The sequence below is a fragment of the Myiozetetes cayanensis genome, unplaced genomic scaffold, assembly GCF_022539395.1.
Source record: "Myiozetetes cayanensis isolate MyiCay16 unplaced genomic scaffold, myiCay2020 scf20-37, whole genome shotgun sequence".
Classification (NCBI taxonomy): domain Eukaryota; kingdom Metazoa; phylum Chordata; class Aves; order Passeriformes; family Tyrannidae; genus Myiozetetes; species Myiozetetes cayanensis.
Window position 1 is genome coordinate 5,188,153 of NW_026087412.1, and position 137,559 is coordinate 5,325,711.

The 137,559-nt window shown below is 50.3% G+C and overlaps 6 protein-coding genes across 17 annotated transcripts; 5 read left to right on the top strand and 1 right to left on the bottom strand.

Moving 5' to 3' along the window:
- Positions 1–12,518: 12,518 nt before the first annotated feature.
- On the top strand, positions 12,519–16,027 carry PSMG3 (proteasome assembly chaperone 3). 4 transcript variants are annotated; one of them, XM_050317459.1, is made up of 3 exons: positions 12,519–12,534; positions 13,176–13,393; positions 15,390–16,027. In XM_050317459.1, exons 2-3 carry the CDS (start codon positions 13,178–13,180, stop codon positions 15,540–15,542), a joined length of 369 nt encoding a protein of 122 aa, XP_050173416.1. In that variant the 5' UTR covers positions 12,519–12,534; positions 13,176–13,177; the 3' UTR covers positions 15,543–16,027. The 4 variants fall into 4 exon arrangements, with proteins under 4 accessions (XP_050173416.1, XP_050173415.1, XP_050173414.1 ...); XM_050317458.1 differs by lacking the exon at positions 12,519–12,534 and adding an exon at positions 12,602–12,618; XM_050317457.1 differs by lacking the exon at positions 12,519–12,534 and adding an exon at positions 12,723–12,784.
- A 3,277-nt stretch (positions 16,028–19,304) lies between these two features.
- On the top strand, positions 19,305–27,828 carry TMEM184A (transmembrane protein 184A). 2 transcript variants are annotated; one of them, XM_050317422.1, is made up of 9 exons: positions 19,305–19,469; positions 20,925–21,149; positions 21,792–21,957; positions 22,769–22,859; positions 22,951–23,026; positions 23,619–23,710; positions 24,070–24,239; positions 24,339–24,536; positions 24,982–27,828. In XM_050317422.1, exons 2-9 carry the CDS (start codon positions 20,925–20,927, stop codon positions 25,230–25,232), a joined length of 1,269 nt encoding a protein of 422 aa, XP_050173379.1. In that variant the 5' UTR covers positions 19,305–19,469; the 3' UTR covers positions 25,233–27,828. The 2 variants fall into 2 exon arrangements, with proteins under 2 accessions (XP_050173379.1, XP_050173380.1); XM_050317423.1 differs by having other exon boundaries at positions 20,997–21,149.
- A 2,178-nt stretch (positions 27,829–30,006) lies between these two features.
- On the bottom strand, positions 30,007–43,816 carry MAFK (MAF bZIP transcription factor K). Of its 3 annotated transcripts, none has more exons than XM_050317454.1 (3): positions 43,767–43,816; positions 35,689–35,770; positions 30,007–34,521 (listed from the first exon to the last, which is right to left on the bottom strand). In XM_050317454.1, the coding sequence occupies exons 2-3, from the start codon at positions 35,722–35,724 to the stop codon at positions 34,087–34,089; spliced, it is 471 nt and encodes a 156-aa protein (XP_050173411.1). In that variant the 5' UTR covers positions 35,725–35,770; positions 43,767–43,816; the 3' UTR covers positions 30,007–34,086. The 3 variants fall into 3 exon arrangements, with proteins under 3 accessions (XP_050173411.1, XP_050173410.1, XP_050173412.1); XM_050317453.1 differs by lacking the exon at positions 43,767–43,816 and adding an exon at positions 39,866–40,009 and having other exon boundaries at positions 35,689–35,768; XM_050317455.1 differs by lacking the exon at positions 43,767–43,816 and adding an exon at positions 36,667–36,701 and having other exon boundaries at positions 35,689–35,768.
- LOC126641079 (lysosomal alpha-glucosidase-like) lies at positions 42,033–58,058 on the top strand. Of its 3 annotated transcripts, none has more exons than XM_050317401.1 (22): positions 42,033–42,131; positions 44,931–45,135; positions 46,832–46,936; positions 48,627–49,158; positions 49,343–49,488; positions 50,462–50,627; positions 51,130–51,226; positions 52,255–52,374; positions 52,619–52,737; positions 52,807–52,938; positions 53,676–53,786; positions 54,593–54,706; positions 54,862–54,946; positions 55,296–55,413; positions 55,751–55,884; positions 55,997–56,148; positions 56,296–56,444; positions 56,534–56,675; positions 56,874–56,972; positions 57,103–57,267; positions 57,348–57,494; positions 57,736–58,058. In XM_050317401.1, the coding sequence occupies exons 3-22, from the start codon at positions 46,896–46,898 to the stop codon at positions 57,796–57,798; spliced, it is 2,832 nt and encodes a 943-aa protein (XP_050173358.1). In that variant the 5' UTR covers positions 42,033–42,131; positions 44,931–45,135; positions 46,832–46,895; the 3' UTR covers positions 57,799–58,058. The 3 variants fall into 3 exon arrangements, with proteins under 3 accessions (XP_050173358.1, XP_050173359.1, XP_050173360.1); XM_050317402.1 differs by lacking the exon at positions 42,033–42,131 and adding an exon at positions 44,583–44,654; XM_050317403.1 differs by lacking the exons at positions 42,033–42,131; positions 44,931–45,135; positions 46,832–46,936 and adding an exon at positions 47,365–47,454.
- A 794-nt stretch (positions 58,059–58,852) lies between these two features.
- INTS1 (integrator complex subunit 1) lies at positions 58,853–86,527 on the top strand. 4 transcript variants are annotated; one of them, XM_050317396.1, is made up of 47 exons: positions 58,853–58,987; positions 59,078–59,368; positions 59,845–60,041; positions 60,270–60,407; positions 61,071–61,230; positions 61,530–61,635; positions 61,895–62,081; positions 62,211–62,356; positions 62,623–62,764; positions 63,102–63,278; positions 63,528–63,636; positions 64,314–64,434; positions 65,085–65,162; positions 65,674–65,831; positions 66,857–66,953; positions 67,355–67,446; positions 67,778–67,838; positions 68,238–68,433; positions 68,830–68,961; positions 69,119–69,298; positions 69,391–69,540; positions 70,117–70,296; positions 70,482–70,586; positions 71,329–71,496; positions 71,846–71,957; positions 72,289–72,450; positions 73,223–73,369; positions 73,790–73,888; positions 74,255–74,379; positions 75,079–75,333; positions 75,617–75,863; positions 76,400–76,540; positions 76,914–77,094; positions 77,178–77,301; positions 77,841–77,959; positions 78,979–79,066; positions 79,689–79,915; positions 80,918–81,041; positions 81,512–81,645; positions 82,039–82,231; positions 82,496–82,623; positions 83,095–83,207; positions 83,756–83,869; positions 84,664–84,734; positions 85,247–85,338; positions 85,415–85,524; positions 85,915–86,527. In XM_050317396.1, the coding sequence occupies exons 1-47, from the start codon at positions 58,930–58,932 to the stop codon at positions 86,028–86,030; spliced, it is 6,651 nt and encodes a 2,216-aa protein (XP_050173353.1). In that variant the 5' UTR covers positions 58,853–58,929; the 3' UTR covers positions 86,031–86,527. The 4 variants fall into 4 exon arrangements, with proteins under 4 accessions (XP_050173353.1, XP_050173355.1, XP_050173354.1 ...); XM_050317398.1 differs by having other exon boundaries at positions 75,617–75,776; XM_050317397.1 differs by having other exon boundaries at positions 72,292–72,450.
- An 8,141-nt stretch (positions 86,528–94,668) lies between these two features.
- Positions 94,669–118,885, top strand: MICALL2 (MICAL like 2). Its single transcript, XM_050317415.1, has 17 exons — positions 94,669–94,891; positions 101,266–101,314; positions 104,875–105,016; positions 106,980–107,140; positions 107,787–107,908; positions 108,287–108,958; positions 109,163–109,332; positions 110,105–110,180; positions 110,498–110,613; positions 111,134–111,283; positions 114,033–114,088; positions 114,600–114,723; positions 115,313–115,403; positions 115,760–115,833; positions 116,163–116,277; positions 117,205–117,251; positions 117,343–118,885. The coding sequence occupies exons 1-17, from the start codon at positions 94,749–94,751 to the stop codon at positions 117,420–117,422; spliced, it is 2,388 nt and encodes a 795-aa protein (XP_050173372.1). The 5' UTR covers positions 94,669–94,748; the 3' UTR covers positions 117,423–118,885.
- The last annotated feature ends 18,674 nt before the right edge of the window (positions 118,886–137,559 follow it).

The window sequence follows — 137,559 nt, forward strand, 5'->3', positions numbered from 1 at the left end:
TCAGGCACTGAGGACAAACCAAAACCATTTTTGGTGCGCTCTCTGTTTACAGCTGCAGCACAACCAAATCCATCAAGCGGGAAGAGGAGTTCAGTTGTCACTGTCACATCCTGGAGGAAGACTGGGCTGACTCAATTAGAAGACACACACGAGTATTGATTATTGCCAAGTACAAATTCTCTCTCCCTCTCAACTATGTGGTACTGTTAGTTTATTTTCCTCCTCCAGGTTATTCTTAATTTCAAAATAACACAATTGTTGTTGTTCCCAATGTACAATACAAATTGACAATATAATATAGCTTGTATTACCACAGTCCCTACTGGCCTCTGATGAGTTAGTAATTCAGCCACCTGATTTCCTCTTTTTGTTTTTTTTTCTTTTTGCTTGTGGATTCCAAGCTCTCCAAAGATGTATTTCTTGTTTACGTTCAAAGCAAAGCGATCTCACAGCCATTGGATGTCTGAAAGATTTTTCTTGCCCTTCAACTCTACTATAACTCTACTGTGGAGGAGACTGGATGTGTTCCAAAGATCTCCTGTAATCACAGCCATCAGTTACTTATCCCCAGGGAAATTTATGCCAGCCCCTCTCTGCATGCTGGGACAACTGTTTTGGAGGGGACAGTAGAGCCTGTGAGCTTCCTACCTCAGCTTACAGGTTGGCACTAAGCAGGGAATGGATGTAGCAAGCTACAGTCTGCCACAATAAATGAAGTGTTAGATTTTACCAAATGCACCTGCCTACAGACCTATTTCTCCAATTGGGAATCCATCATCCTCGCCTCTGGAAATAAAGCCATTGGAGTGCCTTGCTATAAACCCATGAGCCTAAAAAAAGGTCTCCTGCATCTGAAAATGGAGATCTCACGGTTCTGCACTCAGTCAGAGCAAACAAAAAGGTTGAACTTCCTACGCGAGCATCATCACTCTCCTGCCCTTGCAGTGCAATTTGGGAGCCCAACTTTTCCCACACCTGCAGTTTCTTGCATGGAACTGGCAAAATGCACTGACTGCGTTGAATAAGCCTAGGGACTCAGAGGTCCCATGATCTCACCAGAAGATATTAAAATTCTTCATCTTCCTCTCGCCTGATGAAAGAGGTATGAACTGTGCTTGGGCCAGTTAGAAATTAAACCATTTCCAGTATATAACATCTATTGCTCTCCTTGGGGATGACTCAGGATGTGAGCTACACATTTCTGGTAGAATGGTACTGGAGAGGACAGCAGGGCCAGCACTTCAGTTCTGTATTTATGGATATCATCAGAAAAGTTTTATTGCATACATATTTTGTATCCCTCTCTCTGGAGGATCCATCTGACTTTCACAGTATTTTTGTTCTCTTGTTTTCGGTAACTGATTTTATACATGCATGTACATAGAGGGGATTTGGGTAAGAATTCCTCAGAGTATGGAGAAGCAGTGATTGTTTCCCATTTGACCTAGGGAGGGAACATGGAACTCCAACCTTTACTGTAAGTCCAAAGGGACTGGAGTGGGTCTGACCCTTCCACCTGTTACCACAATCACACTTCCCTCCTTTAAAGGACAATTGCCATGCACTTGCCCTGCACAAATGCCACCTGCCAAGGTTGCTTTTTCTTCTGGCTCCCCTTCAAGATGTGCTGCTTTCTCCATTTAACTCACCTGTCAAGGGCACTCGAGTGCCCTCCCTGAGGGCTAATCCCTCCAGTGATCCCTGCCAAGGAGCCTTGGGTTGTGTTTCAGAGAGTGTAAAGTTTTCAGCACATGGTCCCAAAGACCTGCCTGCCAGGCTTCCCCCAGGGACAGTGCTCACACGGTGGCACAACTGACACGTGGGGCCACTGTGTAGCTAAGGACAAAACCCATCTGCAGTCAGATTTAAAACAGGGTGATTCAGTACCACTCCTAGTTTACCGCTTTGGCCTCAGTACCAGATGCCCTCACCAGAGTGCATTCTCCTTTTTCCGAAAGATGAGACGTCCTAGGATTTCCACTCAAACAGCGAAAAAGGAAGCAGTATTTTGAAGGTTTTCACAAAAACAGCACATCCCAGGGGTAGTTTGGGTCAATCAAATATTTTCTTTTGCTCACTTTTCCCGTGTAACGTAACATGTGGATGAAAAATTGACAAAAAGTGAAATGACTGCAACTTCGTTTGAAAAATCATCAAAGAAGAACACTGTAACCTAAAAGTTACTTTTGAAAAGGGAGTGATCAAAACAATATGGCCTGATGTGTCGAAATAACATTTCCAACAAAAATTGCTTTAACAACATTTTTCTCAAAAGCTCTTCATTGTATCATTCCCAACAGGACCATTCCTGGTGATAGCACGAAGAGATCACCCCAGGAATTTTCTCCTCTTACACCTCCTTTTAAGGCAGTGGCAATGTGCATTGGTCTCCTCTTCTCTCTTCACGTGCTGTCTTTGATATTTCTAGTCTTTTCTACAAAGCCTTGTTATTAATGTTGGCCATGGGAAGCACATGTGTGAGATGTACAGCACCACAGACCCTTCACAGTTGCACCATGTTTGCCTTCAGTAATGGGGGATTGGTCAGAACTGACACAGATGTCCCCAGCACAGCGGTAATTTATCAGAAGGAAAGTGAGCCCGATGTAAAGGTTGCAGGCCACGCTTCACCCCACTCACATTCGTAAATCCAACGTGCATCTGTTGGCTGCTGAGCATGTACAGAGCAGGTATCTAGATAGGATGGTGTGTGCTTATGCACTTGTCAGTGTAGCATTGAGATGTCCACCATGTAGGAGAAACATATCTAGGAAACGACAGTTGGAGCATGATTGTGCAGCCCCTCAGCCTGAGATAGAACGTTCTGAACTCCGTCCACATGAGTAGGCTGGTACAGACCTGAAAGAGCATAATGAATGCCCTTCTTCATCATGCAGGTGCCACTTCTCCTGACTCAGATTTGGTTACACTCGTGGAGCTGATTGCAGATTTCAGCCTGCTCCTGCATATCAAGAGCATATTCAATGTTACAGGCACTCAGTGAAACAAAAAGTCAGCACGTGGTCTTCCTTACAGACCCCGGGTCTTGTTCATCCCTGGTGGAGGCACATAAAGAACGACTTTGGCCTATTTTGTCAGATGCAGAGATACTGTGCAATAGTATGCTCAATCCTTTATGTCAGGTCATCTATCTCTCCTCAGCAAAATGCATCTATGATTACTTCTCCATTTACTGGGTTTTTTTTTAAATACAGAATTATATAGTAACCTTCAAACAGAAGGAGGGGAGTATAAATATGTTTAATTTAAAAGTTTAACTAGTCAAAGCAAAGTTAGGGAAAGCACTGAGCATCTCAGGTGCTGGTTAACCTATAAATGAAAAATAAGGAAGACAAGGAAAAGGAATATTAAATTATGTAAATGCTTAGGGGAATCATATCTTGGCTAATATACAAGTCTAAGCTGCTGCAGGAAAGAAGTGGGAAGACTGGGTTGGAGGAAATGCGACAATTGGTGTCTTCCCATGGAAAGCAAGGGAAAACCTTCAGCTTCCTTCAGAATGGAAAATAGCTTCCCTTATAAAACAGTTTAGGTCACATTCAGACAAACAGTGATGGGTTTTGCCCTCAAAACTAAAAGTGCCACGGTCACATACAGCTTATCCACACATGCAGCTGACACCCAGCCCTGTAAGAGTTGTTCCCATTGCATGAAGCACCTGCTTTATTGCAAAGAAGGAGCTGTAGTACCAAGAGAACATCCACAGAGATGGAGCTTGCACACTGCTCTTGCTCCTTCAGACAGGGATCAAGTCTCTTGGGAACACACACTGGATTTTTGCAGGTACAGCCTCCTTCATAATTTATGGCAGGCTGCCTCAAACCTCTCCCTGGATGCTTTCCTTTTCCCCATGCAGACATGTAGGAACCAGGACCAGTGCAAGAAATGTCAAATCCCACAGCAGCTCACTCTGATGGCAAAAATGGGTACTGACACATTTTTCTCTAGTCCTGTTGTCTCCAGCTTGTCTGTGGGAGCTGATGCTGCAGGACTCATCTTGCATTGTTATGTAGATAAGTAGAAACTCCTCTCCAAAGCTATAACGTGCCTTCCAAGTCAACAGCAAATAAACTTCTGCAAAGAATGCTGAGTTGTAAGGCTGGTCCCAGCTGTTTTTGGGAACACTGTTCTGTTGGAAACCATATTTCACGGTGTTTAACTGTGACAGGATTTTCTGAAGAAGGCCAAGCATGTGGGAACATTTCTCACTCCCTGGGAGCTAATGGTTGGTCCCCAGCACAGATTTACAATTTAATTGAAAAAAAAAAAAAAGAGAGAAAGGAAGAAATTTTGATCAACACTGCTCTTAATCATCAAAGCTTTAGCTGGGCACCCCCCTGGTTTTGCCAAACCAAGTCATAACATGTATTAGAGGGTTACAGTAGAAACACTGAGAGAGGACAATAAAACAAGAATGAGGCAAATGACAATCTCACTTGCTCAGGAGTAACTCCATGACATAAATAGCTACTTCACATTTATGCAGATGCAGAAGCTCAGCTTGTCCCAGTGTCTTCTCGACATTGAACATTTCTCCTTCCTTCAAATTTTTAAGACCTTTCCCCAGCAAGCCTCCCTTCAGGTTTCTATTTGTAATGTTTGCATGATATATCAGGAAACATCTCTAAAAAGAGACATCAGTCTATGGCATGGAATTCTTCCTGGGAAATTATCTGCTGTGCTGCAGGTTGTGAAGGGGAGATCTGTTACCATTCAAGAGCTGTCCCATTCAAAAACTGCTGAAGCACAGAGCAAAAATTCTCTGAGTCAACCCTGAACCAAAGTCCCAGCCAACATCAGGGAGCCCTTTTCTGTTAGAAGAGCCTCTTTTCAGATAAGACTTTCATCCAAGGTTATCTGAACACTTGCAATCAAATGGCATTTTGTGCTAACATTAATCCTGGTGTCCTGGCCACATTCCAGTTTGAGTAACAGAGTTCGGCCAACCTAAATTCCTCCAGAGGTTTCAGTAGGATGCAATTTTCTCCCTCTTCTTTGTCTTCCATTTTTGCATAGTTAATTCTGGACAGTGTAAAAGACTGACCACGTTTCCAGCCCAGCACTGGTAGCACCTCACTTGTGAGAAAAGTGAGAAGGACCAAAATGCTGCATGAAAGCATATTATTAATAATGAATGGCTTTTACAACACATTTCTACTTTTAAGTTCTGGTATCAATGGAAAATGTAGAGCTGGAATACTACTGAGATCCTTTAGAATGTTTATTGGCAATCCCAGCAATCGGAACAGAGAAGTGCATTTAAGTTGTAATCAATACACTTGGGACACAAATGAAAGGGAGATGTTACATAAGGAGTTTTTTCCACTGGAGAGAGCCCTGACAGCCAGTTATTGCACTGAGGAAAGGAAGTCACCCAGATGGACTCTCCGTCACACTAATGAAGCCATCTCATAACTGTAACAGAGACCTCGTGTATCTGCTGTGACACTTAGCAAATCCGGGCATGAATAAATAACCAAAGTCCAATTGAATTAACCTCCAGCTGATCAGCCCTACTAAACAAATTATCCTAAACTCTGAACAAGATTAAAAGGACTGGCACAGGCCAGAATCATGTGGCAGGAGTGTTAATTCAGTTTAACAAGTTTAAACCTAATCCCTCAGTGCTCTCTGATTTCAGGGTTTCAGGGCAAACTGGTTCTAAAATGTTCTTGGAAGGGTTAGAAAAGGAGGCTTGCATGAAGTTGAGAGAAAAAACATGATCTCAGCTTGGAGTCACCTAAAGAAACAGAAGAGGAATTGCCAGTGCAGAGGAGAGAAGAACTTAGGCACAGCATTTCTTACAGAGACAGAAGAGAGTAGGAAAATGACATTGATTTCCTTATGGAATATTCCAACTTCATTTCCAGGATGAAACTTAAAAGGTTGATAGCACATCTGCTTTTCTTGATTTTCATGTTTCTTGTGCAGAAACAGAAGATAAGCACCTATGAAATAAGGGACAATGCTTCATTTTAATGCCGTTTTCTCCAGTATATAATTGTATTTTTCTCCTAAGAGTACATTTGTACTGTCCATCAAGAGCACAATTCAATTATCACAAACTTCAGTTCATTACTTAGAATAGCACTAACAAAGAATTTCAGTACTTGTTTCTTTCTATGTTGATTCATAAAAGAATTTATGTGGTCAGTTAAAATTAACTTTAAACTTTAACAAACTCAACATTTTGCAGGGTTTTGAAATGATAAACCTGCTTCCAATAGAAACTATTTATTTGATTAATCTCTAGACACATGAGGGGATGTAGTAAACTCTGCAAGTTTTCTGAAATGGAGATCACCAGGATTTGAAACTCTTCTAAATACAAGTTCCTGCGGTATAGGCACATGCCTTACAAAATCTTTCCAATCACAAAATTCCTCATACATGCATTTCCAATCTTCTGTCACAGGTAAGTCCTTCAATACAGCTCCCAGCTTCCTAGAATCTCACACTTTTTCAGTGAGTCTGGTTAGTATATGCAGATGAAGACAGAAATCCGAGAGTCTCTACAGCCCACTGAAGAGCACCTGCCTGCATTCTTTTGCCTTGCCATGGAATGTCTTTATGCAGGTCTGGCTTGGATTCTTTATTGTGATCTACAGCATAACTCTAGTTTTATGTGCTAAATTTCAGCACCAGATAGGATGTTCATTTTGACCAGATAGCAAACAAATTTAATGTACCATGAAAGAAGAAGCATTCAGACCTCAAGTATTTCCACTGTCTCCATCTTCAACATCTATAAAGAACTTAAAAATCAGATAGAGCCAATCACCATCTAATATTCAAGAGTAAAAGAGTAATTCCAGGAATCATTTTGGTGTTGTTTCATTGGCAAGGCACAGAGTTGTCCACTTTGTTGGGAAATGCCTCAATGCTTCCACATATTTAAGTTTTGCAAAATGAATACCTCCTGTAATTCTGAAACTTTTGTTACACAACCCTTGAAATGGAATCATGACCTGTCTACTGTGTACTTTGCTATTATTTATGCAGTATATAAATGCAAGGTAAATATTTATTCTAATTTTCCACTGTGTGCACTGAGTGATATCTCCCAAAGTTAACAGCAGCATTATGAACTGCAAATGATGACACATTGTCAAAGTTGAAACCATTTGGTTAGATGCCTCTTACATTTTCAAATATTCCCAATGCAATTTCATAACTGTCTTGAACATAATGAGGCAGTGGATTTTTCCTCTTTCAACTGTGTAACAATGAACAACTATTAGAACCACTTTATTATTTCCAGAGTTTGAAGGATCAGTGGCCACAGAGAAAATATGCCCTTTTCAACCAAGTTTTTAATTGTTTTCTCACTTGAAAGAGGAGCTAATTTATTACTGGCAGCGCAGAATGCATTTGTCTCATCAAGATATATCATTCTAACTATGGGGGAATTCTAGACAACAACACTATTTAATTTGCTGTCACAATTAAGTGATTTATAGAACTGACTATACTATTAGTATCATACTAATACTCTGGCATTCTCTTGTTGCTTCTGCAAGAGCCACGGTGTTATTTGCTGTGCTTTTGCACTTCTCGGGAACAGAGGGGTATGAGTTTTGTTCTTCGAAGCTATGCCACAATTATTGTTACAATCCACTTCATTTGCATGTTGTCTTTCATCTGACAGACCCCCACGAGCACCTAAAAAACTCCTACATAAACTATAGTGAGCTTCATGGTAATTACTGCTGTCTTTACTGATCCATGGAAATAATTCCTTCAGCCACTGCAGCAGTACAAAGCTTCTGCTGTTCGCAGGGTAGATCTGCTGATGGATGATACCATCCACAGGCGCTGTCATGGTCGTGATCTATGTAGGGCTGTTACTTGACAAATGAAAATTATGTAAACAGTACTCAAACTCAATCTTGCCTCATGATGACTCTGTCTGTTCCGTACCCCCTGCCTACAGTGCCCAGTACAGCCAGCTGTTATCTCATGATAAATACCGGAGATAAAATTATCATCAGACAGCACCAGGTTGGCTGCATGATGTAATCCTGACTCTTTTAGGTAGCTGGAGCTCTTTTAGCTCTCTTAGGTAGTCTGGAGTGATGCTGGAGATGGATTTCACACATCTCCAGAATGTCATTTTAATTTCAGTCATTCTTGAAAGTAATTTCTGGATAATTTTTGCAAAGAAATGTAGGATGTGCTGGTTTTAAAGGTACTGAATATATGAAAACTACTGCTGTTTGAGATCAAGCACCCAAGAAACTGCTTTCAGCAATGTCCTTCTGCAGGTGTGACTTGCCTCATCTTGCCAGGCTCTGCAATCTCAGCAGCAGCCCCCTCCCAAAACTCTCCCCTAGCACCAAGGTTGTTCCTTTCTCCTTTCTCCTCCCCACCCCATGGATCTGTAATCCTCCTTCCCCAGCCTGCACAGCAGCTCAAAATACACCAATGACACAGCATAACAAAGTCCTACAAGGGATGGAGTACTCCTCTATTTATAGGTCGCTAAATCTGACTAAAAAAAAACTTCCAGAGCTCCAGTCACATTGCTACCTAGATGTTTCCAGGCCCAGCCAGAGCGTGCTGGCTTACTGCCATGTTTTTAAATCCTACCCAGTACACTGAGCTTTCGCAGGAAAATCTGCTAGTGCTCATGTGTGGGCAGTTACTATTGACACAAATATTAATGAACATTCCCATATTGTTTCCTTACTAAGCTGCAAGTGCAAGAAATGAAAACAACAGCATGACCTGACAGTCTCAGGCATGTAAAGACATCCAGCATTTCTATTTCAGATGGGCAGCTGAGTGCAGCTCACACAGAAAGGGAACAATTTGGATTTAAGTGTTATGTGGGGGTTTTTTATTAAAAGACTGCTGTTTTGCTGACTGAATTCTACAACCGGGGGAAAAAAAAAAAGGTTTAATCAAAAAAAAATAGCTTGGAGCCATTCAGCATTGCCTAATGGATTGACTGAGCCTTCCCCTTACTCACACAGTCAATGAAATAAGAGAAGTCCCCTACAGTAAGAGCTGTGTGGACAACTTCAAAACAAGCCAAACCCTTACCCTTGTCTCTCAGAATAAGAATTGATACTCTTGTTATCCCAGGGGGCACAGAAAAGGGCCCAATGCACAAAAGAGCTGGAATCCCCTCATCTCCCTTCAAAATATAAGCATAAACTAAGAGCCTCAGAGCTTTAACCCTGAGAATGCTGTTCAGGTATCACCTAATCCTGGACACGTCTAAACTCCTCTGCTCACACTCTAACTTCAGGCTTCCCTGCACACATGATGTCCCATTTCTGCTCATGTGCAGAGGCAGCTGGGCTGTGGTCATGTTTGGCAGGCCCCTACCTATGTCAGGCTGAGCTCTAGAAAGCAGGAGATAAGCCAGCCAACGTCAGCCACAGCAGGCATTACTCCTGTGGAGATCCAGGTTCTAAGCCGTGTTTCCAGTGACTGCAGAGAGAGCCAGGCAGGGAGACACCGTTGTTGGGGCTAAGGTTGGTCTCTGAGAACAGCCCCCAGTGTGCTCCTCTCCCTGCCTGCCCCAGATCCAGTAGTATTTTCTAAACACCACCTCTGTCAGATTCTATCAAAATGCAGTGAGGAATGGCTTGAAAAGAGAAATCCAAGGTATGGATTTCTGCTGACCCTCCTGTTCCTTTAACCAAACAGCTCCATGGAGAGAGTGCTCACACAACCCCACACCACCCACACCCCCGACCTTGCTGTGACAGCAATAAGGGGAACAGGAGCACGCTGATATTGTCTGGCCCGAGGAATGTACTCACAGGCAGCTCTGCTTCACGTACCTGATTTATAACAAGGGTCAGAATAATTCCCAGGCAGCTCCTGCATCAGGGAGCAAACTAATTCCTTTCCTCTCTCCTTGGCTGCGCAGCCCAGGGCCCAGCTGCACCCGAGGTTCCAGCTCACAGTCTATATTCTGCATCATAAAAGATACAAGAGAGAAATCTAAACTAGAGAAGTAATAACCTGTAAACTAATAAACCAACCCAGCACTTTGATAGTGAGGCGCTCCCCGGAGCAGGGATTATTAATGGATGTCCTGAAACACTGTGTGTCTAGTTTTTGAGAGAAGTGGGAAACATTTCTGATGCTCTGAGGATCTATGCACTTGTTCTTATAAAATCAGTTCAGATAAATACAAAGATAATATAAAAGCAGCCTCATTCCAGTCTACACACACAGAGGCACTGAAGCAGTTTAAAAAGAAGAGTAATACAAAACTGCTCAAATAGATAATAATAAAGGTATGAAACTGCAACATTATGAGTAGTTTTTCTTGCCAATGTATGGGGTTGCACAGTCATTGATTTTGTCTCATAATTGAGATAGTGACATGCACAACTTATGTTTCTTCAACAGTGAGTGCATGGGAATAGAAAAAGGGATCCTGAAATTCTGCAGAATCTCCAGCTGAGGATTTGATGGCTCTGAACTCCTGTCTGTCTCGATTCTTTATTTTCCCTGAACTGTAAAATGGGGTATATTAATAACGTGTTATGTCAAAAGACAGCTTATGAAGCTAAGTGTAACAATGTTTGCAATGTGATTAGGGATCTTTAGAGGAATAGTGCTGTAGAAACCAGGAGTTTAAGTGTGGATACAGGTCTTTCTCAGCCACAAAATGCTGGGAAGCAGATGGCAGGCAGAGAGATCCCTCAGGAAAGGTCCCATTACCTGCCACAGTGTGCATTCTCAAATCTCCATCCCCTATATCAGTCACACAGACAAGAGGAGTCTTCTCTTTAGTTCATTTTTTTATGTATTTACTTTCAGTGATGAAGATTCAGTGCTTAGTTACTTCAGTTTGCTATATCCCACCTCTGCTCCATGCCAAAATGAGACATCCAATTCATAGAAACTGGTGAAGACAACTTTTTCATCCCAAACCAATGCAAAACAGCGAAGAATGGTGAATCGTCATAAATCTGAACTACAGGGGATGGATCCTCTTTGTCCTCCTGTCATGTAAAAAATAAAATGGAGTCTGGCGAGGATGGCAGGAAGAACTGGATCCTTTGTGTTTCCTGAAGTAAAGTTACTCTCTGGAGAAGGCATAGCAGGAATAAACTTCTTTATGAGTCAGGAGGTTTTACTGACAATAGCTGCTATTATCTCTGTCAAACAGGCAAAGCCTCGAGTGATCGTGGTAAGCAAGAAAGAGGAATGGTGTTTATTTGCAGTGCTGGAAAACAGACTATTTGCCAGACTGCAAAGAGTACCGAAAAGGTATCGAGTCTCTGTTTGAATTAACCACAAAAACAACCTGCTGAATTAAAAGCTTTTCCGTGGACCTCTGCTGCTCTCTAATGGTGCCTTCCAGGATTCTCATCACAAAGTCTATGTGCTCTTCCTGTAGTCAAGTTTTGGTAAAACTTTTAATGCAAAACAAAAGGAATATTCATGAGGTCCTTAAGATATGTTACCTGAACTGATAACCCACAACTCAAGCAGCTACTGCTGCAGCCACAGGTGGGATATTTAGTGTGTGGTGGGAATGCCAGTAAAGGAGAGCTAAAACACAGAAATGAAGGCTTCGAGCATACTTTCTATGCAGCAATTGCAAGAGCCTGGAAGGTTGCAAACCTCTGAGAAATCCCAAATTTCAGGGCTTTGTATAAATTGGAATACAAAATTATGGTTCATGAGTACTAGTATTTCAAAGAAAAGAGTTAGCACTGGATCAATTGTGTGTAATTAACAGAAACTAATGTCTGCACCTGGGACAATCACGTTTGTTTTTTCTCTCTTCACACAGGTGTCCTTATTTTATCCCCCAGAACAGCTCCATCGAGCAGCTGCTATCACTCACTCAGCTAAGGGCAAGGCCACTCCCATAGCCCAAAAGCAGCCTTATGTTTATAGAATCACAGAACACTTTGAGTTGGAAGGGACTTTAAAGCTCATCTCGTTTCAACCCTCTGCCATAGGTAGGGACACCTTCCACTATCCCAGGTTGCTCCAAGCCCCGTCCAACTTGGCCTTGGACACTTCCAGGGGCTGGGAATCGACAACTTCTCTGGGCAACCTGTGCCAGGGCCTCACCACCCTCATAGTGAAGTTCTTATCTAATCCAAATTTCTCCTCTTTTAGTTTAAAAACATTCCCCTTTGTCCTATCCCTGTCTTCCCATGTAAAAAGTCACTCTCCCTATTTTTTTTATCAGCCTGCTCTACAAGCCACTTTTATTTAGATGGGAAAACACACTCGGGAGATTAAACTGAGACCCACCAACACCCGGTGGTTGGGTGCAGCCGCGTCCCACGAGCAAGAATAAAAACATGCCAATATTCGCGGCCCCGCTGCGGCCCTCAGGGTCACCCGTCCCCTCACGGGCCTGAGGAGGGGGACACGCCACTCCCCTCACGGCGCTGCGGGGTCCTGCCCCGGGACTGCCCCACCCGCGCTGGGAAGCGGTGTGGAACGGGGAAAAAACAGGAGGAGACAGCGTCGGGCGAAGGGGCTCCTCCCCGGGGCTGGGGGCAGGAGCTCAGCCCAGGGCCGGTGAGGAACCACGGCCATGAGGAGACGGCGGGGAAGGCGTGAGGGGGGCTGGAGATGGCGCCTTCCCGCGCGCGAGAGCGGCGGGTAATGGCGGCGGCGCTGAGGGGAGGGGCCGGGCCGTGAGGGCAGCGGGCGCCCTGCGCCATCGCCCCGCGCCGGCTGAGGGAGGGAGAGAGGGAGGAGGGAAGGGAAGGGAAAGGCTCCGCTTCCGCCGCGGCGGGGCGGGCCTGGGCGGAGAGCGGCGGCACGGGTAGGGGCGGCGGGGACCGTGGCCCGGTGGGAGGGGTGATGGTGGCGGTGTCTCTGTCTCCCTCAAGACAAGCCTGGTCCTGCGGGACCCGGGGTGGAAAGCGGGGCTCGGGTTCCCCTCCTTGGTGCGTGGTTAACGCGGAGCCTGTCAGAGGCAGCTTGGCCATGCCGGGTGAGTGGTGCCATTGCCAGGCTGCCAAGTGCCCCCAATCAGGGGTGCCCTGTCCCTCACTGACCCCCACCTCCGGATGCTCCTGTGCTCTGAAACTAACTTAACCCAGGGTGTTTCAAATGACGGGGAAGGATTTGGGCTTTTTTTACAGCCCGGTAGAAACCACGTTTGTAACCTAACGTTGTTGCGCTGTTGTTGCCGCTCCGCTCTCTCCCGGCAGCGATGGAAGCGGGTCCCATCGTGACGTCCAAGCAGCGGGAGGAGGTGGTGCACGGCGTGCCCACCGAGGTGGTGTGCACGGCCTTCTCCAACTCCGTCCTCGTGGTGGTCACCCAGTACGGCAAGATGGGCACCATCGTCTACGTGGACCCCAACACCATCGGCGACAACGTGGGCAGGCCCTCGCTCACCACCAAGGTGCTGCTGGGCAAGGATGAGGTGAGAGCCAGCGGATGTGCAGGCAGGGATAAGGGGGAAATGTAGTAGGTGGGGGGCTGTGCGAGTTGCCGGGGAGCTGATGAATCACAGCAGTTAGAGCAGTGTTTGAATAGTGATAAGATTAATTTTAAAATATCTTCTGAGGGAAGAGGGGGTTCATCAGAAAAGTATGTGCGCTCGTCTGCTGTTTGACATAAAACTTTAACTAGCCGTCAGTGGTTTGGGGATCTGGTGTTTTGTGTCCTGCAGGATATGGGTTGCTTCTCTGTATTTATGCAAGGTTTGATAAAGCTTTGTTGATTTAAGCATTGCAAGATCAAATGTGCAGCCATTGATAACCTTTTTGGGTTTCTGTTCCTGTGAGTTTGTTTTTCTTTACAGGTCTGTTTTATCACCCCCATTCCCCTCCCCCTCAGTGTGTGCCAGCCCCATAATGGACTTTAGTTGCCCTCACCTAAGTATGCCTGCCAGCACCTTCCCTTGATAAAGTTTAATTTGTTTTGCTTCAACAAAATGAGTTTTTATCAACCATTTCACAAGGCTGGAGAGAAAACAGAAGAAAATGTGTTTCGCAAAGCGTCAACTGGTCAGGCATTAAAACAGAAAGTTACAGAGCTACGTGCTCATGAGGCTTTCCATCAGGGTTGAAGCTATTAAATATTACTTGCTAGCTTTAACTAGAAAAACTGTAGCAACACAAGTTCCTGATTCTATCCACAGCTTCCCCTTATGGAGTTCTTTTTCTTCAGTAATAGCCTTCCCTTTCTGGATGGGAGATGTTTTGTTTGCTTTCGTTGGTATGATACCTGCTAATTCTGGCCACCGCCACCCCCAAGCTGCTTTTGTGTTTTATTTGGAAATGGGAAGTGCTATGTTTACTTCATTAAATTCTATTTTTAAATCATTTTAACCTACTTAACCGATCTAAACTTTAAGAAAAGGCTTTCACTAGTTTGCTCCTTTCCTGCTTGTCAGTGTTAATATCCCTCTTTGGGATGCTGCACACTTCCAAACAAGACTGGTGGTTAAAATCAGTCAGACTCAACCTTCTGACAGATACACAGCTGTGGGTGTCAGTGAAACCTAGACAAGCTGTGTGGTTCAAAGCTGTGCTGGACGAGGTTCAGACTGGACATTAGGAAGCCCTTCTTTACTGAGAGGGTGGTCAGACACTGAAACAGGCTTAAGGGGGTCGATGCTCTGAGCCTGTCAGTGTTTAACAGCCATTTGGACAGTGCCATGAATAATGTTTTAACTTGGTCTGCTTTGAGTGGGTCAGGCAGTTGGACTAGATATCATGGTAGGTCCCTTCCAACTGAAATAGTCAATGCTGTTCTAGTCTGTTCCTGTTAAGGAAGCCTTACAAGGATGGTTATATCTCTTCCCTTCTTCAGCCTCACTACTTATTTCTGGTTTTCATTATTCTATTAAAATAAGCAACATGCCTGTTACACAGGAATTCTCTAGGAATTACAAAAATAACAGGGTTTTTTCCAGTGTTAGTCAGCGGAACATCCCCTCTTCAGAACAGGTTTTTAAACAAAAGGTTGTACTTGCAGACCTCTTTAGAAGTCTGGCTCTGATGGAAATAAAGATGTCTGGATCCACAGCATTTCATATAATTGGATATTGGTGTCATAGTTTGCGTGGGAGGATTAATGGAAGGAAAGATTCTCCACACTGACTTTCCAAGTTTTCCTGACAGTGCTAAATTCAGTTCCTGTGCAACTCCAGTTAAATTGCTTCGGAGTGGTTTGGGTGGCTGTCATTCATGGGTCCAAACTCTTCCCTTTTAAGCTGGTTGAGTTTCTAAAGTTCCCTGCACTGTGGCTTGGCTCTGCTGACCATTTTGGAACCACACAGCAGATGCCATGCTCAGTCCAAGTCGAGGATCAACAGGTTCTTGACAGCATTCCTTGACTCTTCCTCTCCTAACTCGTGTGGGAGGGCTCTCCCATCTGTAGGAGTGTACATCTCTATCCCCTTTGCTTTTCAGCCCCTCGTTCATGTTTGTGCCAAAAACCTGGTGTCGTTCGTGTCGCAGGAAGCTGGGAACAAACCTGTTCTTCTCGCCATGGCTTTAAAGGACAAGACCATGGAAGGAATACAGGCTCTACGGGAAGTGATCCGAAGTTGCCAAGTGTGGTGAAGTTGTGCCATCTGGATTCAAGGAAATGATCTTGAGTCCATGACTCATCACCACCTATTTAAAAGGACAAGAACTGAAAATGATGGAATGTCTTTGTGGTGGTTTTGGACGTACTGAGGAATTTGATGAATTTTTCTCTACTGTGTAGAACATTTGTGGGTTTTGTTACTGGGACAGGTTTGCAGTCCATATAGTCAGTGACAGGACGAGAACAATTGTCTCAACATACAAGAGAAGTGTTATTTTTATTATGTTGGGTGGGTCATATATTTGGGAAAGGGCTCGGCTCTGCACTTGTGTCCTCAGGAGCTGTAGATGCCAAGGTCTGTAGCTGCTCTGTACCACAAAGGAGGAACACCCAGTGCAGAGGGAATAAAAGAAACACTGACAAATCTAATTTTACCTGTTTTCTTTTTTCCTCTGTGAAAATCACTTCAATTGAAATACAAGCTTTGGTAGAAAGTCAACAATTGCATAATGGGAAAGGTTTTCTTGCCTGTTTTTAAGGAAATGAGTCCTGTATGACTGCTTTTGTCCTTATGTCAGTTCCTGATGTAGTCTGAATCCATTTCCTACTTTCACTCTGATTTTAAAGAGAGGCAGATAATTACGCTCTGCAAATTTCATGAAAGCTGATGTCAGAGTGGAAGACAGGAACCCAAAATAGTGGTGAGAAGACAAAATAATCTTTGCCAGCGGATTACGTGGTATCAGCACAGAGAGGCAGAACATCCATAGGTCGGACCACCTGCAATGAGCAGCTGTCACAGGAGACTTGAGGACGGAGGGTTTTGGGCGGGGTTACAGAAAGGTGTTTCTGCTGAGTCATTGACAAAAAGTGTCAGATGAAGTTGTATGAGTTGATGGCAAAGCTTAATAGCCAAACTTTTGCCATTTGCTTGGAAAGCACATTTGTTTCTGCTTATCCTACAAGAAGAAGTAGTAAATTTTTAAGTGAGCTGTTACACACTGTTGTCACTTATGAACCTGACAGTGCAGACGGAGGCCAGGTCTTGGATTCTGGGCAGGGAGGAGCTGTGCTAAGGCCTGTTGGTACAGCAGAATCAGCACAGAGCCTGTGCCTGCCCTGTGTTGATCCAGCTGCTGGGTCATTTCTGTTGCTGAAAAATCCCCTAGAAGTAGAAAAGCAGAAAATGGATTTCGAAAGGACTCTTTTCTGAAACAAGGGCTATTTACAGCATTTAAGGGATTATGAGAAATGAAACTTTTTTTAAAAATACACTCAAACACTGCAGGCTTCCGGCTGCCCTTGACAAGAAACTTCATCTAAAAATAATTTTCCAAACTGTGCTTCCAAGAATCAAAGGTTTGCATCTGTCATAACTATAAATTTTCCCTCTTCTACACTTCTCCTTTTTTTGTCTAGGAAGGCTGAGAGAGGCATGTGGAATTTGTTATTGTCAATCCTGGTTTGTTAGTAGGGATTCTTTTCCAACACAAAATTCAACGTCTATCCCAAATCCTGGTGCTCTTTGTTTGTATCTCCTGCAACTTCTGGAAAGCCAAGCACAAGTTAACCACCTTCATTTCCTGGCTGTGTGTACCACCAGGTCTGCTTAGGGTTGTGGGTGAGAAAAGGACATGGGGATCTCTCCGATGTGATGCTTGGAGCCAGGACAGACTTGCCTTGTTGCCTTTCCACAGACGATAAATTGGAGCACAAGCAATTGGTCCTTTGACTTTGCTCCTCTCTGCTCAGCAGTAAACCAAGGGGGAAGGCTTGCCCCAAACAGCAGGCACAGGGTGCCACCAGCTGCCTGCCTTTTAGTCATCGCTCTCCTCCAGGTAGGGATTAATTCCAATTTCAAGGAGAGCTGCCTCTGCCGGCCCAGCAGAGCTCCTGCCCGCGGCCGCAGGACGTGTGCCGGGCAGGGGGCAGTGGCCTTGGGCTGAACCGCGGCTTTCCATCCGTGTTTGCTTTCCGGGCGTGGGTGTCGAGTGCGGCAGACTGGAAAGGTAAGTTGGGTGGCTTTTCTGCAGGAGACAAAGCCCAACCTGCTGCTCCAGCTCCCGGGGGGCCCGGGGCGCAGCGAGGGCAAGCGAGGCTTTGGCAGGGTGAGCAGGGCACAGCGAGCACCAGGGGGGTGCTGGTAAGGTAAGTGGGGTGCAGGCAGGGCCTGGGGCACACCAAGGGCAGTTGGGGCGCTGGCAGGCAGAGTGGGGTGCTGGTGGGATGAGTGGGGCGCTGGCAGGACCTGGGGAGCTGCAAAGCTAACTGGGGCACTGGCAGGGCCCGCTGCCAGCAGGCGGGCAGGGCTGGGAGGGTGTCCGGAGGAGGAGTCTCCCGTGGGTGCAGGTGGAGGAGGACACGGGGGATGCAGAGGCAGGGGCACGGCAGCCAGACCAGCTCCCAGAGGAGCCCCACAGGGTGAGTGGGGCCCTGGGGGGTGCGCAGCAGCTGGGGACACCCCCACAGACCAGAGGTTGGCCCAGCCGCTGGTTCTGAGCACCTGTAGGAGCTGCTGGGAGGGCAGAACCTGCTGTAAGAGCTCCACGCCTGCGTCATCCAGTCCTCCAGACGGGCTTTAAGGAGGGCTGGATGCTGCCCTGCCTCGATTCATTGCTGTGTGCTTGCTGTAGGTCCTTCCTCCTGGGTGGCCTGGGAGTGGTGTGGAGAGGCTGGTAGGGTAAATAACCCGGTGTCCTGGCTTTATCTAAAAGCAATCAGGATAAAAGGCATGTCTCATGTGCTGGTGGGGTTAAGCCTGGATGCTCCACTTCCTGGGATGAGGGTCAGGGATCTGAGAGGCACTGGTGGGGGGCTGCAAGGGCTCATCTTTCCTTTCTGACTGCTCCACCTCACAGGAGCTGCTGCCGAGATGGGGATTTGTCCCAGGTGTTTCAGGACACAGGAAAGGATGTGAGCTGGGAGTCCAGGTTCTGGCAACCTGTGGGTAGAAGGGAATCCCTGGTGAGGTGAAAAGCCTGTTTGCAGGTGGCCTGCCTTAATATGGGTTTCACTGCTCAGTTTATCTTCTCAGTGCTCACCTGGCATCTCTAATATCCCAGGGAGTGAGTGTAACAGGTAGATGCTGCATGGCAGGTACCTGCAAGGTGTCTGAGAACAGACAGATTGGATGTGGCACTGGTGCAGTCCTGTCCAGGAGCTGAGTTTTGCAGCTGATGTTATTCCCTGTGTCTCCTTGCTGCCTTTGTTTTGGAAGTAAATGGCTCTCTAACTGCATTGAATTGCCCGACTACCTTGCATGGCCGGGATCTAATTACCTCTGGAGCTGGGAGCCCTGTCTCTGAGCGGCACCGAGGCTTTTGCTTTTAATGACTTGCTCTGCCACGTTCAGAGTGTGACAATGTCGGGGAGGCTGCCAGGAGCGGCTGCTGGTGCCACCGTGCTCGTACCGAGACGGCTGGGAAAGCTCATAAGAGTTGGGATGTCTCGGGCCAAGCATCTGTGGCACAGCGCTGGGTTGAAAACAGAATTAAATGGGTCTAGCGATGAGTGCAGCTCTCTGCCATGTCTTGGGGAGTGCGCTGGGTCACTACAAAAGTGACTAGAAAAGCACAGCTAGGAACAATGAGCTTTCGTACGGCTCTGTCACGATGGCAGAGGGAAAGAGTGGCCAAATCCAGCCATATAGTCCCAGCCAGCAGTAGGGCAGCCCCCAAAAAGAGTGAGGAGTGACTGGGGAATGGGGCACCACCAGGCTCTTGTCTCTCTCCGTGTGCCACGAGCTATCTCTGTCCTCCTGTTAATGTTTACAAGGCAGGTCCGGTGTCGCTGTGGTCTGTCCAAAGACCAGATCCCTCCCCAGCTTTCCTGGGATCCTTCTTCCTGCTGGCCGGGGCAGGGCCACAGGACGGTTGCAGGGAGGAAAAGCCCGGCTCCTTGCAGTCTCCACACCACCACTGCCACGCTCTCCCTCCAGCCATCCCCACTTGTGGGCACAGGTACGCCGGGTGAGCTCCTGGGGCCTGGCCAGCACTCTGCCGCCCCGGCATCTCCGCTTACAGGCGACTCCTGCCAGGAGGAGGGGAGGGAAAAGGTATTTTTAGGGCTGTTGATTTGACACCAGCTGAGTTTTCTCTCCTGTGAGGTTGGGGTTTGGGGAGAGGGCAGAAGAGAAAGCTGCAGGGTGAGCTCTTGCTTTGGTTTGTTTTCAGTTTTTAATTGGACCGAGGTCATTCCCTACCACTCTTATCTGTGGCAGATATTTTCATGCTTCTCTCCAGTTCATGCTTACAGTTTTACCCCAGGCAATAGTTCCCAGCAGCTAAAATATTTGTTTATTAACAATGCACTGAGAAGCATCTATATTGTTAGAGCTCTGCTCGCAGATTGTTGTTGTTTTTTTAAAACGCTATTGTTATGCTTGGGAAAAAGCAGCTTTCCATAGATTAGCAGAAAGAGAACCCAAACATGGCAGTTTATGCATCTGTTGGCCTTGAGATATGAAGCTGCCCTATAAATAATTGCTTATTATTAGGTTGGTCCTTGCTGACTGGAGCCTCAGGGTACACGGTGCTCATATGCCCCAGCCACCCTCTGAACCAGGAATGTTCAGTGCCTTGGAGCAACCAGCTTCCAGGAGCACAGACTGACCATGGAGATGCTGGAGCGCTCCAGCATTCCCAAAGGGCAGCAGGTTTGGCTGTGGTGTGGCAGGCTTGCTCCCTTGTGCTTAATTTGGGTGCAGGAGAGACCACTGGCTGCCCTTCAGGTCTTGGGGTTGGCACTGCTTGGCACAGTGACACCCCCACACTCCTGAAACAGCTGGATTAACAACCTGGGTGATGCCAAATATCTGGCTCCTTGGGCAGCCCTGGGCTTTGCCCACAGCAGGCCACACATTACGAATGGAGCCAAATTTTGGGGGGGACCACAGGGATGGCAGTGTTTTCTGGGCTCCAAGGAGGTGTCCTGATGGCTTGTTGGTAAGGGACTTATTATTATCCTGGGTGAGGGATGGGTTTAACCCTCAAGTCTCTGGTTTATGATGGAAAGGGTCCTGAACCACAAGTGTGAACTCATGTGGGCACAAACATACACAGATTGTTTCTTTTCAAGCTGGATAGTTATTCCCGAGAAAACAAGGAGCAAGGCTGGAAAGGAAAAGCATGTGTTTTGGGAGACACGTGGACTGCATAGACCTCCTCAGGGAAATGAGGGTCTGCTCTTGGAGGACATTTGCATTTTTCTGCTGAAAGAAGCAGAGAAACAGACCAAATCATGGCAAATGGGTTGGTTTGGCTGAGGGACACCCTGGAAAAACCCTGGGGAGGAGATAAACCTCACAGATTTGTATACTCTCTGTGGGCTGGGAAACCTGCTGGGACCTTCCCTTTCACCAGCTTACCTCGCTCCTGCCTTCCTGCACCGCTCCCTTTCCCTCTCCCTCCCTGCAGATGAGTAATGCCACACGTGCTCTCCCCTCTCCCGTGGCACCTACCACCCTGGGGCCTGGCACCGTGGCCCAGCTGGCCTCAGCCCCCCCATCCCCAGCCTTTTCCCTGCTTATGGCTGCCCACAACGACTCCCAGGATGGTCAGCAGCTCTTCCTGACCACGACAACGGCACAGGCCATCTCTGGCATCTTCGTGTGGTCGGCACTCATCATCACCTTCCACCAGGTACGGGCTGGAGCGGAGACGGGGCCTGGCGCTGGGGTTGACACGAGGGCAAAACTATTGATTGCCCCCAAGTTCATTGCAAATCACTCAGCTCTGGATAAGTATTTCTTCCTGTTGCTGCCCAGAGGGGATATCTCTGCTGTCAGGAGCCTGGTGCTGGCAGCTCGGGAGGATGGACTTTGCCCACGCTCTCCCCGAGTTGTTGCCAGAGCCAGGAGAGGCTGCCGGGCATTGATACTGCCTGGAGGCAACACCCAGTGGGGTGTTTGGGGTGCACAGCACCAGCTGCCCTGAGCCATACTGCCAGTGGGCATGGTTTAGGGTACTGTGCAGATCTGTGCTGCTGAAGGCAGCCCTGGGGCAAGTTGGTGCCTCCAAGCGCTGGGATGGGGCTGCCCAGGAGAAGGCACACTCCTTGCACAGCTCCAGGGATTTCTACATGTTTTCATGCAAAGGATTGCCCCAGGGACTGGGATGGAGCCTGTTTCATGTCTGTTCACTGCGCTGGGTCTGTGGTGGGAAGCTGGCAGACCTCTCATCCCTTGGAGGAAGGTTGACAGGGCACCCCTGTGGCCTGGGGGTATATTTGGTTTCCATCCTGACCTTTGGTAGCCACAACTCTGCATTCTGGGCACTTTTCAGATCTACACACACCTGAGGAATTACACCATGCCCAAAGAGCAGCGCTACATCATCCGCATCCTCTTCATCGTGCCCATCTACGCCTTCGACTCCTGGCTCAGCCTCCTCCTCCTCGGCAGCCACCAGTACTACGTCTACTTTGACTCAGTTCGTGACTGCTATGAAGGTGAGCACAGCCTCTCCTCAGCAGGGAAGCTGAAGGCAAAGCAGGTCTCTCATCCTGCTGACCAAACTCTGGAGCGTCCTGATTGCACAAAGCAGCAAATATCCATCACTTTCACTTCCCACTCTCCTCCCTGTAGAGGTTTTCCCCTGCTCCATCAGCAGCCCGGAGAAGGTGCCCCACAGACTGGTGCCTTTCAGACGCCTGGCTGCAGACTCAGAGGGACTCCAGGACCATGCTCCTGGGGAAAGAGGTTTTCTGGCTCCCTGTGGGTAGAAATGCAGCTTCTCCAAAGCAGAAAGTAGACATTCCCAAGAAACTGGGGAGTTGGGGTGTTTTGAGGTGCAAGATTAATTTTGCTTTTCTGTCTTGTTGCTCTTCTCCTGGGGAACTAAGTGGTGTGGGTGTTTGTAATAGTTCAGGTTTGGAGCATATGAAACATAAGTGATAAGGACATCCAGAAAAAGTGTTCAGGACCTGCTCCTTGCTGGCCACCAGCCATTTGTGCTGTCCCTTGGCAATTTTAAGGTCCTTCCATGCAGAGGGTCCCTGGATGGACTGTGAGTGCTCAGAGGAGCTGCTGCACATGCAATGAACTCTGTGCACGTAGTGCAGCGTGTCTGACTCTGCTGGGAAGTCAGATGGATTTGACCTGCTGCTCCTCTTGCTGGGACCCCACCCACCAGTATCCCAAATGCTGGTGCAGTGCCAGGTTGGATGAGAAAACACCTGAGCAGGAAGGAATGGGAGGTGAAACAACCCCATCCTGAATTTCCATCAGTCCTGCTGATTGTGTCTGCCCTTGCCTTGGCAGCTTTTGTGATTTACAGCTTCCTGAGTCTGTGCTTTGAGTACCTTGGAGGGGAGAGCAACATCATGACAGAGATCCGAGGGAAGCCCATTGCGTAAGTCCCAGCATCCCATGAGTTCCTTGGCCCTTCACCCACTTTCCCCATCCTTCAGCCGTAGTGGCATCTCCTTGGCTTCTGCTTCCAGGTCCAGCTGCTTTTATGGGACCTGCTGCCTTCAGGGTATGTCCTACTCCATCGGGTTCCTGCGCTTCTGCAAGCAGGTGGGTACCCGATGGGGAGCATCAGCTCCACTCCCCTTGGACATGGGCTCTCTGGGTGGCAGGTCGCTCCCTTGCTCCCCTGCCAAGGGGGCTCTGCTTCATCACTCTCCCAAAATGCTGGTTTGGGTTTTGTTTTTTTTTCTCTAAGGGAGGCAGCTCACCCAGCTCGCGGGCACCTGGCCAGCAGCAGGGCTGCACACTCACTGTCCTTCCCTCTGACTCACTGCTGAGTCAGGGTCTCCTCCCACTGCAGAGCTCAGATTGCCATCTCTGTCCAGTCCCAGGTTAGCCTGGACACTCTAACTCTCCAGTGCAGTGCTGTGGGCTGAATCCTGCCACCCATCTGTCCCCAAGCCACCCCGTCCCCCACCTTGGAGTGGCTATGCTGCCTTCTGGAAGCCCTGCTCCCTCTCATCTGCAGACCTGGTGCTGGTTTATATTTCACCCCTCAGCCTGTGATGAGAACTGCTCTCTCCTCTGTGTCTCTGTCCCAGGAGCAGAGGGGTTGGCTCATGTGGAGGGGCTGGGGGTGGGATGTAGGGTGTGGGATGTCCCTGCTGCCCAGGACACCCCATGTCTCTCCCCTGTGCAGGCCACGCTGCAGTTCTGCATCGTGAAACCCCTCATGGCAATCGTCACCATCATCCTGCAGGCGTTCGGGAAGTACCACGATGGAGACTTCAAGTGAGGATTTGGGTTGGGCTGGGGAGGGTGAAGGGGAGAGGATGGATCCCTGCTCCATCACAAGTGTGTCCTGTCAATCTTCCCAGGGAGCTGCTCTATGGGTAGTGAGAGCACTGTGAGCCCAAAGTGCCAAGAATGGAGACTCACTAACCCCAAACAATAAAGGGACAAAACTCCCACCAAACAGAGGAAAAGCTGAGAGTGGCCCCCTGCTTCCTCTGCCCCTCCTTCCCCACCTGGGCTATGTTCTCCCTTATGGCAAAGCCTGCACTTTCCCCCTCCCCATTTGATCCCCCTTGTCCCCAGCCTGCTTCAATCCCCACAGCCCAGGCAGCAGCTCTCTCTCTCTCCCCCTGCAGTGTCCATAGTGGATACCTCTACATCACCATCATCTACAACTTCTCCGTCAGCCTGGCACTCTACGCCCTCTTCCTCTTCTACTTCGCCACCATGGACCTGCTGCGCCCATTTGAGCCGGTCCTCAAGTTCATCACCATCAAGGCAGTCATCTTCCTCTCCTTCTGGCAAGGTGGGTCCCACCATGGATGCCCAAGACCTCTCCTCCCATAGCCCCACTTGGCTCAGGGATGCAGGAGCAGAGCTGATCTCTCTCCCTTCCCCTGCACAGGGACGCTGCTGGCAATCCTGGAGAAATGTGGGGTGATCCCTGAAGTTCAGATCATAGATGGGAAAGAAGTGGGAGCTGGGACAGTGGCTGCTGGCTACCAGAACTTCATCATCTGCATTGAGATGCTCTTTGCTTCCATTGCCCTGCGCTACGCATTCACCTGCCAGGTGTACAGGGAGAAGAAGGAGAACTCAACAGGTAATTCTTCCTCACTTCTTCCTTCCCTCATCAGTGACTAAGTAAAGAGGAAATCCCCCCTTATTTTATTAGTATTCCATTACCAATGTATTCTAAAAACTACAAGAGGAATTTCCTTAACCTATGCTCAGTGAGTTCCTTTTCCCTCTTCCCTCATGATACCACAAGCCATAGCAAGGAGATGGGAAGACAGGCCTTGCTGTGGATGGGCAGAATTGGGGGATATGTGATACCCACATGCTGTAGGAGAGGATCCATCCTCTTTGACACCTGGAGGTGGAGTTGCCTTCCTTGTCTCCTTGGAACTTGCCACTGCAAGCTGACGTGGCCCACAGTGAGCCCCTGATCTTGAATTTCTAACGAAAAGTGTCATCCCAGTCTTGAAGTGCTTGGGCTCATTGACTGACTGATGTCCCATCACCCTCCCGCTCTCCCTCTTTTGCAGCAAACCTCGCCCCAATGCAGAGCATCTCGAGTGGGCTGAAGGAGACCATCAGCCCCCAGGACATCGTGCAGGATGCCATCCACAACTTCTCGCCCACATACCAGCAGTACACCCAACAGTCAATGCAGGAAGCAGAGCGCAAGGCACCGGGGCAGAATGGGCACGTGGCCTCCAAAATGGATGGACAGAGCAGCAGGAAGAGCAAAAACATTGAGAAGAGAGTGCTGATTCTGTCAGATGAGGAGCTGTAGGGGATATCAGAAGGGACGGTAACACTGGAAAGATTTAAACCCATGCAAATGGGAGGTGTCTCAAGGCTGAGACAACCTGGTCATCAGAACACTGGGAAGCCAGGAACTCTGCCCAAAAAGCCAGTCTCTCAAAGGGAAGATGCAATAACCCAGGGAAAGGTTAAATCAAATAGTGCCAGGTTCTGCTGTCCCATCTCTCCTGCTGTTACAGATGAGGCTGTGTTTGACCCTGTGTTGCAGCCTGGGCTTTGCTGCCCCACTGCTGGTGCCTCTCTGCCAGCCCCGTGCCAACGCTGGGGGATGCCAGGCAGGGAGGGGAGCCAGGGTGCAGGACAGACCACCTGCCCTCGCTCTCCTCTTACCTCTAAGCAGTGCTGAGGCCTGAGAGAAATGCTTTTCTCAGCACAGTTCTGCTCTAGTTTCTCCCAATTTGAGTAAAAAATGATCTCCAAGGGCCCTGTGGAGAAAAGTAGCCCAGGAAGGTGACTTCGCTTCACCTCAAAACCCGGTAATGGTTGAAAGACGTCATTCCTTATTTTTACATCTTTCCCCCTTTCCTTCTCCCAGAAAAGCCTAACAGAGTTGTGCAAAAGACCTTTACCGTGGAGGAAGAGCAAGTCATCTTCTTCTCCCTCCAGATGTGGATGCAGCTGTCTGAGTAACTCCCCCGGGAGCACGGTGGGACCTCACTGGGGCTAATCAGAGATCTGCAGCTGCATTTCTGAGAGCTGCCGGTGACAGAAGCTGCTTGTTTATGTCTAAAGCAGCTTATCTCTGAATGGATCAGAAGTTAAAAGGGATTCCAGCTTCCTTATCAGAGTCTTTATTAGGGAACCGGACTGTGACTGGTGGTGGTAGGAATTCACTTACTGGGAACTGTCTGTTCCTCCTAACCCTTCACTATTCCCGGTCCCTGGGCTTAGCCTGACCTATGGGAAGGCAGGTGGGAGCTGAGCCCAGTTGAGTGACCATGGTGGGGATAGAGAGGTGCTGGGGGATGTCACCACTCAGGGCAGGACCATTGGTAGGGGAAGAGCCTGCATAGAGGGATTCTCCCTGTATGGAGAGTGCACATCCTTCTGTTAAATTTCCTGTTCCCCCTCCCCCCCAATTTTTTAGTCTGATTTCTATTCCCTTGTAATCAGATGATCTCTGTGAACTTACCTAGGCACTGGTTGGGCTGCTGTCTGGGGTGGGAGCTGGGTAGTAGAAGGATGAGAGTGAGTCTACAGCCTCAGATTTGCAGTCATGTGGCAAACAAACCCATGGGTAAGGCTTGGAGCCCTGTTACACACATCTCCAAGTGTTTGGGTCTTTTTTTCCCCTGCTCTTAAGCTGCAAAATGTAAATCATAACATTAAATGATTTTATTTATTTTTTTTCTAATAAACAGCAATTTCTAGCACGGAGCAAGCATTTTCACTGAGCTCAGCAAGCAGAGCCCACGATCTGCTTGTTCCTGCTATAATGCTGATGCTCTTAAGCTTAACGTCCTCCCTGCCCCTCAATGCTGGCCCAGCAGAAATACCTGCACACGCAGCATCCTGCACATTTTGGCATTCCTATGGGATTTGTGCTCATCTTTTTCACTCCACAAAGAATGTGCATGTCCCCTGCTTCCTCTCCTTGCACAGCACCTCTTCCAACCGTTGCCTAAGATGTGGATGCAGCAGTTCAGAGGCACTAGACGTGGTTTAGCTAAGCTAAGCACAGACCACAGCACCAACAAGACAACCTCTGTTGATGATTTTTGGAGAAATCTCACCATGCTGAAGCCCAGACTCCACACAAGCATCCTATAGCTCAGCCAGTCTCGTGAGTCCCTGTGGTCCAAAGCTGCTCATACCTGCTCAGCAGGTGAGACAGCTGCCACTTATCCTGCAATGAGGTCCATAAACAAGAGCCATATGCTCTGCGCATCCAGGCACTCATCCAGGATCCTGTGCATCCTGGGAGCAGGACTGTCCTACCCACAAAGTGCAGCCTCCACGCTCAGGGACGAGGCTGCTTGGCTTTGTAACGCAGCCAGCACCGAAATAGGGACATCTCAGCTGAGCATCTTGATCTTCACCCCTCTGGGAGAGGACAGCCACAGCTGCAGGAGCAGAGGCTGCTCCGGCTCCCGGGGCGAGGACAGACTGCAAAGGTGATGATGGCACATCTGTCGACACACTCGCAGCCGCTGAGATAAAGACTTGCACAAGAACACAGCAAGAACTGTGGTTGTACTTCACTGCACAAATGATCGACTCCGGTGCATAATGGGCTGCCTCCATTGCTCTGCCAGCAGGTGCAATTCCCACCGCAGACAATAACATTTGCCTATTTATGTCAAGCCCTGATTACTGTATTATATGTAAAACAGATCCTTCTTGCAAGCCAAACAAGGAGGGGAAGGAAAAAAAAGTCAGCTGTGACTCATGCGAGTCAGCAGTGTGATACCAGCCTGAAGGAGCCGTGCTGGGCTGGACACCAGCTGGCTGCCGCGACGGCAGCAGCAGCAGGCACCCTCCCTGCTCCAGCCGGCGTGAGCTGGGCCTCCTGCTCGTCCTTTTCCTTGGAGAGGGGAGAGAGGCAAGAGCTGACGGCTCAGGCTGGGCGCTGTCACGGCCCTCAAACCCTTTCGCTATCAAAGCGCATCCACAGGGAACAGAAATGCCAGCGGTGGTGTGGGCTGGATGCGGTCCCGCGCTCCTCTGCTAATGCGTCTCCTCCACCTCAACAAGGACGTGGGGAAAGCTGGCAGCGAGCACCCGGGTGACCTACACAGGAGCCTGCTGAGCCTGGAGCCACGCCAGCAGGCAGCCCAGGAGGAACAGGCGTCTCTCACTGCCAGCAGCAGGCTCTGGTGGTCGGCAGATTTGTTTTCCAGTTGTCACTTGTCCTCGGGCTTTCCCCAAGGGCAAGGCTGAGCTGCAGCTATTGGATCTCCTGGTGCTTTTCGGGCTTGGGTCAGGCGGGTTTACACCCCACTCATATACCAGGGATGATCCTCACAGGGCACGCCCTGCCATTGCACCTGCAGGAGCTAGGGCTGGCCACCCTACAGGTGAAGGGGAAGGAAGGTGGCCGCTGGCACCACAGCAGAGCCAGCTCTCACAGACGGCTGCTCACCATGCAGCACCCAGTCAGAGGCAGACACTTCTTTTTTTGGGTGCTAACACCTACCAGTGAGTCCCTGGGCCCAGCTGCTGACAGGCAACAAGCTGCCAGACCTGCACCAGAGAGCAGGATTTGTGCTTTTGCCTCCCTCTTCACCCTTCCCGAAGATTTCTCCCCTAAGAATGGTGAAGGTTGAGTTTCCTTTCACTGCTGAACCTCCACCTTGACCATTCCTGATGCTCTTTTCCTCTTGAAATAATGCTCCTCCATGCTTCCAACAGTCACAACCGCCCCACCTCCCTCTCCTCTCCCTTGTCACTGGCTCCTTGTTGCCGTCTCTCCAGGCAGGAGCTGAAGCAGCTGATGATGCCTTTCTTGCTCAGCAGGGAGACTGCAATCACCCCCAGGCTTCACCCACTGCCTGCTCAGCCAAGCCTTCCTGGCCCCACCTAATGACCATCCATTACCTGCTGACACACAAAGCCTTTCAGCCCTGCTCCTCTCCACTTTGCCCTACCTCTAATTCCAGCTTTGGCCAACACACCCGTCTGCCTCCAACCTATTGCGTCAATATGGCCAAGTGTTTTCCCCCTTCAGCTGCCCCTTAAGGAAAACAACCACTTGGAATAGGGGTTCAAAGCCAACACAACCCCTGGGAGCTCACTGGCACAAGCAGCCACCCCTTTAAAGCCCCAACAGGGACAAGCAAAAAGATGAAGTGTTGATGTAAGGGTTTATTCATGGGCAGTCGCACAGGGAAACAGTGAAGGAATATTTCACAACCCAAAGAAAGAAAGAGGAGTGTCTCTCTCCAGCACTGCGAGACAGGTCACAGTGTCTCCGAGCCACAAGTGGCCTTGCTCAGCATCACGACTGCAGGCAAGTGCCTGCTGAGCTGTCAGTCCTGCTTGTGCTAACACAGACACCCACTGCTTGTGCACAAAGGCACGGCCTGGGTTAGGAACAGGTACACGTGGTCTGAGCATGGGATCGACCCGACAAACAGCTCAGACCAAAGCTATCCCTTGAGCACATTCCAATTAGCCCAAGAAAGTACCGCAGAAAGGCTGAGATGGGCTCCGCCTGCCTGGGCCAGACAATTGCAACAGCCCAAGCTGCCATCCCACTTGCCTTAGCCCAGCCTGCCTCCGAAAAACACACTGCTCACCGCAGCGCCACAGCCAGCAACCAGCTGTGTGCTGCACTGGGGACAGGCAGCAAAAAAACCAGGCAAAACACTCCACTGAAGATCAATTCAGGCTCCAAAACGCTGACCATAGACCAGGGCAAGTCTGAAACCAGAAAATGCTTTATTGGAAAGGTACAAAAAAACCAGTCACTGCAGCTAAATTTACAGCAATAAATTACGTTGTGGCTGTCAAGAGAAGTAATGGACACATACACAGGGCTATTCGCCTTACAAACAGGAATCCACATTGCTTGGTATATCAATAATTTATTTTATAATAAAAAAGCAGCACAAAAATAAATATTGAAATGAAATTACTGAGTAACCACAGAGGATAGAATGAGCTGGTGATAAAAAACAACTTAAAACAGAAGACTTCTATCATTAAAAAAATGAAAGCAAGTATCCACCATCTACGGAAACACCCCAGCAGACTGAAATACAGACGAAGGAAAACAAATCCACATTACAAAAGTTTTTCGGTTTTGTTTTGTTTCTTTTTTTTTTTTTTTTTCTTTTTCTTTTTTTTAACTCTTTAAATAAAAACAATCATGACAATGAAGTTTAAATGATTCGAGAGAGAAAAAACTGCCACCTTCTCCTCCTCCCCGGGGTCTGAGCCGTCCCTCGCGCTCCCGTGGCATCGCGCCTGGCCCTGCCACAGCTCGCCTCCGCACCGGCTCATCGCCAGCGCCTCGTCCCTCCCCGACCATCCCAGAGCTGCCGTGTCACCCAGGTCTCTGCACTTCATAGTAGAGTTGGGCAAGAGCAGAGACACTGACTTGTTTCTGAGGGATCTGGAGCTGCCCTGGAGGGAAAGGTTCCCCACTCCCAACAGAGAGCACAGCAAACAGGTCTACGAGAACAGAGATGCCCCTTCCCGGTCCCTGCGCGACGCTTTTCGTCTTCTCCTGCCTCCCGCCCAGCCCTCGGTTCCCACGTCACACCGCGGATGGGGAGCAACCAAAGAAAGGCCAGGCCCAGGGGAGAGGATCCCAGCACTCAAAAATCAGAGCCCCCGCTCCTCAGCGGGGCCGGGGGGGACAAACTAAGAGGGGCAGAGAAGGGAGCCCCGGCATCCAAACTACTGCAGCAAAGAGACAAGCGAGAGGCGCGGCTGCGGGGGGAACGCGCCCCAACGCCGCCGGCGCCACGCGCCGCACTCGCCCTGGGTGTCAGGCTGGCAAGTGCAGGACGGAGAGAAAAAAAAAAAAAAAGAAAAAAGAAAAACAAACAAAACAAAACAAAAAAAAATAAAACACAACAGAAACAAACCGAACCCCAGAGGAATGCAACGCGACAACCCCAAGCTGGAGGGCCCTCCAGGGAGGAGGGTGGAGGAGCTGGATCTCCAATGCGGTCAACAGCTTTCGGGTCATTCCTCCCTCCACGTTACCTTGCAATTCTGATCCCTCTGTGGAAGTTTAGCCAGGACATTTCATTCCCCTCCAGGTCACCACCCAGGGAGCCCTGGACTGGCAATTTCTTTTAATAAAGATTTACAGTATCAAACTTGGAAAAAAAATTATTTTTTTTCTTTTTTACGAAAAATCTGTACGATAAAATGTATATAATTATATATTTATATATATATTTCTCTCTCTTTAAATATTTCCACGTGGTCCTTATGGATATCCAATATGGATTACCTACCATGGCTATGGTATCAACAGCTTTAACAACACCCAGGCCTCTTGTTCTTTATCGAGTGACCAGAGATTTAAGTGTCTACCAGCACTAAACTAGCAATCACTTGGACAAGCCTTTGGCACCCTTCCAAGAACTGGAAAAAAAAAATACTTGGCCACAAGGGAAGTGCCACGTAAAGATATGTTTCTCAACTCATTCCAACAGCAAGAAGACCCCACGGAACAAAGTTCGACCTCTGTCTCCCTTGGTGAGACAGGTCTGATTTCCCCGGAGGGGTGTCAAGGGCAGCCAGAGGGTGTTCCTATCTAGCCAGGAATGTTATGGAGCTCTGGAGCTGTTTTAAAGACTGGAAGCATTTGGGCATTTTCAAGTCAACTGGCCTTTTTCTTTAAAGTTTTCATTTAAAGCCCCAACAGTGCCAGGAGTCTCCATTTTGCCTGTTTTCGGAGGCACCTGTAAGGTCTGGGAAAGTTTCCAATGTCTGTGAGCTGGAGAACATGAGAGGACCAGGAAATGACAGTAACATCTTTCTCTTCCTCAGCTTCTGCTGTGGGAGTCAATAACTGGTACTGATACACAGGACATTGATCTGCCTGTTTGGAGATAGGGAGGGAGTGGAGGAGAAATGAGGTAACGCTAAGTGTCATCCAAACTCTACGTGTTGGAAAATCACTTGAAGGAAACTCCCTGCTCCCCTCCATAACACGTGGATCTGGCAGGGGGAATGAGCCTTCAGGAAGCATTTCACTGACACCCTTTCTGGCTCAGTAAGGTCACGGATGTCGATGTTGAGGACTGAATGAGAACCAAGACTGAGGTTTCTCTTTTCATTAACCTATTTCACAAGGGACCCTCCTGGGAAATCCAGAGACTCCGATGACAAGGTGAAAAAAAAAGAAAAAGCAAGCTAATGACTTCTTCCAAAGACAAGTAGGGCTTCACTAAATTTCTACCAACTTACTGCCATCCAAGGCAAGACAAAGCCTCAAATAACAAATTATACTGGGTGTCAGATGCCAGCTCACTGTTCCCTTTGCAACAACGGTGGCACTTGATTATTCTCTTTCAGTCCAAAACACTTGTGAATTCTCCGTGATCTTTGTTTTCTGTTCTGGAGCCCAAATTCTCTAAGCTCTTCTCCTCATCTTGAACTTCAGCAATCTCATTCTCTTCTCACCTGCCTGACAACAGGCATCGTCCATTCCACAAGTCTCTGACCTGCCCTACAAAACTCACAGTCCCTTTTCTTTCCTACTTTAAAAAGAAAATAAAAACAACAACAAAACACACAAACACCAACATAGCTATTTTTTTTTTTTTACAGTGACCTGGAAACATTCGTCTTTTCAGCGCTGCTGCGCAACAGCAGAATCTCTCCTTTCAGCTTCCCACCTCCTGCCCATTGCTGAGTCAGAAATCCCTCTCCCAAACCACTGCTCAGAGCCATACAAACGACTTCTCGATCCCAATTCTTCCGTCCCCTACACGCACCGATTTTCCATCCTGCCTTCCGTGCACCTCTCGGGATAATTCCCCCATTTGCAAGAGAAAGCGTCAAGTTTCAGGGTCACATTCACACAGGTTGTCTGAACACTGAGGGTTGTTCACTGTACTCTTTGGATCCCAAATTCAGCATCTGATGTGCTATGGAGAGGAAAAGACTCTTCCAGCTCCCATCTGACCTCCCCATAGCACTTCTCTGGTCATCAAGGACTGGCGAGCGCAGCTCTCCAGCTGGGATGCTCGTTGCTAACCTACCAATGCTTTTGTCAAAGAGGAGACTCAAACTTCTCTCCTCCTGTCTGAACACTATTGCCCTCTAGTTACACTTCAGTGCTTTAAAAACATCCTTCTGAAATACTCTGCACAAACCCCTTCTCATAGTGCTGATCCCAGCAGAACTGTCCCACCTTCTCTCTCACAGCCAGTTCTGCCTCCACCAGTAATACTTGCAGCATTTTTCCTCCTCATCTCCCCTTTTCCTCCCCATCACACTGCTCTTCATTCACAGCATTTACTGCGCCTCCCTCCCCTAAGCTTGAGGGAATCCAGGAAAAAAAAGCTGCTACTTCAAGACTGTGGATCATTTGGAAGAAATAAACTGCATAAATATACCCAATTCACAGGCACACCTTTGGGAAGGAGCTATTGGGAAACTTGGGCTTGGAATAAAGGAGGCTGCGATGTAGTTTTTACAGGCCACACAGGTAATGGGGCATATTAAAATATGTAAAATATATATTTTTCCATATTTTAACAGCATGGATCAAAAACAAAATGTTATTCCTAATGGGTGTGGTCAGACCCAAGCATTAGTCTCCATAGTCCTCCCACTCCCATCCACTCATACCACGATGAAATCAAATCCAAAAAGCCTATATCCCTGCCCTCGTAATATCAGATGGAATTGGGGAAGGTAGGGGAGACCCTTCTTACAAGGAGTAGGAGGCCACTAAAGGAAACTCTTTTTCCCATACATTCATCTCACATGATGATTTCTACGGTCCATCTGTTTCCTGGCTCTTGAGCATCATTCACGAAGACTCTGGAGGCTCCTCAGGTATCTTCTCCCAGCTGGAAAGCTCCCCACGGCTGAGAGGGGTTTGTGGACACAGGGGGAAGGAGGAAGCAGATCTTGCAATTTGTACTGCATACAGAGCTCAAATCCTGGACACAAGAGGTTGATGGAGCCACTGAGTCCAGACAGAAGCAGCCAGTTAAGTTCCCTTTGTAGGAACCCTTTGGGTTTGTTTGTTTTTCTCGTTTTCTTTTTTTTTTTTCTTCTATTTTTTGCACTTTTGGAAGAGAATTCTTAAAATGCCAATTCTTGACATGACCAAGGACTCCGGAACAATGCATAAGAGCCTTATCCCCTCCCCTCTGAAAGGCTGCTAGTTCCCCCCACCGAGGGCACTAGGACGCTGCTGAAAACGGCACAGAACTGGATGAGATTTCAGCTGATTTCACGATGGTGATGACACTGGTGGTGGCAACTTTGGTCGGGGTAATAGGCCCTCGCGCCACGGTACGAGCAAAGGTCTGGAGTGCTTCGTACTTGGAGCGCAAGGCATCCAGCTCTAGCTTCATGCTGCTGTTTTCTCTGGCCAGCTTCTCCACCTCTTGCTGCAGCTCAACCCGCTGCCTCTCGAGCTCCTCTTTCTGAGTCACGCGCTTGATGCGGCAGCTGGCAGCGTAGCCCCGGTTCTTCAGCGTGCGCCTCCGCTGCTTCAGACGGATGACCTCCTCTTTGGTGAGACCCCTCAGGTGCTGGTTCAGCTCCCGTACGGACATTGACACGAGTTCATCATCACTCAGCACTGGGGCATTCTCTCCTGACTCCTCCTTTACCTGCAAATACCAACAGCACAGGGGTAGCAGCAACCCTACGCGAGCGGATGTTCTGGACAGCAGAAGGAGACAGGGTCACCCCTCAGCAACGTGACGGCCCTACCTGGAAAACACCCTGCAGCGCTGTAAAGAGCACAAGCTCCACTAAAACATCTGGGTTAAACACGGCAGAGATCTGAGCACTGCTGTCATCTGGGTTTGGGTGGCCCTCTTAGTTCAAAGAAAGTGGTGTGAACCCAACAGCAAGATTTTCAAGGAGGTAAATGTAAAGCCAGATGAAGCCTTTTGTTTGTGAGTTCTTGGTCAGGACCCAGAATTCATACTGAATGCTAAAGATGACACCTTTTCACAGCATTACGCTGGGATAATAGTGCAGCATCTCAAAAGCAGAATAGTTGCTTGTATGCAGGGCTTAATTCAGCATTTTATGGTTTTTCATTGAAGATTGCTCATTTGAGCGGTGAACAAAACCAACCCTGCTTGGTTTCAAGGACACAGCCTGATCTGGTTATGCTGGGGCACAGGCCAGAGTGAAGTTACATGAGAAAGCCACACCAAGGCCTTGTGCCTTTTGTCAAGCAGGTTTGCCACCACCATTATTTTCAGAATCATAGAATCAAGAAAACCTTTAAGATCACTGAATCCTGAACTTTTACGACTCCATCCTTTTGTCTTTTCAGAGACTGAAAGACATATGGAATGAAGAGCTAAAACACTGGAAAGAAATTTCAACAATGCATGCACAGCCCATGCATAGACCACCATCATGCTGGCATGTCTGAGGCATTTACTGCCTCATAAATGTCAGAGACACCAGCTGAACACATCCCTTCCCCAGTGCCACCCAGTCCAGAGAGTAAAAGAACTTCAAGCTTGGGAGCACTGGTTTCAGGATGCTGCCAATACCTGCTATACTCAGAAGTTTCTTGGATAGGCAACTGGGATACACCAGCCTCCACGCCATCCCAGAGACTTTAGACCTCTTTCTGGGTATCGCTGGTATTCTTCTACCCTAACCTTTCCTTAAGATAGTGGGAAATTGCATCAGCACTCATTTGTAAGACTCTCTTGGAATGAAAAAGAACAGTCATGTACGACCCAACATTGCACAGTTCCTCAACAGCCTCCCTGGCCACCCATCCCCACCCACCCGGCCTTCTTGCCTACCTTTAATGCCTTGTTCGGTTTGGGATTAGTCGTCATAACCTGAGCACAGTCTTCCGGACAAAACTGCTCAGAAATTGCAACTGGGAAAACAAAACGAGATTTATAGGTTAATCTCAGAGACGAAGGTAGGAAGAAGATATCAAACACGGTGGCCCAAACTCTGAACTCAACCACCACTGCAGGAAACAACCACACAGTTGCTGGAAGCACTGTGATGTAATTTGGACATTTGTGTTGACAAGCGCATTGCTTTCTAACATTAAGACCTTGTACTTTGCTATTAACTACACTAAGATCCAGCAGGGAAAAGACAGGGCAGGGAGGACGGGGAAGGACACCCACAAACAACAGTCACACTAAGCACCACACACCGCCTTGCCATGTGCCACCCCTTCCCAAGGGGAGCACAGAGCGTGGCCTCTCAGGCCCCGCCACCTCCCTCCAGAGGAATCCCAGACGCTCCAAATGGCCTATTAGGGACTGAATTAAGAGTTACCTCCGCTCATAAAAGGCACTGAAAAGCCACAAGACAACAACTCCCTTCATTCTTATTTTGATGATTATTAACCCAGCTCGAAATTGAACCAGCAACCCAGAAAGAAGCTGCCTGGTTTGTAACCTGCTTCCAGCGCTGTCCCCACCCAAAGGAGACGCCACCAGAAAACCAGAACAACAGAAACAAAAGCCCCTGATAACAAAGCCAGGCAGGAGTTTGCCTCTCCAACACACCAAGACTGTTGCTTCCCGATCCTCCAGCCCCAGGCTGCGAGAGCCGACCAGCTTGATGTATCTAGTGACGTAGAGGCATGTCCATCGACAGACAGACCATCCCCTGCCGCGACGCTGCCCTTCACTCTCACCTTAGCCGGCGACTACACCCCTTCGACCAGCGCCTTGCCGAAAATTCACCTGCCCGCACCTCCACCCAAACCCTTCACCCTGCGGTGACGGCAGCACGACGCTCCGACGGGTACCTACCGCGAGCGAGGCGACCACAGCCGCGCCACCATCACAGCCTGTGCCTATGGCTCCCCAGCGGGGAGGGGGCGAGGCGCCGGGCCCCCCCGATGCAGGGCGGCTTCGAGGGCTGCACACCCGCGGCACCGCAGAGCGCAGCCTGTCTGGCGGGAGTCCTCTCTCTCCCCCCACCTTCTCCAGCCCAGCCCAAACCCTCCCCATTTCCACGTCTGCATCGTGTCACACATCCTAATCATTCATGAAAAATCCAGCCAAAGCATCCCAAGCATGATTCCCTTCTGATAGTTGCCATGGTGACCTTGGGAAAGTAGCCAACCCGGAGACAGTCACCATGGAAACAGAGAAGCCCAAAAGCAATAATGACTTCAGGTCATGTCTGTGCAAAGACATCACGAGGTCGTCGGAGAGTAAACAAACTCATTCATATCTGCAAACAGGGGTGGCGGGATTTGGGGGGCGCAAAGGTGGGGCGTGAGGACTGGTGGGAGCCGGGTGGGTGAAGGTGCTGGCTCAGCCCGTGCTGCTGTCACTTGAATTTTATCAGTCAAGACACCTCATCATCACACGACTTACGTAAAGATCAAGATGAAGAGCAGGAGCGGAAAAAAATAATCCTGTAAGTGCAGAGCTGCAAGATACTATCCCAGATATTAGGGAGTGTATTTAGGCGCCTCCTCTATTTTTAAGCCCGAGACAGCACAGCTCTCCATGTCTGGAGGAGGGACAAGGACAGCCGCACAGCGCACCAGCCAAGATGCTCCGTGATGAATGGACCACTTACAGCAACTGGTGTGCACTGCATTTTCTAGAGCATCACTGAGTCCTTCCCTGCTCTCCTCCAGCACCGAACCCCACCCCAGGCAGACCTCAAACTTGCAGCCCCTGCCTCATCAGGGTCACAGGAGCGGGCTGGGCACAGGGGCAAGTCTCAGCCCCCTGCAGCTGCCTCCAAAGGATGGGAGAGCGCCCGACCTCTGTCTGCTGCCACACTTTGTGCTCTTCAGAAGGGCAGGATCCCCCTGCGAGCACAAGCACTTCTTCAGACCCCAGCACTGCCCTTTTGCTGTCCGTCCATCGCTTCCCCGCTGCACCAGGCATTTGCTGCCCACCCCTACCTCCCGGCCGGAGGCGCAGACGTAGGCCCTAGCAGTCGGGAGGAAGGAAAAAGCTCCTTGTCTTGGCCAGGAGGACTCCTCTCAGAGTTGAGGAGCGCAGAGGCGCTGCCAGTGCGTAGAGGAAAGGGCCGGCAGCCCCCTCCCTGCAGAGGCGCAGCGCCGGGCCGCAGGCAGTTGGTGCCATAGTTATGCAGTGAGTCACCAGCTGTTTACAGAGTTTGAGCGCTCACATTCCCACAGCATCAGAAACTCTTCCTTCCCTCAGCGGCATCCCCCCTCCCTCGCCACCCCCATCCCTACAAGGGAAGGGGCACGCTGGGCGCGCTGGCCGCACGCCGCGCTGCTAACACCGGAAAAGGAAAGGCAAAAAGGAGGGGGAGGCCAACGACAGCCCCGTGTCACACCCACCAACTGCACAAAAAGCCTTTTGATCCTCACCCAGCGCGTCTTCAAAGCGTTTTCTGCGCCAGCCGATGGAAAAACTGAACGGGGCCACTTGGCTGCACGGAGATGGAAAGAAATGTAAAGTACCATGGAAAACACGAGCCGAGGGGGGAGGTTGCCTCCAGTGGGGTCAGCATGTGGGCTCACCTGCTACCCCAAGCAACGTTCCAGCTCTGCATGATGAAACCTCTTCTGGTCACCTGTTGCTCCATGTCACCAAAGCAACAGTTCCTTACCCTGCACATTCCTCAGCGGACAGACAGCACAGATGCTCGGTACAGGGTCTTCTGCTGCACACCTGTCTTCCCCTCCACACCAAGGCACCCCCCCAAGACAGGCAGGGATCATTCCTACTGCACCAGGGGTGATGGGCCAGAGCCGTTGCTGGCACAGAGATGAATGAGAAGGTTCAGGGCATGATCAGGAATAGTGACACCAGACCCTCCTGAAGGGTCGGAGACTGGGGGCTACCCCGACCCAAAGGGCAGGATTCCATTGCGCAAGTACAAACACTCAAACAGGTTCAAGCCTCACACTCAGACTCCAGTGCCAGGAAGAGTCTTATCTCTGCACTAGGTGAAGGCACAGGTGTGGTCCAGGCTCTGCTCGAAACCAATACAACAACATTTACAACCCTCACCAGCAGCCCTCCAGGGCCTCAGGCTCCATCACCCCATCTACTAACTCCTTCCCATCAGAACTATTTGGGACTATTCAGCTACCAGCAAGCTACTAAAATCAGCATGGCATCTCCCACAGATAGGAAACAAAATCCACAACAAAATCATAAACCATTCCGCAAACAAGTCATACCCAGCAGCATTCCCTAAACATGCTGCACAAGAGTCTTCTGGGACCCTGCCTGCAATTTGATTATTAGAACCCTTTTAGTCTTTACCCTACTCCTGCCCTTCTTTCCTTAATTGCGTTTGCTGCATCACATCTAAAATTAGGAGCTCAGCTTTTTGGAACAAGGACCGTGTTACATCCTGCTCTGTAAGCAGTACGACACACTTCGAACGCTACATCAATAAAGCAGTGAGTAGTAATACACCAACTGTGAGGGGAAAAGGCTTTTCCAGAGCAGCTCCACGCTCGTATTTACAGCAAGTGTTTTGACTGTGGGTTACATAAAGAGCCCTTGTAATTCTGCAATAAAGTTACCCATTGACAGCCTTGCCAACGCCCTCTCCCTCTCTCAGACAACTCCTATGCCTCTTGCAGCATCCTCCCAAAAACCTGGAGGTCTCCAGCTGACATGCTAAGCCTGGCGGTCTCAGCTTAGACCATCTAGAGATCTGCGTTTCCTTTGCTTTGAAAGGGAAAGACAGCAGAAAGCCTGACTCAGGCAGAGGCAGGACAGAGCTTTCCACACAAGGCTTGCAATTAAGAAAGAAAATATGCCAGAGTGAGATTTCAGACTTTCCACGCTACAGGGCTTTCCAAGCGTGTTACACATTAAGGAATTACTATAAAGTCGCTGCCGACACCCAACAACTGTGGATGAACTTGAATTTTAAAACTCTTTCTACACTGAAAGGCAACCCTGGCCAGAACATGAGCACCTGGCAGACAGCCCTGCTGGTGTTTAGCTTCCATTCTCACACACATAGAGCAAACTGAAAACATGCAACCCTCACCTTCCGCCAAGCCAGCGACGACTTCCCGAGGGCAGAAAAACAGCGCAAGGTTCAAGCAGCGACGGGGATTTCTGCCATCACGTCTCAATACAGCACCGACAGCTATGCAGGGAATACTCTACTCATTCCCAAATGCAGCCATTTAATTCCTAGGCAGCTGTTTAAATCTCTCGTTTATCCGCAAGTTACTCCCAGCTCCAGAGCACAAGCCAAACGGACGTGCCTACCAAGGATATTTGAGCTGAAAGGTGAAGGGAACTACAGATGCTTAAATCTTCATCGCCGTGCCTCTGCCACTCGGAGGCACGACATGGATTTCCAGCACATTGCAGCATGGTAGGCAGAGCACCATGCCTCTCCCCATCATTCAAAAATCCATTCTCCTGCTCTGACAACCTTCACACATCCTGTAAGGCAGACTGACGCTTGTCACTCATTTGTAATGAGAGCGGGGAGGGACAGGCTGGTGGTGTGAATCAGAGAGTAGAGAAGCATATGCGAGGCAATATATTTGACATGAAGAGAGAGAAGACACAAGGAGGGGGTGAGTCACTGTTTACTGTTCTAGAGGAGCTCCACGCAGCCCTCGCCCAGCTGGCCAGCTTTCCATTTCCCTTATGGATCGGAACCAGCATCCAGCAGCAAAGAGGAGATTCAGGAACCTTCAGAGCACATTTAAGAGCTGCCAGGACACAGCTCTCTGAGGCACTCTCTGGGGAAGCCTGGACACGGATCAGACAGTCTTCAGTGGTTTGGTAAACAACCTAGTCAGATGCTGCAGAGAGCCTGTGGTTAGGGAGCAGGGATATGGAGTACCAGGCGGGTACGCCTGTGTGTCACCTCTGAAACTTCATGGAGGAGGTGGCTGAAGGGGAAAGGTATGTGACAGCCAGCCCTGGCACTGACAAGCTTACAGCACTTTTTCCATCACACGCTTAGAAAACGTGGTGACAGAGATATACTGGAATTGCACTTCAGCAATCACTAGCCCAAAGATGCATTTCCCTCAGCCACACAAGATAAGCCACCAAGCAACAAATAACTTGCTCGGACGCAGAGCCGGATCCTGGGGCAGAGCTGGGATTGAGATTCCTGACTTTGCTACTCCTGACCCCACGTGCCAGCCATCAAGTCAGATACCTTCACCGACTGCTAATAATGGAACACAGTGGTATCGCTACTTGGCGTCCTGCAATATTGCAAAGCAGTGGCATCCACTAAGCAAGCTGTCCCTCTGCTCGGGAGCACAGTGGCAGGGTAATCGCTCTCATTACTGCCTCTCCCCCCCAGTCCTTGTGTTGATGGTCACAGAGCATTGCATCGCTTGTGCTTGCTTCATGCTTGGAAGACTCTCTGCCGAAGTTTGAAGATAGCCTCAAACAATAGCTGAGACAGAAGTGGAAACTGCATGTTCATCTCTACAGGGTGCTGAGCCTGAAACTTCCTGATAATTGAAAGTGCTTGCACCGCTCAAGTATTTCACAGCTGGATGTTTACAAAAATGATCAGCGAGCAAGCTTATCCCACAAACCCTGACTGCCGCAGGGGCCAGCGCTCCCAGCTGTCCTTTCTTCGCTTCCCAAACATCTCACACAGCTAGAGATTTTCAATACCAAGTCCTGCAGCACATTCCACGCCATTAATCATCTTCCAATGCTGATGGAAATCAGAGTGTATCAAGCTGATCTGTACTTTTCCCTTTCAGGAGGCACACAGCAGTACCGAACTCTGTGCCGCAACAGATTGCCGAGACGGGCGACGGTGCAGAAATGACATAAAACATGACAAAGCACGCTGCCCTTGACAGGCAAGCAAAAAAAAAAAAAAAAAATTGCCTACAAATTTCTGCCTCTGCTTCAGAAACACTTGTGAAAGCAAGGCACGAGCCTGGCGTAATACAGCCGGGGAACATTTAACAGGGCTCAGCTTCCAAGCCCTGACAGGCTCAGAGCCCGCGGAGTGTCCTGTCGGTGGGAGTGTGCCCAAGCCTGCGGCTGCAGCCCCGTCGCCGCCAGCCCGAGGTCCGGCAGCCCGGCCGGGCAGGAGCGGAGTTAACTCCGGTGCCGCGCAGCCCTGCGCGCTGCCATTGGGCAGCCGCGGCGTCCATCACCTCTAGGAAGTGACTGCACGAGGAAGGCTTGAGGAAGGGCTCTCCGCAGGCAGCACCGGGAGGACACACGGAAGGAGACGGGGGGGAAAAAGCGGAGGGACGCGCGCGCCTTTCATCGGTGGGGAAAAAAAAAAAAAAAAAACAAACAACCACCAGGTAAACTCATTCGCTGCTAAAACCCCCGACAGCACCACGGCACGACGCGCTGGGCTGGGGCGCAGGGCTGAGCTTATCCGCCACAGGGCTTATAAAAACTGAAAGTGCGAGAAAAAGGCGTGCAGCTTTTCAGGGAAACACTTTGCTCTCGCTGTCTCTCCCCGCGCTCCGCAGTCCCAGCTCAGCTTTAGGTGCGCTGGCAAAGGAGGGGGCGGCCAGGTGAAAGCGAAAATGGAGGCCTTTCCCTTTTCTGTAACAACTTTGCCCAAAGGGGGGCTCGTTCCTAATTTGAGACCTCATGGCCTGCTTTCAGCAGAATCCATAAAATAAATCCTCCACGGAGCAGCCCACGAGGGAAGGGAGCGGGCTCTCAGCCCGAGGAAGAGGAGGAAGCAAACAGACCCTGTCATACTCTGAGAATTCAGAGATTTCGGTTCCCCTCACTCGTGGCCTGGATGTTTTCCCACCTCATGCCACTGCCGTCACGGGGAGTTTGAAGAGGGTTCCCCCGCCCACCCCACTTCTGATTAAATCCCCAAACCGTCCCGCACCCACCAGACTGTCACGCGGCCGTGCCCGCTCCTAGAATGTCACCGTCCCCTTTCCTCCCACTGCCAGTCCCTGGGCGACCGCAGAGCACCCCGTTTTCGGGGCGACCTCGTGCACACGCATCCGTCCCCACAGCCTGAACACACCGCGCACCTCTCCCTCTTTCGACCCAAAAAGCAGCTGTGCTCAGCAGAGATAAGCCCTGAACCCCAGCCCATCCGACGGCCAGCGAGGCTCCCGCCTGGCGCTTCCCGCCGGCGGCTGCTCCTGCCCGATAACCCGGGGCCAGAGAGCGGCTCCCGAAGCTGCCACCACGCCCGGCCACCGCCGCGGCCACGCTGCCCGTCCCCGGCTGCGCCCCGGCTCCCTCCGTACTACAAAAGCTGCTATTTTTAGTCAGCGGAGCGCGCGGCGTCACAACAGGTTTCCTCACATGTATTTTAAGAGCCATTCAAAGGCAGAGGCAGGCAGCGCGCTCATCCTCGAGGGGCGAGGGGGGGGAGGGAGAGGGAGAAAAATAACAAGAGACGGGAAAGCATCACCCCGGCGCACACCCGGGGGACCCCCGACCCCGCGTCCCCGGGGGTGCGGGGGTGCCGGCGGCCCCGTCCCGCGGGCGCTGAGCGCCGGCGGCGCCGCGGCGGAGCGAGGGGACGGGGAAGGTGTGACCGCGGGGCCGCCGCGCCCCCGCCCCCCCGGGCGTTTCGGGGGCCACTCGCTCGGCGGGCGCGGGCAGCGCTCCCCGAACCCCCCTCCCTGCTCGCCCCGCGGCGGGGCCGCCGCCCCTCGCCCCCTGCGGGCCCCACGTGCGCGCCCGGCCCGGCCCGGTGCGGGGCGGCGGCACCACGTGCCCGGCGCGGTGGTGACTCAGCACTTTACCTCGCCGCCGCGCCCGCCCGCGCCCAGCCGGACCTGACCGGACCGAGCGGGGACCGGGCCGGACCGGGCCGAGCCCCCGCTTCCCTCCCCGCCGCGATCGGCGGGCAACGCGCGCGGTCACCTCCCCCACCTACCCCGCCCTGCTCCCGACTCCGACCCACCCGCCCGCCTGCGCCCCCGCCGCGCCGCCCCGGGCGGCTTCTCACCGCGTGCCGGCGGGAGCGCCCCGTGGCGGGGGCGGCGGCGAGGGCGAGCGCGGGGCGCAGCGGGGCGCTGCGCGGCTCCCTCCTCCCTCGCTGCCAGCGAGTCCCGCGGACAACAACAAGCGCGGGGCGGCCGCCTCCCCCCCGCCGCGCCGCCGACCAACCAGCGCCCCCGCCGCTTCCGGCATGGCGCGTCACGGCCGCGTCACCGCCCGGCCCGGCCCCGCGGCCGCGTCACCGCCGGCACCGCCCGCGCCTTCATTCATGGGCAAGGGCGCGGGGCGGGGCGCGGCGCTGCCTCCGGCACGTAGCCGGTCCCCGTTCCCCACCCTCGTCCCCATGCACATCGCCATCCTCATCCCTATCTCAGTCCTCGTTCCCATCCTCGTTCCCGTCCTCATCCCCATTCTCATCCCCCCCTCATCCAGATCCTCATCCCCATCCACATCTCCATCCTCATCCCATCCTCAAGCCCATCTCCATCCTCATTCCTGTCACCATCCACATCTCCATGCTCATCCTGTCTCCATCCACATCTCCATCCTCATCCCATCCTCAACCCCGTCTCCATCCCTCATTTCCATTCTCATTCCCATGCCCATCCTCATCCCCCACCCCCATTCCGATCCACTTCTCCGTTCTCATCTCTATACCCATCTTCACGCCCATCCTCATTCCCATTCTCATCCTCATCCCCCCTCATCCCAATCCGCATCCCGATCCACATCGGTGTGCAGGGCCGAGCACTGCACCCCCAGCCCACCACAGGGCTCAGCCCTCTCCAACAGTTCCCGTCCTTCCGGATCACCCCCAATGGAGGGGGCGCGGTGTGGCCATGGGGTTTTGCACCCTCACACATTTCATAGAATCATAGAATGGATTGGGTTGGAAGGTGTGAAAAGCTCATCATATTCCAACCCTCCCTGCCCTGGGCAGGGGCACTTTCCACTAGACCTGGATGTACCAAGCCCTGTCCAACCTGGCCTTGAGTACTTCCAGTGATGGGGCAGTTTCTCTGGGCAACCTGTGCCAGTGCCCCAGTATCCTCACAAGGAAGAATTTCCTGCTAACATCTAATTTAAACTTTCCCTCTGTCAGTGTGAAGCCACTGCCCCTCGTCCTGTCACCAGATGCCCTTTTCAAAAGTCCCTCTATAACTCTCTTGCAGGCTCCCTTCAAAGTGGGAAAGGAAGCAATAAGATCTCCCCAGAGCCTTCTCTTCTCCAGGCTGAACAATTCCAATTATCTCAGCCTTTCCTTACAAGAGAGGTGTTCCATCCCTCTAATCAACTTGGTGGCCTCCTCTGGACTCACTGCAACAGGATGCTGTCCTTCCTGTGCTGAGGACCCCAGAGCTGGACACAGCACTCCAGGTGGGTTCTCACCAGAACAGACCAGAGGGGCAGAATCACCCCCCTCAACCTGCTGGCCATGATGCATTTGTTGAGTCATGTCCAGCCTCTCATGCACCAGCACCCCCAAGTCCTCAGCAGGGCTGCTGTTGATCCGTTCATCCCCCAGCCTATATTGACCCCAACCCAGGTGCAGCACCTTGCACTTGGCCTTGATGTGAGACAGACAGAGGTGGGGAAATGTGTCTCAGGCACTGTGAGGCTCTCAGGGGTGTTCAGGGGCTGTTTTGGTCCCTGGCCTGCCTTGAGGCAGTGCTAGCAGGGCTTGCCCTCTTTCACCAGCTGTGGACCAGCTTTTGCCCAGCACCATCTGTCCCAGAGCCCCCTGAGCCCTGCAGCAGAGCCAAATCCTGCTCATGGCTGGATCCTGAACCCAATCCTTGCACTTGTGTGGTTGTGTGAGCTGCTAACACAGCACCCTGACCCCAGGGGTGTGAGTGGCATTTCAGACCCCAGGAGCATCCAACACTGATGATAATGCATCAAAAAATGTAATAACACAGGTGGTTGATCAAACCCAACTGCCTCCATCGCATCTGGGCTCCTTTTGATTTTTTTTGTGTCCATAACTATATTAGAAAGTCTGTGTCAGCCTGTGCAATTTGTGCTTTCCAGCCTCGGGGCCAAATATCCTTATTGGAGCAGCTCTAAGGGCCATAGTTGAGGCTTTGAATAAGATCCCATCTTTTGCTGCTCCCTTTGAGCAACACGAGCTGCAAAACATGGAGAGCCCCATTTCTGGCACAACCCCACAGATCTGGGCAGCTGGAGTGAGATTTAGGTGAAGGCACCACCCTGATGTTAAGAAATCCCTGTTTATTATTGGAACTGACTAATGAGGTTGGCTAAAGCTCCTGGGCAGTGGCATGAAGTGTTGGCTTTCACCTCTCCCAGATTTGCAAACTCTGAAATCTTGCCCTGGGTGCTGGGATGGGCTAACCTCGGAGTTGGAAGGCAGATTTCAGCCATCCCTGTGGTTCCCACTGATGCCTCTGAGGTTTGTCTCCAGATCTGCTTTGCATCCAGGAGGGTTCTGGTGGCTCAGAGAGCCAAGACAAGCAAGGAGAGGGATGGTAGCCTTAGGGTCTCTGATATCCCCAACACAGCCACGTGCCCCTGTGCTCTCTCTGAGTGGTGATAACCAAGATAGCCAGAGCCATCCTGTATTATCCAAGGTTTCTCCCCAAGACATCCATGAGAGAGTGGAGGCAGGAGGCAAGAGGGATGGACTGGCTGCATCCTGGGTGAGGTTTTCACCCTCTGTGGTGACAGCCCCACGCATGAGGCTTGCCACAATTGGGGTATTTCCCCTGTCTTTACAACAACCCGATTTTGGCAGACTGCTTATGGCAGGAGGGAAATGGCCACGTCACCTGAAATTCTGTTTCTGGGTGAATCGTCCTGTTCACTACAGGTTACTTTTTGTTTTCATTCCCTGGGGAATCCAAAGGTCTGTTGTCCTTTGCTGCTGACCTTTAGACTGCAGTGGCCTTTGACAGTAAATAAGGAGCAGCTCTCCTGTCCCTCAAAAAGTGGGAAAGCCTGTGCAGTTCTATACATTTGTTAAGCAGATGAAGAGAACTGTATGGGAGACAGGAACTCTGGTGAAAACCTGGATGGAGAAAGGGTTTTATTCTGGGATGTGGGTGTTTTGTAGGTCTGGCCCACCTGCTGTGTGCTCAAAACACATCCTGAAGCCACGGTGATTCCCTGAAGCCACAATGCACGATTCAGCACAGGGACCTCTTTCACTCTGCTTTGGGTAAGGTGCTCTCAACCTACAAGGGGGACAGAGGCATTTGTACTCTGGGTTTAGAGGCGCTGTGTGCATCCAGGGCTGGGGAAAACCTAAAAAATAAACGCCGATCCCCCATAATCCCCACCTTGCCTCTTTCGAGAAGCATTGAGCTTAGATACAAATATTAAAAATATTGCAGATAAATTTAAAAATTGCAGATAAAATTTAAAAAAACCGCTCAAAGCGCACAAAGGAGAGGAGCGAGCGAGCGAGCGAGCGGACGATCAAGTCGGAGGAGAGGCGTGTGTGTGTGCGGATGCGCTGCTACTAGAGAGGCGCGGTAGGAGCGGGGCGGCGTTTCGGGTGTTTACGGCGGAGCAGGCTGAGCTGCAGCGCCGGGAGCGCTGCCCGCCCGCTGCCCGCTGCCCGCTGCCTGCCCGCTGCCCGCCCGCTGCCCGCTGCCCGCTGCCCGCTGCCCGCTGCCCGCCCGCTGCCCGCTGCCCGCCCGCTGCCCGCAGCCACAATGTCAAGAGGAGACACGTGTATGTAAGCGCCGGCACGGCCGGAGCGGGGCCCGCAGGCGGGCAGGGGCTCCCGGGGCGCGGCGCTCCCCGTGCCCGGCCGGGGCCGCGTGTCCCCCCGCAGTGCCCCCGCTGCGGGGCGGCCGGGCAGGAGCCGGGGGTGCACGGGCTGGTGGCACGCCGAGGCGCCACCTCGGGGGCTGGTGTGGCCGCTGCCACCCCGGGGCCACCCACGCGGGGGGAAGCGGCGGGATGGTTGCACAGGGCGGAGGCGCTGCCGCTCGCGGGGGTTTCGCAGCCGGGCCCCGGTGGGTTGTGCCGTGGTGGTGGTGGCCGAGCTTGGGGAGGGCTGCCGGGGAATGAACCTGTTTGGAGGAGGGGATGGAGGCGTTTGCTGAGCCGTTGCTGGTCGTAGGATGAGGAGGGCAGCCTGTCAGTCTGAGCGCCTGTGATAGGAGATGGAGAGAAGAAAGTTGTGTCTCTTACTATGTGTCTTGTTTAAGGTGCTGAGATTGCTCCCTGCACTCACCCGGAGAATGAGGGTCTCCTTCGCTTACAGTCCAGGAGATGTTTGTTCTGAGAGGCTGTTAGAATCAGGTTTTATCAGCGGGAGGCAAGGACTGATGGCATGCTCCCAGCCATCCCTTGCCCAGCCCTGCCCGCAGCTAAAACCTCTGACTCAGGGCTTTGGGCGATTACAGAGGATGCTCAAAGAGGATGCTCAGAGCAGAAAATGCCCTGAGCACAGAATGCTCCTCACCTTGGAGCCCTGGCTCCCACCTCTGTTCCCACAGGCAGAGCAAGCTCGATTTTGCTTGCGGCTTCCAGAAATGCTGCAGTCCATAAATTCAGACCTGGGGAAAACTCCTTGAGGGGCCACTCTGCCACTCCCTGAGAGCAGGTGGGGTTCAGGCGGATGGTGCTTTGTCCCTTGGGGCTGGTGGAGAGTTGTTTGTCAGCATTTCCCCACACTTAGCAGGATCAGGACCACCTGACCTTGGCAAAGCCTTCCATTGCCGAGTTTGCCATGTGCATCTTAGCCGAAGGCGCAGATGTGATGATGCAGGGTGCTGAGGTGGGCAGGCTCTGCCTGAACCAGAGGCACCAGGAGAGGGTGAAGCTGTCCTTGAGGCCTGGGAGAGCTCTCCATCTCTGTCTCCTTCACACCTGCCTCCATCTCCCCTCCAATCCAGCACCAGGACGATGAAGTCGTACCAGAAGCTGACAACGCCGCAGCCGGCAGGATGCCAGGTGGAGGAGGAAGGGGCTGCTCCGGTGCCCCCTGCCCGTGGGAAGATGGCCCCGTGGTGGGTGGGCAGTGGGCTGCTGGTGGCTGCTGTGCTGCTGAGCACCATCACCGTCTGGGTGCTGCGGCAAGTGTCGGGGGGCTGGCTCGGACCCACCCCACCCCCTAAATGTCTGCTGGTGCCTGAAAGCCATCGCTTCGACTGCTACCCGGAGCGGCGCGTGGTGGTGACCCAGGAGCTCTGTGAAAGCCGAGGGTGCTGCTTCATCCAGAGCCCCCCGCCAGCAGAGGGCAAGCAAGGGGTGCCCTGGTGCTTCTACCCCCCCGACTTCCCCAGCTACACCCTGGAGAGCCTCAACCAGACAGCGCTGGGCATGGTGGGGTTGCTGGTGCGAAGGGAGAAGGCCTATTACCCCCGGGACATCGAGATGCTGAGGCTGGACGTGGAGTTTGAGACAGACACACGGCTGCACATCAAGGTGAGGTTCCCGATGGCTGCCCTCCTGACCCTTGCACCTGCCATTCCATAGGTAACTGTCCCCTGCTGGGACCAAGTCTGGAAGCTGCTGTGCTCCAGGCATGGCTGTGTGGGGCCAATGAGTATCTCCAGCCCTTTGCCCTCTTGCTTTGCTGGTCTTTAAGCACTTTTTCTCCCGTCTGCAGATAACGGATGCGGCCAATCCGCGGTACGAGGTTCCCCTTGATGTTCCCCGGGCAATGAAGAGGGCAGAAAACCCCATCTACAGTCTGAACTTCTCCTGGGATCCCTTTGGAGTGCTGCTGTGGCGCACAGCAACAGGGACAGTGCTGTAAGATCCCACCTTGTCCTCACCCTGTGGCAGGTGGGGAGAAACTTATCCTACCCTAGGCAGGCTCCAGCACTATTTCCAGAGGTTTCTCAGTGGGAAAACCTATACTTGCAAGGTCTCCAGCCAATTATTGCTTTTTGTCTTGCATCTTTTTAGCAATGCTCACATGGGGATGAGCCAGCATGTGGCTTCCTAGACCCACGGGCTGGCCATGTGCTTGCTATGGCCATGGCAGGACTGGGTGGGATCAGCGCCTCTCCAGAAACCTCCCAGTGCCCTGATTCCTCCCGAGGTCCTACACCAGCCAAACACTGTGCAGGTCCCCGGCACATCACCAATAAGTGACATGGTGGCTCAGGAAAAGGGCCAACAAAGGGTTGTGGCTTTGCCCATTTCACGCTTCTTTTGGGTTTCCCTGGCTGTTGAAGCTATAGGGACACCCAGAGTTCCAGGCTTTTTGTGGAAAAAGACTGCTGGTGACTTTGTTGTACTGCTCTCTCTCACCTCCATGGCTTTGCCCACACTAAGCCATTGACAAGCACTGACAGCTGGGCGATGTATGGTCAGGGTGTTTTGGGATCCCATCTTTTCCTCCTCCTTCCCATTTGCTGGTGACTGTGGTCTGTCCTGTACTTGGAAGCTGCTTATCAGTGACAGCAGGCTGAGAAGCCCCACTGCCATATCGCCTCGGTGGTTAATAATAACCTGGGTGGAAACTTCTGGTGTCAAAGGGAAGGTTGAGCCACACTGGGTCAGGCTGGTTTAGGCCCAGGCTATGCCTTGCCTCCAACCATACCCAAATTTACTCCTGGGCCAAGGTGCTGGGGCGGGATCTAGGATGGGACATGTGCTGCTTCACTGGTCTTTGGGATGTTTTGATAGCAAAGGGATCAGTTGCTGACAGGCAAGTGGAGCCCAGTGGGTCCCAGCATCCCCTCTTGACCCTCTCTTTTCCTTGGTGTAACCCTGGCAGGCTCAACACCACTGTGGCCCCCTTGATCTTCGCTGACCAGTTTCTCCAGATATCCACATCGCTCCCATCCAGGTTCCTCTACGGGCTGGGGGAGCACCGTGGCAGCCTCCTGCACAGCTTGGACTGGAACACCCTCACGCTGTGGGCCCGTGACGTCGCTCCCACGGTACATCTGTCCTCTCCCGATGGGGGTGCAGGGGGTGAGGACAGGGGTGCTGCTCTCCCATGCTTTGGACAAGTCCTGGGAAAACATGGCAGGAGTGGGCAGCAGCATTGGGAGGGGCTGGGGATGATCAAGGCCGACAGGCAGGTATGTGCCAGGGAGAATTTCAGAGCCATTGCAAAATGCTCTTGGCTCTCCAAGGGCACCGGGTGTTTTCCGCTCCACCCTGCTGCTCGTGCAATGTGTTGTGGTGAGGCAGGAGGTTTCCCTCTCACCCACCCCAGCTCAGTAGGCCCTGAACTGCAAGGAAGAAGCAGCCTCCCATGGCCTTCAGCACCAGCCCTGAAACCGTCCTCATCCCTTGCCTTGTCCTCCACAGGGGCGACAGGCGCCTGGTTGGGTGGGGACAGCATATGTAGCTTGGGGCCTTTTTTTCAGCCCCAGTGGTATGGGGCTCTCCTGCTTTGCCCTCTCTGCTGTCTTACCTGGCACCTCTTCCTTGCAGGAATCGTTCAACCTGTATGGCGCTCACCCCTTCTACCTGCTGATGGAGGAGGGCGGAGATGCTCATGGGGTTTTCCTTCTCAACAGCAACGCCATGGGTAGGTGTGTTAGGGGACCCAGGCCGGCTTGTCCCTAGTGGAGGACCTGGCAGGTGGGGACAGATGGGAACTACTGGAGTGGCCAGCTTGGGAACCTGGGGTAAGAGGAAGCCGTAAAAGGGAAAGATGTGGTTTGATGGCTCCGTTATTGAGCGCAGCCATCTGTTTCCTGGCTACAGCGAGGCTCTTTAGCAACTGCCGAGGAGTTTAACCACACGCCCAGCTGCTGAGTTGCCATCAGGAAAGCAAGTCCCTTGCACGCAGGTCCATGCCTATTCCCCCCTCCACTGAAACATCCTTGCCCCCAGGCCTGGCAGCGTGGCATGGCTGGGGTGCACCCGGGGCTGCCGTCTGCTGCCCACGTTTCCCCAGCTGTGCCGTGCCAGCTGCGGCCCTGGGATCTGCCTGTGTGTGCCAGCTGATAACACAGCAGCTCCTGCAGGATCCTGCCGTGTCGGGGACGGCACCGGCGACCACCCAACCCTCCCAGCAGCTGCTGCTTGCAGCCAGCTGGGGCAATGCTGCACTCACCGGGGCTCTGGCAGCTCCAGCTGTGCTGGGATCGGTTGCAGCGATGCTGCTGAAGAGGAGCTGTCTCGTGTGAGATGCAGCCACCTGAGCTGAGGTTCGGGGGCTCATTCATGTGGAAACCCTTCCCGGGAAAGGCCTTGCTCCCACACACTCTCTTGTACAAGTAGCTCTAGATTCACTTAGGAGGGGGTTTTGGGGGAGAACGTGAAGGAAAGCACTGCATTGCACGTGCCTGAGCTTGGTCCAGCAGTGGAAGCTGACGCAGCTTTGAGCTTAAAGAGCAGATTTTTAAGATAGCATAAACCACCGATCTCCCCTGGGCTGTGATGATTTAAGCTTCCAGACACCCATTTAGCATCCGCTGAGTGCAAGGCAGGGATTTCTCTATTCCCCTGAGCGTTTCCTGTGGCACTGCCTGGTCCCCATCATGTGGGCTGAGGTCTGGAGGTTTCTCCCCAGTTGTCACTGTCTTTTTCCTTTCTCCTTCCCCCTCAAAGAGGTGGCCCTGCAGCCTGCTCCGGGCCTGACTTGGAGAACCATCGGAGGGGTGCTGGATTTTTACATCTTCCTGGGGCCTGATCCCAACATGGTCATCCAACAGTACCAGCAGGTGATAGGTAAGTGCCTGCACCCCACCATGGCTATGTGCAGGCACCTTCCCCATGCCCACATCTGTGTCCCACCCCAGCTCCACCACCCAGCCCTCCCAGCTGGGGAGGAATCAGCATCCCCCAGCCCTCCCAGCACATCAGGGGCCAGCAATCACCTCCTTTTCCCCACTCTCCCCTTACCTTCCTATTCTTTTGAGATGCTGCTGTCATCTCAGGACACCCCAGGCATGATTCCATTCTCCCACTGCAGGTTTCCCAGCCATGCCACCCCTCTGGGCTCTCGGCTTCCACCTCTGCCGCTGGGGCTACGGATCCAGCAATGGGACCTGGCAGACCGTGAGAGCCATGAGGAACTACCAGATCCCCCAGGTAATCCCTCAGACTTGTGGAGTGGGGGGCCCAGGCTCCATCCCCCATCCCTGAGCCTCTGTCCCGCAGGATGCGCAGTGGAATGACATCGATTACATGGACGGGTACCGGGACTTCACCTTCGATTCTCAGAAATTTGCCTCCCTCCCCTCGCTGGTGGAAGACCTCCACAAACATGGGCAGCGCTACGTTATGATCTTGGTACTCCCCCTCCTCTCCCCCTGTGCTGTCTTTGCTGCAGAGCTGGAATGCTCACGGATCCCAGCTGATCAACCCCGGGCCCAAGGATTTTTGTGGGAGGCTGGTCCCCAGTGCTGGATGGGTGGCTGTAAACTGCCACTGGAAATCCCCCTAATGTGGGGATCATGGACACACAGGCCAGGTTCTCATGCTGTGCCCCTGTCTGCTGCAGGGGTTCAAGGATGCCCCTGACCTCCATGAATGGAGGAACTGCAGGTCAGGCAGTTTAACTTGTGGGTGCTCAGCTCAGGTGCCCCCACATCCCCATGAGTGCTGGGATCTTGTGACCTGGCTGGGATCTTCTTTCTTCCCCTTACAAAGAATGGGGGCCCAGAGCCTGCTTACTGGGGCCAATGGGGACACTCAGGTCCTTGCAGGGGACAGTTGGATTCCCTCCCCTTTGAACTCCCGTTAGTAGCCAAGCCCTTCCATGACCTGACATTTCTCGCATAAGCACAAGATTTTTTGTGTTTGTCCACCCCCTCCCCAAAACATCCTAACATGTCCTGGGGACTTGCAGAAGTGGCATTGCAGAAAACATGCCTGGAAGTGTCAAAGCAAGTTTCTGTTCCCCTTGGGGCAAACAGCCGCCGTGTAGGGCTCTGGCTGACCCTGCCTGGGTTCTCTTCTCTGAATCACACAGGTCTGGCCAGGGGAAGGAGCCATGGAATGGCACTAACCCTCTGCTCTGTCCCCAGGATCCTGGCATCAGCAGCACCAACCCTCACGGCTCCTACTGGCCTTTTGATGAAGGCTTGAGGCGGGGCTTGTTCCTCAACACCACCCAAGGGCAGCCGCTCATCGGGCAGGTGAGGAGCTCCAGGGGGAAATCCCAGCCCCATGGGTTATGCAATAGCAGGGTTGGGATTTCATCCCTTACAGTAGAGGGAAAGACAAGTGGCCAAGGGACTTCTCCAGGATAATTGCCAGAGCCTGGCTCAGCCCCTGTAATCATGTGTCACCTTCTGGTGTCATCACCCACCCCAGGATCCAGCCCCTGTCCAGCAGAGGAGCCTGTGGAAGTCATATGAGCTTAACAGAGTCAGCAGTGCTGCCCAAGGCTGGTCATCTGATTTCTCTCCCTTCCTGTTTCTGGGGTGAGGGGAGGTTGTCTGGGGTGGACAGTGCATCTCCAGATCTGCTCCACAGTGGTTCCCTCCCAGTTTGACCCCTGTGACTGTTTGCTCCCACCGTCTCTCCCTCGCCATCTCCAAGGAGGGGGCTTTTGATGTAGCCTGAAAACATGGGGGAAAATGAATTGGCTAAAATTCCTGCAATGAGGCAAAGCGTGGAGAAATCATGGCTTTTCCCTGACATGCCCTGGGCAAGGTGGTATCAGGGCTCGTGCAAGTGGAGGGAGAGCAGCCGCTCCTTCAGCTGTCACTGCCCATGGACTGTGGGGAGTCCTCAGCACCCCAATACTCCTGGTACCAGGCAGGAAGGAGGAATGCTGTGTATGTAGCATTCAGGACTTGAAGCACTGGCCTGGATTTAATTTCTGGGTTATTGACTGTTTCACCTCTAGTCCTTCAGCATTCTGTGGTACCCTGTTCCTGGTGGCAGCTCCCCAGAAATCACCTGCTTGATGAACCCATGGTTTGTGGTGTCCCTGCAGGTCTGGCCTGGTTTCACTGCCTTTGCAGACTTCTCCAACCCAGACACGCACCAGTGGTGGCTGGAGAACTTGCAGCACTTCCATGCCCATGTGCCCTTCGATGGCCTCTGGATCGTAAGTCCCTCCTTGCCCATGGGTTGCCTCCTGCCAGCACCTCAGCTCACACCCAGTGTGTGTGTCCTGGCATGACTGTCTGCAGCTTTTCCAGGTCTATCCATTAATCCCCAAAACCACATGCTTGAAATTGCTCCACAATTTTCTTTGCTTAGGACATGAATGAGCCATCCAACTTCATGGATGGGTCTGAAGACGGCTGCCCCCCAGGAGATCTCGACAGCCCACCCTACACTCCAGGTAAGGAGGGAGATGAGATACAAGACTGTGCTGACATGTACTGTGTGCTTTGAGACCTCTGACAACCGAGTGTGATGGGGGAAAACCGTTTCTAAGAGACATTCTGTCTGTTTTACACCCTGAATGTCTCCATCTCTACTTGCATGTGCCAGTACCGGTGTCTAAGCCTTACACACTTGTTGGGGCCATGTCAGGGTGCAGGATGGGACCATCTGTGTGAGCTTTTGGCACTGGGCTGGCAGTGACGGCTCCTGTGAGAGGGCTGTCCCAGAGCCAGCAAGTTGGGGGGGGTCCACATCCCCTCCACCCCACCGCCACCGGGTGCCAACCGGGCTCTCTCTGCTGGCAGCCGTGCTGGGCGATTCCCTCTCCTCCAAGACAGTGTGTGCCTCAGCAAAGCAGAAAGCCTCGGTGCACTACAACCTCCACAACCTCTACGGGCTGATGGAAGCCAAAGCCACAGCAAGGTACCTGAGCATCCCGCTTCCTGACAGCTTGGGGATGGGAATGGGACAAAATCCTGCTCAGATGGGGAAGGGGATTTGAGTGCCTGACTTCAAGGGGACATTGGCTGCTTGCAGCCTTCAGGGGGTGAATAACCCAGGAAAAGAGGGGAGCTGACACTGCTCTGGGAGGGATGGGTGGGTGAGGCTGGTCCTGGTGCCAAGCCTTTGCTGTACCACTCAGGCCAACTCTCCAGGCCTGCCACAGGGCTGGACCTCTCCCTCAACTGTTGTGGGATAAAGCAAACGCCTGGGGGGCTGCTCTCACCTCCTGCCCCTTCCTCTCCCTGTTGTTTTCCAGTGCCTTGATCCAGATCCGGGGGAAGCGTCCCTTCATCATCTCCCGCTCCACTTTCCCCAGCCAGGGCCGGTACTCAGGGCACTGGCTGGGAGACAACCGGAGCCAGTGGAAGGACATGTATTACTCCATCCCAGGTGGGTGGCACAGAACGCACACAGGTGCCCTACCAGTGCTCCACTGAGTTTTCTACTTGTTGGGAGACACCTCTGAAACTCCCTGCACCCTGCTGATTGTCCCTGCCCTCAGGGCTGCTGAGCTTCAGCCTCTTCGGCATCCCACTGGTGGGGGCGGACATCTGCGGCTTCTCGGGCAGCACCTCGGAGGAGCTCTGCACCCGCTGGATGCAGCTCGGTGCCTTCTACCCCTTCGCTCGCAACCACAACACCCAGAACGAGAAGGTCAAGGGCAGTGTGCCCGGTGGGAGGCATCCTAGGGGGTGGGATATGGGGTATGAGTTGTGGGATGGTGGATATGGGATGGGGGATGTGGGGAGTGGGAGGTGAGGTTGGGGTGGGATGGCTGCTGACTCCCTGCATCTCCCCCAGGCCCAGGACCCGACGGTGTTCAGCCCTGCGGCCAGGACGGCCATGAAGGACGTGCTGCTGACCCGATACTCCCTCCTGCCCTTCCTCTACACCCTTTTCCACCATGCCCACCTGCAAGGGGACACTGTCGCTCGGCCCTTGTTCTTTGAGTAAGACCATCCCCACCGGGAGCTGGGGAGATGCTTGGGCTGAATCACAGAGAAGTGGCCGATTGAGCAGCATCTCCATCCTGCTGCAGGTTCCCTCAGGATGTGGCCACCCTGGAGCTGGACAGGCAGTTCCTGTGGGGCCGGAGCCTGCTGGTGACGCCGGTGCTGGAGCCTGGGGTGGACTCGGTCACAGGCTACGTCCCCCGAGGCACGTGGTACGACTTCTACACGGTGAGGAACACCACGGCACTTGGCCAGGGACTGGGTGATCCCTGCTTGAGCATCTCAGGACTGTGGGTGGGAAACCATGGCTGAGCCCAGCAAGCCTGGGTGGGGGAAGCAGTGGGGATGGCTGCTCCCCAGCCCCATGCCTGACCCCCTGCTGTGCCCCTGATTCCCTCATACCTGTGTCTCTCACCACCTGCCCAGGGCTCCTCGGTGAACAGCAGTGGGGAGATGTTGAAGATGTCAGCCCCCCTGGAGCACCTCAACCTGCATGTCCGGGAGGGTTCCATCCTGCCCACTCAGGTAAGTGCCCACCCATCACTGCCCTGAGTGCTGTCCACAGCGTGTGTGGGTGTGTGTCCCAGCACCTCAGCTCCCAGACCCCCATCCCCAGTGCTCACAACCCTGCAGAACCCATGTCTTTGAACCCCAGAAACCAGGGACCACCAGCGAGGCGACTCGAGGGAACCCCCTGCGCCTCATCGTGGCCTTGTCCTCGAGTGCCACTGCCTGGGGGGACCTTTTCTGGGATGATGGCGAGAGCCTGGACACCTTCGAGCGGGGCAGCTACTCCTACCTGGTGTTCAATGTCACGCAGGTGGGATGTGGTGGGGAGGGCAGGAGTGGGGGGTCCCGTGGTATCTGGCCACCTTGAGCTCATGCTGTCCCCTCCCGCAGAACATCTTCACCTCCACCATCCTCCATGCCAGCACTGAGGCCACCAATGTCACCATTGGCACACTGAGCATCTTTGGGGTGCAGAAGCCACCCAGCAAGGTCCTTCTGAATGGCCAGGAGAAGCCCTTCTCCTACCTGGACAACCAGGTACAGTCCCACCTTGGGGTGCCCTGTCCTGGGTGGACATCTTGAGGGGCTCCACCCTGCCTCCTCTAGCCCCAAGGGTCACAAGACTGGTGACCAAAGAGGTGGGTGAGGACACTGTGTGGCTCTCCTGCCACACCAGGGTTCAGGAGCAATGAAGCTCAGCCAAGCTGGGTAGGGGAAGGCATTCTCCACTTCCCTCCAGCCAGGGCTGTACCCCAGAATGTCTCCTCTCCCCACACAGGTTCTCACTGTGAGTGACCTCAACATCAGCCTCAGCAAGGGCTTCTCCCTGCAGTGGCTGTGAGCAGAGGGCCGTGGGGTCACCCCTCCCTTGCCAAGACCACCCGTCCAGGAGATGCTTGATGGTCCAGCCCCTGAAGCTGGGATACTCCTTTGGAAGAGGTGTCAGGGACTGTGACCTGCTGCTGTGTGTCCCCCTCCAGCACAGCTGGGGACAGGGGCCGTGGGATGAGGGCTTGGCCACTGGGTGCCTCCGCATGGTCCCGGGTGGGTGGTGTGGGTGGAGGTGTGGGCACCCACGGTCCCCGCTGCAATAAAGGCACGTGGAGAACTTGTCATGGGCGCATGATGTGGGGACAGAAGGGGTGGCATAGGGGGAGAGAGGGTGGGCAGCCAGTTGCTGTGGAAACCCCAGTTTCTACTTCCCTGACCTCAGTTCTCCTGATTCCATCCCCCTGATTCCGGCTGTTCAATTTCATCCCCAATCCAACCCCCCTAATTGCAGCGCCACATCCCAGACCCCAGATTCAGCCCTTGACTCCAGCCCTGCACCCCACTCCTTTGACTCTCTGATCCCACACCCCACAGTCACAGCTTCACAGAATCAACAAGGTTCGAAAAGACCTCCGAGATCATCACGTCCAACCTGTGACCCATCACCACCTTGTCAACCAGACCACGGCACCAAGTGCCACGTCCAGTCGTGTTTCTTCGGTGACTCCACCACCTCCCTGGGCAGCCCATTCCAATGTCTAATCACCCTTTCTGTGAAGAAATTCCCCCAGATGTCCAACCTAAACCTCCCAGGCACAGCTTGAGGCTCTGTCCTAGCTGCCTGTGAGAGGGGGCCCACCCCAGCACCACCCAACAGCCCCTAATTTCAACCCCCAACTCCAGCGTCTCAGCCGAGCCCCTTGACTCCCCTCTCTTATCCCCAGACCCCCGCGATCAGCACCACCAAACAGTCCCAGCCCCTCTCTTCCCTCAGCACCCCCGACCGCCCCCAGACCCTCCCGCCGGGGTGCACTTCCCCCTCCGACCCGGCAGACGGCGCTGCCCGGCGGGGCGGGGCGGGGCGGGCGGTACCGTGAGGTGCTTCCCCTTCCGTGTGGCGGCGGTCGGTCTGTCCGTCTGTCCGTCTGTCGCTCGGGTGTCCGCCGCTCGGTCTGTGCCGGGGCCGGTGCCCTGCGGCGCCATGAACCGGCCGAAGGCGGCGGCCGTGCGGCGGCCCAGCGCCGTGCCCAAGCCCTCCGGTGAGTCCCGCGGGGCCGGGCGGGGGGGGCTGCACTCACTGTCACTGTCCCCTCACTGTCCCCTCACTGTCCCCGTGTCTCCCCTCGCAGCGCACCCGCCGCCCGGAGACTTCATCGCGCTGGGCTCCAAGGGGCAGAGCGGCGAGGGCAAGGCGGCCGTGGCGCTGCTGAAGCCGGCGCCGCCCGGGCTGCCCTCGGAGCGCAAGCGGGACGCGGCCGCCGCCCTGGCGGGCCCGGCGGGGCTGCCCGGGCTCACCAAGCGCCCCAAGCTCTCCTCCACGCCGCCCCTCAGCGCCCTGGGCCGCCTGGCAGAGGCGGCCGTGGCAGAGAAAAGAGCCATCTCGCCCTCCATCAAGGAGCCGTCTGTCATCCCCATCGAAGGTGAGGCCTGGCTGCGCTGCTGCCCTCGCAGGGAAGCCAGGGAGAAACTTCTGTTCTTCCTTCCCTGGAGCCTTTCTTGAAGCCCATAGTTCCTCTGCTGGATATAGGGCTGAAATCACACTTTTCTCCTCTGTATGCACTGGGTTTTGTTCATTGTGTCTGAGAGCTGTTTAATTGCAGCATCTGAAATACTCCCTGAGGAGATCTCTGAGTCTGGATTGTGGTATTTTGTTCACGTATTTCTTTAGCAGACTCTGGGTCTGAACGTTACCTTCTGAATTGTCATCCCATTTCTGGTGTTTGATACTTTTGAGGAGGAGTCTGCTAGCGTGGAACCACAGAACTTCTAGTGGCAGTTGAGTAGGAAAAAGCTGTGGCAGGGGCTGTAGGTGAGCTGGTCCACGCTTTGCTGTCCTGCAGCATCTCAGGGCAGGTTGTTTCACATGAGGGTAATGCTAATGTGTTGGTACTTGCAGTTGTCCCCACGGTGCTGCTGGATGAGATTGAGGCAGCAGAAGCAGAAGGCAATGATGACCGTATTGAGGGGGTGCTGTGTGGAGCTGTGAAGCAGCTGAAGATGAACAGAGCCAAACCTGACACCACACTGTACCTGAGCCTCATGTACCTGGCAAAAATAAAACCAAACATATTTGCCACCGAAGGGGTTATTGAGGTGAGGATTCATGAACTTACTGATCTATCACTGCTGCCAGCTTGTGAGCAGAGTTGCAGTTTCTCTCAGGCCAGAGCATGGCTTTGTAAATACGAGACCTCTGATGTCTTTTTAAATGCCAGAGCTCAGTGCAAGCTCCTGAAATTTCTGTTCCTCTTTCTACAGCTTCTCTGAATGCTTTCTTGCCAGATGTCTTGTTTATTTTATTTTTTGTGGATGATATTCCAGGCGCTGTGCAGCCTACTCCGAAGAGATGCCTCCATCAACTTCAAAGCCAAAGGGAATAGCCTCGTGTCAGTCTTGGCCTGCAACCTTCTCATGGCAGCTTATGAAGAGGATGAGAACTGGCCAGAGATCTTTGTCAAGGTTGTTGAACCAAGGAGGCTTCTGTGTGGTGGGCAGTCTGGGTGAAACCAGCTGGGGCTGGGAGTTGTGGGTGTGTTGGGGTAGGAGAACAGCAGTGGATTTATTCCTGCTGCAGGGAAGGGGATAGCCAGTGTGGGAATGCAGTTGAAGGAGGCAGAAATTGGAGACTGGCCCCGTGCTCTTGAAGAAAAATCTCCAAGGGTTGCTGGAATGCTGTGGCTTCTTTTGCCTTTTGTTACCTTATCTCTGCTCTTTTCTGAGGTGCCTTTGACAGTCTGTATTGATTGTTTTACTGTATTATAAGTGTTGCAGAGACTCTACTCTCTGTTTAGGCTGTAGGGGTTAAAATAGTCCATTAATTTAAAAGGGCTGAGCTGACCAGCTTCTATATTTTGATTGTAGAGGTTGTTGTAAAGTCTTTGCTAAAGCTGATCAGCTTTCTTGCTTGAGAGGGGTTGGTGCCCAGTAGAGCTTCAGATGTGATGTTTTGGTTTTTTGCTCTTATGTGACTTGCCTGCAGTCATCTGGTCTGTTTTTCATCAGTGGTCATGCTAGTTTCCCACTTTGCATTTGTGTATTGGAAATCCATAAAAACTCACAAATATTCCCTCAATTAATCAGTTAAAAAAGAAGCACGGACATGAATTGTGTTCCCTTCTGCAGGTGTACATTGAGGACTCCCTTGGGGAGCGCATCTGGGTGGACAGCCCTCACTGCAAGACATTTGTGGATAACATCCAAACAGCTTTTAACACAAAGATGCCTCCTAAGACCATGCTCTTGCATGGAGAAGTTGGGCGTAGCGGAGGGGACCTTAGTGCTGGTAAGAACATGTTTGGGAACCAGGAACAAAGGTTTAGGGAGAGGATGGAGCCTGCTGCACTTGGTGACTTGTGGGGAATAGTTTTTTATTGGATGGAGTAGACCAGACTTTGAGTTTCAGCCATTGCATTCCCTCTCTTTGGGGCTCTTTCATGTCTGGGGGATGTTTGAGGGTAGTGAAAAGTGGGCCTGTATGTGATGCAGTGTGAGGAAGTGACTGAGTGTGGCCTCCTTCAGTGTGATTGATCTCCAGAAAGGGGAATTGTCTCATGAAGTGTGCTGTGTCCTGGTCTCTCTCAGGGAGCAGCCCACACCCTTCCATGACAGAGGAGGAAGACAGCCAGAGTGAGCTGCTGATTGCAGAGGAGAAAATGAGCCCAGAGCAGGCGGGCCAGCTCATGCCCAGGTACAGTGCCTCGTCCTCTCCTGGCCCAGCCATGTGGCAGATGTGTCTGCGCTCACCCACCCTGCAGAGCTGTGGCAGGGAGCTCCCTCTCTGCACTACCTGTCCTGTGGCACCTGCTGGGGGATGTTGAGCGTCAGATAAAAATGTTCCAGGAGAAAAGAGTAGATTTTATTTCTTCATAATGTATACCACAAGAAAGAAGGCTGATCTTTGCGCTGGCTTGTGTGGAAATGAGTAAAGTGCAGTTTGTGTGGTCCAGGTATGAAGACCTCGCAGAGAGTGTGGAGGAATATGTCCTAGACATGCTGCGGGACCAGCTCAACCGGCGCCAGCCCATGGACAATGTCTCCAGGAACCTCCTTCGGCTGCTGACAGCAACCTGTGGCTACAAAGAGGTCCGTCAGATGGCTGTGCAGAGGCTGGAGATGTGGCTGCAGAACCCAAAGGTAAGGATAGGAGCTGTTGAAGCACAACTCTGGTGTGGAATCCAGGCAGGAGGGCTGCATACCGTACCCCACTTACGTTTCTGATCTGTAATGGCAAGTGACTGGAGCCTTTCTGCTCTTCCTCTGCAGCTGACCAAGCCAGCTCAGGACTTGCTGATGTCAGTCTGTATGAACTGCAACACCCACAGCTCCGAGGACATGGAAGTTATCTCCAACCTGATCAAGATTCGTCTCAAGCCAAAAGTCCTTCTCAACCACTACATGCTGTGTGTCAGGTGAGTGACTGATCACAGACGATCAGAAGAGAAAGCACTGTGGAAGATGTGTCCAGGGGCCTGACTGGTTTTAAATACCAGCTTGGACTAAGGGGTGTCCTGTGTTCATTTATATGAATTTCATTGTCCTGGAAGTCTTTCAATAGTCCTTTGATATTGTTGGACATATGTGCTGTTCCATCCTCTTCACTTTTGTATACTAAACAGTTCAATGTGTCCACCTACAATGAAATATCAGTTCAGGTATCTCTGGCCTTCCCTTGCAGAGAACTGCTGAATGCACACAGGGATAACCTGGGCACCACCATTAAGTTTGTGATTTTCAATGAACTATCAAATGCAAGAAATCCCAACAACATGCAGATCCTGTATACTGTGCTTCAGCACAGCTCAGAGCAAGCTCCAAAGGTAGGTGCAGTGTCTTGTGTGACTGACGGTGGCCCCAGAACCCGCCTTGACAGATTTAGTTGAGTTGAGGCTCAAATGAATATTTTCACAGACAACTGTCTGATCTGTACCATACTATTATATTATTATTACTTTTGGTAGGAATAAACATACGTGGGCATTTTCTAACTCCCACATTCTGGGTGACCAATCTTTTGGTAGTGCAGTTTCACAAGAGAAACGTTATTACAGTTTGGAGGACAGGACACCACCATTGTGGTTTCCTTGTGTCTTTTCATTTTGTCGATGCAGATTCACTGCAGTGCACTGAAGGTTCTCTCTTTCTGTGTGTCCCCAGTACCTGGCAATGGTGTTCCAGGACCTCTTGACCACCAAGGACGATTATCTGCGGGCCTCGCGGGCCCTGCTGCGAGAGATCATCAAACAGACAAAACATGAGATCAACTTCCAGGCCTTCTGTCTGGGTCTGATGCAGGAACGCAAGGAGGCCCTGTACACAGAAATGGAATTCAAGGTACCACTTTTTGACTCTTGTGCTTCTGGATGTGCCAGTGATGTATTGGGCTGTTCTTTTATCTGCTTTTCTGACCGTTCTTTCTTTTGCTCTTTGGTATCTGAGTGAGTCACTATTTGTGTGTCTCATAGCAGCACTCCCATATTTCATTTCCAAACATCCATGATCATCATGTTTTATGACAAAACACTTCCAGAAGGCAGCTTTGGGTATTACTGATTAAACTCACTTTTCTTTTTCTATTTTAAGGAGCGTTTTGTCATCCACATAACTGATCTGCTTGCTGTCTCCATGATGCTTGGTATCACAGCCCAGGTGAAGGAGGCTGGAATTGCTTGGGATAAAGGAGAGAAAAAGAGTAAGCAGAAGAACCTAGATTCCCTCTGAAGATGGGCAGTTATCTGCCTCTGATGTTGGGGGAACATTGCAGCTGGGGCTGGGAAGGGATGTAAGCCTCCATTCTGGATAGAGACGTGGGGGAGCCTGCTATCATCCTGAGACTGACAGAGATAGGAGATGTGGCATTTGTATGGTTGGGTGTTTATTGTATCTATGGAAGCAGTCGTTGAGAGGCTGGGGAAAGGGAGCTCTGTATGGGGGAGCCTTAAGGGGCCCCCCCTCGAAGGGGCAGCTGTAAGGATTACCAAGTACCTGGGCATTGAGAGCACAGGCCTTTGGGATGGCACTGAAGTGACTGCCCAGATGCCTTTTCCTCACAAAGCTAATTCACCTGTGCTACTTGTTGGGGGTTTTGCTGCAGCATGTTTCAGAAAGCAAAATGCATGTTCTGTCAGTGCTGGGGTGCTGAAGGCTCTCTGATATAATACTCCCCTTCTCTAGTGGAAGGTATCCCTGCCTGTGTTGCAGGGATTGAAATGAGATGATCTTTAAGGTTCCTTCCAACCCAAACCATTCTGTGATTCTGTGATGCCTCAGAGCCCTGGTACCTGCCTGCTCTTGAAACTGCCACTCTCCTGCTTGGCTCCTGATGGGGCTCTTGGTACATGTGCACTTTGTGACCTGACTGTTTTTCAGACCTGGAGGTGCTGCGCTCTTTCCAAAACCAAATTGCTGCTATCCAACGTGATGCTGTCTGGTGGCTTCATACAGTTGTTCCATCCATCAGCAAGCTGGCTCCAAAGGACTATGTGCACTGGTGAGAGTCAGCCTGGTCATCTCTGTCCCTTCCCCAACAGTGTGATATATTAGGAAAAACCAGGCACATGGCAGGCCTTGGTTAGATTTCTCTGCCCTTATCAGACAGGTAGCAGAAACAGTTCTAGCAGGGTGAGACTCTCTCCCTCTCTGAAATTCCTTCAGATGCATCCTCTTACCAGAAATACATGACAATGGAAAATCTTTCCGATTTGTATTATTTGTGTCCACTCAATAGGAGATTTCCAATTATCTGACCAAACACAATCCCTGTGGACACGTTGTTGGTTTTTTTTGCCTGATATCCTTTTTTAGACTGTAGGGTTGAGGGCTCCACAGATAATTCTGTCTTCCCTGCCTCCATCTTGGACAGGTGGTATCCTGGAGGCTTGGTTCAAGACATTACTGAGGCAGGTTAAGCCAGAATTAAAAGTCAGAAGGATATGTTACTGAAGGTATAAAAGCCCAGGGCCCATACTGTATAGTCCTCTCTGTTCTGATTCATGTTGTTACCTTTGCTAGACTTGCTTATCTGAGGAGCTCCTTCATGTCTAGGGTGGGAATATTAGCAGGAGTCTGGGGAGACAGAGCTGTTGTATGTATTCCTGAGCCTCACTTAAATGGTATTTACTGTCCTTCTCATTTCTACAGCCTGCACAAGGTGCTCTTCACAGAACAGCCAGAAACCTACTACAAATGGGACAACTGGCCCCCTGAGAGTGACCGCAAGTGAGTAGCGGGTGCAGGCGGGGAGCTGCTCTAGCTGGAGGAAAAGGAATGGGTGTTTTCTGATGATCCTTATATATAGCTCTGTGTTGGAAAGGCGTGGAACTGTGCTTAGATTTTCTTCATCTGTCACATTGCTGTGAAATTGAGGGGTGTTGTTCCATTCTCCATCTGTTCTTCTTCCTCCTTCATTCCTGTTCCCTGTGCCAAGCTGTTCCATATCTTGATGCTGTAGTTGTAAGGAGGACAGCCCTGCACTGTGTGGGTTACTGGGGTAACATTAGGGAGCTCAGACTCGAGCAAGCTGAAGTGTGGAGGTACAAGGCAATGCAACAGATATTCCAATAATAATTTGTTTCACATAGTTGCATTTGGAGCTGGAGATCGGGGAAGGTATTGTAAACTAAGCTGAGATGTGTCTTGTGCTCAGACAGGTTCTAGGGTTTGTGAAGGGTTCAGGAGCCCTCACACTACTGTCTAGAGAAGTGTGACTGATGTCTCGTGTCTCCTGCAGCTTCTTCCTTCGCCTGTGCTCCGAGGTGCCCATCCTGGAGGACACCCTGATGCGGATCCTGGTGATCGGTTTGTCGCGGGACCTGCCCCTGGGCCCCGCGGATGCCATGGAGCTCGCTGACCACTTGGTGAAGAGGGCTGCAGCTGTGCAGGCAGATGGTGAGGCTGCACAAAGCTCCAACCAGCAAGTGGTTCCTTCTCTATCCGTGCCCTCTTATTGCCACCCAGGGCTGAGACAGCTCCTACCGCCTACAAGAGCCTTTGCGTCACCTAAAGCATATTTTAGTCATGATGGCCAAGCATTTGGCTCAAAGCCAGACATGTACTGCTGTTGCTTTCTCACTAGAGAAGCTTCTTATTTTCTCTTACTGTTTCTCACTGTTACTAATTTTGTATCATGGAGTGTTTGGGAAATTATTGGTTGTGTTGAGGATGAAGGGCTGTGAACAACCACCCAGAGTTTTGAGTCAGCGTTTTTAAATTCAATTTAGTCCTTCATACGTACTGTAAAATGAAATTTTAAGGCTATGCAAAAATGGAATGGTTGGACGTCAAACTAATTAACCAATATATTGTGTGCCCTTCCCAAGTCCATAATTCAAACACTTACAGAATAGCAGTTACAAAAGCAGTCTTTACTCTTACCCTTTAATGAATTCATTTAGCATTTGTCTAAATTCCTGCATTGCTGGGTAATATGTCCATTTAGCTGAGCTGTGCATGTTTGTGGTAGAGTTGAGGGGAAATGTTGCACCATTTCAAATGCTGGAAGACTCAGAGTTAAGTTAAAGTGAGTCTGAAAACTTGCAACAAAGTTGAAATGCATTTTTAGTTCCTCTGAGCCCCAGAAGTTCTGAGTGGATTTGCTCCTCACCTGAAGGAGAGTATCCGAGTTCTGAAAAAGTTCCAAGTATCATATTGGATACATTTGGGAAAAAAACTACCCTAAAGAATTTAAACCAAATTGAGGCTGAAAAGCTTGATATCCTTATATATTGACTTGGAGCTTTTTTTAAGTGTTGTTGCTCTTTAAATGTTGTTGTTTTTGTGCTTCTGTAATATCATGAGCAAGCCAACAATAATATAGTTGCTTGAAGTAAAATTTTTCTTATACTGTGATGCTTTTCTTGAAGGACTTTCAGGTAAGTAGACAGGTCAATAACTTGTTCAGTCTTCTCCTCCAGATGTCGAGGTCCTGAGGGTAGAAAGAATCCAGCTGATCGATGCAGTCTTAAATCTGTGCACTTATCACCATCCAGAGAATATCCAGCTACCCCCAGGGTAAGACATCACACAGATAATCTCACTGTGATCTGGATCATTTTCACCTTGACTAATGCTCCCTGCTTGTAGATTTTAAGATGCTTTTCTCTACTACAGTTTGTAATAACAAAATGATGAGACTTTTTTCAGGGTCATGTTCAGGTGGAAATTTCTCTAGAGCAATCAAGACCTGAGTTACAGAATGAACTTTGCTCTGCAAGCACTTTGACCTTTCTGCTCTAGAAATCTTCAGCTGAACCTTGCTACCCTTCCTGAGGGGTCTTTTTTTGGTGTTTGTTTTTGGAGAGAACAACTGAACTGACTGAATCTAAACAGTGCATGATTAAGGAGAAAAGCAGACTTGAGATGGGCTTAAGGAACCAAATTTGACCACTTCTATCTATTGATGGCTTTTGCAGGTACCAGCCTCCAAATCTAGCTATTTCTACTCTCTACTGGAAAGCTTGGCCTCTCCTGCTTGTAGTGGCTGCATTCAATCCTGAAAACATTGGTAAGTGTGGACATTTCTCAGGATATATACAGTTCTGCTGCAAAACTTGGCCAAGGTGCTCTCTGCTGGAGTCCAGTTGCTTGTGTGCAAGGCCTGTGGTGGGTTGGTGAGGTAACTGCAGTTAAATAACTGTGTATTACCTGTGGGTGCAAAAATACACAGAAGTGGGATTTGGACTAGCATGTGGCTGGAGTCATCTTATTTGTGTTCTAAATGTTATGAGCTGTTCTCAAGTGAGTTTGTGTCTCCCCCACTTGGGATGCATTAAAGTATATGTAAAGGCCCTGATTTTTTCCTGTATTCCTGATCATCCTTCTCTTCTCTGCTGCAGGTCTGGCTGCATGGGAGGAGTACCCCTCTCTGAAGATGCTCATGGAAATGGTCATGACCAAGTTAGTATGGTTAAATCCCTATGTGAATCAAATAGACCATTGAAAACACATATTTCTGATTTACGTTTGTGCCATGTGGCTCCTTCCTTTCCTGTGGGACTAGTGTAAAATAAACTGTCTTAATAAGCTTAAAATAAGCAGCAACACTGCAGTTGGAGTGGGAAAAGTCCCTTCTCTCAACAGAAATATTATAAGTAAGGGAATAAAACTGAGAAAAATGGGGGTTTGGCTGTGATGTGCCTTGCTGAAAAGGTCTCAGTCTCCTGGCTTTGTTGGGAAACTGCCTTGTTTTTTCTATGTTGTCTGTCAGAGCCAAGGTCCTGGGTTCCTTCTGACTGTGGTTCATGAATTTTGCATAGAGCAAGATAACTATTTCCTTTTTTTAACTTATTTTCTCAGTAATTATTCCTATCCTCAATGTACCTTGACGGATGAGGAGACGCGCACAGAGATGATTAATCGTGAACTTCAAATCTCCCAGAGAGAAAAACAGGAGATTCTTGCATTTGAGGGCCATCTGGCTGCTGCATCCACAAAACAAACAATTACAGAGAGCAGCAGCCTCTTGCTGTCCCAGCTGACAAGTCTGGACCCTCAGTAAGTAACCACCTGCATTCTGATGCCATCACAAAATTCTAGTTAGCACTAGTCAGGAAACCCTACTGCTCTACAGAGTGGTTGATGTGGGCAAGAAGAACCCTGAGGTTTGGTAGCCCATGGGATCATAAAATCACAGAATGATTTGTGTTGGAAAGGACCTTAAAGATTGTCAAGTTCCAATCCCCCTGCCATGGGCAGGGACACCTTCCACTAGACCAGGTTTCTCGGGGCCCTGTCCGACCTGGCATTGCACACATTGATATGTGTCACACTTGGTTCTTGTCCTTCTCTTGCTACCTGCATGTGCCCCTCCTGCATTTCTGATCTGACTGATCCTCATCACACCAGAGTGAAAGTCTGTCAGCCTGTGGATAACTTCTTGTTTCTCTGGCAGGGGCCCCCTCGCAGACCTCCACCCCATGTCCTGGAGCAGGTGAAAAGCCTGAACCAGTCACTTCGCCTGGGCCACCTTCTCTGTCGCAGTCGTCATCCTGACTTTCTCCTCAACATCATTCAAAGACAGGTGGGCTGTGCTGGGATCTGATCCCTTGCCTCTGAAACCTGAGTGAGGGGCGAAAGAGAGCTGAGTGAGATGCGGGGGAAGGTGATATATTGCTCAGGAATTAAATGATCAGTGTGATGCATCCACGTTCTGATACTGTTTCTCTTCTCCTCCCTAGGCCTCCTCACAGTCAATGCCATGGCTGGCAGATCTGGTTCAGTCCAGCGAGGGCTCCTTGGACGTCCTACCCGTGCAGTGCCTTTGTGAGTTCCTGCTTCATGATGCTGCTGATGAATCGACCTCAGGTGAAGAAGAAGAGGAGGGTGAGAGTAAGGACCAGCGTGCCAAGAAACGCCAGGTGAGTAGTCTCTTGGGAACCCCTTCTTGTTACCTACTTTCTGCCCATCCCAGATTTGATTTCACTGAACAGGCCAACTGCTTTCTCCGCAGAGACAACAGAAACAAAGGCAGTTGCTTGGACGCTTGCAAGACTTGCTGTTGGGTCCCAAAGCAGATGAACAGACAACCTGCGAGGTGCTTGACTACTTCCTGCGACGCCTGAGTTCCTCCCAGGTGGCCTCACGGGTCCTGGCCATGAAGGTGAGCAGAATGAAAGTCTTCTTGACTGGGGTGTGTCAGAAGCCAAGGGCAGAGTCCTGGATTATCCTGAGTCCAGAGCCAGCAAACTGAAATTGTTTCATGTCATCCTTCTTCTGTGCCTTGTCTCAATCTCCAAACCCCATGCACTTCTGCTCCCTGCTGCTCACAAGTTTTTGTTCAACAGCCAAATTGTACTTTTTCTCAAGATAGAGGTGGATTTTGCTATATTTCCTGTGAAGTTCAGGTGTAGACTCAGCAGACTGTGTGCTACAGGGAGTAATTGGCAGAAGCTGCTGTCTGTGGGGAGTGTAAATGAGTGAGTGTCTGGTGCTCTAGAGCATAGTCAAGACAAAGAGAATTGCACGGAGCTCAGAAAGGTTGTGCTCAGAGAAGACTGAAACTTCAAGCAGGGTATCTGTCAAGAAAACACATTATATGAGAGATGAAATCTGTTGTGTGATACATTTGGATCATTCCATGGTGTTTGAAGCTTGTTTCTGTTATATTCACTAGTATGAAACCAGCAGTCCAGCTGTGGCTTCAAATGCAACAGCTGTGTCTGTGTGACCTCTGCAGGGCCTGTCCTTGGTGCTGTCAGAAGGAGGAATGCGTGATGGAGAGGAGAAAGATCACCCCATGGAGGAAGACTCCGGTGATTCCGAGCTGCTGCAGGGATATCAGTGGCTGCTGAGAGACCTCCCGAGGCTGCCACTGTTCGACAGTGTGAGAGCAACAACAGCTCTGGCCTTGCAGCAGGTGGGCATTGGCAGCTGAAGGCGTGAATGTCCAGCTTATTCTTTTTCTACTCATGCTAAAACAAATCTGAACAAACCATCTGGGTGTGACATCAATGTGTTTATGTGCTTGCAGAAGAATGTTTCCTGTGCTGGTGCTTGTTTTCACTAAATCTGGATTTCTGATGAAAGGAAATCTTATTCTAGGCCATCCACATGGAGACAGATCCCCAGACCATCAGTGCATACCTGGTGTACCTCTCCCAGCATGCCCCAGTGGAGGAGCAGGGACAGCACAACGACCTTGCTCTGGTGAGAGGACGGATTGTGTAGGGGGCACGTGGCTTGTCCCAGGACAGTGGTAGGCATGGGACTTGCTGTACCAGCAGGATGAGTTTTTTGGGAGCATGTGACTGATAACTGCATGTTTGTGTCTCTGTGTATGTGTTGAAAGGCATCCTGTGTCTTTGGTTCATATCATGACATGGTATCAGAGCACTAATCTCCAATCCAGCAGCCCAGGAGGTGGAATGGGGAATGCAAGGGTGGATAGTGGTTTGAAGGAAATCCCACTACCTGGCAATGTTTCATAAGTAAGCAGGTGCTAAACCTGCAGTCACATGTATCTGGGGAGAGAATGGGAAGTCAGGAATGTTAGTGGTGGGACATGCACTCTCCTGTAACCAAAGCTAGATTTCTGGGTTTGTTTTTTAATTTTTTTTTAAAAGCTTTTGGTAGGTTTGAGTTGTTTTTTTCCAGCAGTGATTTTTCTTTCATTGTTCTGTCTCTGGGTGCTTTTTTTCATTGCTTTTAAGGCTCGTGTGCTGATACTGCCTCCATAGATCTGTTTAGGCACGTGGAGAAGGTTAAACAATAAGAGTCAGTAGATCTTTTTCTTCAGATAAATGCGTATTTTTACTATGTAAATGCTTACTTTGTAATGGGATGCAGCTGTTGATCTCCAGAGTGGTGTTAACTGGGCTGGTGGTGGAACCTGGAGGATGTGATGCAACAAAACAGGAGTAAAGACCTCGTGGGTCTTCTTCCCTTGCAGGATGTAGCCCGGCTGATAGTGGAGCGCTCTACCATCATGTCCCACCTCTTCTCCAAGCTCTCCTACAGTGCTGAATCAGATGCAGTGCTCGTGGCTCTTCTCTCCATCTTCTCTCGCTACATCAAGCGCATGCGGCAGAGCAAGGAGGGCGAGGAGGTGTACAGCTGGGTGAGTGCCCCCTGCCCCTCTTAAGCAGGTAACAGAAACTGGACATGTTAACAAAGGAGAAGCCCTTCATGGGTTACTGACTATGTATAAACCAGGTTTGGTTCAAGAATTCCCTGATCTGAAAATAATTGGATGGTGGCATAATTATCAGAACCAAGTGTATAAGTTTGTAAAAAGCTTTTTTAACTTTTCCTCAAGAATCTTTTATGGCCAGTGTTGAACATATTTGGAACTTTGATATGACTAAATTTGTCCATTCTTATGTTCTCCTTTCATCTGTAGCTCAAAGATTTCATTCTTCTTTCTCTCCCCACCTGTGCTCATCCTGGTTTTTTCTGCCTTTTTCCAGTCAGAGTCCCAGGATCAGGTGTTCCTTCGTTGGACTAGTGGGGAAACAGCCACCATGCACATCCTTGTGGTTCATGCCATGGTTATTCTCCTGACACTGGGGCCACCTCAAGGTTAGTGAAGTATATGCTCAGATTTTTTCAGGGGCTTATGGGCAATATGGAGAGCCTTTTCTTTGTCTGCCATCTCCTAACAGGTCAGACTGATGTTAATCCTTCTACTCACAGGCTTGTCCCTTGCAGTACTTGTTTGCAGCTGTAAGATTTATCAGAATATTGCTGCAGAGAGTGAAGGATTTGCAGACTGATTTTTTTTTTTACCTTCTGCAGACAGCAGGAAATATTAAAGCGATGGCGTGTTCTGGTGTATTGATTTGCTAGAGAAGGGCAGGGTGGTCTAGGGTGGTTTGTGAACATGGGAAATAATTTTGAATCCACTCTTAAGCAGGGGATGGTGATTTTTATACCTTACTGGATATATGGTTCCCGGAGAAAAAGCCCCTTCCTACTGCTTTCCTGGTTGACACCTCAGAGGAGGCTCTGCTGCTCCCTGACTGGCTGAAGCTGCGCATGATCCGCTCTGAGGTCCCGCGGCTTGTGGATGCAGGTGAGCCTGTGGCCTGTTTGTTGTTGTTTCAGACCCTCCTCAAAGGAAAGGGAGAGTGCCCAAGTGTGCCCAGCCCATCCTACATGGATGCCTTTCGGTGGGGCCATCAGTGACTGTTACTTTTAGAGTAGGGGAGCGAGTCTATATGGATATTGTGCTTTCTGTGTATTTTACAGGAAATGGGGGATTCTGAATTGGGGCCCCATCTCTTTTACAGCAATTCAGATGGAACTAAGCTATGCAGTCACCAGACAGTAGGCATAGCATTGCTTCCATGGGGCATGCAGTGCTTGCAGTGTGGAAATCCATGTCTAAAGAATATAAGGTAGATCTGTAGTTGCTTTGGTCCTTGCACTGCTCATCTGTGCTCTCTTCTTGGTATTCAGAGCTTTTGTCCCATTTTACTAATTAAATGACAGCTGTCTATAGGCAGTGATTGAATTATTCAGTAATTCCTGCCTGCAGCCATCAACAGAAAGGGTGGAAGTTATTTTTTAATACAAATGATTGCATTACTGAGGTTCTAATAAAATTAAACAAAAGATCAGATTAGCCAGTGAGTGAATTAACTGGAAGATGCAATAAGGTGGCAATGATTTGCAGAGGGAAGAAAACATAGTAGGCAGCTGTCTGACTTCTAGCTTTAGGCTCTCTGCATCCCTGTCATTAATGTGTCACTGCTAGTCCAGCCAGAAGCACAAAGATCAGGTAATAAAGATGACTCTCCATGGGCAGTTTGGAGGTCTGAGGACTCAGTGTTGGTGTATTTCAGCCCTGCAGGACCTGGAGCCACAGCAGCTGCTTCTCTTTGTTCAGTCCTTTGGAATCCCAGTTTCCAGCATGAGCAAACTTCTGCAGTACCTGGATCAGGCAGTTTCTCATGACCCACAGACGCTGGAGCAGAACATCATGGACAAGAGTAAGAGCTTCAGATGAGGCTGACTAGGCATTTTACTTTTTCTTGAGCAGTTTCCATGAGTATCTCCTGTGACTACCTTGGAAAAATTCAAGCTAGTTCAGCAAACTCTGTGCACAGGCTGCTTTGGCAGCTTGTCACTGTAGACAGCTCCCTAGTGCTTGTCTGAATGGCCTTTGGCTGCATTTCCTCAAATAGAGAAGGGTTTTTTAGATTGAAGTGTACAGAGTCTAAAAAGTACTTCCAAAGTACTTTGGAAGGTACTTTGTAAAAGAAACAAAGTTTTCAAGGCATCATGTGTAAAAAGTCCATAGGAAGAGTGGATTCTCTTATCTGTGGGAGCTGTACAAGCAACCAATTCTGTCTTTCTTTACTAAAGAAGGTGAGATGATGATGTGTTCTTTCTTTTTTTTTTTGTTTCAGACTACATGGCTCATCTTGTGGAGGTTCAACATGAGAGGGGGGCAACAGGAGGCCAGACTTTCCATTCCCTGCTCACTGCCTCCTTACCAGCCCGCCGAGGTACTGCCTAAATTTCTAAGTCATCTTCCAGACTTCCCTCCTTCTTTAGTGTTGAGAGGGACAGGGGGAGCTGTCTTCAAAAATGGTTGTGCTGCAATATACCAGCAAGCTACAGTTAGACACCAGGCCTTGCTAGAGTTTTTTGCTTCTGGCAAAGGGAGAAATTCCAATATTTTTGGAGTTTACTGCAATGAGTTTTTCTGAGTGATATGGAAAAATAAATAGGTCTTGCTTGGACTCAAGAGAATAGCTGCTGAATTCCTCAGTAGATGGAGACTGTAAAGCTGAAGGTGATCCAGTGTTGGGGCTCCAGGTGCTAGCTACCATAAAAGCATTCTCCTTTCTTTCCTTTTATTTCTCTTGCAGACAGTGCTGAGACTGCAAGGTCAAAATCTAGTCCTGAGAACTCTCAAAGTCAGAGCCGGATCCGGGCCTTGAGCCAGGTCCGTGTTCTGGGCCCAGAAGATGATCTGGCAGGCATCTTTCTGCAGGTACTGTCATAAACTCCAGCTGATTAGCTGCTTCCCTGCAGCAGCTTTACAAAACCCATTTCTCTTATACTTACATCTTGTGACCCCTCCCTCCTGCGGTGTTTGCAGGCCATAAGTGTGAAAGCCCTGATGCAATGAGGCTGTGCCATTACAGCCTAATGGAATTGATACTGGCAGGATTATTTTGTTGTAGTTGGAACATGATGTGGCTTTTGATAGTGCCTGGTACTGTCAGTGCCTACTAGCATGTTACTGTCTCTGCACCTTGTTTGTTCTGTGTATAGTGCCTTTCCTCTCAGCAGTGGAAGGAGGATTTGTGAAATGCTCACAGGGCCTTGGCAGCAAAGCTGTGTGCAAACAGCATTTGTGCTCTGGCATGTCTGCTTACAGAGCCTCCCTCTCTCCACTGACTCCAGAAGGAGCCTACAGGGAATTAATTGGCCAAGTTGGTTGTCTGTGTTTGGGTAGTATGGTTCCCCTGCAGTGTTAGTGTTGATAGTCATGTTGGGGCTGCAGAGATGCTGCTTATGTTCATGTACCAGGCATTAAAATACTGAAAAAGCTGTATCAGAAGGTTTCCATTAACCCACAGTCACTATAACTGTACAAGGTAAATCAGTCCTCTGCCTCAGGATGTTCATAGTACAGCAAGTCCTTTCATTTGCTGTCATAAATTTACTCCCTTTTGTATCCCACCAGCTTTTCCCACTAAACCCAGACCCACGGTGGCAGAATTCAAACCTGCACCCGCTGGCCCTGGCGTTGCAGCAGGCCATGGGGCAGGAGCTGGCTCAGATCCGCCAGGGGAACACGCAGGTGCCCGGGATCATGGCACGACTGCTGCAGGCGGTGGCTGCGCTGCTGAACTCCCCCCACAGCGGTGCCCTGGTCATGGCCATGCACCGCCAACACTTCATCTCCTGCCCGCTGATGCGGCAGCTCTACCAGTACCAGGTCAGTGATCTTGGAAGTGTTGAATAGAGAGGGGTGAGGGAGAAACAGGAAACCTGAAGTGCATCTGCTCTGCTGTGTGCAGACCCTCTCTCTACCTGTGTCATGCTCAGCATGACACACAGGGGCTCGGGTTGCCTGGCCATAGGCATCTGGATGCAGGCTGGCAGGTGTAGGTGTGCTCTGTGTATTCTTGGCAGTGTGTATCACTGTCTGCATCTTTCCTGATATCTTTGTTGTATTACTGATGCGTGTATAAGCAAGTCTCTTTTGCTGCACTCCCCAGCGCTGCATGCCACAGGACACTGCCTTCTCCTCGCTCTTCTTCAAAGTACTCATGCAGATGCTGCAGTGGTTGGAGAACCCCGCAGTGGAAGAGGGTCCCCTGCGTGCTCAGCTGAAGGCCTTTGCTGTGCAGTACTCCTCCAGGCACAGGATCAATGATGGTACTGGCATTGGGCAGCTTATGGAACTCAGAGGGGACAAAGTGGGCCAAGAAGAGGACAGAAACAAAACTGCACCCAGAGCAGAAGGTGTGGTGGGCAGCCTTTTAGAGGTGTCCTAAGGAATAGCAAAAATAGTATCCTGTGCTATGGAAACTCCATGAGGATGAGAACAAGTGACTTAGCTCTGGGGTTTGCAGCAGACACGTGGTAGCATCACACCAAGTATGGCAGATCTCTCAGGAAAAACTTCCAGTTTCTCAGGCCAGGAGTTCTGTGTGAGCTGTAGTCCTTGTAGATGAGCATGAAGGAATGTCTCTGGAACAAGGTCACATCATGACTTGTAGAGTTGTTTATCGTCTGCCATCTGCTGAAGGGAGAGTCTGTAACCCAGAGGTTAGACCTGGAAATGGGTTTGTGGTTACAGAGCTTTCTCTCAGCCACATGTTCCTGTAACGTGCAGAAGAGCTGCCAAGGGTTTTGGTGGGAGTAAATAGCAGCAGAGTCCAGTGTGTTTCTATGTTTGAGCAGTTGTGTGCTGGAGCCACATGGGGCATCTGTAGAAGAGAAGTCTGATGGGGGGACTGGCTTGTCCCTGTGATGCCAATGCTGTGATTTCTTTGCAGTTCGAGGTGGCTTCTTGCACCTCACAGAAGCTCTGACTTTCCGTCATGACGCTGACCTGATCAGCTCCACGGTACGTGCCATCATTGCCACCCTGAAATCAGGAGAGAAGTGCAATGCGGAGCCAGAGCTCATCAGCAAAGGTATGGATGTCCTTCTGCTCTTCTTCCCCCTTGCAACAGCTGGCTGAACTCCCAGACCAGCAAGGGAGTGCCTACTGTGGGAATATGCCTCTCCCTGAATCAGAAAATGTGAACTGATGTAAGCTTGGAACTGTGTTGTATCACCACCTCCTCCCCCTGCACTGTATGTGGGTTTATAAACTGTGATCTGGGGCTGGTCTCTCAGCATACTGTTGGTTTCCACTAACAAAGAGAGTAATGGAAGCCTCATATCCCAGCTAAAAATGGCTTCCCTCTTGCTCACTGAGCCGTGCTATCAGCAGTAATACTTATAAGGTTCTGTACCTCTCACCACATCCTGAAGTTGATGAGTGAATCTTTCTCCCTCTGCTAGTCCTTCAAGGTCTGATTGAAACTCACTCTCCATACCTGGAGGAACTCCTGACTGTCCTCTTCTCAGCTACTGTTGAGACCACTGCCAGGTGTCCTGCCATGAAACCGATTGCTGTGGTGAGCTCCTTGTTGCTCCAGGACAAAGAAGAAACACCAGTGAAGAAGGAAGTGGACAGTTGCAGGTGAGCCTAGGGAATGGTGGGAATTCACTGGTAAGTCTGGGTTCCTGATACCACCAGTGACACTGGCTTTGTTTTCTCCACAGTGCTGAATCAGCTTGGCCAGGACCTGCCTCTGGCCTTCTCAATGACTGGCTGGAGATGTTAGACCCAGAGGTGATCAGCAGCTGCCCTGATCTCCAGCAGAAGCTACTGTTCTCCTGGAACAAAGTAAGAGTTGTTGGGTAGAGGGACTGCTGTGCTTGAAACCACCTTTCAGGGGTACTGACCTGTACCTGGAAATGGGGCAAGGGGTAGTTTTATGTTTTGCCACATGTTACTGTATGAGTTCCAAACCAGTACAGGCTGATTAGGAGAGGAGCTCTGGCGCATTCTTTGTGCAAGGCTGATGTTTCATCTTATCTTTGTGTCTCCTCAGCTGTGTTCTTTTTAGGATTTAAGTGTATTACAGACACAGCGTGGTCCCATAATAGCCCAGCCAGCTGTGTTTTCATTGGTATTTTTGCAGACAGATCAATAGCTTGCCCAGAAGTGCTGTGCCAAAGCTAAGACTGAAACTGAATTTCATGGCTGATGCCATGTTCTCTTAGAAAGTACTTTGGTTCAAATCCTAAACCCTAAAAATAAAGTTTGCTGTGCTGTCTGCCTCCTTGGATCATCATCCTTATTCAGTACACGCAGTAACTCCTACATCCACCTTGTTGCAAGGATCTGTTTTATTACATCTCTTCCTCATTTGGTCCTTTCAGGCAGGGTCCCAGGTGCCGTCCTTCCGCCCCTACCTCTTGGCTCTGCTGACCCACCAGTCCAGCTGGACCACGCTGCACCAGTGCATCAGGCTTCTGCTTGGCAGAAACAGGGAGCAAAGGTGGGTCTTGTTTTTCAGGCCTAGCAAAGGGCTTTGAGTTGGGCCACTCGTTATGTCTGAGAGAGAACAAGAGCTGCCACGTTCCACGGTGAGCCTGCCAGGAGATGTAACTCAGCCAAAAACAGGCTTTGTGAGAAAGATGCTGATTTCAATCCTGTTGATTTCTGTACCTTGATGTGAATATTACCTGCTGTTTGATGGAAGCAGCACATAAAGATTTGGCTGTGTTCTAAACAGGAAGTGCTAATCGTGAGTAATCCATCTTGCATTGCCCTTGTTGATAATCTTTATGAACACAGGGTTTGCAAGATGACTTGGATAGTGAACTGAGGGCTGTCTCTGTACCCAGGCAGGCTCTGCTGGATCTTTTGGTTGTACTGAACTCCACTGTCAGTCTTTTTCTAACCCCTTCCTGACATCAGGCTCCGAGTTCTGATCTCTAGAGCAGCCCTGGTTCTCAGTTTCTATACACAGCTCTCAAATAATGAAGAGGCACTACAGTAGTATTGTGCTCAAACTTGTTACACTTAGGGACCAGGAAGTGCTGACACCTAATAAGAGCAATATTTCTAAAGCTGGTAGTATTTCAGTTTGCTCTTTATTTTGTTGTTGGTTTCTTGCTCAAAATTACACGAATTTCTGCAATCCAAGATAACAGCTGTGATAGAACATTCCATACACTGGGACAGTAGGGTTACTGGTCTGATTGTAGCAACTGTCTGTGTTGGTAACCGACTCCTGGCCTTGTGGTACAAGGCTCCATGTAGCCCCCACACTTGCTGAATGCTGTTTGATCTCCTCCCTACCCTGTGCTGTGCTTATTGCAACAAACATTTAGTCATAATCTGGGAACAGAACCAAACCCTTTCTCGGGACTTAATGGATCCTATTTTTACATTTGCAGATGTTTCTTTCTTCACAGCACTCATCATGTTTAGTGATGCTTCCCTGTGTTTGTGTGCTTCCCCAGGACTGTGTTGACTCTAATTGCAAATCTGTCTTCTTTTGTCTTCTGGCAGGTTTGACCCAACTGCATCCTTGGATTTCTTGTGGGCCTGTATTCACATTCCTCGGATCTGGCAGGGAAGGGACCAGAGAACTCCTCAGGTATTGGTTCAGTTCTTCCAAGATTCCTCTCTAGATGGAGCGAGAGGCAATGTTTTCACAGTGCCTGATCTTCCCATGGCCAAGAGGTGGCTGGATTGATTCAGGTGCAGCGTGCCAAGTTTGCTGCCTGTACCTCAGCTGGTTACTTAGCTGCTCTGCTATGTTACATATTACAGTGGCAGTTTGGAGTCCAAAAAGCTGATAGGAACACACAAACTTTGCCCACTTGGCATTTCCCCTGCAGCAATTGCCACAATAACTGTTAAAGGCACAAGGCTAGAGTGGTGAGCAAGCTAAAACCCAGCGTGGGTTTTATTCCCATTTTACATAGAAAAGGAGGTTGTATCTCTTGTCCACAGAATTGCTTTGTTATGGTGATTGAACTATGATTTTTGACCCATCACACATGCTGAGATGGAAGTAAATTAATTCAGAAAGTAGAGGAGGGGTAAAACTGCTTCATTTGGGGCTGTGGTGCTTTCAGAGCTTGAGATACAGGGTAGTTCTTAAGTCTAGTTAAGTCTAGAGGTGTTCCATTCCAGCTGGCTAAAGTGTGTCTGGAAGGAACTGAGAGTCTTGGAATTTGTTGTGGAATCATTTGGGGTGTTTTCTTGTGTTACAGAAGCGCCGTGAGGAATTTGTGCTCCACCTGAAGGCATCAGAATTGATCAGCATGGTGGAGCTGATCCTGGCTGAAGCAGAGACCAGGTACCAGAACACTGACGAGGCCTCCTGCACACTCATCCAGTCTCGGCTGCCTTTGTTGCTCAGTTGTTCTCACGGGGACCTTGAGAACATCAAAAAAGTAACGGAGTATCTGACCGGCTGCATCCAGCAGTGGGGAAGCAGGTGAGGCTGCAAATGGGGAGCACTGGCTGCTGCAATTGTAGTTCTTGGGCATGGGCAGTCAGGTAATGATGAGACTTGCCAGCATGTCTTCACTAAGAATATCATGTTCCAGAGCCCCTACTAAAAGTGCATGCTATCCTCCCAGAGATTTGGAGGAATAATAGGTCATTTTAAGGGGTCCTTGGACCAGGAAGGTGACTTCAAAAGTGAAGTTTAAGGGTCCTTTTGCTTTTAGGTCTTCAGAATGAAGTGCTTGCCACGCTTTTTTTTCCACTTTCTTTCTTTAAGGCAGTGCTATTTTTAATTACTAGTTCCTAAAGTGGGATTTTTTGTCTACTCATCCCTTGAGTCACTGTCCATAATACTTCCTGCTTCTGACTGTTAGGATTGCTCTCAAAGATGAATGGAGACCAGATTGTTTCCTAACAGCTATTTTAGTGCTGTGGAAAGAACAGGAAGATGATGTTTTTGTGGCAGTGAAAGGAACTGACCTAATTCCAACCTCGCTTATGGTGATTCTGAGTAGTCTCAGTTGCTATTGCATTGGCCTGCGTCCCAGTACAGACTATGCCAGGGATCTACAGGGATTTCAGGTGTGTAGAGAACATGTTGGCTAGTCTGAGTAGTTGTGGTTTAGACTGTCTTCCAGTTGGGATGGGGATGACCATTAGTACCACTTGCAGGGCCTCCTCACTGGAGATGTAAGCAGAGCTTTTTTTGTCCTGTGCTGCTTTGTAACTGCAGTCTTCTAACTCCAAAGGCCTAACTGGGATAATAATGGATCCCTATAGACTGTGGATGGATCTCTGTAGAAAGTGAATGCTGTGAGTAGTTCAAAAGAAGCAAATACTTAAAAACACTGTTGAGATTAGCGGTGGCTGCCCTTTTTACAGGGTCTGTTTGCCATGTGCAGGAAGGCTGTTGTTAATCTGAGGGGTCTGGGATGTTTGCTGGTTGAACTAACATAGTAACCAGTGGCTGACCTCTCCCTTTTTCCTTTAGCTCTGTGGGAAAATGTTGCCAGGACCTTCTGCTGCAGATATACCTGCAGCTACCTGAGCTCCTTGTGCCTATGCCTGAGATGCTTCTTACCAGTGAAGGAGCCAGAGACAGCAGCACTTGCAAGGTAAAGTTAGAGGCATGGGAAAGCCCCTTTCCAGTTGTGTATGCAGAACAGATGCTACCTTGATGCCCAGTTTAGAAGGTGGGGATGGGCAAAAGCTTCCTGGGTGACTTTGGTTTCTTTACTTTGCTCTTCTGTTACCCCTTCCCTGCCTGCACTCTGAGGAGCAGAGAGTTTTGGTGTGGTTTATTTTGCAGTGTCCTTCTACAAAATAGTATAAGCTCCACAAGTTTCTTTGTGCCAAAGGCTTCTGTAAAACACAAGTGTGCAGATGTCTGATCCTGCTTTGATGTCTGTGGGGACTGTGGGCTTCAGATCCTGTGCCAGCTGGAACACTGCATTTTCTCATAGATTCTACCTGAAAATAATTTCTGTTAACCCCCCTCTGTAGCTGGAAAGAAATTGGGAAACACTGCTGAAGAGCCACAGGCTGGATTGTAATTTAAACTTCTTACTCATTATTTGTCTTCTAGCTCGATGCCCTGGTTCACAGATTCATTAACCTCCTCGCAGACACCAGTGACTCCAAGTCATCTGAAAGCCGCGTGTGGGATGCCAATATGGCCTGCAGGAAGCTGGCTGTAGCTCATCCCATCCTCCTCCTTAGGTACCTCTCTCCCCTTTCTCCCTCTGTGTGGCTGGGGTTCATTGCAAAGCATCCACCCTTGTCCTGGAAGGGGAACAAACTTGCAGCAATCATGATGATGGTGAGAGAATTTACCTTCAGGTAGAGGTCAAGAGAAAGGGCAGCAAAGTCTTATTTCTTACAATGAGGCAGCACCTCTTTTGGTTCCATGTCTGTTGGGAAATAATCGTCTTGGAATTGGTAGAGAACAGAATATGGATGGGAAATGGGGCTTGCTGAGCCTGTAGATACAGAGATCAGGTCCAGAACCCTGAGGGAGGATAAGGGATGCTTCCTTCCAGCAACTGTGATGTAGCAACGTGTAACTGTTTCTGGGCAGAGGCTAGATCTGGATTTTCTTGTTTGGTGTTCCAGGCACTTGCCAATGATTGCAGCACTGCTGCATGGCCGCGTTCACCTCAATTTCCAGGAGTTCAGGCAGCAGAACCACTTGACCTTCTTCATCCACGTCCTGGGGATCCTGGAGTTGCTCCAGCCGCAGGTCTTCCAGAACGAGCACCAGGCGGCACTCTGGGATTGTCTCCTGTCCTTCATCCGTCTGCTGCTGGTAGGAAAATCCCTGCATCCTTCTGTGTGCCAGCATCTGGCCACTAGATGGGGAAGCTCGTGTAACACAGGGCCAGCCCAGCTCTCCCGTTTGAAGGAAAGACCTTCATATGCCTAAGAACAAAAAAGTGAATTAAGTGCCTTGGAGAGCTTGAAGAGGAGGCAGGAGATCAAGAAACAGCTCCCTGGTACCCAGAGGTGCAGAACGGGGCAGTGCATTGCTGCATTTTTTTTGTTAACTCTCATCTTGTTGATCCTTTCCCAGAACTACCGAAAATCCTCGCGGCACCTGGCTGCCTTCATCAGCAAGTTTGTGCAGTTTATCCACAAGTACATCACGTGCAATGCCCAGGCAGCTGTCTCCTTCCTGCAGAAGCACTCAGATCCACTCCAGTGAGTTTCCTTATGCTGGTTAACCCATGCACAGTCAGACTGCCAGGAGCTAATCAGACAGGAGACAGCAGGAGGATGTGACAAAATAGCTGTTAATATGGCACTTTTTCACCCTTAGCTCCCCTAATTCTCTGTTGAGATGAGCAGCATATCCCTTTTTTATAGGTGAAAAATGAACCCAAGAAGTCAGATAGTGATTCTATCTTATGTAATGGCTGAAATGTCCTATTGAGGTGTTATAATGCCCTGCAACCTTTTCCAGAGGGGCAGCTGGAGGGACTTTCCCTGGAGTGATGGCTGCAGGGTCCCACTTGCAGATATATGGGGAAAATGCATTTGAGTTCCAGTTATGATGAAAGGAAAAACCTTTTTTTCTGCTTCTGAGAAATTGGTTTAGTGTACACATCTGTGCTGTTACTTGTCCTCGTGTCATTGCTATTGAAAGCCAAACATGCCACCTCTCTCCCTCAGTGACCTGTCATCAGACAACAGTGACCTAGCAATGCTGAAGTCCCTCCTGGCTGGGCTGAGTCTGCCTAGTAAGAGTGGCACCTTGGACAGGGGCTCTGATGAAGAGAAAGATGGTGAGTCTGTGTGGGGGAAGAGTTATTCCAGCTGGTGAACCTGCAGTATGTTTTGGAGCTAAGTCCTTACAATGGGCTGTGCACTGTGCTCATTCTTCTTGTAACAGCTCAGTGAAAGGGTGTATACACTGGAGAATGGCACTTGTATGCTCAGCAACTGGGATGGGTTAATTTATTTTCCTGCCAGTGGTATTGTTATTGGAGCAGAAGAACAGCCCTTAACAAGGGTGAGTTTTCTCATTGTGGATTTTGCTTTTCTCAGCCACGCTTAAAGATTGACCAGTTTCTGGAACTCTAAGGGTACATCCACTCCTCCACTGTTTACAACTTGCATGGGAAAATTATTCAGCATTGAAAGAGCTTGTGAAGCTTCTTTCTCAGTGTCAGCTGAAGGGAGGTACCAGGAGGGGCAGTGAGGTTAGAGGCAGTGTGAGAGGCAGGAGTTGTATTACAGCATTGCTGGTTGGCTCATACACCACTGCACTGGTAGGGAATACTGGACAGCCCACAGACTGTCAGGAATGACCTGCTCTCTCTCTCTCCCCCAGATGAAGCAGCAGCTGGCTCTCTCCCTCTTGTCAGTGTGTCTCTCTTCACTCCTCTCACACCAGCTGAGATGGCTCCCTATATGAAGAGGCTCTCCAGAGGCCAAACAGTGGAGGGTAAGTGAGGACCTGCAGAGCTGTGCAAGACACAGGCAAATGTAGACATTTTCCAACCCTGTTACTTACATGTCAGCTACAGGCTGGTTGGTGATTCTGTGACAGAGGCTTCCTATGATGCTGTTAACTCTTCAACTGCCTCTGCTTTGGGGCTCTTCAAGGATCTTTTAAGTGTTTTGGGAGATGGTACGAGTAATTCAGGGAGTGCTGCAATTCATGCCAAGCCAGATCTGGAGTGCTGAAGGAAATGCCATGTTTTTAAGGATAAAAAAATACCAAACTGATGAGAAGCAAGATTTTGTTAGGAATCCCCTTCATGGAAGAAAATCATGTTAACCTGGCATATAGGAACAATAATCTTCTCCAAAGGTTTTCTGAAATTACAAGTGTCCAGTGTTCAAACATAAATTGTGTTATTGGGGTGACAGTTTTCCTTCCAAGGAAGAATAGGAAGAAAAAGTCCTGCCTGGACACTGTTTTTAAAGGACTCTGAGACTCTGTGAAGACCTTTCAGTTGCAGAAGAGGGTGTTCTGGAATGGAAACCTCAAGCCCCACTCCACTCTTTCCTCTGCCTATGGCATGAAGTGCTGGTCACCTCTGCCTGGGCAGGTTGGGATGTGCTGATCTGGCACATCTCTGTTCTCTTTTTTGAAGAACTGCTTAATTGCACTAACTCTGTGTGCGGGTGGGAAAACTTGACTGCCTGAGAGATTGGATTTTTAGGGGAAAAGGAAAAGATCCTTTGCTGGATCAGTGAATTTCGGTCACCCTTTCAACCTGTGTCTTCCCCCAGACATCCTGGAGGTGCTGACAGACATCGATGAAATGTCCAGACGGAGGCCAGAAATTCTCTCCTTTTTTGCTGTGAGTGTTGGTGTCTCAAACTACCTCTGGAAGGAGGAGGTTCTTTTCACCAGGGTCCATGTTGCATAGACAGCTTAAGCACTACCTTTCCTCTGCTTTTTGGGTGGTTGTTGCAGAATCTTAGGAGAAATGTATCTTCAGTTAGGTCTTCTGAGAGCAGGCAGTATTTCCCTCCATTGCACATTGGGTCTGCCATCATCCACTTTATGTCAGAGGAAGAATTACTGCTCTGTTTTCTTCCCAGTATTGGGGCAAGTGGGAAACAGAACAGCCCTGTTGAAAAAACTGGAACCTAGGGAAAGCTCAGCTGTCCCACATGGAGTAAGATTACAGAAGGGTACTTCAAAGTACTCAAAACCAGGATAATCCTTCTTACAAAGAGGGATTTCTGGGGTCAGCCAGTACCTGCTGGATTTGTGTTGGGCTGGATTGGTGTGGAGGGGTAGTATTGCCAGTCTGAGAAGTTTGTGCTCCCTGGAAGGCCTTGTGATCCAGATTTGTCCACTTTTCAGACAAACCTGCAGAAGCTGATGAGTTCCTCAGAGGATTCCTGCCGAAACCTGGCCTTTAGCCTGGCTCTGCGCTCCATTCAGAACAACCCCAGGTGAGGACCCCTGGAACTTAGGCTGTCCTGACTGGTGATCTGGACTTGTACTGACACTGTCATGTTTTACCCCCAGCATTGCTGCAGATTTCCTTCCCACCTACATGTACTGCCTTGGCAGCCGAGACTTCGAGGTGGTGCAGACAGCGCTGAGGAACCTGCCCGAATACACCCTCCTTTGCCAAGGTAAGGTCAGATGTGCCGCCTTTGGGGCATGGTTGGCCTCACAAGGGTCAAAGCTGGGATCCTGTACTGGGAACAGCGTCCCTGGGAAGTTGCCAAGGGTCAGTGTTGCCTAGACCAGGCCATCAAACAGACGCCTATGCCAATGGTAGCTTTGGTCTGAGCATCACAGGGACATAGAGACAAGGGAGGCTTCCTTGGAGCAGATTTACTCCCTTACAAATTTTCTCTGATTCCTCATGTGATCACACACCCACAGAGCTGTCAGAAGGTGGATTGTGTCATGTTCTTGTGGAAGGAGAGAATTCCTTGTGCAGCTTCAAATGTTCACCCTAGTGTTTGTTGGCGGGTTGCTCTTGCTGTGCAGTCTCATTCTGTCTGTCCCTTCCACAGAGCATGCAGCAGTGTTGCTGCACAGGGCCTTCCTGGTGGGTATGTACGGCCAGATCGACACCAGCTCTCAGATTTCAGAGGCCTTGAAGATTCTGCACATGGAGGCCACGATATGAAGATGTGGTTCTGGGAGTTCCACTTCCAGAGGAGTTAATTTAATGGACTCATCAGCTGCATTAAAGCCCTGTAAGAAGACAGTGTATTGGAACCCATGTGCTGGAGGATCAAAGAGAAGATGTGGCCGGCCAGACTGTGCTGGAAAAGGAGAGCATGCTGCCTGAAGATCAGAAAAGGGCAAGAATCAATCTGCCTGGCTAAGGTGCCATTATTGTGGGAGAAAAATATCCTGAACTTTGTGCCAAACAGGGACCACTTCCTTCATGGGGTCTTGGAGCAGTGGCTGTCAGTTTGTTGTCTGGGTTTTCTTGACTCTCCAAGAAGGCAGAGCTGCTGGGAGAGCAGAAGGGAGTGATGGCCCTTGCATCTGAAGTGTCTGCACCCTCTGTGTTAGAGGGAACATGCAGATCTGTGCAAGGGGGGAGACCACTTTGGTTTCTGGGGATGGGTGTTTGAGTATTTTTTTATTTTATAATTAAAATTCTCTTTGTTTCCATTGTGCCTTTTTCTGCTCTCTTGGGTGTAGCTTGACATCCCTCTCTCCCTGTTGTTCAGCCTTGTTTTTCTAGACAGAGGATCTCTGGAAGACTTGTCTCCATGGCCAAGAGCTAACAGAGCTGTCTTGGCCTTCTGTAGGATATGCAGGAAATGGAGGAGGTTTGGAGGGGTCGGTGGGGTATCATGGATGAGATTGGTCAGCAGCAACTGCTCACAGGACAACTTTCAAGAGGTTCTTTGGAAAACTTGTTTAGAAACAAATAAACTTCTTGGTACATCTGCAAACATCCCAGCAGCTGGCCACTGTCACAGTGGAGTCTGAACAAACAGCTGGGTTTCCTCTTTGGGATCTACCAGTTCCTCCCTGTGACTCTTCTGACCGCTCCTGTCTGGTCCTTGACTGCTGATAAGGGTGATGGCTTATTTGCCAGCTGTCATTTGAGGACAGAAAAGGAGGCATCTTCCTTCCTGCTGCTCCAGAGGAGTTACTGCTCTGTGTGTTTGTTCTCCAGCCTCGCTTAATTCTCGTCACCAGTTCGTTCTCACGTCATTTGTCTCTATTCCTCTGGCACTCCACTTGTTAGCAGAGAAGCTCTGTAGTACTCTCATGACAAAGATCCTGGGGGAATTTTATAGGTAGCTGTAAATAAGTTTGTATCTCCTTGCTGGTGGCAGGGACAGTTGTGACCTCATGGGTGGCTGGGTGGAGAAATATTGTCTGCTCTTGCACATGAGGAATACCACAGCTGAGCACTTCCGTTGGTGTGTCAAAACATGAATGAATGTCCAGCTGGCTTTGCGGAGAGATGGAGAAGAAAAAGGGGAGATCTGAACCTCCCATCAACTGTAAGTAGCCCTGCCTTTAAACAGAGATTAGAGCCATCAGTTATGGATGCAACATGCTCTTTTCCTCAGCAGCATCTGCTTCGCATCCGGAGCCACTACTGTGGCAATTAGCCACATATAAATTATGTGTAGGAACAGCTGAAGGAGATCAAGTCAGTGGAATGGGTTTCCTGAGGGGCTCAGTGACAGCAGGATTAACGCCTGTCCAAGGGGAGCCAGTAATCTCACTGGGAACCCTCTACCTTAGTCCCTTATCAGACATCATTAAGACACTGCTCAGTTTGTCAGAGCAGGGAGGTAGTTGGTGCTGCTGTGGGCCTAAAGCAGCTGGGAACTTGTAGGACTGGCTGAAAAAAGGGCTTTTCACAGGACTTCGAATCAAGGAGCAAGGAAAGTATCTCAAGACTGTTACTGCACAGAGACAGGGAGTCAAATGCAGTGGTGGTGCTTTGGGGAAGATCCTCCCTGCAACTGGGGCTTTCCAAAAATGCTACTTCAGGGCTGCAGCTGGAAATATTTACAGGCAAAACCAAACAGCAAGGACCCAAATTCAACTGTGTTTGTTTGGCAGTGCCTGTGGTGAGCAGACCTGCTCTGGGATGGCTGTTTCAGAAGAGCAGGGCATGCTTGGATGTTGGCAGAACAATTTCACAAGCCCTCGGACCAGGACGCGAGGTTTTGCAGAGCAGTGTGGAAAGAGAGATGTGTTTGTGAAGGTGGAAGGATCTCTTTAGCAGGACCAGCAATCATCTTTTGGGAGACCAGTAAACAAATTCAGAGGGAGAGAACATGGGTGGAATTTACTCTGCAGAGCTAAACCTTCCCATAGATCTCCCAGTACAAAAAGCGTCATCTACGATTTGTTGATCTCTCTGCCTTTTTGCTGTACTGAAGGTTCCCACGATGCATTTGCTCTGCTGCCACCCTCTGCTTTGACCCAGTGGAGCTAAGCAGGTTGCCCTGGCTTGAAGCACGTCACCAAAACCAGATCAGGGCTGTCAGGGGGTGCCTGGCTGTGCAAAGACAGCTGAGGGCAGGAGCCCATTGCTGCTGTTGGGGAAGGCAGCCGTGACAGCTCTGAAATGGTTGGTGACAGCGGCACTGATGGCCTGACACTCGCCCGCCTTTTAATCTGCGCACTGTACCTTTCATCTCTGCCTGGCTGAGCACCTTCTCTCCTCCCATCCTGGCTGAGCTGACAGTGTCACCCTTCATGGGTCTGCTGGGCTCCTCCTGGGGGCTGGGACCGTCTCCTCTGTCTTGAGCTGGTGCCTTGCTCAGAAGAGGAGTGGTGAGGAGGTTTGCAGGGTCTTTCCTGGCCAAGCCTGGGGACCCCCATGGCTCACCCAGTGCAAGTCACTGCTCCCATCTGCCTTGCAGGCAGCACATCCCAAAATGGTGCAAAAGCCCTGCTTAGACACTTTTCTGCCATGATATCCTGTAGTCAAGAAGCTTCCTTAGCAGAACTGGGCTGCCAGAGCTGTTGTCTGGGGTTGGGGAATGTGCTTAACACTGGCTCATGGGGAGGCTTCTTGTCTGCTCAGATACACTGGGAATCCCATTCCAGCTGCAGGGGAGGCATGAAGTGAAGGGAAAAGTGGCCACAGGTTTGTTCTCCATCCTATGGCTGCACCCAGCTCAGGGCAAGGCTGGCACAACCCTTGTGCATCAGCTGGCCCTGCTTGGGTACCTGCGTGGCTGGCACTGGGTAGAGGTGGTACAGGGCTGGGGGGTGAAGGGAGCCCAAGAGGAGCTGGGCAGCCCTGAAGAAGCTGAGGGAGTCCTTTTAAAATCAGACCTCTATAATAACATACCTGCCTGTCCTGTGTAGGTGGTGGTGTCGTGCCTCTGGCATTACCCTGTTTGCATGAACAGCATCTCTAACACAAGAAGATAGTGGGCAAAAAATATCAAGACCCCCAGCAACAATTAAAAAATTCATTAAGCTACAACAGGCTAGTCATTGCTGGGTAATTATTAAGCTGTGAGAATTGTTAATTGTCTTATTAGCATTAAACAATTATGCAAATAACGAAAGACATACCGTAAGAGTAATAACATTACCTCCCTTTCTCTCTCCCTGTTTTGTGTTGTTTTTTTTTTAAACAAATAATGAGATTCAAAATCTAAAGTGATGCTTACAGTTTTACTGGGAATGTCTTTGGAGAGGAGTGAGACCTCTAAGGGCACTCAGCACATGGTGAAGGGAACACCCCAAACCACATCTATCACGAGTTGTCTCACAGAGCTTGTAGTGCCCCCCTCACCAGGCAGCAACACAAGGACAAGCTGGTGCTGATGGCTTTGGAGGACACCAGTGGCTGCTAGGCCAGGACTGGAGAGAGTCCAAATTTTGTACTATCACAGACATTCTATGGGAGTTCCTGTTCTCCCCCAAATAAATCACATAGTGCTTCAGGTTCAGTCTGGGTGAAAACAAGGCAATTTTTACTTTGTCAGATCAATTCAGTGCAAAAGTGGAAAGTTCTGGCCTTTAGAGTTACTCTGTCTCGAGGATTTTATTGCTATTAAGTTAGTAACCTGAGGTAAGAGCAAGCTTCTTTTCCAGATGAGGTTCCAGCTGGATTTCAGGTAAGCTGAACGATGAGCAAGTGTCTTCGTGTTCATGTGAAACAAGACCTCATTTACCCCCACCACCAGGAAAAGGAAGCTCACTTATTCATGTCCACAACGGGCCTGGAAAAGGCAAAGTGCTTTTTTGCTTCAGCACATTCACACTGTTAATGACTAACAAATTTTATTGGGTTTACAGGTCTTAAACTCTGCTCCACTGGTAAGACATAGATTTCAAAGTGCCCAAGCCAGCTGCTGCTCTGAGGTGGGTCCTGTTCCCGTGGTGATATCTTGATAAACACGGGGTCACCTCACTCAGTCTCATGCTCCAAACAAGTTTTGATCAGCATAACAGCTTTGCTTTCTCTTTCTGATAAGAACAGGTGACATTTGCAGCTCTCAGAGGACAGAGGGAGCTCTCTGCCACGGCAGTGCAAAGATTGGGGATCACCACCACCTGTTTCTCCTTCCTTGGAACAGAAGGGGAGATCACCTTCTGAAATAAACACCTTCCCAATACTATTGGAGAGCTGCTTTTAGCTCCCTGGGACTGGTGACCCACCTAGTTGCTGTTTATGGCCTTTTCATTTTTCCTCTCACCTGGTGAGTGGGATGCAGGATGTGATCAGTCTCTCATCCTTGTTGCCTGGAAATAACTTTCTGAGCCTGTTCCTCACCTCACTGTTTCAGGGGACAGGAAAGCCAGCAAATCATCTGGCTGGCAGGCAGGAGGGACTTTTTTCTGTTTTGATGTGGCATTGTGTTATACTCGAGTGACAGACAGGACACACTTTGCTCTGATGCTCACTGGTTTTTTTCCTTTGAGGTTTTAGGATAAAGGATTTACCATTTATGAGCTTCTCAGGGGCATGTGTTGCAGAGAGCTTTACCAAAGTGCCTTTTTCTGTAACTTCACGTTTCACTTTCATCTTCTTTCAGTGGAAATTCTTGTTCAGACTTGACTTTCCTAATAACTTTTTCTCTGCTACTTTTGCAGGTCAAACTAGTCAGGCTCAGAGGAGAGGTGGGTTATCATGCAGAAGCATTTCTGTGTGAGTAGCTGTGAAATTGTTGGGGCTTTCTTTTCCCTGTTTTGGGCTTTTCTGTCTCTGTGGAGTCAGCCTGGCTGCCTTCTGGGAAGAGAGAGCTGATGAGGCATGTTACTGATGAGATGCATACTTTTTCCTTCTTGTTTTGAATCCCTCAATTTAATACAAGCCATTGGCACGGGAATGTATGAGAGCTCTTGGCTACAACACACACTTCCTATTGTTGGGAGTGAACCGCCCTGCACACAGCCTGAGGCAGAATTAGGAAGTAGCTCAGTTTGATCAGCTGATTTCTCACAATAGTTAAAAGATGTGATTTTTCTATGATGTTATTCTCTCTTATGAAAAAAAAAAAAAAGCCTCACTTGATTTTCAGCTTCATGAAGCCTCAGCATTGTCTGATACAAGGAACTGACCCTTCCTGTCTTCCAGTCCTCAAGCTAACAAATGTTGGTTGTTTATCTTTGGGCTTTAGGGTGGTCCTAGTCACATATTTTAGTTTTTTTCTCTACTAATAGTAAAGTCCATGCTGCTGCATATGGGATCCAGGATAAATTTCAGAGGTGATGGCAGAGAGTGATCCCCACTAATCACAGCCATAACAACTGTCAGGAAGCACTCAGCATTTCTCCATTGCAGTTTGGTATCTAGGAAGAGAACTTGGGAAGGACTGAGAAAGAGAAAGAAAAGTGTCTGTAAGTAGGGAAGAATAAACCAGTCCATGTCTGTGGTGTGCTGCTCCAACAAGCTTCCAAACACGCCTTGGGAAGGGATCTAGGGGAGCAGGCACTGCACTCGCAGGACATGCTTTGCTCCATGAGCCAGCCGTGCATCACAGGTAGGAAACCTCTCCCAGCAGCACTGGGGAAAAGCTCAGTGAGCAGGTCTGCAAAACAGGATAAGGACGTGTAAGGCTCCTCAAAGGAAAAGTTGTAGAAAGGAAAAATACAATCCAGAATCCAGATTTGTAACCATCGTCCCATGAGGAGCATCCTGGCAGCACAGCAGCTGTGGGTAATATGTAGGCAGCTGTGCAGACAGCTCTGCTCCCTTCCTGCCCCTCTCCTCTCTCTAGTGCTTGTTTACCTGTTGGTGCATTAAAGACCCATCATAACTGTAAACTCCCACAGAGCAGCTCTCTTTAATCACCAACTAAGAACACTGCACAAGGCTCTGATACCTGTACTTTGGAAAGCATTGCTGGCCCAGCACTAATACTCTTATACAGCATTAACACACTCCTTCAGTGATGTCATTTTTAATCACCTTAGTGTGTAATGTGGACCTGCTTCTTCTGGTGCACCAAGGGCTGTACCTCCAGCCTATCCCTCTCTTGGGATGCACAGCTTGGAGCCAGCAACTCCGAGTTTCTTCTTCCAGCATCTGCAAGCCTGGATGACTTTGTGGTACAATCGACTCGGTCAAAACCAGGGCTCAGAGGGAGGGAGTGACAAGGTGAAACGTAGTGGCCTGTGATCCACAGGAAATCACAACTGCTCTCCAAGTCCAGCCTGGCTTTCCACTCCGTGGGTCTGCATCCCCTGCCACCCAGCCCCAGCTGCCCTTCCCAAAGCAGAGGTAATGAGAAGGGACTAACTGCATCGACTCATTAACCGGGTTCGTTAGAAGACAGATTGTCATGTTAAACAAATATATTTTTAAAAAACTACATCTCGTTCCCTGGCCTGTGCCCCATCTGGGCCATTAAATATGAAAGGGGTAAGTACAGCTGTGTCAAAGCTGTGCTCAGAAGCAGATTTTCACTGTTTGTATGAACAGCAACTGGCAACGACTCTGTTTTCAAACATCATTTCCTTCTCCTCGCTTCCCAGTGCTGTACTGCAAGCGTGGCAGGGGATGCACGCTGCTAAACAGTCTTTGGGACTTACAGAAAGAAACCCCACAAGTACATTTCCTAAACCCAGCACGCCCTCTTTATTTCTCACCAAGCCCTACGTCACCTGAGGATGGGAAGGGCTGCCCACTGATAGCCAGGCTTTTCGTAAATTATGCAAATTTTATTAATCTAATGAAAAGGTGGTGTGGAAATGTGGGACAGCTCAGCTTTCAGGGCTCCGGGCCTGTGAAAGCAAGCGTCTTTTTTGAAGGAGGGGTGAAAAAACCCAACTTTGAGTTAGTCCACGTTTCTTTTGATTGGTCCCTTGGTAGTCTGATTAATTTTGAGTGCAGATGTTTCTGTTTTCCTTCACAGAACACGCCCAGGACTCGTGAGCAGGCTCACCGTGCTGTATTTCCTCCTCACCACACCACTCTTGCTATGGTTGTGCAGCAACATATGCTGAGGCCTTATTACAAGGGATTCCTATAAAAGGCATAAAGGATTAATAATGTATTTATAACACAACTTTGTTTTAGTATAAAGTGATCTATAAATTTGTAATAAATGTTTTATAATGTTTTTGTAGCCTGTTATAAATGATAAATGGGAGACTATAGATGCCACATCAAATATTCATGCTGCATTGTGTGCATTATTATGCCATTACTGTTCAGGAAACCATTAATAATAAAGTGAATGGAGATGTAAAAGTTGCTGACATGCCCAGCAAGCCATTTATAATGAAATGTATAATCCTTACCATAAAGTAAATACATTGGCCAGTGATTGTTGATGAAATGGAAACACTCTGAATTATTTGTGAGGTATTTATATATTAATGTATATTATCCATATCATGTCACAGAAATGCTGTTAATATATTATATGTATTATTAATTATTTTTACCTAATTTATAGGCAGCTCTTTAAGTGTTACCTTGTCTCTTCTGCTGTTTTGGCAGCTGCGTGAGGTCTGGTGAGTTATTTTATGGGATGTGTATGCTGTGGGGCAGCTGTAATGAACTGGCCACCACAGTGCTGGCTGGAGCAGGCCCAGCAGGGCAGGACAGCAGCAGGGACCACCTTCCTGCCCCCTCAGCCACCACCCCAAGCTTCTCTCTGGGAATGGGGTGCAGAGGTAGGTGGGTCTTTTCCAACCTAAACAACTCCATGATTCCATGACAGCTGCCAATGCCTGATGTCCTGCCCCAGGATAGATAGACCCTCTGGCCCTGGCTGGCCTCCCTGGCCACCATGAGACCTCTGGGCAGCACTGCTTCATCCTCTCTCCTCCTCCTCCTCCTCGTTCTCGTTCTTTGTCCGGCGGTATCTCAGGAGGGTGGGAGAGGGGCTCACGGTGGCTCCTGCAGCACTTGTACCTGTTTCACAACAACAGAGAGAGTGGTGATGCTGGGCGTGCATCTGCCTTCCCAGGGCGGGATTATCCAGAGAAGACAGCTAAATTTAGGTGATTTATTGCGATTTTAAACTTTTTTTCCTCCAAATGGCCTAACCTAACCCTAACTCTAACCCTAACCTAACCCTAACCCTTCCCAGCGACTAAAAACGACCCACGACTCCCCCGCTGCGGCTGCCCCTTCGAGGAGGACACTTGGATGTTTTTGCGCGGGAGTAAAAAGAAAGAAAAAGCCCTTGCAGGGCGCTGTGTGGGGTCCCGGGGGTGCCGCTGCCCCGCAGGACATCCCCGCGGTCCCCACCGCTCCCCCGCTCTCCGGTCCCGGCCCCGAGGAGCGCAGGGGAGGAGGCCCCGCGGGGCCGTCCCCGCCCCTCGCCCGCCCCTTTCCCCGCCTCCTCCCGGCCGGTCCGGCCGCCCCCCGCCGGCAGCTCCGGCCGGGCTGGGCACGGCTGGGGTGCGGGGTCCGCAGCCCTGCCCGGCCCTGCCGAGGGCCATGGCCGCCATCCAGAACCTGCAGCTGTGGTGCCGGCAGCAGTGCGAGGGCTACCGCGATGTCAGCATCACCAACATGACCACCTCGTTCCGCGACGGCCTCGCCTTCTGCGCCATCCTGCACCGACACCGCCCCGACCTCATGTGAGTACCTGGCTGGGCGTCGAGGTCCGCGCCGGGGCTGCCGGCCCGGCGGGGCCGGGACCCCCCGCTCGTGGCCGGGGACCCTCTCCGGGCTGCGGCCATCCCGCCGTCCATCGGGCTGCGGACCCCGCGCTCTCCATCTGCCCCAGAGCCCTCGCTGAGCTGTGGCCATCCCTCCATCCATCGGGCTGTAGGTGGGCTGTGGCCATCCCGCCCTCCATCGGGCTGTGACCCCGCATCCTTCATCTGCCCAGGATCCCTCACCAGGCTCTGGACCCCGGGCCCTGGGCTCTTGCCTTCCCTGTAGGCACATCACCAGCAGCAATCTGCTCGCGCCCACGCTCAAAATCTTCTGGAGAAAAGCTCTGCTCTCCCTCTGCCTACATGTGCTTTCCTCCCCCCCACCTATATTTTCCCTTTTCTTCCATCTGTGGCTGAGTTATAAATGTTTTAAATGTGCCCTTTCCATTGCAAAACAAGTTCAGGCACCGATCTTTGAGGGAACGTTTCCTTCTTTGCTGTTGTGTTTGCTCTGGCTGGGCTCTCCTCGCTCAGCCCGACAGCAGCTCGCTCAGGAGTCGCGAGGCGAGGGCTATTTAAACAAAATGCAGTAAAAGGGCAGGGCCTAACAGCCACTGGATTCCTGCACATCCTTGTTTTTCCCATCTAGAGCTCTGCCTGTGGGAGGTTAAAGTGCTTTCCATGCCTTGCTGGTGGCATTGCTGGTGCCCTGCGGGTTTTGAACCATCCCTGCCCACATGTCAACATCTGGGAAGGTGAATTGCCAAAGGGGGTCACAGATCCTGCTTCATAGTTGGTTTTTCTTTTGGTTTTGTTTTTACTCCTGGGGTCTTTGGTCTTTGAGATGGGGGAATTGAGAAGGGGGAGGTAAAGGCAAGGGAGCAGCTCAAAGTGTGCTCAGCAGTGTTGTTTGGAGCATTAGGGCTCTCGCGGTCAGATGTGCCCAGCTGGTAGAGGAACGGGTTGGGTGGTCTTTACTGTGGTTTTCCTCCTGTCTCCCATGTATTCTGCCTTTTTCTAAATGCTCTCAGGACAGCCTGACACATGGCTTTGTGTGCAGAGATCCCTCTTACGGGTATCTCGCTTCTGGTGGAACCCAAGAGAAGGTCTCCTCCTGTTTTCTCTCCTCTGTTGTGTTGAAACTTGAGAAGAGGCTGGACATGCCTTGGCAGCAGGAGGTCAGTGCAGAAGACTCAGGCACACTTTCCCTGTTGTCCCCAGTGCTTGGGCAAGTCACCAGGGTGTTGCTGTGTGTGACTTCCTGACATGCTGTCATGTCCATGTGACTCCAGATATTTCCTTTCCTTCCTTTGATTCACAGTCCCAAAAATACAAAATACTAGGGCAGAAAGGTTGAGGTGGCCAGGAGGAGCTCGTAGGGGGGCTGTGGCTGCTTCCTGGCTGGCTCTGTTGCTGGCCCATCTGGAGCATGGCTGTACACCAGAGCTCAGCAACTTGAGAACTAGAACAGTCCTGTTGCCCAGTTTAGTGGGTTGTTTATAATCCTTGAACTGTGCAGCAAGGGTTGTGGATAGACATATCTTAAATAAATTCTCCTGTGCTGAAGAGGGAAGATGTTCCTTGTGGCATCTCTCTGTTCCCATTCATTTTCTTTTATGATGGATGTTCTGCCTGACTTTATGCAGGATCTTAGAGAAGCTCTGTGTGACTTGGACCAGCTCAGCAAGGACTGCATTGAGGTTAAAATAAGAGAAGCTTTTATCTGTGGCCTCCCTCCTCAGTGTCAGTGCTGTAATACAGGAAAGCACCAGGTGTATCCTTGGCTGGGCAAAGTCCTGCTGGAAAGAAATTACACTTTCAAGTGGCTGTTGGCCAGGGCTGCCAGGTGTCATGTGTTGGATCCTGGAGCAGAACACTTGTGCAGACTGTCCTTGTATCTCTAAAAGCTTCTCTGACTGTTCTTGGTGCAGGAGACACCAGCAGAGAAATGCATCTGGGTGCACATGTGGCTTGTCAGCCCTGCCTCCCAGGGGCTCACCCTGGGCTCCTGCCCTTGCTTCTAGCAAAGATTCCAGTTAAAGATAAAGACTATCAGACTGAAAATAAAACTAGGAAAGGGTAATTGGTGTTTAGAGCTCTTGATGTGCTTGCAGCAGCTCTGCTGTATAAATTGCTTGCAGAACAATTCAGTCACGGCATCGGAGTTTTGCAACAGTGTGTTTTCTGTCTTGGTTTACACAAATAACATTCTTGGGCTGAGTGCAGGGGATTTCTCCTTGCAGGAGCCTGAGAAATTACCAGGAAAACTTCAAGCAATTGCAAAACATGGACATAATCACAGGCTTCTCTTGTGGGATATGTGGCTCAGAGGACAGGCTGGTGGGGGTCTCTCCTCCCTTCCTGTTTTCTTGCTGGAAAACATATGGAAAATATGGTAACTTCTCCAGAACTTAGCTGTTGCTGGTTTATGTGTTATCAGTGAACAGGGCAGGCTGTGTAAAATTAGAAATGCATTTCCCACTCACTTCCCACTCATGCAAGGATGCTCAGGGGGAGTGCAGATGCATGCTGATTTACCATGGAAAGTAATTTTTTTGTCCCAGCTGAGGAGTGCTTCATAGCCAGCCCCAGCCAGGCATGCACTCTGTGTCAGGCAGGTCCCAGCCCGTTTTCTGGGATGATTGTGGAGTCCTGAGGCTCCTCTCACCAGAGGGACATGAAGCCTCGTGGCAGCGTGGTGGGAGGCTGAGCACAGCAGCTGCCATGTGTGGTGGTGATGATTGTGCAAGCGCCAGCCACGTTTTTGGTGACCTTGGCCTGGTAAGTGAGTTAGAAGAGGCAGGGGAGCTGTGCACGCTCACTCAGATATTAATGCCAGATGTCAAGGAAAGGTTTTGATTAAGAACCTTCTCTTCGTCTGAGATCTTGCTCTTTCACAGACTGCAAGCTGGTGAATGGGCTGGTTGTGAAATCCCTCTTGGCAGCTGAGCAGCAGTGGGTGCCCTTTCCTTCAGCAGCATTTCCCAGGTCACTGTCAGCTCAGTGGGGCAGGATGAGGCTGAAGTCACCAGTATGGGCAGGGAGGTCCTGACCCTGCTGAGGACGGGTTGCCTGCAGTCTCCATCTCCTTAGCAAGGGGCTGGGGTGAAGCAGAGCCTCCTGCTTGGCTTTGTGGTTTTGTGGATTGTGTGACAGGTGTAGGTTTGGGGGTCAGGGAGCCCGTCTCTTGTCGGTCACCCCAGCAGCACATTGCAGCTGCCAGCAAGAGCACAGCAGGGTGGAGCAGCATTCCCGAGAGGAGGACGAGCGGGAGTGTGGAAGGGGGCCATCTTCCAGCTGGAATTCCCAGCCTGTCCCCTCTTCCCAGGTGTTTGCACCTCCAGAAAGAGTGCAATTGGAAGGTCCTGTTCCCAGCAGGGCACACTGGATTTGAACCCCCTGTCCAAGGACTGTGAGCTGGCAAAGGACACCTCACTCTTTTTCAGTGATCTTTTTGACTGCTCGTGTCTCATTGTCTATGGAGAAAACAGCACAAAAGTGCCAAGAAACAGAAACTTTTGTGGTGCCATCATGGCTCTGGGATTTACTTTTTTTTCTCAGTCTGCTCCAAGGTCAAGTTTCCAATCAAGTTAGTGCTTGCAGTAGCAGCAGCAGAGATTCCTCCTCTGGAAGCACATGTGCTTGCAGAGGACTGTGGCATGTTTGCAGCTGGAGCAGTGGGTGGTCACGGAGATTTGTGGGTCTGAGAAATGCTCAGCCGCTCTTTTGCTAAGGGAAGGATTTTTTTTGGGAGCTAAAAACTTCACTTTTATTCCTATGCTAGTGAAATCAGCTCTGATTTGTTTCCAGCGCTGGAGGCCCTCTCTTGGGTCACATTTATATCTTTCACCTCTTCCAATTAATTCAGTTGCCTGTGTTTTCTCAGTGGAGAACTCCTACTTCTCTGTTTGTATTAGCTTTACTGTCTTAGGATTGCATTGGTCCAGAGAGCTTTGATTCTCCAAGATAGGAGATGCACCAGCAAGATCAGTTTCCAAAAGAATATTATATGTAAGCAGTTCACCTAAATGTCCACAGAAGGAGCGATGCTGAGACATCAGGAGACTCTTGAAATGACCAAATAACCTGGTTGTTTGCACTTCCTTTTGATGAATAGAAGGAAATTTGAGACATTCACATTGAAAAGATTGGGGGTTTTAGGTCTCTGCTCCACGCCAGGCAGTGCACACACCATCACAGCAAACAGCATTCAGCGTGGTTGAAGGACACTGACTGACAGTAAATAGTAATTCCAGCATGTTGTGTTTTAAGTGTCAGCATGACCAGGGAATCAGGAGCTCCCCTTTGCTCTTGCAGGTGTTTTCATTCATTTCCCCGCTACAGAGATTATTTGGGAACAGAACTGGGAGTGAGGCAGAGAGCTGCAATCACTTCCTTCAGCTGGCTCTTAGAAAAAGACATTTTTCCCGCCTGACTCAACCAGGATGATCATATCTATTGTTTCACCGAAACTTTTTTGGCTCATGATTATTTTTGTTGCTCTTTTTAATCCATTTTCTCAGGGAAGGGAAATCTCTGGGCAGGAGCACTGCTTGAAGTAAAACCTCCTTAACTCTCTGATTTTGCACAGGAAAGAGTCTATGATTTAGAGTGGGATGTGCCTTTTCTTTACGTGCTCCTTGGGGGAGTTTGACCTTTGGGTCTTATCTGTCATTCTTTCCCTTCTTATCCCACACAGCAGTACCGGATGTGGGAAGCAGGGAGGAGGCATAAGCTGTAGCATGATGGGCAAACCTGTTTAAGGTGCCTCTCTTATTTATGATGTAATGCTCCACTTTCTGTACTAAGTAGATAAAGGACCTGGCTTGCTCCTTGCTGTTGCAAGCGGTGGAAAAAGTTCCCCTGCTGCGATGCAGATCATGTGTTTGTCTCATGAATAGGTCGCTGAGAGCCGGCTTTGCCCTGGCTTTCACACTGTTACCCTGGCTCCTCTTGCAGGTGAGGGACTGGCTCACAGGGCAGGTCCACACTGGATAGAAGGTGCAGAAATGCAGAACATGCAAAGTTGGTGCTTGTAGCCTTTGCTGTTTATCAGCGAGGAGAGTTTCCTCTCGGATGTCAGCCTCTCGCTTAGCTCTGTGCCAGCAGACACAAGGATTGTAAAGTGAAACGGGGTTATCGGCAGGGAATTGACCCTGCCTGCTTGCCTGGGCAGGAGGGAGCAGTGTTGGAGAGCAGGGCTGCCAGCCAACAGCCAGTTTTGTATTCACAATTTGGAAAGTGGTTGTCAGTTTAAAACAAAGCTGATTGTGGCTGTTTCCTAAGCAAGGGACACACTCTGCTATGGGTGAGGGAAGCACACTGTGGCTCTACTTTCAGTAGCACAAACTCATTCTTCTCTGTGCTTTCATCCCTGTCCTGCCAGGTCCCAGGTTCTGAGTTCACAGTGCAGTGCAGAGAGAATGGCATCTGGGTTGGACCAGAGATGGGGAGAGCAAACCTGGGGACAGCGGAAAGGAATTGTTGACTTCGACTTGTAACTTGTGAACAGTAATTCTTGCTTCCTTTTCAGTTATTGTTTATGATTACAGATCAAAAGGGACAGCACCAGGGAAAGCAGAGTAAGATTCCTACTGGCAACTTTGGTGTTACCAGCTGCAGTATGGTGTTGTGGGCAGAGGTATTTCCCAGGTAGATTCCTGGTGCTGGTTTTGTGGAGCTCTCACAGAGGAGAAAAGAGGATTTGAAACCAGAACTTTGGGTGCTGCTGGGCCCAGGAGCTTCTGAGATCAGAGGATCTGGGTGTGTTGGAAAAACGTGTGATACGTGCAGCATATGAGGGATCCATGAGACACCTCCTTGGAGCTGAGGTCTCTCTGTGGGGAGACAACTTTCAAGACAGGAGAAGAACACAGATGTTACTGGAAAGTACTTTCAGGGAGAGACTGTTAAAACCTGGCTGGCAGGCATTGGTGTATCTTTATGAGGCAGGAGAGAAGTAAGACTTTTCTGGGGAACAAAAATCACCCCATAAGTTAGAAGTTGCTCCTGGCTATCTCAGCAGAACCCCGCAGTCTGACTGGGGTGTTTTGGCATCAGCATGTCCTGTCCACCAGCAGCTGTGGGAGTCAGCCCTGCAAGGGTAGGTGTGCCAAACTGTCTTGTGCTGCCTGTGGGCAGATGGCTGTGCCTGCTGCACATCTCTGTCCAGGGAGGTACAGCAGGTCTGTGACTGTCTCTGGTGGGATCTGCCACGCTGCTCTCTCTGGAGCTGTCTGAGGGTGTGGGGCTGCTCTGTCCCAGTGAGGCTCCAAGAGGTTTGAGAAGCTGGGAGTGAAGCAGTTTGCTCTTCAACACCAGCCTGAGATTTTTCTCTTCTTTTGGTATTTCAGAAACTTTGACTCCCTCAGTAAAGAAAATGTGTATGAGAACAACAAGTTGGTAAGTAACTTCTAATGTTTTACTTTTGGTTTACTTATGTCTATAACCTGACAGCTTGCTCGTGTGATTTAGCAACAGAAACCCTGCAGACACCTTGTGCCAAGTGTGCTGTATTCAAAGCCTTTACCTTATTCTGCACCTCCTAACCTTCTCATTTGAACAGCAATGTCCAGGCTGGCTGGCTGCTTGAAATCACCCTCAGACTGTTCACACTTCTTTGCTGGCCTGTTTCCAGTGGCAGCAGGAACTCAGACAGAGATGCTAGAGGTCAAAACATAGACATATTGTGTGATGCTCCTGAGGGATGGAGCAGGAGCTGGGAGGTAGCTGGTGTGAGAGAGGAAGCACAGGGAGTATGCCCCCACTTCTGTTCCTTCCTGGTACAGGGATCAAGCTGGAGACATCCTAAAACCTGATCCTGCCTGGACACTTCACTGCAGCATGGCACTGGAATTTCTCATGTTCTTTCCATGAAGGAAGTACAAGTTACACAGGCCAACCTCCTCCTGCACTGGATTCAGGCGTGGGCTTAGTAACCTAAGGAAGGATTTTCCCCTCATTTTCTCCATCACAAAAAGAGAGGCGGTGGATTATAACACTTCTCTTCCCCTGGCATCGCTCCACGCAGCTTCATGGCTGCTTGGCAGGAGCTTGGGATGTGAATGAGCCATGGCAGCTTACCCTTGTCTGGGCTGGAGGAGTGGCATCCTCTGACACAGTGAGCTGAGGTGAAGTGGTTCTCTCTGCTGAGAGAGCTGAACTTGTCCCTCCCTGGCTCCTCTGCTTCTGCTCCCCTTCATCCCTGGCCGTGCCCACAGTGCCTGTGATGGAGCCCCTCTCCTGAGCTGGTGCTGCAGCGTGTGGGCAGTCAGTCCCGCTCCGGGGTTCAGCCCTGCCTGTTCCTCTCCTCAAGGTGAGATTCAGACCATGTGTTTTGCCCTGGAGGTTTGGAACTGGGAAGACATCAAGGTCCCTTTGCCATGGAGGGGCATCCTGACTGGGGTTCTCTGGAGCCCTGAGTGTTGCTCCTTCCTTGACTGGGCTGATGGTCTCTGCTCTGCCAGCAGCTGTGCCTGTCTCTGAGAAATGAGCTGTATGAGCTGCCTCCACTGCTTTTATTAATGAAAAGCTTCTTTGTGCCTCTCATAAAGACTTGCTTCCCTCCTTTGTCACAGTCTGTGTGTCCCCCCCCCCTTTCTTAGTTTCTTTTATGTTTTTTGTTTTGCTCTCTCTTCTTCATCCCACCTGCTGTAGGATGACTTGACTAAGTTGCCATTTCACTGCTGGTATCCCGCTGCTTTGGTTCTGCCCTCAGTGGGATTGACCCTCTATCTCCCTGTGGGCTCCTGGGCTGGCCTCCCCCATCAGACTACTCTCCATCCTAGCTCCTACACTTCCCTGCTCTGACTGCCCCTGGAATACGAGTGGGTCTGATTTCTCCCAGCACCATTTCTCTGCTGTTGTTCAGACTCCCCTTGATGCCTCACCATTCAAAAACTTCTTTTCAGAGGCTGTATTATGCAAGTGAAAAAGGCTTGTTTGAGCTGCAGTTTACCATATAAGGAAGAATGTGTCACTTCTTAAATGCCAAAAAAACAATCCCAAGCCCTAGAAAAATTTCAGTTGGTGGCAATTTTTGTTAAAGACTTCAAAAATATATAAAGAGGAGAAAGGTTTCTAGAGGCTTTGGATCCAGTTCTTTCAGTGCTGGTGGATGGTGGTGTGGTGCAGAAGATAAAGCCTGTGTCAGAAGCAGGCTGTGCCAGGCTGGCTCAAGTGGCCTCGAGTGTATCACTTTCCATTTTGCATAGATGAGGCAGCAGTGGCACTTCCCTCCCTTGGAAAGCACTTGGAGCTGCACTGATGAAAAGCATAATACAGAAGTAATGTGCTGCTTCTTTCTTTTTGCTCCTCTGCCTGGGCAGGTGGGTAGAGGAGAAGGGCAGCTGGACCCTCTTAGGTGGTGATACTGTTGGGTTTCCAGCCAAGAGCAGCTCCCAGAAATATGAGGATGCTGTAGGCACATGGGACACCACATCCTAGTGCTGCTCTCTGCATTGCTCACCTAGTTCTGGCCAAACCTGTTGTGTGCATAGAACATTCTCCTCTTTGCGGTCCAGGCAGCCCTTGCACTTGTTCTGTGCCTGTTGCACTGGTCTGACCCCTGGCACAGTGTGGCAGGAGGTGGCATGTCCTATGTTCCCACTTTTCTGCACACCAGGAATGTCCAGCAAGAAAACTCCACTGGTCAGACCAGTTGTGCAGCCAGTGAAAGGGGAACACTCCAAAGAATATATTAAATATCAGTTTACAAGACAGGCAAGTGCCAGGCTGGGCTGGCAGCTGGGATGACACAGACGGAGGTAACTGGCTGAAAGCATTTTTAATGTCAGCTCTGTTACATTTTCACTGGGATACCCAATGGAAAAAAATGGTAATTATCTTGCTGAAAAATAGTGGCTGTTTGTTTCTTCTAAGCAGGAGTGGTTGGCTTGTACACCAACACTGTGTGTGTCCGTGCCAGAGGTCAGATTCAGAGGGTTTTAATATATTCAAGTCTTTTGTTAACCCTTTCACTGTGGGCTTCAACAGTAGCCTTCTTTGTGCCTCTGGTCCTGCAAGTGCTGTTTTGCTTCGCTGTGTTGGCATTTCAAAGGGCATGCTCCAAAGAGGGAGGGAAAGGATTTTTTTCCTATAAGATGAGAAGGAACAGGGCTGGAGAAAGTCCTTAGTAAAAGCATTACACTGAGTTGAGTGAGGGCAAAGTTGCTTCATGGATGCTGCAATTTCTTTTTGGTCCTCTAATAAAGTCACTTGTTCAGAGGCAAGAAAATGGCTTTTGCCTCCTTTACCTGACTTTGATCCTGCGGTTTCAAAGCAGAGAGCACCACAAAGAGGAATATTTGCCCCAAATACACGTTAGGCAGCATGGAAACAGTTAAGGTGGAAGGGAGCTAGGTATCAGGAATTCTTCATTACACCTCTCTTCCCCCTTTCTGGTCTGGGAGAGAGGGGTCCCTCCTGCAGCCTGAGATTTCCCATTTTCAGGTGGGGAAGAGCAGACAGTAGTAGGGAGAAAGCTTTAACATTTGCACAGCACTTGGAAATGAAAGCTGCCTGCAAGCACCTACCAGCCCACCGTTAATTGGGGAGCGCTCCAGGTTGGGCTGGAAGCCTGGAAACGAGTCTGCCAGCCTGGACTGACACATTCCCTTCTGCCAGGCCTGGCTCTCTGCAGCTGTGCACTTCCAGACAGAGGCAGGCTGGAGGAAGAGCAGGGGAAGCCCAGGTGAGTTCCTGTGCAGTGAGTTATGGCCAGCTTGCCAGGCCAGATTTTTGGCTCCCTGCCTGGATTTCTCAAGGCGGTGGCGGGAAGCCACGGCTCCGTTGGTTCCGGTAGCGGCTGTACGATGTAGGAGTTAAACTGGTGCAGCTGTTCCCCACTGCAGTTATTATTTGAGTGGGGCTGTTTGCAGTGCAGTTTCTTGCTTCTGATGAGAAGCAGCTCTGCTGTCTGGGCTGGACAAGACCCTTTTTTTTTTTTCCCCTTCCTTCTCCAGGCGTTTCGAGTGGCGGAGGAGGAGCTGGGGATCCCAGCCTTGCTGGATGCAGAGGATATGGTTGCTCTGAAGGTACCAGACAGGCTGAGCATCCTCACCTATGTTTCCCAGTATTATAACTACTTCCATGGACGGTCTCCTAGTAAGTACCATATTCCCTGGAGGGATGGGAAGGATCAGGGCTTCATTTTGTGCTTTTCCTTGCCTCCTGACAAGCTTGGAAAAGCAAAATAGACTGCACAGAGGCCTTTTTGGTACCAGAACTATTTCACTGAGGGATCTGAACTCTTTCCACACCAGCCTGCAGTTGTACCAGTGCTTTTGGAAGGGTACAGGGCCATGTCTTGTCTTTAAAACTGCTGCCTTAAAATTTAAAACAGAGTCTAAGCATTCGTATGGTCCAGCCAGACAGGAGCACTGGAGATTCCTCTCCATGGTCCCCACTTCAGCTTTCCTTTCTCAAGCACCTCCACCCCTGTTCCAGTGTTTGCCACACTGGAGGGCTGGTGAGAACATGGAATCAAACAAGGCTGAGCTTGTCTGTGGGGCTGTGCCAATGGAACAGCATCAAGGGTAGTGCTTGTACAGCACAGCAGTACTGATGGAAGGAAGGAGAAGAAAATTATCACCTTGACTGGCATAATTGTGGTAGCATTTCTGTCAAATGTAAAACAGGCCACAAAGCTGCCAAGGCATTATATTCACGTCCTGGAGAGTTTATCTGGGCTCGCAGGAGCATTATTGTAGTCTTGGTTTATATTTGGCTTTAAGCTCATCCAAAATGAAATAATATGATAAACCAATTTCACAGGTTCCTCCAGAGGAAACTTTAGAAAGTGGGACATGAATGACTTAACTTGTTAAGGTGAATCTAAATGGAGAGATCTGTAATGAAAATGTCCTACATCTTGGAAAGAAAGCATAATTCACTCAGAGTTAACCTTAATGTCTAAACTCTTCCCCCTATCTCTTTACACATTTAAGTATGCTTTTTTTCTCCCTCTACAACTTCTTCCCTCTCCATTTTTTATTTCTTGTTTGAAGAGCGTTCTGATCAAAGTCAAACAAATTCCATCGTGTTTGTGCCAAGTGGTGAGAATCTGGGTCAGGTTGGGGTCTTTGCTCCCTCCCCCTCAGCATCTTGCCTACCACATCATCAAGCACAGCACATTTTTATACTCTCTAGTGTCCCACAAAACACTTTGGTTGCATTCCTGCTGCTGGGGTGAATGTGTGTGTCTGAAAATGAGCCCAGCCTGGAATGTGCCCTCTGACACCAAGAAGAGTCACAGAATCACAGCCGTGCCCTTCGAAGGGATTCCAGCAGGACCATGAAATAAGCAGGACACAGCAGGACAGAGAAGGGGAGCAGGCAATATATTTATTGAGGTTGTGCATTTACGGAGGAACAGAGCTGAAGCCACCCATCTTTGTGCTGGGCTTTGGGAATTCAATAAATGGCACAAGTGGGAAGTGATGGGGCAGCCCAAGCATGAACTGTTTACTGAGTCAGCTGTCACCAGTCCCCTGGTCACTGTGATAGGAGCCCTGGGTGTTTATTTGGATAGTTGGCTTTCCTGAGGGAAGACTGCTGGGAACTGGGCTCCCTCTCTGCTCCCTGCCCAGACTCTCTCTGTGTTTACTGAGAAGGGTATAATCTCTTTTCAGATGGGTGCCCACTTGACTGGTCGCTCTTGAAGTGAAGCTGTGGCTCAAATATCCCACAAGGAGCACAGAGACATCTCATTCAGAATAGGAATTGGTGCAAAAATAACGTCCCCGTGAGACAGTCAGGGGGTCCTGTCTGGAAAAACTTGGCATGAAGCCTCATTTCCCAGGGAAGTCTCCCTGCACTTCCGAGGGCATAGGGCGTCATTCCTTGCTTGACTGAAGTGTGTTGGAGATTCTCTTTTCTCCACTTGTAGTGAATTTTGAGGGGTTTTATTTCATCTGCAAATAAAAGAGAATTGAGTGTTTGCAGGCTGCTTGTGGCAAGTTTTCACATCAGAACCACTATGGCATCTCCAACTCTTTATAGAATTACTCCTAAACCCATGAGTTTTCCTTATGTTCCCTTAAAATCTTCCCTTCTCCCGTTCTCCCAGTTGGAGGCATGGCTGGAATCAAGCGTCCTTCCTCTGAACCTCCAGAGCAGCATCCTGGGAAGAAAACTGTTCCAGAGCCTCCTAAGCCAGTGCCACCAAAACTGCCTCCTGCCCACCCACCAGCCAGAGCTAAGCCAAAGGAAACCTCCCCAGTTACCACGGTAAGAAATGTGGTTTTGGGTGTTGTTCTTAGCTTAAATCTGTTCAGTGAGATGTAGAGTATAGGCTAGTTCAAGACTCCTAGTGGTGAGGACTTAGTCTAAATTTTTTACTCACTGTGAGGGATTTAATCCAGAGGTCTGGTTACTGCACAGGTTGAGGTGGGAGTCACTGGAAAACCATCAGCCACCTGGGGTTCATCTCGTGGTGAACGGGACATGGTTGTCTTAGGACATGGATGTGCTGTTCCTAGATATTGGGGATGGAGATTTTGAATGGGGTGTATTATTTTTACTAGAAAACATTGATTCAATTCTTGGAAACAGTTTCAAAGCAGAGTAGGGATGAGAACAGGGCAGAAGAAGGGAAGCCTTTTCCCAGCTGATTTAAATCAGAGACCTTTGCACTTCAGTTTTCTACAGGCAGACAGGACACCCTGGTCCTCTGGTTTGATGGGAACATATTCCCCATACTCTGTCCTTCTGAAGGCTGTCCCACTTTGTATAATCAACTGGCTGTAGGGAGCAGGGATTTCCTGGACATCACTTCTCTGCCCTCTGTGCATGCCAAACGCTTGCCTGTCTGGGAGATTTGTAGCTGTACGTGGGGCCATGGTGCTGCCTGCTCACCCACTGCTTCTCCCCACAGAAAAGGGTCCTGGCAGAGAGTGGGAATGTCCCCAGCAGCAGCTGTGGGGTCTGTGGGAAGCACGTGCACCTGGTGCAGCGCTACTTGGTCGATGGGAAGCTCTATCACAGGAACTGCTTCAGGTACAGCAGCTCATCAAAGCTGGGGCACAGCCCCGGGGGTTGCAGAGGGCCAGCCTGGATCTTTCGGGACTGGAGGGAGTGGTGTGGGACATTTTTTACGAAGTGGAGGCAAACTGGGCTTGTTCTTGACCTGTGCATAAGGGAAACTCTTGACCTGTGCAGAGGTCTGTTTTCATGCACACCTTTCCTGCTTGAGGCTGTGCTGTGAACAGCTCCTGTTCTGGTGCCTGAGGAGTGTGCACACAGGGTCGTCTCCTTGCCTGTGTGGTACCTTCACCCTCCCTGTGCTGATGGTGGAGTTGTGCCTGCACTCTAAGCTATGTGTCAGTGGCCTCCCAGCACTCTGGAGGATGTTTTCTGATACTTTTGTATCCACAGGTGCAGGCAGTGTTGGAACTTGCTTCTTCCTGGAAGCTACAAAGCTGGGCCTGAGCCCGGTACGTTCATCTGTACCAGCCACCAGCAGCCAGACAATGTCCAGATCTCTGGTCTCCACAGCACTGGGAACAAACCTGAGAGTACCCCAGCCCCTACTGCTGCCAGGGCGTTCCAGAAAGCGGCAGAACCTAAGAAACCAGAGCAGGTGTTGAAGAAACCCAGCCAGGAAGGCCTCACTAATTCAACCAAGCCATCTGTTTCATCTTCTGGAAGCTCTGGCTTCAGAAGTGTAAATACTCCATGGTCCTCTTCAGCTGTAAATAAATCAGATGACTGCAAAGGTACCTCGTTGGGGAACAAAACAGATCCCCGTGAAGGTACCCCAGCAGGGCCTCCTTGGACAACCTCTGCAACAAAAACACAGCAAGCCCGAGAAAATTTTTTTCGGTCGTTGGAGTCCTCCACCAATAAAAGTTCTGATGCTCAAAAACAAGCCCAGTCTCCTCAGGGCCCTGGCAAAAGTGCCCCTGCCAAAACCACTGCCGAGGTCAGTCGAGTGATTGCTGGGAAGGATCAGGCACGTAACAATATTATACAGGCTCTGGCTGGATCAAACACTTCTCCAAACAGGCCAGGAGGACTCAGTTCCACTGGCTCCTCAGCATCCAGCAGGTAAGCATTTTATCTTTCTCTTTTTTTACTGCTAAGGTGTTCCTTAGGATAATTTGGAGAAGTCCCTGCATCTTTCTTCTCTTTGTCCTGACTGCTGCTGTGGCTCAGATCTAAAGACGTGTAGAGGGACACATACAAACCTTTGGAAAGACCTAAAAGGGCTATCCCTTCAAAAAGACTCACTAGGCTGTTCTTTTTTTGCAGTGGCAAGTTTTCTCCCACCAGTCCTCAGAGTCCAGCTCCAAAAGCACAGTCCAGCAAAACAGGGTACCCAGCACCAAAGCAGGACAAGGTTACAGACCCTCTGCCCAAGAACCAGGCTGCCAGCAAACCTGTTGACTCTCTGCACAAGCCAGAGTCGAAAAGCAGCAAAGGTGAGGATGATTCACACACAGCTCTGCCTGGACATAACAAGACAACTTTGCCTTCTTCTTGGACCAGTACAGCAAATGTTCTGTGACTCCTGTACTTTCTGTCTGTACCATCACATAAGGGTTTTCTGAGTTGTGGGCCTCAACACACCTCCATTTGTCCCTCTGCAATTTCTCCTTCTGGCATTGTGAGGTAGGCTTTCCCAGATGGGAGACCTTGTCAGAACTTTGTGATAATTTTTGGATTGCAGTTGGGGCTCACCCAGCCTCCTTGTCTGTTTTGAACCAAGCTTCCACCATGGTGACTGAGCTGTGGGCCAAAGGATGATATTCTGGGGATTCCCAGTGTCTCAAGCACTTCCAGGTGGCTGTCTTTTTTTGGGCCAGAAGCAGTATCTCTCTGCAGTTTGCTGTGCCTTTGTGGATTTTTTTTGTCTGCCTCCCTGCCCCAGCCATTGGTCTCTGAGATCTGAGCTGTTTGTGTTGTATTGCTGTTGAACGTGCCTGTTCATTTACTCTGTGGCTGTGTTTCTTTAGCTGCAGAGGTTTTAAAGCATTTGATCTGAAAGGGACAAAATACCACCAAGATGATTTACTACATACTGTATCTGAATCCGTCCATGTTAAACTTGTTGAGCTGGTGCTGGTTTGCTGCAGTAACATCATAATATCTGCCCCAGTGCATGGCATATCTCCTAAGATTCTCCTGAGACTCAAATCTGGCTTGTTTCTTTTTATTGGATCCAATATTATGTTGCTGTGTTCCTTTCTTCAGGAAGCACAAATGTTGGTGAAGACAAATCTGAGAGCCCAGCAGACTGGAGATCTCGGCTGAAGCCCGTAGCCAACAAGTGAGTGTCTTGGACATGAAAGGTTTCCATGACAAGTGAATGGGGATGTCCATGCCTGCATCTGTGTTTGTTGCTGCAGGTCTCTGTGCACACAGGAGGGAAGAGCTCCTGTCTTTTTGTGCTACTGTTTTCAGTAATTAATGGAAAACACAAAGGCTTTCATTTCTGGGGAGGGAAAGCACATTTCAAATTGCTGGACTCTGATTAGAAAAGCGTGACCATCCCAGATGGAGATCCAGCCCAGGATGTCCAGAACTCTTCCTGTAAACCATTCTGCAAGGGGAATGGGTTTCTACCTTTGTCTTTCTTCTTTGCAGAGACCAAGGTGGCTCTAAGAAACCTACTCATAACTCCCAGGTGGGAACAGGGAGCCCAGCACACAAGGACACAAAGCCAAGTCCATTAGTTGTCCCACCAGCAAAGCAGCACTCTGGTATGAAGGATAAAAGCTTTGCCTTCATTTTGCTAATCAGGCAGGGCACAGGCATTAGGGCTGCAAGGCACGTGTGAAGAACATGTTGGTAGAGATTGTGTCTTGCTTTCTTTGCTCTCTGCATCTGCTTTGGCCCAGTGGGTCCTTTGTTTGGAGAGCCATCTTTCCCCAAGGAGAAGGATTCAGTCTTCCTAGGGTGCCATTCTGTGAGACAGTCAGCAAGATTTCACTTTCTCTTGCGTGATTGTTTAATGGTGGGAAATCTTGCTGATGTTTCCCAACTGTCTGTTCTTCTCCCAACTGTTTATTCTCCTCTTCTCTTACTCTGGCCTTGTAATCAGTGCTTTTTCCCTGTTTACTTTGGGCTTATGCCCTTCATTATCACCAAGAGAGGAGAACTAGGACTAGAAATGGAGTTGGCTAGTGGTGAGTGCCAGAGATATTGAGCAATAAAGGGATTTTTTATGAGATGAGGGTTGAAATTTTTTTACCCAAAACCTCTCTCTGCTTCTTAATGCAGCTTCCTCTGGTGGATTCGTTAAGAAGTTGTTGATCCCCAGCTCAGATCTCATCAGGAGTTGTCAGAATTCAAAAGAAAACTGGGAAGATCCTGGGGGCACTGCCAAGAAGGAGGAAGATGACAACCAGTTGAAGACAAGCACTGCTACATGTAAGATCTCTTCTGCCTGCTGAAGGGCCCTCTCTCCTCTACACTGTCATGGAACAGCCTGACTGGTCACTCTGGGAGATGTGTCCCCAAGTTTTCTGTGGCTAATCCTGTGGCTGTTGTCATGAGGGGAAAATCTGTGTAATGAATTTTTATTAGCCAGCTTGGCCTAAGCAGGAAGCAGCAAGGCCAGAGAATTCAGTGGGAAAGGAAGAAATTAAAATAGGGATTTGTCAAGGTCACTGCCCTGTCATTCTTTAGACTCAATGCTATGAAGAGGACCATCTCCTAATTTGGGGAACTGAGATCTACTTGATGTTTCTGTTCCTCTTCAGTTGAGCGGCTTTGGGAAATAAAAGGAATGCAGAGAACTGTCAGCCAGAGACTTCAGCTGGCAGGACCCACAGTAGCAGGAGCCAAGGCTGCTGTTTCTTAGACTTTCAGAGATGTCCTGACCAGTTCTGACCAGTTTGTCCCTACTCTTAATGCAGTTTCTTACTCCTGTGTGCTCAACCACAGCTTCACTGTGCACCCCTCCTCCATTGCCCAGTTGTCCTTGCTCCATCATATCCCACCACTACGCTAATGAAATGTTCTGGAACTAACCTGATGTTTGCTGCTGTCCTGCTTGCTCAGCTTCTTTGTCTCCCCTTTCCTTACCCCATCTAGCTCTGTCTTATCTGTCTGGAGTAGAAGATCCTCACACCATGGCTCAGCCCTGCCCCTGATGTTTGTCTTGGAGCAAGCAGGATGGGTCCCGAGGGCTTGGTGGTCTCACGCTTTGGTGTTTGTTTGCTGGTTCCAGCATTGCCCTTTAGCCAGGACCTCTGACAGCTACAAAGCATTCAAACTCCACTTGTCTTTTTTAAAAGGTTTGGTGTGCCTCCTTTGCCCTGATTTTCCTAAAACTTTCCATCTCTTTTTTTCCTCAGGCCCAGCCAAAGGTTCAGCATTAGTCTCTCCCAGGAAGTGAGCTGTTAAGATAAGGGAGGCCGGGCTTTATATCAGTCTTTCTGAAGCTTAATGTTTCCACTGGGGAGTGGCACCTATGGGAAACTTTCCCAGCAGTCTCCCCCACTTTTTCATGTGTGTCCAAGTCTGCCCTCTGAAAGGCTGGTCTGCTGCTGCTGTCACTGAGCAGACTGTGGATTAAGGGCAGAGTGTTGCTCCTCTGTGTAGGTGTTTTACCTCAGCACTCAGAGAGATGCTGCGAACAGTCAGCTGCTGTTCCTGCCCTTAGTCCTGGTGGTTGTGTGGGGCTGTGGGTGACGGGCATTTCTGCAGATCATCCGTTTTCTTTGTTGTAGGTGGTGTTTTCTGTTGAGAAAGGAGGCCCCATGGTTTTCTTGCCAACTGTCCTACTTCCAGTTTGCTGGCAAGCAGCCAACCCATCCTGTGTCTGTCAGGCCAGAACTTGAGGATATCATGGGATATCAGACCCTGAGATGGTCAGAGTGTCATTTTACTGGTTCTTCCCCTCCAGTGACCTTGGTCTTCTCACGATCACCAGGGCAGCTTTCTGCCTTGGTTGGAGGTGCTGCAGAGGTCACTCGGAAGGAGCCTGGAGATGCAGGGCTGAGCTGGGAGAGGGAATTGTTGCTCAGGCAGACAGGTTGTGGCAGGCCAGGTCCCTCTTGGAGGAACCCTTAAGAGAAGTGTGAGTCACAGGTAGTTTATGGGGCTGCAAACAACAGCATCCAGAGGGAAGAGATCCCTGATGGAGGATAACAGTGCAGGGACAACACAGCCACATCCAGCATCTTCTCCTTTTGCATTCTTCCTAAGAAAGTGCAGTAGAGCAAGGGCTGAGCAATTGGAGAGCTGTCCTTGAGCTCTTCCTCAATTGCCAGAGACTCTCATGAGGCTCCCCTAGTCTGTCTGGCATGTCTTTCTCCTTGTGTGTGCAGCCTGCACTGCTGCTGCCTTTCTTACAGCTGTGCTCTTTTGAAAACTAGAGTTTTCCTTCGTTATCACATCATCCACGTACGCCTCTGTTCTCTCTCTGTGGTAATTATCCAGCCCAGCCCCTCGGGTATCCAAATACCTCACACTCTTCTGTAGTTATCCTTGCAGCACAGTTGGGCAGAGGAAGCTGAGGCACAGTGGAACAAATACATATTGCTTAAGGATTGATTTTAATAGGTGTCCAGGGCCTAAATAATGCTGTGTAGTGGGGCCTAAGGGACTTCTCACCTAGGAAGTGTTTTGTGGGAGGAATTGAACCTTAGTTTCCTGAGACCTATGCTGAGGTACCCTAGACCATCTTTGTTTCATCAGTATTTACTGATACTTCCTTGCAAAAGAGCACTAGAGGGACATTTTAAAGTATATCTTGGTGTTTCCTGTGGCAGTAACCCAGCCTTTCTGTGGAAGCTTAACAAGGGGTGGTTTTTGCCACATATATAAATATCTTTGGGTTTTAACAAGGTAGTGAATGAATGTGGAAGTCAATATTCTTGGGTGGAAGTTCCAAAGTCACACCTGAATTAGGTGACTGCCTATACCCTGAGGTTGAAAGCAGCACCCTGTGAGTAGGGGATATCTGAGTGACAAGCCATAAGGAGTAAATCTGGCTGTGAGGACACACCTCTCACCTTGGTCAGGCATGCAGATGCATGTGTGTCATCTGTGACCTCTGTTGGATGGCTGGGGCCTGTTGTGCTCTGCTGGTGTAGGCACTGTCCCACACCATAAAATTATTTAAAGGTTGTTGTGACGTTCTTTGTTTGATTTTTTTTTTCCTCCTTTCTAGTTAAACTCCCTGCTCCAAAAAGCAAATATGAGCCTCAAGTGGTGTCCCCAACCAAGGTATGGCTGTAAACCAGGTGTGAGGGGAACAGGCTGGGGTTGTTTGTTATCCTTCTGGAGTGCTTGCCCAGATATATCAAAGTTTGTCTTATTGGGAGGGTTTATTTGGATTTCAGGGAAAGGGTGAAAGGCACTGGGGCAGAAACAAGATGGAGAGGCTGCTGGTTATCTCCTATGCAGGGAGACAATAGAAGCTGGAATGAGACAGAGCCAATCAAAATTATGGCAGAGGTTGTGTCCCCAAACAAAGGAGGGAGAATGTCTGTGGGCTGACAGGTGTGGGTAGAGTTATCACTCACAGCAAACATATTGCAGTGCTGTAGTGTTGCAGTGGCCACCACTCTGTTGTGAACAGCCAGCTCTGCAGCTCTGCTGGCTTGGCTTGGCTCTTCCAGGATGTGGTTCTGCAGTTGGGCTCCTTAATCCCCCTTCCCATCTCTGCCGGGGCTGTGACCTCAGAGGGGGTTCTGAGGGCACTGAGCTGTATTTGGTCCTACATTTACTTTCCTAGCTGCACCCAGACTACATCCCTGAGGATAAAATCCAGGAGAAGGTGTGTGACATTGAGAAGCAGCTGGATGAGCTGGAATTGAAAGGAGTGGACCTGGAGAAGCAGCTGCGTGCCTGTGAGGGAGGTAAAGGAGACCATGAGCCAGCTCTATCATGTGGGGAGGTGTGAGGCTCATGTCCTACCCCTGGGCACTCTTGGCTCCATTTTTAAGGGCTCAAGCTACACGTGAGGCAACAAATTGCCAGAGGTACCTGGTGTAGAGAGATAAAGCCCTGGGAATTTTGAACCTTCTCTGGCTATTTCATAACCTGTGCTTTGAGCAAGGTCTTGTGTTAATTTGATTGAGGACCAGAGAGTTTTGGGAGTGGAAGGCCACTATTGATTTGGCTTTTGGATCCCAAGCCAGGCTGGCTGTCATGGATGGCTCTGATTTCACAGGGCTTGGTGGGTTCATGCAGAAGGGCAGAGTTGAGGCAGCCATGTGGAAGATGAGCTGGGTGTCCTGTAGCAGAGTATCTGTGAGCAGCTTCCTTGAATTCCTGGGGAGTGACCTGCATCCCTTGTACCCAGGAGTTCCAGAGATCACCTGTTTTCACTTGAGGTTGCCTGTGGCTCACATAACTCATCTGAGGCTCTCCATCAAGGGACTGTGTGTTTGAGCCAGGGGAGCTGAACTGCAGATTCTGCAGTCTTGCCCTTTGTCTCCTTTGCAGATGAATCTGAGGATGCCCTTATGGTGGATTGGTTCAAACTGATCCATGAGAAACAGCTGTTGCTCAGACAGGAATCAGAACTGATGTACAAGTGAGTACAACCAGAAATTCACCTGCCTGCTTGTGCACTTTACCTGTGAGCAGTGGACGGGAGGGAGTGTGGCAGCCCAAAAAAATAATGCATCAGTTGGTGGGATGAGGAGGGTTGAGGATGTCTCTGGGAGAACTGCCAGCAGTATTTGCTGATGGGCCTTTGAGCACCCAGGGTCTGTGAAGAGCTCGTGTGGAGGGAAACATCACAAATGTGATGGAGGAAGATTTCCCCTGACCCACCAGCACCTGCCCAGGTGGTGGGCAATGCATTTTGAGGCTTTAGCATGGCATGAGAAGGGTCCAGCCCTGGGGCATGGTGGGGCAGGAGCTCATCACTTCTGTCATTCCTTCCAGGATGAAGCAGCAGGAGCTGGAGGAGCAGCAGTGGAATATTGAGACGGAACTGCGACGCCTCATGAGCAAGCCAGGTAAGGACCAGCCACACTGGGAGTCCTGCTGGCCCCAGGCTGTGTGGATCCCTCCACTTTGTGTGCCAGTCCTGGGATGCTCTTCAGATCTAAATGGCACTGCCAGGGATTGCACTCGCACCGTGGGATGTCCCCTGACTGTGCTGTCCAGCTGTCAGGTACAGACTCCCTGCAACATCCAACCCACCTCTGCTTTCCAAGGGAATGTAGGATGTGCCCCTGTGTGTGAGGATGATAAAGTTAGACTTGCTGGAGCGGGGTGGAGGCAGGAGGCACAGTGGGGAGGTACTACCTCTGGCTGTGAGATGGGCTTCCCTTGTTTTGTGCAGACGAACTGAAGACAACCAGGGAGAAGGAGAGAGAGAAGGAGCTTCTGGAGTCGTACCTGAACACGGTCAACGATCGGAATAATATTGTGGAGTGCCTGGATGAGGACAGACTCAGGTGAGGGCCCTTGGATGGTGGGAAATGAGCCAACACTAGGGAAGACATCCATTATATTTCCACTGCTGCCCAGGCTGTAGGGGTGGATGAATGGCTGTAGTCCAGACTTCTGCTCCATGAGAGGTGGGTGGTCACCTGTCACCAACCATCTTGCCCTAAATGCTGCTGTCTTTGCATCTTTGGCAGCTGTTGGAAAGAGATCAGGACTGCAGTCCTGTTCAGTGTTCTCTCAAGCTAAAGCTGCTGTTAAAACAAGGGCTGTGAAAATGTAGAAGGTGGGGGAAGAGAGGGAGAGGCTGGAGATGAGTAGGCTGGAGGCAGTATGGGAGCTGCAGGAAGACTCTGGGAACATGAAGCCAGGAATGTGTTCATCTGCTGCAGCAACTGAAGGAACAACTGTAGCCAAGAGCTGGATCCTTCCCAAGTTCAAAGGAAGACTGCTGTGTCAAGTAGCTGGATTTGTGCCTCCTGATGCTGAGAGCAGCCTCCATTTCCTGACCTCAGGGCACCAACTCCAGCTTCTGGATTCTAGTAATGCCCAGGCCCAAGGAGGTGATAGCAGTGTGCTTGTCCCCATCGCAGTGAGCACCTCCATAGCACCCTGGGCTACTGGTGTCTCAACCTTCATTCATCTCCTTGGGTGTGGTGGTGTCTCACCACGCCATGAACTCAGATGATTCACAGGCCAGCTGGGAGAAGGCCTGGAAATCCCCACACAGGCTCTTGCTTTCAAGGGAAGCAGATGCAATTTGTTAATGTCTAGGACTATAACTGCAGGGGTTTTTTCCTGCACCCTTCTCAGGGTATGCTGTGGAGGTTGGTCATTTCTCGCTGGGGGAATAACAGCAGTCTTTGTGTGGTTTTTGGTGTCTAACACCTTGTCATGAGCACAGCAAAGTTTTCTGATATCGTGCTGTTCCATTTCAGAGAGCTAGAGGAGGACCAGATGCTGGCAGACATGATCCAGAAGTTGGGTAAGGGCCCTTTGTACTCCTACACAGCGGCACTGGGGGGCACTGGAGCTGTGGGTAACAACCTGCTCTGTGTCTACTCCCTCTCCTACAGATGGATCTTTTGAGAGCCAGGAGCCAGAGAGGAAGAAGAACAAGTTCCGCTTGTCCAAAATATGGAAGCAGAAAAAATAAGAGTAAAGCTCAGGAGTGATGTTCCTTTGCCCAGCAGCCCAGAGAGGCCCATCAACGGTGTGGTCCTTCCTCAGTGCTGCTTTCCTGGAACTGTGCAGGACTGTGATGAGACTCCTCTGCTCCCTGACATGGAGACTGCAGGTTTGAGGACCAGAGGGACGGTGTGAATCCCCTTTGACCCTGGTATGGGGCCCAAGGATACCTTTCCCAGAAGATGGACTTCTAAGACTTTTCCTTCTTTGGCTCTAGCTCAGAGCTGGCTTCAGCCCTGTTGGCAGCTCAGGAGAGCAGAGCTCAGTTTGCCCATCCAGCCCTTGGGTCATTATAGTCCTGAATGCTGGAGTGTGGCCCTGCATGGCACCCCACAGTGCCCCACTCCTGTCACCCAGGGTGTCACCCAGGATGCTTTGCTTGTCTGTGGAAGGGCCGTTGTCCCTCCATCCCTGCCTGTGCTGTGGCTCTTTGACCAGGATCAGAGATGCAGAGAGGGAGATGCTGTGTGGCAAGAAAGACTGAGGGTCTCCCCCTTGTCACACCAGTGCAGACTGGAGCTGCAGCCCCCACAGCCCAGGGGGAGCAGAGAGCAGAACCACCTCTGTGTCTGTGGGGTGGGATGTCCTCGACCCACAGCAATTTCAGCAATAGTGATTTGTTTCCAGACCTCCTTTTGGGAGTTGCTGTAGGCTGATTTCTCAAAGCCGTGAGGGATTGCTCACTGCTTCATTCCCTCTGTGGGGGAGATCTGTAGCTACCTTATTTCTCTGACTGCACATTGGAGCAGGATTTTCTTTGTCTGTGGCCCATCCTGATGAAAATGAACAGAACTCTTCTTTTAATAACCTGGTGCTAACTGGGAGCAGAATGGAATTTAACAGGTTTGCCTCAGCCATGAGTCTTCTGCATGGGACCAATATTTCAGTGCCTGAGGCTCTGTCCCCGGACAGCCAGCGCCCTCAAGGGGTGCTGTGGCTCACCTTGGTGAGACCAGGAGTGTAGGAGCAGGTCCTGGCCTCTTGGCAGTGAGTCTTTCTAGCCTTCCCTCAGTCCAGTGTCAGCAGCCAGGCGCTTGCCCTGTGTGGTAGCACCCCCTCTTCCCAGTCAACCTGGGGAGCAAGGATGGAGACAGTCACGGAGAGATCAGATTAATTCATGATGCCTCTAGCTCTGGGATGCGTGGACTTCCCTCCTCCCTGCCAGCCAGGTATTTTGAGGATTCTGCGGGTCCTGTTCCCCGGCAGGGCCAGGGATTTTGCACGGAGGAGGTTTGCTCCCGCTGTGCCGCTGGCAGAGCAGAGGCGATGCGTCCCTTTCCCACGAGGTGGCAGTGGGACTCTCCGTCCCGGGCAGGGATGTGCTCGGGGTGGGACCCGGAGGGGGTTCCTGGTGCCCGCAGTGTGTGCCATGTGTGTACAAGTGGTGGGACACCCCGTACCTGCATATGCTTTTGCCCAATAAAGAGTTACTGGAGCAAATCTTAGCATCCCTGTGTGATTTTGGGATACTGGGCATGGGCTGGTTGCTGTGAGCACTAACAATCCCTCTCCAGGACTTGGCATAGCTGTGATGGAACAGCTCCCCTGCCCAGAGCCTGCAGGCCAACTGCACGTCCTGGGAGAGCAGCAGCACCGAGGGGTTTGTCACTGATTTTGTTTAGGTGTCAAACTACCCCCAGCTCTCAGGTAAGTGCTTTTCCCCCCCTTGCTGCTTTACCATCATGCACATCCCAAAGCCTGTGGGGTCCCACCCTGGCCAGCAGGATGTGGGAGAGATGAGAGGCAGAGCTTTGTTTTGCCAGAGTTGTACTGTGGTCCAAGTGTGTACCAAGTGTGAACCAAGCCCTGTACAGCCTGGCCCAGCCCCACAGCTCCTGCACACCCTGACAACTGCTGGTTGTGAGCATGAGGACAACTCAGCTTGTTCCTCCTTCCTCTGCCTTGAATTTGGGACTCACAGGATTTGTAATTCCAGCATTCTCTTAATTCAGTGAAGCCCTAGAATTAAGCCGCTGGCTAAGGTGGAGAAAGGAATGGCTTTTCTCCAGCTGGCCGCTTTCGGCTGAGCTGATTCCCCCACCTGACCCCCGTTTGCTCTCCTGGCACAAGCAGCTTTGCTCACCCTGTGGAAGTGCTTCAGAGGGCTGAGCAAGAGGATTTGGCCTTGGGTCTGAGCAGGGAGGGAGGTGTTGGGAAACCAGCTCTCTCTCCATAGTGGTCACCCCTGAGTAATTAGGCAATCCAGGCACCCTCCTGTAACCGAACAGGAATCAAATTCCTCTCCCTTCTCCATGAGAAAGGAGTGTTTGTGCTCTGCTCCAGCCCCATCAGACACCAAGCCCCGAGGTCAGGCTAGCAGGGAGTTGACAGATACATTGCTGTGTGCATGGGGGTGTCTGCATTTCGGTGATGACTGGGAGCTTAATTACTCTTCTAGGTCAGCTGCTACCCTTCCAAAGTGGTTTAAAGGGGGCTGAGCTTCCTGCTCATTTCCTGATGGCCTCCAGTTGGGTTCAAAGCCTTGACAGCTCCTGGATACCTGGGGTACTGCCACTGCTTTCTTCGTAGCTGAAGAGGAGCATGGGGGCTGCACAGGGCCTGGGGGCTGCACCCCAAGCCTCTGCCACTTAGGAGGCCCCTGGGGGTCCTTCTGCAGGCTTGGGGTGATGAGAAAGCTGCTGTCTGCTCTGGCACTTCCAGACTCACAAATGAAGCTGTGATTAGGCTCTGTGTGTGTGTGTGTGTGTGTGTGTGTGTATGTCTCTCTCTTCTGCCGTTTTCTTTAATTACAATCTCCGAGGTAATTTCTGACGCATCATTAACAGTTCTGAGTAAACAAGGGGAATTCTCCAAATTATTCGCCATGAGCACAAAGGGAAATCGGCTTTCATCGTCTCCCTCTTCATCCAGGGAAGAAGCTGATCTGCAGTAGGCACAGGGAGAGAGAGGAAGGGAGTGTTGTGGCTGCCCTCAGATGCTTTGAGTCAACTTGAGATGGGGCAGCGGCCCACCCAGCTTATCCAGCTAACTGAGAGGCCAACTCTGCCCACAGCTTTTTGTCCCCACAGCTGAGTGAAGTGGCTGGGACTCGTCACCATTGCAACTACACTCAAAGTGCCTCTTGCCTGTGAGAGCTTTGGGTGCTGCTTTTGAGTGTTCACCTCGCGTTTCCAGCTGGATGGATCAGAACCTGAACTGCTCAGGAGATGGGACAGTCCCAAAGCATCCTCAGGGCTGTCTCAGCTTGGACGGTAACACCCCAGTGTGGGTTTGGGGAGGGAGAGTGCAGGCATGGAAGGGAAGGAAGGAGGATTGATACAGAGGAAGTGATATAGAGGGACTTGGAGCCTGGGAAACTAAGTCTGGTCCAAAGCAAGAACTCACAGAGCTGCTGGTGCTCCCTGTGAGAGACACAAATACGCCTGGCAGCTGGGGTTGGACGAGGTGGCTGGAGAGGACTGCTTTGCTGGCAGTCCATGGGAGGGCATTCCAACCTAGTGCAGGGCTGGAGGGAAAGGGCTTCGTTAGAGGGGTGGCACGTGGAGCTTGGACGAGGCAGTGCACCCACCGGAGCATCCCTGCCCCGTGCGCCACTGGCAGCCCCTTCGCCCACGCTCCAGCACTGTGGCAAAGCGTCTGCAGCAGCAACCGAGGGAGCGAAGGTTATTTATATTCATGTTGCAGCTCTGCCAGCCGTGACTCTGTTATCTGCCATGCATGAATATTATTTGAATACGGAGTTTGTCGTGACTATTCTTCCGCGTGAAACGAGGGATTTGCTGTGGGATGGGAGCCCTCCCTCTGGCTGTCAGTCAGGAGGGGTTTCCTTTTCCTGTCTCGTTGGAAGCTGCGTCCCCAGCAAGGTGAGACAGTGGACACTTTTTCTCTTGTTAATATCCATGTCTAATCTCCTCTCAGAGGGGCCCTTTGTCCTAGACTGTAGCCAAGATGAGTAATTCAGGGATAGATGAGACGCTATAATTGGTTTGTGACAAATTAAAACATTTTTCCTTCGGAGCTGAGAGCAGGACTGTGGTCTGGAGCTGTCAAGCGTCACAGGGGAGGGCGATTTTCGGAGTAAGCGCATTGCAAATTGGCTCCAGATATGCCTTGGAGTCTGAAATTAAACTCCAGCTGGTGACTCTTCTCAGTTGGGGTTTTATTTTATGGGGGGACAAAGGGAACATGTGCAGGGAGGGACAGCCTGATCGATACAGAGAACGTGACTGGTTTTTACATCGTGCAATGAGTTGGGAACCAGTGTGAGCCGTGGTGGGGATGCTGGGGAGCACCCAGAGGTGTTATGGGAGTGAGCAGGCCAAGTGCCAGGGCCGCCACTGCCTGTCTTTTCTTCACACTGCTCTCAGTGGTTCCTCCATCACATCCCAGCAAGGAAGGGCCATGACAGAAAGTTGCACATATCACACCATCCCTTGTCTTGGCTGCCAGGTGCAGAACCTCCTGAGGAGCTGCAGGTTGGTCACTGCCCTGTCATACTTGTTTTCCTGGGCTAAAAGAGTCCCTCATCTCCACGCAGAGAGCAGGGGATCAGTTAAAATTCAGGATTTGGTCGGGACAGACAGCTTGATGAAGTACTTGGTTTGACCCTAAGATGTTTTTGAGCTGGTTTGGGACAAAGGGGTGGATGTGGGAGGAAGAGGACTTCCTGATGCCACTGCTCAGCACTGCTGCACAGAGAATGCTACAGCAGTGGCACCTCCACCCTGTGATGGTGATGGAGGGAGAGTGAAGGAGTGCTTGGGAAGGATGTGGGTCTGTAAAGGGGGTTTAAGAGAGGCCACCACATGGCTGGTTTGTGTGTAAGAGTCAGTGGGGAAGGGAGCCTCAAGATTTTGTATCTGATACCGGAGAAAAAGGAGGTCTAAGGAAGGGGTGCTGTGAGTTTTCCAGGGGCAGCTGTGTCTCAAAGTGAAGGAGACCGTCTGGAAAAGAAAGTTGTAGGTGAAAAGAGAGAAAGTGCAAAGGCTGTCACTGAGTTCAGAGCCTGGAGGTGTTGAACGAGGAAAGGAGAAGGAGATCTGGGCATCTCCTAGATATGAGGAGTATAACGAGCAGGCCACAGTGGCAGGGTGGTGGTGACGGGGAGTTGTGGGGCATGGAAGGAAAGATCAGAGGATCTAGTTTAGCAATGGAAAGTGCATAGACGCAGCAAATCCTGAAAGGCAGGATCAGATGGTGAGCTGTGACTGGTGTCGCTGGCATTAAGACGTTAGCTAATCCGGTTTAAGGGGATAAGCCCAAGAAAAACTGTGGAGACCTAAATTGGAGCTTGTCACTCTCCCCTGGAAAGCAGAACTGTGGAGGAGGATGATTTGCCGAAAGAGGCCCTGGATGGTTGGTCAGAAATGGAGGGTGAATGGAGGATGGCTGTGAAGATGAAAAGTCAGGAGGTATCAGGTGAGAAGGAATGACAGGAGTCACTGAAAGCTGCATGGAGCAGAGAACCCCAGGAGCCTTCTGGGATGTATAGTCTCTCTATTAATAACTGACCTGTAGCCCATCCTAAGGGTGTAACTGGTAAGGTAGCAGTGAATCTGCAGAAACCCAGTGATTGTGGTCTGGGAAGCTTATACGATGCATATCAAAGCCAGGATGTGAATTGCGTAAGCGTGATGTAGGTCTGGCACTAAAGTGATAAGAGTCATATCAAGGGAATAACTTAATTAACTGGTCTTGATCAAAGAACTGTATGAATTCAATAGCCCAGTTTTCAGTGCTAAATGATGAAGTTTAGAAAAACCGTACTTGACGCAATTATCAATTTTCCTGTCCGAGGAGCTTTGAAGTGGCATTAAGAAGGGACACCCTATTGTTCCGTTTAGGACAACTTTCTCCCTCCCTCCAGTGATCAGGAGGAAGAGGGGCTCCCTCTCCTTTTCAAGTGCTCATTTGAAATGGTCTGAAGCATAATAAACACTGGATGCCAAGGGGAACGGGATCGCAGCTTTCACAAGTTAATTGTTTCAGATGATGTAAATCAGGAACAAAGAGCTTTCCTTTCCCTGCCAGCCAGAAAAAAAAAATTCTTTATTTCCCTATGGCTTTCATTTTGCTTAGGATTTTGGAGGGGAAGTGGTCCCATTGAACTTCCAGCAGTCCTGGACCATTTGGTCCCTCTGGCAGATCGTGCTGCTCAAACAAGATGCTGGGTATCAACAAGGAAGTGGTCAGGCTGTAGAAAGGCTTCTGAAAGTCTTCAAAATACCAGTTCCGTGTGTGTTTATCCAATCTGGATGTGTCTGTATGTAACACAGCCTTGTTATCTATCCCACAAGTTGGGTTTCTCTGCTGAACAACTCTTTGGGCCAGTGGGAGAGAGAAGTGTGTGGCCAGCATGAACCACAGTGGTCCAGGCTTGGATGTCTTGTCCAGCTGAACATCTTGTTTGTGATGGGCTCCTCAGCCGCTGACTCACACAGGTACTGGAGCTGGGTTTGCATCTTGATTAACCAGTGCCTATAAAGCATAGTTGTGGCCTCTGGGGGATATACACAGAGGGGTCCTGCCACAACTCACTCCAGAAGGTGGATTTGCCCCGCTAGAGGACTGATGCACTCAAATCTGGCTGCAGGGAAGGCGGATGCACAAGTGCTCTGCAGAGTCCCTTACCCTGAATTCTGTCATAACCAGTAATGAAGCCCATGCTGAAATGCTGATTCAAAGAGTGGATGTCCTCTACTAAAGGACCATGCCACAGAACAAGGGAAGAATGATCTCTGAGCAGAGTTATATTAAGTTCAGTGTTTCTTTATTTTGTAAACGTTTGTAAAAAAAATAAAAATAAAAAAAAATGAAAAACAAGAAATCAAATACTGAGCCATAACAAGGAAGGAGAGTGAAAGGCCTGTTCTGCAGAGGGGTAGGGTTTTAAAGAGCAAAATCTGGCCTGTGTGTTTGGTCCAGGACTAAAACTGATGTCACGGCTAGTTAATGAGAGATTTGGCTAACCAAATCCTCCCCATTACGGAATCTGAGGTTTGACCTGCACAACTTCACAGCTATTTTGAGGGAGATGGGGTGCAGGCAGCCTTCACTGCCCCCCAGCATTGCATGTGCCCTCCTCTATTTACTGATGGCTTCTCTCCACTCTCTCAAATCCATCTGTTTTCCTGGAGACTCACCCTTCTGCTTAGATGTAGTCCAGGAGTTGGATCTTTTCTCTGCTGTTATCCTGGCAGACCTTAACCAGGGATTTCAGAGAGGCATCCATGCATTTGGACATGCCTCCTGGAAAAGGATGCCTAAACCTCGTTCATTCATCAGTGACAGTGATGGGAGTAAAGCCCTACTGCTTCCAGATACTGTGACCTATGGACAGACTTCCCTGCTCTCCTCCATCCTCTGGGCACTGTGTCCTACACTGGTGAGTTCCTCATTCCCAAGGCAGGGAGGACTGGGAATGTATCTTGTCTGTCCAGTACGGTGTGAGGCTGCTGTGAAAAGCTGAGAAGCCTCAGAAGGTCCCTTGGGAAATCGAGGATTAATTCAGTTTCTTTACGGCTCCAGGACTTCCCACTGCAGAACACAGATGGACTTCTGAGTTTTGCTTTCTGAAATGAGGTGGTTCCTCCTCCTGGCAGAAGGAGGGAATGATTTCCAGAGGCAGCAAGCCCAAGGTGCTTGGGTCTTCCCCAGAATAAGGCGAGCAATGGAGGTGGGATGATTTACTCTCCGAGCCACGCTGCTGGTTTTTCTCCAGGAGGTGGAAGGAAGCTGGGTGCTGGTAGCCAGGAGGCAAAGCTGCAGCTGGCCATGCCGGCTCTGAGCAGCGAGGGCAATTAGAGATCAGAAGAGCTGGGGTGGCTTCGTCACATTTCCTTGCTGCTGTTCTGGAGGTGATAATATAATTCATATCAGAAGAGTTAGTGGGCTGAAAATGAATTGGAGAAATCAATCCAGAGGGTATAAATGAATTAGCATGTAAATGAGGACACTTGCTCTACATAGTTTAATATTGCCTGCAGCTGTAAATAATTCCAGGGATGGAATCAAAAGCCGCAAACAACTTCATTTTTGTGCTCCTCCCCCGTCCGGGAGCACCTGCAGCTACGACCGACCCACCCTTGCAGAATCATCGCATTGCAAGGGAATTAAAGGAGATGAGATGTACATACTACTTTTTTTTTTTTTCTCCTGATTGGCCATTATTTACAAGGCTGCTGCTCCTGGTTCTGTGCACTATGTCCCTGTTTGTGCATGCACATGGCAGTCCAACGCTGGGGAAGGGGAGGCCAGGAACTGGCCAGCGGTGAGATCTCGTGCAGCGTTATCTCAAGCCATCCTTGTCACCCTGTGGTGGGCTGACGTGTGTGTGAAACAGCAATTTCTCACCAAGAGCTGCAGTATGAAAGGTCTTTGTTAGGGTGGAGGACTTACCGCTCATGGGGGGCCTAAGGGTGGGAGAGGTGGGTGCTTGGAGAGCAGGAGCCAGCTGGGGTAGCACCCAGCTGGTTCTTGGAGCTATTTGGTGAGATGGCATTTCCTGGAGAGACAGGGAAACCATTTGCATTAGAAGCACAGTGGGACTTTGGATGGTGTGTGCAGTCTGAAAAACTGAAAGAGCTGCAGAGCCAGGTCATTAGAGTGGGGAAAGTGTCAGGAAGCCCCTTTGTGAGAGGTGACTGAACGAGCACAGCTTATTTAGCCTAACGAAAGGAAGGTTGAGAGATGTGATTGCACAGGCAGATAAGCACAAGGGAGGGAGAGGAGCTGGTTAAGCTAAAGGCCACTGTTGATACCAGAACATGCAGATACAAACTAGTCATGAATAAATTTCAGAGGGAAATGGGATGGAAGTGTCTAAGCACCAGAGCAGAGACTGTGGTCGAGCGCTGGAGAGTCCACACAGACCAGGCTGCTCTTACACTGGCGTTTGACTGTAAAATAGGATTATAGGAGCGGGTCCCTTGAGATCAGGCAACTATGTTTTGTGATCTGGGAAGTTCTGCTTGTTGCCAAAAGCCCCTTTATTATTCTGGCAGGGGAAGGATGCAGATCTAAGGAGGGCATATGTCTCGTTGAATGACTCCAAGAGCAGTTGTTGAGAGCTTTTGGAGTGGTGCTGATGACAGGAGGTTAAAGATGATCCTCAACAGTCTTTTATCAGTGCTTCCCTCTTGTTTTTGACACTGACAGATCACTGAGTTCCCTCTTTCATCAGGTTGGAGTTTCAGGTTCTGCTCTAACTAGATCTCCCAGGTGGACTGGAAACACTGATTAAGATGGATAGAGTGAAAGCAAGTCCATTAAATTGTTAATAAAGAATATTACACACATACCTTAATCTGCAGCTAGCCTGACACTTTATAAAAGTACATTAGGATATAATCCAATTGAAGCCACAATATCGAGAACATCTTATCTCATCACAAATTGAAATTATATCATATTCCTCATTTCTTAAATTAAAAAGCTAAAACCTTTTAGTTTGCTCTCATATGCTTGTGTAAAACTTAATCAGTGGTTTTAACAACATTATTTTTCAATATGGGCCATTTCTGCTCTCATTTATTTACAAGAGAGAACTTCCTGGTAGGAGAAGTGATTCAATTTGCGGGAGGATACATCAAGCACTTAAGAATTTTGTAGGGATTGATTGATTATTTATCATGTTATCTTGCCTGGAGACGTCTGATATGCCTGTGCTTTTGCTATCTCTCACTCCACCTAATGCTCTTCCTCTGCGTCTCTCTCCCGTCCACTGCTAAGGGCGCTCTTCCTGCGTGCACGTGTCTGCAGGAGCATGCTGGAGGAAAAGAGGGTCAGGGAAGGCAAGGCTGAGGCTGCCTCTGCTGGGACTACGGTGCTGGAGTGGGCAGATAGGAGAGGTTCATTTCACTGGAAGATAGCACAGAGGTAAGGGAGGTTAAAGGGTGGGTTGAAGTTCAGCTGGATTTTAACCGCAGGCTGCAGCACTGCTGAGCTGTACATCTCCGAGTGCACCAAACGTGTCCTTCCTCACAAGAGGAAGGAGATGGGCCACAGAGAGGCTGTATCATTTGCTGGAAGTGCCCCTAGGAGCAGAAAACAGCCCTGAAGGGCCATCAGCCCTGGCTGGTAGCTGGTCACTTCAGGCCACACTACCCAGGGTAGCTGTAAACACCATCGAGATGCCCAGCAAAGCGCTGGATGGTGTCCCAGCACCTCTGTGGGTCAGTGCTTCCTGCTCAGCTGAGCTGTCCCAGTGATGCACTGCCAATGGCTTCTCCAGGGATCTTTGCAAAAACATCATTGTCCCTATGCTTGTAAGGAACCTGGTGACCCAATAAGGCCAGGATTGTGGTGTGGAGAGGAAGGGGCCATAAAGGAAACTGCTCTCACAGCAGTAGCTGATTATCTCCCACAGCTTCACTTTGGCCTGATGGGATGTGGTGTCATCCTCCATGGAGGTGTCAAGCCCAAAGCTAAAGGTGTGGTATGAAAGGTCTCCATCTGAGGGGGGATGACCCTTGGGAGCCCTGCAAGAGGTCTGTGGCTCGAGCTTTGTCTTGAACGTTGGCCCCTCTTTGGCACTGGAGCACGAGTGGGAGAAAGAGGGATGCTGCCCATGGGGGCTCTTGGCCTTCCAAACCTGATGGGGCTTTGGAGCATTGATACAGCAAAAAAGAAAACTTTTTTTATTTTATTCAAGAAAACAATGACAGTAGAAACTCCACCTAAATGTTCAACTGTTGGACTGTGTTTGTCTGTCTGGCAGGGGTAGGCACTGGGAACAAGGACATTTGAGGTTTATTCTTTTCACTGCTGCAGATTTTGGCAAATCGCTCTCTCTGCCATAGTTTTCCCTGAGCAGTTTGAGATCAGCTGGGTTTATTCTTTTATGAGTATTGTAGTGCAGGAATTGCTGTCTTCTGGTGAAAATAAATACAGAAATCCTGAAGCATGACTCCAAAGAGAGATGAGCCTGCAAAACAGCACCACGCTGGAAAGGGAGTATGTTTGGTTTGTCTTATTTTTCTTTTGCTTTCTGGGATTTTAGGATTCCTGTTGTAGGGATTGCACCAAGATGACAAACTAGAGAGGTTTGAAAAATGGAAACACAATCCCTTGACTCCAGGAGCTCAGACTTAAATATCAACAAATACCTCAGGATGCAGTGTGAGTGCTGATGGAGCAGCTGACTCGGCGAGCGTGGAGGTGAGCAACTCCAGAGCCCCACAGAGCCCCACAGTTCTGATTTGCTGAACCCAGTGAAATGAATTCCTGCATGGGATGATCCATGTGCATGGGCCTCCATGGGATCAGCGCCAATGTTTGAGAAGTGCTGTGAGATGCTTGGATGAAAGGAACTACAGAAGCGCAAAGTATTACTTTTTCATGATTGCTGCAATTGCTATCCTTGGGGCTGTCCAAATGTTGTTGTTCCAAGTGAAAATATAAAATCCTTTTGGCACGTTTCTTTTTTTGTGTTGTGATAAATAGAAATGCAAGAGAGGGGGGAAAAAAAAATCTCCTTCTAACAGTGAGAGAAGGAAAGCAGTCCCTGTGCAATTTGTTACACATCTCATATGTCTCTGACTGTGAGCTGTTGAGATATTTAGAGGGAGTATTTAGCCAACCCAGTGCACAGCCTCTGGAGTACCGGATTCTGCTTTGGTCCATGCTTGGTTGAACCTTTACAGCAGCTTTATGTGTTTTTGACACAGCATTTCAGGAAAAGCTTTGATTCTGGAGGATGCCAAGTGCGCCGAGTGGGGCTAAGATGATTAATCAAATTATTTGAAGGGTGTTCGCCAGAACTGGGTAGTGACCAGTCTCCATCCTAATCTCTGGATTGAGATGTCAAGCCGGCCTCCAGCGTGGAGCACTGAGCTCGCCAGGAGGCAGAGGGTGGAAAGAAATCTCCGGCAGCAAACAGGCTGGCAGTGCTGCCTGTGGTGGGGAGGGATGCTCCCAGGATGGGGACCGATGATGTCCATCAGAGGCCATGGGGTGGTGCTGCTCAGTGGGCTGGGGGGGCTTTGCACATCAGGAAGGCCAGACAAAGCTTCTCCAGCTGTCATGGAGCAGGAATAATCTGATGGTTGTGCCTCGAGCTGCCTTCCTCCCACTGGGCTGTGGAGAGGAAGGGGCAATGGTTGGGATATGCTGCACTCCTGGAGCTCCCGACTGGCTACAGGGTGAGGGCTCCTCTGCTCCCACCTGATGGGAGTTGTTACTGATTAGGATGGAGGAACAAGTAGCCTGGGACAGAAGAGACAGAGGCACCAACTGAGTAATTTTGAACTTGATGGCAGTGTTGGTTGCTTAGAGCAGCTGGGGCTTCGGTTGAAGTCTTGTTTAGATGGTTTAGGGTGGTTGGTGTGGGACAGTGCTGACAAGGATGGCAGAGGGTTCCAGGAGATGAGAAGCACAGTGGGGAGCAGGGACTTGGCTCCTCTGATGAGCTTCTCTCTTTGGGGAGCAGCTGGGTTTGTCACCCATCTGCTTCTGCCCTCAGTAAGTGTTCAGATATATCCATAGCTAAAGATAAAGCCAGAGCACCTGACAAGGAGAAGGAATGTGCTGTGTCTGCACAGTACAGGGCAGCCAGGGATGGGTTGAATGTTGTGAGGTTAAGTTGGAAGTCACTCCCATGGGGATGAGGGACCCCTTGCTCCCCTCCTGCCCAGGGTATTGCAGGCAGATGGGCTTTCCCCTGTGCCCGGGCAAGCACTTGGCACTACTGTGTCGGGAATTGCAGGACTCGACTCTGCTCTCCAGCTCTCTGGGTGGCCAGTGTTTCTGCTTCTACGTGAGCCCCAAAGGGTGCTGGGATCCCTTTTGCTGCACGAGGTGACCCCACCTGGAGCATTTCACGGACCGATGCCCTGAGCATCCTCGCTCTCTGCCCTCCCCAGCACCCCGGGTGCTGCTTTCCCGTCCACCACCCAATTCTTCTTCTTCAGCAAACGCCTCTTGCCGTCTCTCCTCACCTCTTCCAGGCCCAGTCTGGGTGGCTCTCACCCTCGGCCGGAGCAGCGCTGGGGCGGTGCATTCGCGGAGCCCCCGCTCGCCATCTGCGCCGGCGGACTCTGGCTCCCGGCCAGCCCTCGGCGGGTCGAGCCGCCGGCATCTCTCGGGCTCTCGGCCGCTCCAGCGGGCACACGGTGCCCACGGCACCGCCGCCACGCGCGGCCATCAGCTGATGGGGAGGATGACTCAGCCGGCAGCTGTCGGGCCCCTAAAATAATGACAAAAACAATTAGCAGTCCAAGCAGTAGCCTCTCCTTAATTATCTCCTCCGAGTTTAATTAACTAGCTAAATTATCAGCAGTAATGTAGGCATTAATTATGTCAAATTACAGTGTAAAAATCACAAAGTGTGGAAAATGTCAATTCAGCTGTGCTCACCTGCCGGGCTGAGACAGTGCCGGTGACAGAGGCTCAGCCTGGCGCAGGGGAAGGGCTGCTCCTCCTCCCCGGGGGATCGGGATCCTGCCACGGCAGCCTCGACGGGACCACAGGGAACACCGACAGCGATGCCGACAGGAGCTGGTGGCATGGGTTTGGTTTGGAGCTGGTGGGGGCTGCCCGGATGGGTGCAGGAGCATTTTGGCTCTGGCAGAGGGAGGGGAAGGAGCGTGGCTCCCCAAACCAGATGGCTTGGATGCTGAATTATTAAATTATGAATATTAATACAAATCAGACACGGAAGAGGTAATAATTTTGCTGCCCTACAGAAATAATTAACATAATTTTGATAAATTACATGATAAGAGAATCTCAAAATTGAGGTAGATTTATCTTAATTAATATCTTGGACTTGCTCCGAAAGGTAAATTGTTCCACTGGGAACTGGGGAAGGGTAAAGAAGGGGCCTCTGACTCGGTGGGCTGGACACTTCCCAGGGTTAGTGGGTATGGGGAATGGGGCAGCCCCTCCAGGCTGCACCCCAGCCCTGACTCAGCTGCACTGTGGGGGTGATGTTGGGGTTATTGCCACCCCCACGGGGACACCAAGTGACTTATTTCAGGTTGCGTGGGGTGGTCAGAGAGCAGAGGTTTGAGCTGGTGTCTCCAAACTCCTGTGGACACAGTGCCACCCTCCACTGGGCTCTGACAGGCATTTTGGTGTGTCTCTCTATGGCACAGTGCTGGGTGAGCACTGAGGTCTGACCCTGTGGGATAAATGGCTTCAGCAGAAACTGCTGCCCAAGTGCCCCATGACTTTATTTCAGGTGCCCCTACTTGGGCACATGTTATATTTATTCATCCTATTGGAGACACACACCAGGCAGGTACAGCAGGCACAGGGTGTTTGTTTTTTGCAGGTGAACTACCAAGGGCTGTGTGTGGCTGAACCAGTGTCACTGGGGACATCCCAGATTGGAAGTTAGGCTGGAAGGCATTCGGCTATTGAGTGATTTGCTTCACCATCCCTCACTGTGGTGTTGGACTGCCTTGCCACAGTTCCACATGGTTTTCCTTCAGCTTACATGACTCCAGGTAAGTCCACGTCCCTCTCCAAGTGTTCATGTGATGATGGGCAGTGCTCTTCCCTTTGCTGAGCCATGGTTATTGCCCAGGTCTTTGTCTTGGTGCTGGTGCTGCTGCTGCTCATCAGCTCAGCCTGCAAAGGTGCAAATCTGCCCAAAAAAAGGATGTACAGATGAGGTGTGCAGATTGCTTTATGTTGCATAAAATTTTGTACTTAAATCCCGGAGCCATCCAGGAAAGCATAACTTCCCAGAGTTAACTCCCACAGCAGAGGACATCCCCCAGGCACAGGCAATGCTGGTACAGGTGTGTGTATGGAGATCATCCGTAGCTTGTGGCATCAAACCTGCAACTCAAATTACAGGGCTAATTGCAAAATTAAAGTAAATTATGCCTCGCTATGGCATTTTTGCACTACCAGATCAGGCAAAGGAGGAAGAGACATGATCTGCACATCCACAGTGTCCATGTAAATGTCCAGAGTGGCGTTTCCGCTGCAGTTATGTCTGTAGCCTAGTTATGTTTCAAGTACGTATCTGCCGAAAGGGCTTAGAGCTTGGTTACTTGATACATTTCTGACATGGGTGAGCAGGAGGAGAGCGAGGAGCAGCCAGGAGAGGCTGTTCTCAGGGGGCTTCAGTCTTGGTCTCGAGCTCAAGAGGTTTTTAGATTCACATCCATGCATTTGCCAGCTTAATTGGCAAAAGCTTTAATTTTTCAGAAGGGTTAGAAATCTTGTTGATCTGTTCCCACTGGCAGGATTTAAAGCCTCAAACACTTTACTTTTTCAAAGAGCTATACAAATGTTAACTAATACAGCCCCAGTTAAGCATAATCTCTATATGGGGGAAACAGTCATGCTGCATGAATCCCTTAGCCTGGACAGGGCAGTTGCTGGGTCCCCATCCCATCTTCATCCAGAAGGTCCTGTTGTCTCTTCCAAGCCTTCCCCACTCTGCCTGATCCCCTGGCCTTGCCACTGTAAAACCAAGCTGTATTTCATAGGTTTTGGCTGTGCAGAAAATAGCAAGAAGGAAAAAACCAAAGCCACTGATTGCCGTGAAGGCAAGGCACAGGCTGGAGGCAGAGACTTGTTACCATGTGGCAGCACTGGTGCATGAAGGTGAGACCAGGGATGGTGCCCAAGATAATAAGGGGTATTCCTGGAGCACAAGGAGCAGTAGGAATGGGTACTGGGAATATCATTCATGGAAAATGCACTACAGGAGAGCCTTTGCCTTACTGGGAGCTTCCTTGTGTGAACCAAGTGCTGCAGCCATAAACTAAGCTTTTTTAAGGAAAGTCACTGCTGTTACAGAGCATGTCGACCAGCACCACCCACAGTCACCCTGACACCCCTGCTGCTCCCCACTCAGCTTTCGTGGTGGCAGAAGAGGGATGTTTACCTCGGGGTTCCCTCTCGTGTGGACCCATCCAACAGTCCCTGTGGCTGAAGCTGTCGGCAGCCCCAGCAGCAAAGAGGGATGTGAAGCCACGTGTCTGGACAGTGCTGGAAATCCTGTTAATACAAGGGCACCCTGCTGAGGGTGGCTGAACATGGCTCTGTGTCACCCGTCACCTTGGTTGGGTCTCGCTGGGGCTCATCTGGGTTCAGTGACTGCCTGGGCAGCCCTTCCTTGCATGAATGTTGATGGACACCCAGCTCCAGTGCCGGGCAGGGGCACCTTTGGGCTCCTACATTAACTATCTACATATTTTCCTTGTAACAGCAGGCACAGCCCAGGCTCTGGTGTTGCAGGGATACCCCGTGTGCCTCACTCCACACAGCCCCAGGGGAGTTTTTTGGCTGGCAAGCCTCATGCTGTGTGTAAATATATTCATGCACACACACACACACACAGAGAGGGATGGACTGGCAGAAACACCCGCTGTATCCAAGGATTCAATTTGAGTCCAGCCTTAACCCCTTCACCACTGCAGGAGGCATGTCCTGGGGCTCAGTGCTGTCAGGAGTGGGGGACACGCTGCTGGTGGCACTTCGACAGAGCCATTGAGATGGGAAGGATGTGGCTGGCCCTGAGGGGATCAGATTGTTCAGTTGTGTCTGAGGTAGGGGGTGGAGAAAGGAAACTGAAGCCCAGTGTAATGTAGGGCACAAAGGAGGGAATTCAGGAGGTCTGGGTGGAAGGAGGGTTGGATGGAGAGTGGGGCTGGAAGGACCTCCCTTTCAGGCACCAACGCTGAGCTTTAGGAGGGTGTGGAAGGTGAGGGAAACTGAGGCAGCAGGAGAGCACAGGAGCCGCCCCTACACATGCACACACATGGGTGCAAGCAAGGCATTCCCACCTGGGAGAACACATCTGTGGTACAGAGCTGGTGGAAACCTCATCCCTTCCCCTCCTCTCACAACCTCCCCTCTGCTGGGGCTGAATGGGGGGAGACTGGCGCTGCTTCTGCCTTTTGTGGTTGCTGTTTCCACTTTGTTTCAGGTTTCTCCTCTGTTGGGACTTTGGGCCTTCCCGTTCCCCAGTAATTATATAATTACTTCACAACATGCTGCAGGAATAGTCAGGGAGACGGCTACAGCTAGCACAACAATGGTGACAAGTAAAACATTAATTTCTGGAGTTCTTTTAATTAATTCATCAGGAATCGTGCTGTGCGGGATGATTACGTTAAAGTGTTTAATTACAAATTTATATGTAATGATGCACTTTAATTACTTTGGACTGGTACAATATTATTGGGCCCTTTTCCCAAGATTCCTGGCACTGGGTTTGGGCTGCACATAAGCAGTGCCATGGATGCTTGTGCCTCTAAATTATTTACATGGCATGGGAGAAATCCGGTCCTGATTGATGAGAGCAAATTCTCCCCTTAGCTGAACAGGAGCGAGGGCCTTGGGGAATCCAGAGAAAGAAGGTCAGTGTGGCGTGTGTGTGTCAGGCAGAACATCAGGGCATTTTTTGTTGGAAGAATCGAGGTTAATCTGGTGGAAACTGAAGTGATAGAGAGCCAGGCACGATAAATATTTATCAAAGGGACCGGTGTCAGGATTCTGGTTCATTGATGCAGATATGTCCCGGATGGATCTCACGAAGCAGCATGAGATGCTGCTGCAAACAGCCCTCGCCAAGCACTCCAGCTCCCCTCCTTTCGCTTGTCCCCTCTTTCCTTTGTCTTGCCTGTCATTGTGTGCACGTGTGTGTGTGCATGCACACTCATTTTCTTTCCCTTTAGGCTCCCATTCTCCCCTCATCCCATCCTTATTTGCCTCCGTGCATGGGGAGCATCTGTCATTCTTCTTTCTCCTTTGTCAGCATCCTCCCAGGCTAGAAGGACCCCAGAGGGGTGGCCACGCTGTTACAGAGGCCTGTGAGCTAAAGGGCTTCAAGTAAGTTTGAGGTCAGCCTGTCTTGTAGCTGCACTACATGCAAAATAGCCACTTATGTAGTACATATATAGAGATAGTTAGATAGATAGATTATATAAACATATATAGATATATCTACACTACACAAAGTAATCTGAAGGACAGGCAGTGCTTTGCTGTTGTGAGTTCACAGCATCTGGCACACAAAATGTGTGCAAAATTTGATTTTCGTTTGAGTTTGGAGAGCAGGACCTAGCATGGAAGAAATTAAACGACTTCCTCTTCAAGAGTAAGGGAAAGAGAGATCAGCTTTGGGTTTGTTCCACTGAGGGATCCCGGCAGATGCACTGGTGAGCTTTGGTGCAGTGTCGCTGACACTTGTCTTGCCGTGGGTTTGTGTCAGTGCAATCACAATCAGAATTTGCCGGCAAATAGCAGTAAATGGACCCTGTGAGATGCTCTCTCCCCTGTAGCCAGGACTTTGTGTGCTTGTTTCTTGTGCAGCTGCACAGATGATGCATAGCTTAGCCCAGGACCGAGAGTCCCGAGGTCTCAGCCACTTAGCTGTGCTACCTGGCTTTGAACACACACCAAAAAAAAGTCACTTGCAGGTGCTGATGTAACATTGTCTCTCTCTGTGGCTGCAAGTTGCTTTTATGAGTGAGCTGGTTTCTGGTGGACCTGCCTAGGAGGAAATGGGAGTTTTTTTGTGAGCTGGGAGAAGTGCCAGGGCAGAGGTAGATGAAGGTTGCCTTTATGGCCAGCACACATTGCTTGCTCTCCAGAGCACCAGAGCTCAGTGAGTGCTTTACTGCAGCTGAATTGAACTTCAGAGCCCTGTGGCGAGGACTGCAGCCCAGAAAATGTAACACAGGGCACGTGGGACAAAGCCTTGCAGTGCAGGGAGCCCACCCTGGACAAGCAGACTGGCAGCTGCCAAGCCAGAGAGGTCCTGGTGAAGTGAGGCCATTCAGGTAGGTCAGAAGGAGTCCACTGGGAGCCAAAATACACATTGCCCTGCTGACTCAAGTGCTGCTGCTCCTGGTGATGCTATAGCTGAGGTGATGAGGGGAAACCCTTTTTCCCATGGGAAGACAGGATGTTTGCAAGCACAGCTCGTTCTGGAAAGTTTTGCCTCCTTGCGTATCCCCCCCACACCCACGATGTTCAGGCTTTGCAGAGGCTGTCCCAGCGTGTGGGAATGGCCCCTCACTGCTCATGGAAGGGAGTGAAGCACTTCTCTCTGCAGGCTTCCCGTGACCGTTTCCTTTGCAAACATATTCCTAAGATGCAACCACATTTTGGCAGAGTGGGAGCTCCACACAGCTCAGCAAGAGCAGAAGCACTTCTTGCCACAGCTTGGGGATTTCCAGGCCAGAGCTGGTCCCAGCGTTCGGCATTGCACAGGTGAGGTCATGCCAGCCTTTTCCAGGCAATCTCTTCCTCAGTGGGAAGTGTTTTGGGAGCAATGGCAGGAATAGGGTGTTCCTGAGGGGTGCGTGGGAGGTGGGGGTCTGTGATCAAGGTTTAGGCAAAATGTGTGAGCATCACAAAGAGCAAACCAAATGGGTTCACGTTCATCCCAAAGTGCAGAGTGAGACATATTCTGCCCAGGTTTGTGGTAGCCATAGACTCTGGTTGAGGGAGTTTGTCAGGCTGCCATGGAGGCTTCAGGTGTCCTCTTTTGTTTTTTCTTTTTTTTTTTTTTGTTTTTAAATTCACTTTGACCTTACTCCAGACATCCAGAAATGGTTTTAGTGCCAGTATTGCCTGCGAGAGGAGGAGATGGGGAGCTGCACACATCCCCACCTCTCCCAGGTGCGCTGTGCCAGTTAGAGGCACAGGGCAGCTTTCCAGGGCAGTCTCACCAGGCAGAGAGATTCATTTTGCCGTAAATAATTCCCATCCGTGGCTTTTCTCCTGCCTGCACTGAGCAGGTTCAGGTGCTGGAAGCAGAGGCTGCTGCCTCGCCAGGACGTGTTGGAGCCCCAGGGAGAGCTCCCAGCCATGCTGAGGAGCCTCCTGGTGCCACCGCCCCATCGCCTGATGCTGGAGGGGCCTGGGGGCTATGGAGATGATGCCTGAGCTGCTTTAACGCAGCTGAGGGTTGCCAAGGGCTCCTCTTCGCATGGGGTCCGGCTCCTGGCGGGAAACCCCCTCCTTTATCGCGCATTCCCTTCTCCGAGCGCTGTCCCCAGCGGCGCGGTGGCACCTTGGCCGCGCCGAGCGCGGCTGGCACCGCTCGTCCGCCCGGGCTGGCGGCTCGGGGAAGGGCTCCTCGGGCTCGGGCCTGCCAAGGCCAGATGGTGTTTGCGAGCGGCGCCAGGTCCCAGCTGAGCGCTGCCCGGAGAGACGCGCAGAAGCTGCCGCCG

Coding starts and splice junctions, on each gene's coding strand:
- PSMG3 (XM_050317456.1), top strand. Junction 13,394..15,389: donor TGCTGCTGGGCAAGGATGAG/GTGAGAGCCAGC, acceptor TTTGCTTTTCAG/CCCCTCGTTCATGTTTGTGC.
- TMEM184A (XM_050317422.1), top strand. CDS start 20,925: ATGAGTAATGCCACACGTGCTCTCCCCTCTCCCGTGGCACCTACCACC. Junction 21,958..22,768: donor AGTTCGTGACTGCTATGAAG/GTGAGCACAGCC, acceptor TTGCCTTGGCAG/CTTTTGTGATTTACAGCTTC. Junction 23,027..23,618: donor TCCTGCGCTTCTGCAAGCAG/GTGGGTACCCGA, acceptor TCCCCTGTGCAG/GCCACGCTGCAGTTCTGCAT.
- MAFK (XM_050317454.1), bottom strand. CDS start 35,724: ATGACGACTAATCCCAAACCGAACAAGGCATTAAAG. Junction 34,522..35,688: donor AACCGAACAAGGCATTAAAG/GTAGGCAAGAAG, acceptor TGGTATTTGCAG/GTAAAGGAGGAGTCAGGAGA.
- LOC126641079 (XM_050317401.1), top strand. CDS start 46,896: ATGCACGATTCAGCACAGGGACCTCTTTCACTCTGCTTTGG. Junction 49,489..50,461: donor ACAGCAACAGGGACAGTGCT/GTAAGATCCCAC, acceptor TAACCCTGGCAG/GCTCAACACCACTGTGGCCC. Junction 56,973..57,102: donor GTTCCATCCTGCCCACTCAG/GTAAGTGCCCAC, acceptor TTTGAACCCCAG/AAACCAGGGACCACCAGCGA.
- INTS1 (XM_050317396.1), top strand. CDS start 58,930: ATGAACCGGCCGAAGGCGGCGGCCGTGCGGCGGCCCAGCGCCGTGCCC. Junction 81,042..81,511: donor GAGACAGCAGCACTTGCAAG/GTAAAGTTAGAG, acceptor TTTGTCTTCTAG/CTCGATGCCCTGGTTCACAG. Junction 84,735..85,246: donor AAATTCTCTCCTTTTTTGCT/GTGAGTGTTGGT, acceptor TCCACTTTTCAG/ACAAACCTGCAGAAGCTGAT.
- MICALL2 (XM_050317415.1), top strand. CDS start 94,749: ATGGCCGCCATCCAGAACCTGCAGCTGTGGTGCCGGCAGCAGTGCGAG. Junction 110,181..110,497: donor CTGAAGCCCGTAGCCAACAA/GTGAGTGTCTTG, acceptor TCTTCTTTGCAG/AGACCAAGGTGGCTCTAAGA. Junction 117,252..117,342: donor AGACATGATCCAGAAGTTGG/GTAAGGGCCCTT, acceptor CCTCTCCTACAG/ATGGATCTTTTGAGAGCCAG.